Source organism: Lepisma saccharinum, chromosome 19, assembly GCF_977018435.1.
Source record: "Lepisma saccharinum chromosome 19, izLepSacc3.1, whole genome shotgun sequence".
In the NCBI taxonomy this organism is placed as follows: domain Eukaryota; kingdom Metazoa; phylum Arthropoda; class Insecta; order Zygentoma; family Lepismatidae; genus Lepisma; species Lepisma saccharinum.
In genome coordinates this window covers 5,752,829-5,897,007 of record NC_139247.1, presented here as the reverse complement: position 1 = coordinate 5,897,007, position 144,179 = coordinate 5,752,829, and the positions used below count along the sequence as shown (strand labels likewise).

At 38.0% G+C, this 144,179-nt stretch overlaps 1 protein-coding gene across 2 annotated transcripts; it reads right to left on the bottom strand.

Annotated features, from left to right (window-relative positions):
- Window positions 1-75,343: 75,343 nt before the first annotated feature.
- LOC146002796 (uncharacterized) lies at window positions 75,344-125,626 on the bottom strand. 2 transcript variants are annotated; one of them, XM_083140743.1, is made up of 4 exons: window positions 125,577-125,626; window positions 90,209-90,370; window positions 86,491-86,618; window positions 75,344-80,426 (listed from the first exon to the last, which is right to left on the bottom strand). In XM_083140743.1, exons 1-4 carry the CDS (start codon window positions 125,616-125,618, stop codon window positions 78,890-78,892), a joined length of 1,869 nt encoding a protein of 622 aa, XP_082996869.1. In that variant the 5' UTR covers window positions 125,619-125,626; the 3' UTR covers window positions 75,344-78,889. The 2 variants fall into 2 exon arrangements, with proteins under 2 accessions (XP_082996869.1, XP_082996868.1); XM_083140742.1 differs by lacking the exon at window positions 125,577-125,626 and adding an exon at window positions 123,476-123,709.
- Window positions 125,627-144,179: the final 18,553 nt, after the last annotated feature.

Here is a 144,179-nt window from a genome sequence, read left to right as displayed (position 1 = left end):
TCCCCTATCCACAACCTGGGGATGCTCCAGGTGGCATGCAGCTCTGCCTCTGGGGAGATAACCCAGCCCAGGAAAATAGATATGTGTGTGCTGTATTTGAAAGTCTATTTTTATGTATTTTATGCATTTATTACATGTACATTATATACATATTCTACGTATTTCTTACATATACACCTTTCACAAAAAGTTTGGAATATTGTTATGTTAGGCACAACGAGTTAGGAATAGTTATATTAGGCATTAGGTGATACGCACAGGCTTGGAATGGAACAATACATGGTATCTGTCTGTCTGCTGGATGTTCTTGTTTTCACCACCATATGCCACTGTGCCTATCACGTATTGCCTAATATGACAATATTCTTCGTATGCATAAATACCCAACACCGAATGGCATTTATTGTCTTTATCATTGATCATTATGATTCTTCATTCGAAAGTATATGAAACAAACAAAAATTAACAACTGAAAGAAAAATTACATTATTTCATTCAAGTTCTTTCAATAATTAACATTCATGTGTAAGCACTTTCCCTTTTAAAGACACTTTCTTGGATAGCCATAGAAAATGGGTTGGTTGATGTATTACTGCAGCAAAATTCATATTATTGTGAAGCTGTGCCTGTATTTGTAAAATATACAAAACTGTAACTTTGCCTGTAGTATTATATGGATGTGAAACTTGGTCCCTTACATTAGAAGAGGAACATAAATTCAGAGTTTTTTAAGGAAAATGTTTGTACCTAGAAGGGATTTTGAGACAGGTGAGTGGAGAGGGTTACATAATTTAGAACTGCATAATTTGTATTCCTGTTCAGATAGTATTAGAATAATTTTATCAAGGCAACTTAGGTGGTAAGGCGATGTGGCACGAATGGGAGAGAAAAGAAGAGTTTACAGGATTCTTGTTGGGAGACCTGATGGTAAGAGACCTGTAGGAAGGGCAAGACGAAGATGGAGGGATAACGTTGAGATGGACTTAAAGGAAATCGGTTAAGAATGGAAAATATTGGACAGATTTTGCCCAGGATAGGGACGGATTGAAGGCTTGTGTTGCTGCAGCAATAAACTTTCAGGTTTAAGAATGCTAGAGAGTTAGTTAGTCTGTGTGTGCATACAAGGTTCTACATATGCAAGATATTTTTTGAACTAACCCTTATATACTTTTCAACAGAGATAATCAATCTCACCAAATCATGAAAATGTATATCCTGTCATCAAACAATACCCAGTATACAGGTATTGGACAAAATAATGGAAACACGAGTCAGAAGTGGGACATATTTTCAATATGCCTGGTAATACTGAGCATGGCGGAAATCAACCTTCTCTTGTTTGTTGCAGGTAGTATGGACTGTGCACTGACAGTAGAGTGAGGCAGTGTGGTAGTGCACGTTGTTCAGGTGTAGTGAGTGACCAGTATAGCCGACCTGACTGAGTTTGAAAGAGGTCGAATTGTTGGTGCCCGTTGCACTGGAGCATCTGTGAGGAAAACAACGAAGTTATGCGGTGTAACACGAGGCACGGTCTCGAAAGTCATGATCGCATACACAGTGCATGGTGAAACAGGGTCTGCTAAGCACAATAGTGGTTGAAAGACGAAGCTGCAGGAAAGGGACCACCGGGCCTTGAAGCGTATTGTGACGTTGCAGAAGAAAACAATGGCCTCCAAAGTGACTACAGAACTTAATCAGCACCTAAACACCCCGTGTCATACAAAACAGTGAGGCGGGAACTGCATCAAATGGGTATCCATGGGAGTGTTGCTATTGCCAAGTCCCTAATAACTGAGACGAGTGCTCGAAGGTGACGTGCATGATGCAATCACCACAACACTTGGAGGTTGGAGGACTGGAAACATGTCATTTGGTCAGACAATAAACCTTTACCCTCTTCCCCACTACTCGACGCGTGTTTGTATGGCGAACACCCTCGGCAGCATACGATGTGGACTGTCACCGCCCGACTGTCAAACATGGTAGCGGCTCTATTATGGTCTGGGGCATTATATCATGGTATTCGGCAGCCCCCTTGTCACATTACACAGTCGGGTCTCATAAGCAGTGTATAGAGAACTCTTGGATAACCAGATCCACCTAATGGTGCAAACCTTATTTCCAAACCGGAATGCCATCTTCCAGGATGATAGTGCCCCTATTCATACTGCTGGCACTGTTCAACAGTGGTTTCCAGAGCATGTTGATGAGGTTCAACATCTTCCCTGGCCCACCCAGTCCCCAGACCTGAATATCATCGAGCCTCTGTGGGCTGTTTTGGAATCCAGGGTTCGGCGTTGATTTCCACCTCCTTCGTCTCTACTTGAGCTGGAGGCTGTGCTGCATGAAGAATGGCTTCAAATTCCACTCACCACTATTCAGGAATTGTATCGGTCTATTCCGTCCCGATTCCAAGTTGTATTGCATGCTAAAGGTGGCCCAACACCGTATTAATACATGATGTTCCGACTTCCAAAGGCGTTTCCATTATTTTGTCCAATACCTGTACCTTTAACCTTTACCTGCATGCCTGGAAAGCCTCTTTGGATAGGACTTTTGAAGCGCACATTCTTCAAACTTGCCATGGTGTAAAAAGAAGCATATTACAAGGCTTGGTTGTAAGAATGTACCACTGCTATATAGAATCATAAGCAAAAGAGCCTGTGCAGAACTACATGTCCTGTGCATCATTCTTGTGCATGGAGGGATTGGCAAAGAGGAGCTGAGCTGAAGGCATGGAGGGGAAAATGCACAGTCTTCTGACCGAAGGTCCTCTATACATACTATATTTTTCATTTACTTTGGTCTACTGTGGTAGCTACATGGTCATATCAAATATTATTTTTTTTAACAAAAAAACTATTCTCTTCTTCTTCCTTTAACTTCATGATTGGGAGGTACCTCTGCTAAAAGACTTGTCATTCCCCCCCCCAAAAAAACCTAACTTCATTTCTTCAAAAATTAATTCTTGAGCTCCAATATTTTGGACTTCACATCATGTTTGAAAAATGCATGCTTGAAAAGTTCCTGTTCTGAGAGGCTTTACAGGCGTGGAAGGCTCTGTCCATTAAATTTTAAAGGACAGTACATCCAGTAGGATGCCAATTGGCCATTACAAGCTTATTTGAGAACACAGCACCAATATGCATATTTAGATTTTTTAACCTGCACATGGAAACATTTTGATATCACTTTAGTTTTCTTCATATAAACTTGCACTTTTGCAAATGTGCTTTGAGCATTGATTTACGATAGAATGCAGCACCACACGTGTCACATTGGAAATCATTTTGCTGTGTGCGTTTTCTGATGTGTATGTCCAGGTATGCTTTAGTCTTAAATACATTTCTGCAGAAGTCGCACTGCACTGGCGGTGTCTCTCGTTAGTATGTACACTCATGTGAGTTACAAGGTAACTTTTGGTAGAGAAGGATTTTCTGCACTTAGCACATTCATAGGTGTTTTTTCATGTTCTCTGAGGCAAGATTTTTCTGCTGAAGCATTTTCCACACTGGTTGCAAGAATATGTAGTTGTAGCAAAATGATTGTTCATATGCACTCCTAAGTATTGTTTATTGGAAAAGGTTTTAGAACAAACATCACACGAGTATCTTTTTTGTGAACTGGCATGCATTCGCAAATGACTCTTCAGATCAGGTTTATTTCTAAAAAGTTTTTTTGCAAATTTTACAGGGAAGCATCAAATTTTTGCTATGAACTTTTCTCTTATGGCATTTTACATACAGCTCTCGTTTTGAAAGATTTACCACAGATGTTGCAGCAATGTTTTCTTTGATTTTCATGCACACATTGTAAATGTACAAGCATAGAACGATTTTCCATAAAAGGTTTTTTACACTTCAGACACTCATGAAATTTCTCTTCCTGATAATGAATTGTATTTTCATGTCTTTTCCTCTCACATATCTGTATGAACTGCTTGTTACAAAATCTGCATGAATACGGTCTCTCGCCTATGTGATATTGCATGTGAATTTCAAGATATGGTTTCTGATTGAAAGATTTTTTACAAACATCACAACAGAACTCTCTCATGCACTCATGAACACCTAAATGTTTCTTGAGACCAACTTCTGCTTTAAATTTTTTACTACATATTTTAAATACGGAGAAACTAGTACTAACTTTTATCCGCGAAGTTGTTTTTTCTTCTTTTTCGATTAATTTCAGTGGCCACTGCCACCATCCTCGTTGGAACTTGCTGTACCGTTGCTTGGCGTACGTCTTTTGTTCGTAGTTCTCTGGCTGCTGCTAGGTGTGCTGTTGTTAACTGTGCATCTGGGTTTGTGTTGTCTGCTATTTCCGGGTGATAACTGTTGTAGTAGGGGAATCCAAGTGTGGTGCGCTTGCCCGCTATGCAGTGAAATCTAGTGCCTTACTTAGTGAACAAGACCACACATTCCTTTTCAACCCCCACCCTTCACCTGACATTGCCTATGACATTCCTAAAACTCATAACTCAAACAACTAAAAAAAAAAAAACACTCATTGCCACTATTAATCTACAGGTTGAAAATTCTTGTAAAGCAATTACAATATACAGGGTGTCATTTTAATGGCGTCCACGGAAACGTATAGAGGACATCAAAACAAACAACTTTTCTCAGTAAAATTTTTCTCGTTTGTGCATCGTTTCGGCGCTACAGTCGTTCAAAAAAGCCCGTTTTGCTGCCTGAATGCTGGCAACCACACACAACATTTGATTGCATTTATGATTTCATATTCCGTCGTGAAGCGATGCGTTCCAGAGTTGCCAGGAACACACATATTCTGTGAAAAATGACATAGCTACAAACAGCCACATCATTATGTACAGTCAAAGGTAAAGATAATGGTACGCAAATTGTCCACAACTATTTTCATCACTTTTTTTTCTACATCATGTGCTGTTTTAAGGAATGAAACTATGTTGGTTCCAAGCAGGCATTGTTCTCTGCTTATTGACGGCATTATTTCAATTCATTGTCATCACATTGTGTAATACAAACGGAATGAAACTGTAGGTGGACAATTTGCCTACTGTTTCTTTCGCCGTTGGGTGTACTGTAAAACAAAACGAGAAAACACATTCTGTAACCTAACAAGAAGTAATCAAACGATACGGAAAATGGTAGAATGAAAATAGAATTCAAGTGAAAGTGGTCATATCGAATTTTGTCTCAGTTTACATGTCAAATATTTGCAAATCTAGTTATCAAGTTGGCATCTACAATTTGGCTATCCACTTCATCCTTCTGATACTAGTTGTCTGTGACACACTGAACAGATGACAAAATACAGGGTGTTCCACGAACGACACAACTGGGAATTAAGAGTGGCGTTACTTTGTAACCGAAACCTGTACATACATAAGTCATACACCAAATGTTAGCCCTGTCCAAGTAGATATTTTTAAACATAGAAACAACAAACGGGGTGTAGTGTTGTTCATGCAGTGTTGCCAAATGTAAGTGAAAGTGTAAATTTATTTTTCCACAAAGCATGGAAAATTGCATGTCAAACATTCGTACGGAAATTTGGACGTCAATTTCCACCTTGGGTAGGTGGACTATTTCGCCATCTATAGTTCAGAGAAGAAAACCGATCGTTTTCGCGTATAGCCAATCCTGAAATGCCTCGTAAAGGCGTACCGGCCCAAATGGGTGTTTTCAAAAAATTATGAGGTACAGTGGTAACACTGTTGATGTTTGAAGGCAACAAAAGGTGTGTTTAGTGATGGTCTATGACATGGAAATACTGGAAACAGGAAAAAAAGAAAATGAAAATTATGATGAAAAAAGTTTTACTTACCTACTCCTGGCAACCATGCAATGCGATAAGAGTGCCCACCGAACGAAAACAAAAGAATCAGTTAGTTGTGCACTCAGAACTGCTTGAGCCGTGCATTTCGCATTGTTCGTTAGGGAAGATTAGAATTGTTCTGTGAAATGAAGTACTCTTTGGAAGAGAGGTTGTTCATTGTGGAACATTATTTTTGTTCAAAATCATACGCTAGTGTAAAAACTGTGTTTCGCGAGAAATATCCGAATAACAGTGTTCCAGAAAATTCGACGATATATCGACTTGTTTCCAGATTTTGTGAAACAGAATCAGTTAATGACAAACCCTACCACAGACAACCACCAGTTTTGACACAAGGTGTGCTGCAGGATGTGGAGCAGAGAATATCACAATCTCCCAGGAAATCTGTTCGTAAACTTGCTGCACAGTCAGGTGTATCAAAAACAACAACTCACCGAGCGTTAAAACAATTGCACCTACGTGCATATAAGGGACAGGCTGTGCAAGAACTGAAGGAAGCAGACAAAGGTGCACGTGTAAGATACTGCCAGTGGTTTAGAAAGTTTATTAGAGACAATGCTGTGAATATTTTGGATAGGGTTTTTTTCACGGATGAAGCATGGTTTCACTTAAATGGATATGTCAACAGTCAAAATTCTCGACACTGGTCAAGTAACAATCCTCATTTGTTACATGAACAATCACTTCATCCACAAAAGATCGGTGTGTGGTGCACGATTTCGCCGAGAAAAATAATCGGTCCATCCTTTTTCAACACAACAGTTGACGGAATAGTTTATCGTGACCTTATCACACAGTTTATTTCTCTGTTGGAACGTGATGAACGTGATTGTTGGTTTCAACAAGACTCCGCAACATGTCACACGTCTAATGAAACTTCAGACATGTTGGCAGAGTTTTTTGGCGATCACATTATAAGAAAAAACTTATGGCCCAGTCGCTCCCCGGATCTGACGTCTCCAGATTTTTTTCTGTGGGGTTATTTGAAACAAACAGTTTACATTAATAACCCAAGAACACTTGATGATCTAAAAATAAACATTTGCACAGCCATTAACAATATAAACCAATCAACCTTGCATAAAATTGCTTCCAACATGATAAAACGTGTTGATGAATGCCTCGGGGAAAATGGTTGTCATTTTCAACATCTTTTGTAAAGCTACACTGCCTGTTACGCGCATTGCATGGTTGCCAGGAGTAGGTAAGTAACACATTTTTCACCATAATTTTCATTTTCTTTTTTACCTGTTTCCAGTATTTCCATGTCATAGACCATCACTAAACACACCTTTTGTTGCCTTCAAACATCAACAGTGTTGCCACTGTACCTCATAATTTTTTTAAAATACCCATTTGGACCAGTACGATTTTACGAGGCATTTCAGGATTGGCTATACGCGAAAACGATCGGTTTTCTTCTCTGAACTATAGATGGCGAAATAGTCCACCTACCCAAGGTGGAAATTGACGTCCAAATTTCCGTACGAATGTTTGACATGCAATTTTCCATGCTTTGTGGAAAAATAAATTTACACTTTCACTTACATTTGGCAACACTGCATGAACAACACTACACCCCGTTTGTTGTTTCTATGTTTAAAAATATCTACTTGGACAGGGCTAACATTTGGTGTATGACTTATGTATGTACAGGTTTCGGTTACAAAGTAACGCCACTCTTAATTCCCAGTTGCGCCGTTCGTGGGACACCCGTTAGAAATGAAAGAACTCAAAATTCCAAAGGTAAGCAACACAAAATATAATGTAAATTCAGGGCATTATGAGGCAAGTGAAAAAAAGGTTGAAAATAAAGGGATATAAGTAGTAATACAAGCTCTAAGATGACTGTGTTTATGCCCCGTGTACACATGTAATAGTTTGCATCTGTGAACAGGGCAGTATATTCGCTCTTATTCATAATTAGATTGTTACTGTGGTTGTACGTATTTTAGCCGTAATGTAACAAGTAACAACGTGAACCTCGGATATTTCCGTTATCAGCAAAAAAGTACCACAAGGCATGTGGGCACAAACCTGTAGATATCAACCTTGCAACGAGATTTGCAAATATTAGACATGTTGCTGGGCGTAAACAGCCACATGTAAGCTGTAAGTCCAATAAAATTTATTGTTGTTGATATTTGACATGTAGGCTGAGACAAAATGTGATATTGACACTTCATTTTGAACACGTTTTTACCATTTCTCATATCGTTGGTTCACTTCCTCCCCTGAGATGACTGCTGATCTTCTGGCTGGTAGGCTATGATGTTCGATCTACTGGACGCGTTTCTCGCTTCTTTTTAAGCTAATAATGTGGTTGGTAGTTTTGTCATTTTCCCCAAAATTTGTGTGTTCCTTGCAACCCTTCCGTGCGCTCTTTCGCCGCAGGAAATAACGTCACAGATACGATCAAATGTTGTGTTGGGTTGCCATCATCCAGGCGGCAAAACGGTCCTTTTTGAATAGCTGTAGCGTCAGACGCACCAAAATATGTTACTGAGAAAAGTAATTTGTTTTAATATCCTCTATACGAATCTGTGGTCCGTGGGCGCCATTAAAATGACACCCTGTATATATTTTAAGATTTTTGATTTTTCTATTGTCATTTTAGTTGGGTACTACTTTACTATACCGGAGACACCTATCAATGATTTATTTCACAATTTTTTACATTGCTAACATACTATTCTGTATTGCGGAACATTTCTTTAGGTGAAATAATGAATTTCTAACGAAAATAATGTCTATTTCTTACATTAACGAGTACTTACTGTTGTTCCTTATTTCCCACAAACCATCCACGGGTAGCCCCAAAAACCATTGACATTAGTCCAAAAATTCACGATAGCCCCACAAACCATCACGGGGACGAGGTATGCCTACTAGGTTAGGTTAGGTTCCATTAGCACTCCTTTCGTTCAATTTAGCATATACGGACAATATGGAGCGTATTGTGCTCTCGTGCAGCAAGCAAATGGCAGCAGCAGCAATAGCACGTTGGAAATAGATTTTCGTAGAAAACCACATGCATTTGCATTAAAATGGATCAAAACTACATTCCCGAACATCAACAACGCTACAGAAAATGATTTGCGTAAGTACTTTCTCCTGTAAATTTGAAGAAATCCGTCTCCGGTATAGTAAAGTGTTACCTTTAGTTGTTACAGAGAGAGAGAATGATTTCATTTCCTCACAAATAATTAGTTGTAATCTAGATCACCTTATGTTTTATCACCCTCTTACACACCAGAGCAATAATATGTAGATTTTTCCATTGTGAGGAATTCCCTCTGGTGGATTAAATCACCCAGGTTCTTTGTTATTTTAAACTTTTTAGTGAAATATTTAACTTTAGCAATGGAATAAAGATTTTGCTGTGTGAACATCATTTACTTCTGATTTGTCTCCTGCCTGTGCATTTAACAACACATTAAAATAATTTCCCAACCTGTTTAATATATTATTTGGAATATTAAATTTAACTTTCTCAGGGTGGGTGCTATCTAAATTTACCAGCACCATGTGACAGGAATTAACATGCTATTTCTTCAAAACTGCACATATTTCAGTTCTATTGTCTGTATTCATTTGTACACATATGAATATGGCATACTTGAATTAAAATAAATAAATAAAAACAATATACTTATTGTTACTACGATTAACAAGCACAAATTGAAAATGTCTTGATTTCCATATGAACATTATGTGATAGATCTTATACATGGGTTCTACTCTTCAACAACAGTTTTTATTGCCGATATATTTTAGTTATACATATAAAAATGAGAGGAAAAAGTAACATGTTTACAAGGTGCAACAATTAGGGGTCCAAGGAGGGAATGCCCGAAATTGAAAATTTTCCTAAAATCACAACTTTCGAAAAAGTTATGTATGTGGTTGGAAATTTAATAGTGGCAACACTGCTCTATATATACCATATAATGGAACCAGTGCTTCTCACTTATACCAAATGTTAGTTTGATACCTAAGTTACCTCCCAGTAAATGGACTATTCCTTCCTCCCAGCACTAGATGCATGTACAGTGACAAGAGGAATAGAGTATTGTTGGAGTTGGTGGTCTAAAGCACTTAATTGTGATAGGCAAAAACAACATGGAAAACACAGATGAAACTTATGTACATGGACAGGTTCTTCAAAGCAGGGGTCCAAGGAGGGAATGCCCGATATTGAAAATTTTCCTAAAATCACAACTTTCGAAAACGTTATGTATGTGGTTGGAAATTTAATAGTGGCAACACTGCTCTATATATGCCATATAATAGAACCAGTGCTTCTCACTTATACCAAATGTTAGTTTGATACCTAAGTTACCTCCCAGTAAATGGACTATTCCTTCCTCCCAGCACTAGATGAATGTACAGTGACAAGAGGAATAGAGTATCGTTGGAGTTGGTGGTCTAAAGCATTTCATTGTGATAGGCAAAAACAACATGGAAAACACAGATGAAACTTATGTACATGGACTGGTTCTTCAAAGCAGTAATCTGCACCTCAGGTTGTAACTGGGCTCTCAGAAATTATTTGAAAATAAAGCAACTCACCTTTATTTGAAAAGCTTGGACAGGAGAAAATGTCTGCGTAAACACCAAGCAATCATAGTTCAGCAGTTCTGTCAGATGAGTAGTACAGTCGGTGAGATTATTTTTCATGCTTTGAGCATTTTAGAAATAGACCGAGAGGGAGGTAGCATTCCATTTTAGGGGCCCGGGATTCAGATTAACGTCACCGCACAGGAAGTGACGGTAGTGGGCGAGGGTTGTTGACTTACCTCAAGGGTGTGGGTTCCATTGTACCGGCTGCGGAGAGCTCAGGAACAATTTGAATAACTGAAACATGTTGGCGAGCCAAACTTAAAGAGTTCATTATGGGCTGTTACGGGCTTTTACTTTTGAAATCATCATTCCTAAATAAGTGTGTTTCTGTCAGAAAAGAAATCCGAAGAGGAAATAATAAATATGCAAAGAGCACAGGGAATGTAAGGTTTTGATGGATGCACAGGAGTCGTGGGTCTGCACAGGTTCTTTTGCCTTTGGGTCCACTATACCATCAGCCCTATGAACATTGGATGGACCATATTTGCAGGCAAGCACGACAAAAAGCAGTTTGAGGACATGTAATGCCCATCCCTCAATATTAATAAAAAAATTTAAAAAAGCATTACATAACAATTTGAAAGTTGTAACTTTTCGAAATTTTTAAAATTGTGCCTTTGCCCCTGGCATGTTGTTAAAGTGTTATTTTGTTCCCATTATTGCATGTAGGAGTGAAATATATATTAGCAGAAAGAGGTGGTTGAGGAGTTAAGGCCCATTTTATAAGATCTATCCAAACCAAATGCTAGCGGAAAGGAAACGCAGAGATTTTGCCGTGTCCAATATTCAGCTTTTTATATATAATGCATGCACGTGATATTTGAGTACAGTGAAATATATAGTAAAGAATTCTACACAGGATTATATCATATCACTGAAGCATATAAGAGAAACTTGTTCCTGAAAGAAATTTGAAGGTATTTATTATAGAGGAACTGCAAGACCATCATCATCACTCTCGTTTCTGTTTTCTGGCATGTTTCCCAGGAGATTTGAATAGGGGTTCACCGATTCTTGTGGTAGATACGTTACCCTGTTTTATAATATGCAACACAATATGCACACAGACACCACATGTTTTAGCAGTAGGTTCTTGACTCGGAGAAAACACTGTTTCAGCACACACTCCTTCCGACGCTAATTCCTTGGAGCAAGGATACACTAGATTTCTGTCTTGTGAACGTAATATTTTACCCTTGGTGCCTGTATTACTTGTAATAGGTTTCGAGAGCGACATTATTACTTTGATTTGATTTACTTTATTTTACTTAACTTTTCTGTCACTTTTGGCTAATTCCGAAGATGGGAATGAGTGATGATATGATGAAATTAATGGATTGATATTCACAAAATCCATGTCCAGGCTGGGATTTGAACCCGGGATCCCTGGCATTGTAGCGCAATATGCTAACCACTCCACCATGGGGGTCGGCGGGAAATTATTAAGTAACACTCACGGAACACACACTATTGTGTAACTAGAGGGCTTTACTTCACAGCGCGCTACGATGCCAGGGGTCCCAGGTTCGAATCCCAGCCCGGGCATAGGTGTTTGTAAGTGTCCCTTCATCAATTTCATCATATCATCATCCATCCTCATCTTGGCGATTAGCCAAAGGTAGCAGAAAAGCGAAGTAAAATAAACCAACAATTAATCAATAAGGGCCATATTGAATCGTCTCACAACTGTTTTTCGTGGCGTACGAGTACAATTATCTTACACCGCCCTTGTTACGAAAACGCTGAACTGAAAGTGACTCAGACTCGCAATGTTCGTAAACGCCCGCGACAATGAAGGGCCATTGTTCATATTCAGCCGAATTTGACACCCATTGCTTTACCAAGACAAAAACTCAGCGGGGTTCATAACAAGGTGGCAAATAAAAAAAACAAAACAGACGGAACACTAAAGGAAAACGAAGGGTCATTGTGTGTGTGTAGAGATGCGCTGTTTCCCTTGTTTCTTCGAGAAACGATATCTCCGGCTGTAGGCGACGGAAATGCATGGGACTTGGACAGTCAGGTTCATAATGTCGTGTCCTATGCAATGATCAACCTTAAAGTGGCGAGCTTTATAAAGAACTTCTTGCGCGCAAAAAAATTACAGAACACGGCGCTTAACTTGCTCGCCGCAGTTTCCTAACTGTACAACGTTGCACTCCTGCTATTGGCTGGTCGCCAAGGACACGCTCTCCGTAACTCCGCCCTATATCGCTTCTAAAACCATGCGTCATATAGCGTGCATTTACAACTGATTAACATTCATTCAATGATGTTTCATGGAGATAGTTTTGTACACGTCTCTCTCTCTCTCTCTTACATTTCTTAGTGACTAGAGTGCATTTACAACTAACTGATTAACATTATTCAATGATGGTTCACCGAGATAGTTTTGTATACAATTTATTTACATGTTTCTCTCTTCCTCCGTATATACAAACTTTCAGTACATCATGTTGTAGTTTGCCTGCCTCTTTCTCGACTACAAGTAATGTACTTAATGAATGTTGTTCTGTGAACACACTATTCATCATAATGCTAACCTGTATGACAATAAAAATAATACATTGTCATAACAACATTTGAAAAAGGTTAGGCTAAGTTCAAAGTTCCACATTTGTGCAATATTTATAATAATTTAGTCATAACAGTTATTTTTGACTGGCAATATGAAAAACAAATATCTTCAATCATATGTGTTCTTTCAGACAAGATAGATATGATACTTCAAATTTATAATTAAATTTATTGAAATTGTGTACATTTGCATTGGCATGAAGGTTTATATACAAAGGTCAACTCTTTAAAATTGTTCAATGTATAATATGATGTCATACTTGGTATTTTGTATCAACATTCAAAAAATGGTAATTGTAATCATTAGATAAGTATATTGTGATGTACATAGTAAAATAGCTGTAACAGAGCAAATATGCACATTTACTACACAAACATTCAAGCTGTTAAGCACTTATGGACAAAAATATAAAACAAAAACAATTGAAGATGACACATACTAAAAATCTGGCTTGAACTAGTTGTTCTAATACTAGTTGTCTGTGACTTTGGGGAATTTCAGGATGGATGGAAGATAAGTAAAAATATGGCTATGGGTGAAGGATTGATATTGGTATAAATCTTGATATTTTGGAAGATTATACTTTGCAAGTTAATCTTTAATAGTTTGTTTAAACTATATAGAGACATTTTGTTCATAACAGAAGCTCGAAAATGTTTTTATAATGGCATAATCTTCAAAAAAGATTTGGAACTTGTGAAAAGTGTCAAGTTTAAAAATTGGAAGCAGGAAATTATTATCTGCTTGCATCTGCATTATCTAGCTAGTAGATGAATAATGCTTTACCTCAAATGAATGTTTTGAGAAATAAGACAAAAGTGAGAGAAATATCTTCTGCATTTTGGATGTGAATTAACCATATGTGGAATTTAAAAATTGAAGAATGGAAGCCATCTTGTAAACCTGGTTGAAGAAATTGACATATTGAGTATACTCAGATGTAGAACTGATGCATGTAAAAATATTAAGAAAAAGACTTACTCTACCTCACAAGGAGATAATATAGAAATGTTTTCTTCATATAAATAACATTTATATGTTATGTTATAAATGTTCTTTTTTTCCGCATCGATGCCATGTGGCATAAGGTACATCCGTCATTCCTTGCGCCGGAAGGTTCGATGTCGGACATTCGAGTGTCATATTCTGCCCAGAATTTGGCCAGCCCAGGCACGTCTACCGACGAGCCCTTGTAATTTCGCTCCTAGTAACGCCGTGGTTCGCTCGAACCCGGTACCTTTGGTCAGGCCCTGATGACTATGACAGAACTACCACCTGGGAAATTATCATCAATTCCCAGGATTTTATCTACATTTTGAAAGTGGCACTTGATTTTGATGACCCTTGTCCTTGCAGTAGTCTCTTGAAATACATTTTTTTTTTACATGCATTTGGTGCGTGACTTATAATAGTTCGGCTATAAACGATACGACTCAATCACACCATGGTGTGTGTACTTAGTGGGTCACAGCAGAGAGTATGGGCCTCCCCCATGGCGTAGTGGTAGCGTCATTGCCTTGTAATCAAGGGGTCCCGGGTTCGATACCCGGTGGAGGCACAAGTGGTTCGGGTTCCACTTTAAACTGTAGGTCCAGTCCCGATTAGCCTTACTGTGCATAAAGTGGACTTAAAACACCAAATCAAACCAAACCAAACAGCAGAGAGTATTGCTGAAGTCAATTGTGTTTTTAATTAATTAAAGTCCTTTAAAGTTTCAATTTCATATATATTTTTAAAACAGACCGTAACTTGTTAATGATCCGAAAAGTAACGTCGTTTGTGTTTGTGTGTTTTAAGTTTAAACTGTTAAAGATTATCGCAAGGAGGATATTTAATTTTATCACGTATAGTTTTGAAATGCACAAGGATCAGTGGTCGACTCACTCGTAATTTAAAATGACTGAAATCTCCTTGCCCCAAAGAATGGGAGCCTTGGTACTAATAATTGTAGTGCAAATTGATAAGGAGATAGTCGAGAGAATACATGAGTCAGTCGCAGTGCATTTTTTATTTTACCTTATTAAAGGAATATTTTTTTTACTAAAGTAAAGTTAATATGTGAAAAAACGAAACGCTAATTATATTTCTAGGAATAGAGGAGCAATTATATGTCCGCTACTATACGCTGGCGTAAGTAGTCAGAGTGACGCTACCATTCGGTTAGAGTATAACCCGCTCGTTGATTCAACGTTCTAGCTAAGGAATAATAATAGGTGTTTTTAGTTGTACATGCAGAAATACCGGTACTGAAATATAAAAGAGTGCGCAAGTGTTTATATATATGTTTTAAGGAATAGAAGAGCAATGATGTCCGCTACTAAAGGTAGTAAGTGTGACGCTCCCTTCCATTAGTTTTAAGGTTATGTCTTCCCCTACGAATTAATTGTGTACACAGAGGTACCCGTAGCAAGAGGAAGGACACTGTCATTGTAGCGCAATGACATAAGAATAACTTAGTCTGCATGACTTTTGTTTGTTAAAACACCATAGTTAGGCATAAGACAACTTGTAATGAAAAGTAGAACGAGACGTAAGCGGTATTCAAGGCGTGGAGTGGAGTATTTCACATATTAACGAGATTTTTTGTTATTATCCATATATTTATTGTCTCTCTCAGCTATTTATTGAAGGATAGCTTAATATTCCTCCTTTTGCGTTTTCTAGGTTTGAATTTTAAATACCTTAAATGTCATGTGTATTTATATTATGATATTTATATTTCAAGTTACAGCATTCCTTAATGTTTAAATAAACACTCTTCAGCATTATTCAACAGATTTCGTGTGGTTATTTAATCGCATCGCAAATCACTAAATCACTAAATAGCTTTAAAAGTTAAAAAGGTTGTTTAAATTAAGGCAAAACTGGTTGTCATTTTTTTCATTAAATAACGATGAAGTATTGCGAATAGTGTAATCAATCAAGCCCTCCCTTTAGGTAAAATCACGTTTACATTCCGTCAGCTTACGATAGGTTTAAACACGCAAGTTTAATCTCTGCACCGAAAGCACGATTCATTCGTTGTTTTCCTTTCGTTCCTTCGAACTCAGGATATGTGCAGTCGCAAGACTCAAGTCAAAGATTTTCCTTCCATGCAAGTCGCCAGATTTCCGTGCGGAAATTTCCAGATTCGCGTTAGCGGAAGAAACATATCCTATTTCAGTCTCCAAGAGAGAAAATTTGATGACACCTTTATTTTCGTGTAGTGTCGGGATGAATGCGGAATTTGTTGTAGATGAACTTTACACTCGGGTGGCTTCGACACTGAAATTCCTAGCCTTCAACCGAGGTGTTAATAAGAGCCGCTTCAAGGGTGCTTATTTAAGCGATTTTTTTTTCTCGTTCCTTCAGAATTTTCAAAAGTTTCCCGAATGAAATTAATTACTTCTTACAGATTAATTTCGTGTTAATCTTCGTAAAGTAGGTAATAGTGAGTAATTGTGCTTATATTTTAATCTCCCACACGTCATAGACTTTAGTTGAAGTAATATCATACGAAAGGAACGTGATTCCCAGGTTATTTGTAGGGGTGAGGAAATCGTTACTGTTATCCTATTACTAATTTGGAACTTCATTTTAACTGTTTATTTATGCTATACGTCAGGCGTATGCAAGAGCAAACCAACCTTGACTAGTGAGCGTTAGCAATGCGTCACTATGTCGCCTTGATTTATTCATCATTTTATTATGTATCTTTCGTAATTAATGATTTTAACGTCATTGGAGCCATGTCATTTACTCTTTTATTTTACTTGTGGCTAGGTCCGTTTTAACAGCTGTGACGTTACCAAATTTTGGGTTAATTATTTTTTTTCGTCAGTTCCTCATTTTTTACAATGCTTTGACATTTGTGACATGATATTAATGGATTTCTTCGGGTTACTTTTCTGATACCAGGGGATATATTTTATACCATCTACATATTACTTTTATATATTTATCAATATTTAATCCTAGATATTTCCGTTTATTTTATTGTATATTGATCATGTGCAAAAAAAAAAAAAAAAAAAGGCATTTAGTGCCATGTCATAACTTTAGTTTTATATTGCACATTATTTTATATTTTGGGAGAAGCCAGGGGCTATATATATAATTTAGTCAATATTACTTTTGATGAAGTCATATTTTCATTTTAATGGTGTTCCAGTGTTAAGGCGTCAAATGACATTTTCCGCCTTTTATTTTTATTTAGCCTTCATTCAAACTTTGTTTTATAATTTATATCACTTATTGGGCAGTTTACTTTATTTTAGTTTACTTATCTTTACTCATGATTTTCACTTGCCTATAAAAGACGATTACTTTACACATTTTTTATATATTTTAAATATTGAATGACTGAGAGCAATGTAGTTTTTCCACTGTCCTACCTGTTTCCTACCCTGTTCGGAAATTCCACGAGTTCAAGGAATTTCGAAAGTAGTCCAGCGATTTTTATTGATGCCGGAAGAAGAACGCATTCCTGAAGGCTTTGGAGCTCACCAGCCTCCTTTGGATTTCAGCGGTGTATGTCACTGGTGCGAGAGCTGAAATCGCCAGGGATTTTCACCTCAAGACGCCCCTGCTGCTGTTATGCATCTTCGATAATCACAATCAGAACGACCTACCCCCTTTTTGGTCGTCTCCGCCCCTGTTCCTATTATCTAGCACCAATTGGGACCAGCGCAGCAGCAACGGAAATCCTATCCCAAGTGACATCCCAGGATCGGAACAGCGTCAGGAATACCAGAAGAAATTTCCTCTTACAGAGCAAACCAGCCCCCCCCCCCCCCCCACGACTCTCACCCCCTTAAGAAGAAGCATGAACATATTTCATGTACATCGTCCCTTTTTGCTCTGTAAGGCAAGGCAGTGTACTTCACCACATATTGGAACTTTCCGGGTACAGTCAACGACCCAAATGTGTTGAGACCCACCCCTGTGGATCAGCAACCTGCCAGGCCACCTGTGAACAGTTTCATCCTACCAGTGGCCATGTTTACTGTTCCTCTTCTTGGAGTGATCGCAGCCCCGAACACCTTGCATACTGTATGCAACGGCACGGTACACCTTCCATTTTCGCATGCAACAAGCGTACGAAATGTGTCGCCATTCGATGTGTGCCGGAAATATGCAATGGCGTCTGCTATGAACTTTCGGGGGCCTATCATAAATACCCCCCCCCCCCAGTGTTCGCCATTGGACAACGCATATTTTGGGGCTTGGAAACGCTATGGCTTTCCATGGACTACCCTGTGTTCGCCCGCCCCACGGACAAACGTCCTTTCATCTGACCTTTGCTGAACAGTATTCCTAAACTTTCCACACCGGGATTCGAATCCGGCCCCCCAGTGCAATTGTGATCGGTCAAGGACCGTGTATTTCCCGGAACAGTGCTTCGTACCCCAGGACTCCGGGGTTTGAGTGTATTTGGACTGCCCTGCCTTCTGATTTCTCAGGTCATAGTGTGCACACATAGTGTGCTACGAACGTCAGTGGCAAGTGAAAATATAATCTTCAACTATTTTTTTTTAATCTTCGTGTGGTTGTGCGTAGGCAATACTGCATGTTTTTTTTATTGGCTTCAGTGCATCCACTTCCATGCCGTGCAGTCCAGTGGAGATTGGTGTTTACCACGGTATTTTTGCTCTCGCCTCGAACTGTCATCCTGAAGAGGTGGAAGACTGCGAGCATGCGGCCTCAAGGTTTCTCACGGATTACGTTCGGTGCTTAGTTAGCACTTGTTCAGAAGCCGTTCGCATGTCTCGCGTTACGATGCAGTGTGTTGAACTTTCCGCTGACTCCACGGACCTGCGAACAACACTTGCTATCGCATGTTGACCAAACGTCAGCATTGTTGATTACGAAAGACTCTTCCAGCGTGTGGCTAATGAAAACAAAAGACTTTATTTCAGCAGTCAAGCTTGAGCTTAATTCTGTTCCATTTAATTTTCGATGAAGGGTCTCCGACATTTTTTTTATTATTATTTTATTTTATTTAACCCTTTTTTTCATGTAATAAACAAAAACCTTTTAAATTTTGGTGAATGGCAGAAGGTTCAATTTAAACTTTTAATGATTACAATTTCAATTTTAGAAATTGTCTCGCAAGAGGGAGTGTCGTCCCATACCCTGTTCGATTAAGAAATATTGACCCTGGCAGACCTTGTCAGCTCCTGCTCAGAAATGTGTTGGGTAAGCCTTTCACAGGAAATGGTAAGAACACTGGCCTTTGGCAAAAGGTGATGAGAGGCCAAGCGAGGGTTTAAATAGGTGCGCATGAGAGCGACACGAGGTCTTTTAATCTGGAATCATCGGAGAAGCAGGAGCTACTGGTCTTATTTCTAAACCGAACAGGGTAAGCTAGTCTACACCCATTCTGCCATTCGCATTGCTCACTTCAGTCTAAAACAAATCATGAGTCTATTTTAATGATAAGTTAGATATTTGTACCTGCCCGTTCAGGGCTGTCTCTACCATCAACAAGTATTAATCGGGAGGGGCAAGTTACATCCCTATTTAAGATCCCCACGTTCAGGTTGGAACGCTACGAATTGATGGATGTTCTTGTAACTTTTGTTATCTCTAGTTTTTTATCATTATAATAATTATAAAGGTATTAATTATTGTTTGAATATAAACACAATTCATCAGCATATGTAAATTGAAATTTCCTTTTCAATATAGCGCCATAGCTACCTATTGTGCTGATACTGAGTTTGAATTCTGATGCATATGGTTAAACCTGCTCCCACAGTTTAGCATGCATTGCGCTCGTAAGCAATAACTAGCCACTTCACTCTCTCCAACTGCATCCCTAACTTGACTTCCCCTTAAAGTTGGAGCCAGGTGTTTATGTATCCATGACAACTAACCCACACCCACCCTGCTGTGGCAAAGGCCCATTCCACCTTGCGCCATGGATGATGATGTTGGAAATATTGATTGATTTGCTTTATTTTACTCTGCTTTTTGTGCCACTTTTGGCTTATTTGTGTGGGATGAGTGATGACATAATGAAAGGACACTCACATGGGGGCTGTCTGATGCAACCGGATGATAATGGGAAACTCCAACCAGTTGCTTATTTTTATAAAAAAAATACAAGAAAGTTCCAAAAACGGAACAATTTATGAACACTAGTTAAAATCTCTTATCCTTTGTTTAGAAAAATTTTCATATTATCTGAAACAGAAAAAAATTGTACTAAGGGTAGGTAACATGGCATTATTTCATATGTTAAGAAAAGCCTTAAAATTTTCCAAATTTGCCAGGTGGGCAGAATTTATATCCGAATTTAAATTTGACTTGATCCGATCAAGAAAGTGTGGGGCGTTACCCCCACACCCCCTATACGCCTTCATGGCGTGGTGCTATGCACAGGGGAACACTTTACTTTACTTTTACCATATATCTTCTAGTCGCAATATTGTTGGTGACTTTTTAAGTCATCTATATGATCAACGTGACTTTGAGTGTGATGTATTATATGAAAAAGAAATTCCTTCAACATATTTGTCACTTTGGAATAATAGTACACTAATTGACAATATTCATGAAGAACAAAACAGAAACCCTGAAATAGCTGATATATTGCATAAGATACAGGTTCAAAAATTAAAAGTTCCAAATTGTGTTGTCAAAGATGGTATAGTCTTTAAGAAAACAAAAAAACTAAAATATGCCATTTAAAGTTTTTGTTCTAAAACTTATGATTAAAGCACTGGTTGATTTCTATCATACAAGTGCATTAGGAGGAATACATGGTAATTGGTCCCGAACCCTGAAGAAACTGCAAAGATTTTATACTTGGGATAACATGATAAATTATATAAAGGTTATGTCATGTCCAGTTTTTGAGAGGGCAAAATTCACTAATATGTCTCCTGCAAATGTATTGTATTAACTTCTGACGTTATTAAGAAGCCTTTACAGTGTGTTTGCTATGATAATGTGGGAGTTTTGCCTCAATCACATGGATATAAATACATTCTAGTTGTAGTGGATTGTGCAACTCGTTTCGTATGGTTTCAACCCATACGAAAACTTACGTCCAAATTATCGTTGCTGATCATCTCTTAAGAAATTTTCTGCAATTTGGGTGGTGCGCTGAAATAACCACGCTCTGCATCTGTATGCACGTTTAACTGGCTTGTTTAATGCATACGAACCTTGAAGTAAGCGTGCAGTGGAAGATTTTCACCTTAAAGGTGTACTTATTTGCTATGGGGCAGCTATGCTATTCCAATGTACAGATATAACACTGTTCCAGATTATGCGAGTTTATTTACATAATGTGCAAGCACAATTAGACTACATAAATGAAGTTTCTTCGACGATAAACTCGCTGAAAGAAAAGCATCGTCTTCTCACTTAGGCTAGTTTGATGGATATTCATTTAACTAATTAATAATAAACTTGATCTGTCTTTTGACTGTCAAGTCACTTCTTCACGTAGTATAGAAGAGAAAGATCCTGAAGAAAATATAATTGAGCGAGTGCATGCAAGATCTGAACTTAAAGCATTACGGCAAGTACTTATCCTTCTCCTCCATATCGTGGTTCCTCGGACATCTTCACAAAGTGTCTACCTTGAGAAAAACAACTTCCTCTCCCTGGGTCAGAATCCAAAATGAACTGCCAGAAGGGCTGCGAGGTCACACCGAGGCTTCCTTATTACATCATGGCGTAACCGATTCTATTGACCTCTGGTGGCAAAATTGATGATGATTCCATCAATCTGGCACAAATGGTAAAAATATAACAAAATGACGGCTCCACGCGCACTACAATCCGTACTGTTCATATTCAAAACCTAGCAAAATGCCCTTACAACCAGCTCATTAGTTGATCAAGACATCCTGTGGCAAACCTGCTGGATGGAGTAAAATTGCACTGTCCGGAATAGTGAAAAATATTTGAAATTTCAAGAGTAAAATTAATTCATTTTCAGAAAAATGATATAGTGAATGGAGTTCTCTAGAAACATCCCTTCTCAATGCTCAGATGAAATTTCAAAAATTTTGTCAACTGTTCTCAAGATAACTGGAAACTACTTTAAACTTGACAGGGGTATGAGTGCCTCGTATGAAATTTAGTCCTCTTGTTTTATCTCTTAAAGGAAAATCTGGTTTGAAATTTTCATACTTAATACTTCATTCACAAACACAACAAAAATAAGCATGCCTACTTTCTCAAATGTTGCATGAAAATATTGACAAAATGTTGTTAATTTTTTTCACGTGAACTTGCAAAGGTTAAAAAAGTACTTCCTGCCACAATATACAATAATATGCAGTGCCACATAAAGCAGATCCGAAATGCTTTTGATGGGCGTGGTTTCTTCTGTAGAGTCAGGTTAGATTTGGTAGAAAATGTTTTACCACAGTAGTCCCACGTAATAGGTTTCTCATATAGTGGTACACACTTGAATTACAAGATAAAATTTACTCTTGTGTGGCTTGCTACATGTACGACAATTATAGGCAACCTTGCATTCACCATGATGTGTGTCGGTTTTTTCATGTTGTATAAATAAAATAAACTGTAACTTATTTTTACTTACGTTCAGTGAGTATGTGTTGAGTATGTTTCAGGGACAACTGTCCCCTTCTTCAGGTCGGTTTATCGGCTTCACGGTTGTCCACGAAGCTTCGTCGATGGCAAGGATTAGGTTTACATGGATAGGATAAAATATTGGGATTCCATCACAACTGACCTGTTCTTTCTTTAAAAATCACTATGTAAAATTTCCCTACTATTAAAATCAATTAAAAACCCTGTATTGCAACTTATTAAAAAATAATCCCTCCGTCCATTTGCCGCTCACATGTTGACAGTCAATGGCTTCCTTTCGAACGCACAAGGTCGTAAGCGAGTTAGATCTCACCCAACTCTTTTTCCCCTATGCATTACGTCATATCTAAAGTGAAATCGCGTAAGACTTGAGCTTCGCATTCTACATCTGGGGTAACCTTGAATCCAATTTCCTCATATTCCCGCTTTTCCCATTTTTTCAGCATTCCTATCCAGAGTTCATCAATGTTACCATCTTCTCTATTAAGTTTATTTTCTCTATTCCTACATATAAATGATGCTTCATATACATTTCTTCTAAATAGTTTATCCTCCTCCCTGAGGGCTTCCCGCCCTTCAATTTCATGCTCCTCTTCCAAAATGTGCTCAGATAATCCAGTTCTGAGATTCCCTTCCCTGATGTCCTTATCGTGTTCTTTCAAACGTATACCCATACTTTTGCCAGTTTGTCCAACGTATTCTTTTTTGCATTGGCATTTAATATTATATATCCCCTTTTTCCCTTCTTCATTTTCTTCCTTTTTCCCTCCTTCTTTTTTATAACTGCTGAAATATTTCTCCTGGGTGCTTTCATCCCAAATTTAATACCAAATCCTTTCACTGTTCTTTCTATCTTCTCAGACACTCCTCTAAAGTAGGGGATAGCCACGTACCTATATTTCATTACCTCCTAATTTTTATTACTAACATTACTATTTTCCTTACTTTTTTCTTTAGAATATATCCTTCTTGCTTTTGAAATTTTTCCTCATTTCCTCATTTGTATACCCATTCTTCCTACCTACATTATAGATCCAATCTATTTCCCTTTTTAAACTCTCCATACTGTTACATAATCTGATAGCACGTATGAAGAAGTTTAGGAAGACATTATATTTAATCCTACTGGTGTGGGCAGATTTCTTATTGATGTACATTTTTCCCGCTAGGGGCTTGTGGAAGACGCCTGTTCCTATTTCTGTATCTATTTTGGGAATCTCCAAGTCTAGGAAGCTAATTTTATTATCCTTCATATTTTCCCTAGTAAATTTGATTCTTGATCTCCTAGATTTTTTATATAAACTGTCCAAACTTCCTTCTTTCCCGATAACTAAAATGTCATCAACGTATCTCCCGTAAAATTTAACCTTACTCTCTAATGTGCTCAATGCTGCATCCTCAATGAAGTGAATAAAAATGCTTGATATTATCCCTGATATAGGGCTCCCATGGCCAGTCCCTCTTTTTGCATAAATATTTTTTCATTACAATAGAAATAATTATACCCCGTAACTATATTAAACCATCTGACGTATTCCCAAGCAGTTATCACATCAAGTCCACCTATGTAAACAATCGGCAGCTTTTCCCTTGGCACACTGGGGTACAGATTAACTATGTCAAAGCTTGCGATTTCATCTTTATCATCAATCTCAATATTCTCAATTTCCCTTTTTACTTCCACTGCATTCAAAACACTAGAAGTCATGTTTTTATTTACTTTTTAATTCTCCCAACAATAATTTTTGCTAAACCGTGTCCCGGGTGTGAGTACGTAGGTATGATTGGCCTTAGTGGAACACCTTTTTTGTGCATTTTGGGTATTCCAAACGCCACTGGAATAGTCCTCTTTTTGAAATTTTCAATTAGCCTCTATTTCTCAGTCCTACTTGGTGTTATGCTAGTTTCAATTTCCTTTTTGGCACCCCTTCTTATTTTGTTGATAGAGTATTTATGTACCTCCTTATAGTCAGTGTTTAAAAAGTATTCCTCTAATTTACTCTTCTTTATGCAATACGACCATTTTGCTCTAGTAAGTCGCACGTAACCTGAAAAATGAATTTTTCATGTTGCTGCAGGACAAACATTATTGTGTGGTATCTACCACAATGATTGCAAGTATATGCGTAGTGGTAGCAAAATGGGTCGATGGAAAGCAAAATGGGTGGATGGGATTACTTTGTCAATTTTTAATCCTACAATTTACAATAAACTTTTACTGTGATTTTTTTCCTTTCGAAGTAAATAAAAAAAATTGGTAAAATCTCGTAGAGTATAAATCAGCTTTATTTTTCAAACTTGTGTATTAACTAACATGGGAACTTTTCTAACGTTGGTGCCCAGCCAGCGTCGAATGACATGGGTACCTGGGGGAAACCCTGGGGGAGGGGGGGGGGGTAAAGGTGGTCAGGGGCGTGATGCTGATCACATCACCCCCACTCATGACTGGATCAAGAAAGTGTGGGGCGTTACCCCACACCCCTATACACCTTCATGGCATGGTGCTAAGCACAGGGGAGCCCTTTACCTTCTTCTTCTTCTTCTTTTTTTACCTTCGATTGTATTTACAAATCTTTTGTTGTGGAAAAATTTGCTAACTGTAAACTGGTATGATGTCTACATGCTTCTACACATGTAAGGCATTATTACATAATTCCAAGACACACGCTTGTTACAAGATAAAGAAAAATCAACTACATAAATCATTACCAGATATATTGTCAGAAAACAATACATGACTACAGGACACAATATAAAGTAGGATGTCAAATGATGGTTACAAGCTTTCTTTCCACATAAAAGGTAAATATGTAACTTGCTGTTAAGTTTTGGTAGGAAAATGTGTTGATATCATTTGTCCTTCACATAAACTTACACTTTTTCAAATGCATTATAAGGTTTAATCTATGCACATGGACAGCCCCACATGAAGCACACTGAAACAACTCCTGCTGGGTGTGGATTCTGCTGTGAACCTTCAAATAACCTTTTTGAAGAAATGCTTTTCCACAGAATTCACACTTGTAAGGTTTCTCCTTGATGTGTACACACATCAGGTACAGGGTAATATTTAGACGAAAACAAATGGCCTAATATATCACATTCATAGACTGTCTTCATCATGAGTTTTCTGGTGTCTCCAAAGGTTAGATTTTATTGTGAAGCATTTACAACACTGTCTGCAAGAATATGTAGTGGTGGAAAAATAGGTTTCCAGATGAATGGACAAGGAGTCTTCATTGGAAAGTGTTTTACAACAAATGTCACATGAGTATTTGATTTGGTATGTTTTCGCAAATACTTGTAGTGATAACATCTATTTTTAGAAGGTTTATTGCAAGTATTACCTGGAAGCTTCAAATTTTCAGCATGGACATCTTCTCTCTGCTGTTGTCTAAGAGTGTCTCTGTTGTGAAAGATTTCCCGCACATGCTGCAGTAGTATTTTCTTTCCTCTGCATGTACAGTTTGTACATGCCTAACCATTTTATGCATATCTGAAAACCTTTTTGCACACTTTAGACATTGGAGCTTTTTCTCATCTTTACAATGGGACTTCTTTTCGTGTGTTCTGAATATGTGTTGCTTGTTACAAATACTGCATGAGCATGGTCTAATGCCAAGACGATATTGCATGTGTATTGAAAGTACTTCTTTCAGTCTGAAAAACTTTTCGCATGTAACACACTGAAAAAAGATTTTTTTTCAGTCCTTTGAATGCTTACATGGCTGATTAGACTAACTTTTGTTCTAAATTTTTTACCACATGTTTTACAGTTGTATTTCATTTCTGCCATGGAGAATGATGGTGTAGATTCCACCTACTACTAAATGACTTCTTGCATTTATCACAACTGTATTTCTACACACCTATGATCCTGCATGAGCGATTATCAAATCAAACCTTACTTTGAAATGATTTCGCACACAATGAGCAAGTATATGGCTTTACATTGGAGTGCATCACTAAATGTGATTTCAATCCAGAGTTATTAAGAAACTTTTCACTACAGATATCACAAGAAGACAACTTCTGATCTGCGTGAATGTCAATATGTCTCTTCCAAGACATTTTACAAAAGAAGGTTTTATTGCAAATGAGGCAACTATGAATATTATCACTGTTACCATGGTGAAGATGCTTATTTGTGGATGCGGATTTGTTCACATGAATTGGTTTCATGATTCCCCTGGGATAAAAAAAAATATATATATATAAGGAACTACATTTCCCACATAAACTCTAAAAGTTTTATAATTATCAAGCCCTGAACTTCTAGATAAATAACTTCTGCATTTGCATTGGACTTCAAAGTAGAGTTAGAAATTAGCATGAATTCAACTTTTATGCACATAGAACACGTGTTTTCCAAGTATTCCTCTGTAAATACATACTGATTTAAATTAAATTATGTATTTTGTGTAATGTTGTTCAATGTTATGAAAAGTGGCTAGCATATTGTCTTGTTAAACTAGAGCAGCTCCTAGATTTTATTTTAACATGAAGGATGAATGCTTCATTGTGTTTTTTCCTTCATCTCTTTTGTCAATTTATGATTCATTTTTATTAACCTACAGCCTGTCTTGGCTATCTCTGGACCAAGCAAACAAAAACATGTCCTTGCGCAAGTAGTGATGCGAGATGGATCCAACAATGAACACATGATAGGGCACAGGATTGCATGTAGGGGGGAAGCGACTGCAGTTACCAGCCTTCAAAAAGCATGTACTGCTTCGCTCTGCCTACTCGATCCCCCACTTTTCTCTGCCACTACACATCCTTGCTCCAGTGCTGGGACAGGGTACATAGTAGAGATTGCCAAATTCTCTGATAGATGGAGTTACTTCACACATTTTGGAAATTTGTGGCGAGCTAACAATTGCTTGGTTCATGAAATCTTCAAGTTGTAATGAAGTTTTTTTTGCTTTTGTTTAGACGAGATACAACTGAATTGATTTGAGTCAGATTAAACATATTTGAGAGATCTCTAACTTAAAAAAATGTATATGAGATATAGAAAAATTACTAAGGAATGGTTGATTGATTTAGTGTTTTAAGTCCACTTTATGCACAGTAAGGTTAATCGGGACTGGACCTAGAGTTTAAAGTGAAATCCGAACCACTGTGCCTCCACCGGGTATCAAACTGCGCCATCGGGGGAGGCCTATTAAGGAATGGGTTCTCATGTGGTAAAAGAGAGGAATTTAGGATTCTATAAAATTCAAGTAAGGACTTTTAGGTGCTTATAATAAATTATTCACTACCAATATCCAATAGTTATTATTTTATGAAATAACTAGTTTTAGATGCAATTTGTGTACGAAAAGGCACTATTCACAGTGCAATTAATTCTATTCTTTGATTGTAAAAAGTTACTATTTGTCCAATCCAAAAACTTTATTTTGAAATACTTCATCACCATATGCTTCTCTATGGTGAACTTTCTGTGGTCATCTTGTAATAAAGGGGTCCTATGTTCAATACCCAGTGCAGGCATATAGTGGTTCGGATTCCACTTTAAACTGAAGGTTCAGTCCTGATTAGTTTATGTTTACCTGTGCATACAGTGGACTCAACAACTCAAACTCGACTCAAATCGAAGGCAGGGTTGCAGTGATCTCTTCTTAATGAGCAGCCACTATATTAAGGCAGCTGTAGTTTCTGGTGCAAGCACTCCCCTTTCGCATAGACTGTTGTGTCAATGGAGGAATAGGCGATGTGATTGGTCACTTGTAGGGCTGCCTTCCATCACAGCCAATCTCCCTGCGTTCTTACACTTCTGAAGGCCAGGAATAAAGCCAACTATGCTTTAACAACTGAATGATATTGTAGCATTCCATCCCAAAACAAAATTCATCTTTTTTTGGTATTGTACACCTATCATCCCTTTAATTGCCTGAGAAGAGCAGTGGTGAAGAATGCAGAACACTACATCGAGTCATTGTCACTGCATTTCTCCAGTTTTGTAATACAGGCTGGATAATGGCGGAAATTTGCACAGAGGAGATGCCAACTCCCCTTGCAGTTGTGTTGCTTGTCTTGCTGCTCAAATTCATTCAAAGTGTCAAGATTCAAGGGCCTCAAACCTTTGTGGAGGAAATTAAGGGTCATTATGAATAAAAGTTCTTTTTAACCTTTAAACAGCCAATGGGTCATATATGACCTATGGTGTCGATTACAACATTCACGTGCTTTTAGGACCTTCATACTTGTATGTGAGGTTGTAAACGCTGACAGATGTTGAGATAAGACTTTGAAATGTCATGTGGAAGAAAACCCACCCCCCTCCCTCCTTTCTCCAATATGCAAATTAGCTATTTTTAGCCAAAATGCAAGATTGTACATATTGCATCATATTTCAGCCTATATGAGAACTAGGGACTTGAAACAAGTTTCACTTTGTTGCAAAAGGTCTACTCTTTGAAAACAAAGCAAACATTTGCACCCTTTTTCCAAAATAATGGGAGAAGAGGGGGCAAACGCCAGATTTTTTAAAATTGAAATTTGGGGACTTGGCACCTCCCAACCCCATTTTTCTCACTTGGGCTTTATGAATTGTGCACGGTCGTGTGTTCCGATGTTTTTGCTTTCAAACAAAAATTATTTGAAGTATATTGCTCAAATAGTCTCCAAGATATACTAATTTATTCTCTAATATGCAAATTAGCCATTTTTGCCAAAATGCAGGATTGTACATATTGCATCATATTTCAGTCTGTATGAGGACTAGGGACTTGAAACAAGTTTCACTTTGTTGCAAAAGGTCTATTCATTGAAAACAATGCAAAAGTTTGCGCCCTTCTTCCAAAATAACGGGAGAAGGGGCGAACGCCAGATTTTTTTTTATTAAAATTAGGGGACTTGGCCCCTCCCAATCCCGTTTCTCTCACTTGGGCTTTCTGAACTGTATACGATCGCGTGCTCCGATGTTTTTGCTTTTAAACAAAAGTTATCCGAAGTAGATTGCTCAAATAGTCTCCAAGATATAACGTTTTTCTGAAATAAGTATATGCGTGCAAAGGCCGCAGCGAGAGAGGGGTTACTTTCGAAAACCGGCTCAGCTGTTTAAAGGTTAAACTTATGTGAAACATTTAAAAGGAATTTTTTCAGGTACAAACAGGGCTTTTAAGCATTTATAGGAATTGATGATTCATTTAGAAGACATTCCATATAAAATCAACACAGCCCACAACCTGACCAGCTCTGATTTTAATGAAATTTGGGGAGTTGAAACTATGCATGGAACGTAGTAACTATGAAATTTTTTAGTCTTGTTTTTCTTGTAATTGTAAAATTATTCAAGGTCAAAGTTCGCATAAATTGCCTTTTTTGAGCCAGCTTAGCTATACTATATGCTTTAACTCTGCCCCTATTTCACTTAGAAAGCTCAAATAAAACTTATTGCACAAGGAATTGAACAAGCTTTCCAGTGATATATAACAAGTCTACCTTTGGATAAAAATATAATGAGGTGTAACTATGCTCCTATATGGCCTAGCAAGCTGAACTAAAGTTTTTTGTGCAGGGAATGGAACAAGCTTTCCAATGATATTTAATACGCCTATTTTTGGATAAAAATAAAATATTGCTACGTGACCTTGACCTTTGACCTTGAATATCTCAAAACATGTGATCACCAAAAATCTGAAAAAATATATTTCGCACATGATATACTCTAAAACATAAAAAAATCAAGCTAGGACTGCAATGGGATTAGAAGTTACAAATTAGATCAATCAATCTCACATCTCTAATTATTTTCAAATCACAATATTTATTGTCTTGTTGAAGCCACATTTTTCATGTGCTTCTCATCCTTTAGTGAAAGCGGGCAAGATTGGAAGGAGCTACTCTAGCTGGGGTTTCCTCCACCTCACCAGTTTCAGGTAGAAACGGCTGCCAGAAGGGAAGATTTCTGCCTCTACCTCCCTTGCCCTCTCGCCCCCCCACTGCAATGGTTGAAAAGTCATGGTTTATGGTACGCCAGTCTATCTGCTATAGGAACAGATAGGGGATTGGTTTCCCTTCGATTCCTTTATAAATCTTCTGAAGAACTGAGGGGAACATTTCTGCAGTACTTATGTTCTTTGCATTTACACCACAAATATATACACGTTTTATAATATGTAAAAATATAGTTTTATTGTTTATGAAATGGGAATGTATTATGTGCAGACAAATATACTTGGAAATGTTGTTTTCTTTTATTTTTTCAAATACGGAAGATATAACAAATATTTGATCATGCTCTCTCTCTCTCTCTCTCTCTCTCTCTCTCTCGTCTTAGTAGTGTTTTATTTAAATATACTAATCTCTCGGCCTCCAATCAAAAAAAAAAAAAAGGGGTTAGCTAAATGGTCATAAATACGGATGCATTTATTTCTGCAAGAGAATGCACGTTCTTATTTTTGTTGTTGGTTTATTTTACTTCACTTTTCTGCCACATTTGGTTGTCGCGGAAATGAGGATGTTTGGATATGATGAAATGTCAAGGCCGGGATTCGAGCCCATGACAAGTGCAAATTCTTGTTCCTATGTGTTGTATTCTGCAGTGAATAATGAAATAATTTGGAATGAAAAATGTATCCCAGAACTTAAGAGAGACCAAATGAATATTATTGAAGAAAGTACAAAAAAATGTATTTTGTTACCAGTTTATCGCCCTTTAATATATTGAATTTTTACCACCTCCCTTCAGTTTTTTCTAGCTCTTTATATATGAATTGCGATAAGCAGCTCTTGAGCTTATGGAAGTCATGAGGGACAATCGTGAACAGAGAACTCTGGACTCCTGATTTTGCAGTGGCCTGCAGATGGACTGGGAATAAATTATTTGTACGAGGGTGGTTTGAAAAGTTCTCTGAATCACCACCAGATGTCAGTGCTAGGACAACGAGGTTCCCGCATAGTAATAGACCATCCTTTATTAATAAACATGTGGCGTGTCAGTGTTCTGGGTAGAGATCTGTGGTGCGGACGTCACTTTGTAGTTGTTCCCGTGCAGTGCTTTGTGAAGATGGAAAAAATCGAGATTCGAGCGGTGATTAAGTACTTCGTAAAGAAAGGTATGAAAGCAAAGGAAATTCATGCCAATTTTCTGAACACACTGGGGGACTCTGCTCCTTCATATTCATCTGTTGCAAAGTGGACAAATGAGTTTAAATTTGGTCAGGACAGCTTAGAAGATGATCCACGTAGTGGTCGCCCAAAATGTGATACTACCCCAGAAATTATTGAAAAAGTGCATAAATTGGTCATGGAGGATCGCCGACTGAAAGTGCGTGAAATTGCTGAAGCTATAGGAATGTCATCCGAATGGGCGTATCACATTTTAACAGTTGAATTGGATATGAGAAAATTATCTGCAAGATGGGTGCCGCGACTTTTAACACAGGACCATAAACGCATCAGAGTGGACATTTCCGAACAATGTTTGACTCGTTTTAAGAAAAACCAAACAGATTTTTTGCGCCGGTTTGTGACAACAGATGAAACGTGGGTCCACTACTATACCCCAGAGACAAAACAACAGTAAAAGCAGTGGAAACATGTTGATTCACCACCACCAAAGAAAGCAAAGGCAATACGGTCGGCCGGAAAGGTAATGGTGTCGGTGTTTTGGGATGCGAAAGGGATTCTGTTGATCGATTATCTTCCCACTGGTCAAACAATTACGAGACAATACTACGCTAATCTCCTCGACCAACTAAAGCATAAGATACGGGAAAAGAGGCCAGATTTGGCATCAGGACAATGCGTGCCCTCACACAAGTGTCATTGCCATGGCAAAAATTCATGAACTTGGTTACGAATTGTTGCCACATCCACCTTATTTGCCTGATTTGGCTCCCTCAGACTTCCACCTTTTCCCGAAACTCAAAAGTTTCCTCGGGGGACGGAGATTCTCTTCAAAGGAAGAACTAATAGCTGAAGTTGACACGTATTTCACAGGCCTGGAGGAATCTAATTTTCGAGATGGGATCAAGGCATTGGAACATCGCTGGACCAAGTGCATTAGTGTACAGGGAGACTACATTGAAAAAAAATCACTGTTGTAAGTCGTTTCTTTCTATTCCATTCCGAGAACTTTTCAAACCACCCTCGTATTATTTGTATTATTTTAACATTGCTCTTCCATCACTTTACCTAATTTCTCGCATTTTAAATTTTATTCAGCTTGGTCCCTTGAAGGTAAAATCAAGGTTCCACTGTATTTAAGTTAGTTTTTGAACTGTCTTCAATTTTTTAAAAAATATATAATCATCATTATTAGCATTCCCAAGTTTAAAAAAAAATCTTAGAGAACATTATTTTTGTGCATTCTATCTCAATATGGAAGTTCTTTTTTTTTTTTTTTTTGGCTACTCTTCACGGGGACACATAATGTGAAGTAAGAATTAATAATACACATTTGCGCTGATTGAAGTTTTTCCAAATGCAGCTTTCTTGCCACATACCACAGAAAATCTCCTTGCGACGGGGTGGTTGGAACAGTTAAAGACTTGTATAGACTTCTACAGTATCAAATAACAAGTGTGGCAATGATGTACCAATCCTGTAGAATTACATAGTATTCAAGGCAACACACAGAACAATGTGTCTGCGATTGCAAAGTACTACAACAATACCAGGAAGAATAAATATGCACTATTTTGAACTTAGGCTACAGGCTATTTACAGTGTTCGATAAAAGTAACAAGAGTTACATTACTCATTTAAAAAGTAACTCAGTTACAGTTACTGGTACTTTGAAAGTAACTGTGAGTTTCTTTACAGTTACTGTGGAAGTAACTTACAATTAATGAGCATTGATTTGTGTAAAAATTGCACACAATCAATGATCTAGAAGACTTTCGTTTCTAGTTGTGTTTACTTATGTTTCTAGTACATAATATGTCTTTATAAATTTACATTATTACTGCAAATAAATGATGGAACACAGAGTCAGCTTTGCTTGAACAATTTTAATTAAGAAATAATTTGTATGATTACCACGGTATTTTGAATATGGTGTCATTGATTCCACTTGCATCTATTTCTTTCTCCTCCATTCCAAGTTCAACAAGATTCAAAGATCCACTCCTTCGACAATGACTTTTTCCTAGCTCGACAACCCAATTCCAAACGAGCGCAGCAGTTCACCAAATACACTGAAGTTTTACATAATCAGAAATGAATTGAAGTAAAGTGTGGATGTTCTAAAGTTAACATGCAACAAAGCATAGCTTCCTTGGCAGGCCAAAAATTCCAAGAAAATCCTTTTGCTTAGCATCCAGAGAAGGTACATACATATTTTTTATAGTTGGGAACAGAATTGTTAAATTTAGCTCTTCCCCTACTGCAAAAAGTAACTATGTTACAGTTGTTAACAACACAGTTATTTACTTTTAAAAGTAACCAGTTACTTCGAAACACTGGTTGTTTAACAGTCAATGCAAAAATAATAAGTGCTGATGAAATATGTTTTGTATAACTGTATGGTTTGACTGTTGTGAAGAAGTGGCTTTCTGAATTCCAACTCTAAACAGTTATGTAGTAGCTTGTGTGTGCGACTCAAACTTGTTTGTAGGATTGCTTCAAAAGTCCACGTGAAAAAAGGAAATGCAGCAATTAAATTCTTGCATCCACTTGGCCTATCAACTTCCTACTGCTGGCCACAAATTATTCTGTGTCCAGTGGACATTAACAACACAAATGGAAGAGCATATGCACTTAGTGATAGGTCAAATACTGTAGTGTGTTAGAAATGGCCAAAATATTCTTCTAAAATGTGAACGGAACAAGTTATAGTACATGAAATTTTGGCAATGCATAGAGTACAATAGAGTAAGTATTATTAGGTATGGGGACTATTTTTGGGTTGAGAGAATCACAAAGTTATCCATCCCATAGAAATAGTGTCCAACATTATTTGCTATATACATTTGAAATATTACAATTATTACTCCAGGGTGGCTACAAACAAGCAGAAATGAAATTCCCTGACTTTTCCAGGTTTTCCAGGACAAAATTTACATTTTTCCCTGACAATTACAAACTAAACTAAATCGATGTTTTTGCAAATGGAAATAATAAACTCATACAGATCCACGTATGGTTTTGTTAAGTACCAATATTACCTTCTATGAAATTGACTCAATTTCTCTATTCTCTATGATTTGAATTCAAACTGCAAAATAGTGAATTTGGAAAATTATTACAATTCACAAGCTAAGGAAGGATTACGGAATTTTGTCATACGCAGTAAGTTTAAAATAAAATACTTGATTTTTTTTAAAGTTACGACTAAATGAAATTAGAGTGAAGAGTGATTGATTAAGAAATACAATTTGTAATTTATTAGTTTCCTTATACATTCTTGGTATTATATGTTGATATTTCCACTGAGGTTTGGAACCCTCTGCTTGCAAGAACCATGAGTGCGGACTCATTTTGCAATGCATAAAGCTCTCTTCTCTGTAAAGCAAACAACTTAACTCTTGCATATAAGTGAAACAATTGAATTGAACAAAATAAAGTGTCATATTTCCGTACATTATCAATGGGATTTCTGCTTCAGTGCAGTATATCCAAGTGAAACTGACAACATGCAGTTATACCATTAATGCTGTCGAAAAGGGTATGTAGGTATTAGATATTTAACGCAAGGAATTTATAGAATTGCATTGTATAGGTACCTGATTTAGCTAACCACACATTAAAACAGGAACACTCTAATAATAAAAGCTTCTGAAAGTTCATATACGAGGGGCATCCTGGAAAAAGCTCCAATGGTGCCTATACGCAGCACTGGTGGTCAGAGATAGACACACACCCATGCAGGCAGGAAGAAGTGGCATGTGGCTGTAATCTGGTACAGTTGCAATGCAGCCGTTTTAGGACAGTTCTAGGTTAAAGATTGCAGCTGTCATACAGTCTCCCACCGAACCTAGTCTACAATGCACTCTCAGAATTTGCCACAGAGCCACCAGCAATTGTGTGAGGTGTGCAGACAGGACGTCGTGCATGGTCAGATGATGGTGCAGACAATTCACGGAAGGCCAATTGAATGTGCACAACCCCATACAGCTGAGCACACACGGGCCCTTTGCGTGAGAGATCTTGGACCACTCCCTGTACAGCCCTGGCCTTGAATGTACCGACTTTCATCTCCTTGTTTAACTGAAGAGGTTTCTGGCAGGGCAAGGATTTGACAGCTACAGTGCGGTAGAGATAGTTCCAGTCTTTTCTGTCAGACACATACACCATGGGCATAGAAAATTTAGTGCCATACTACGACAAATGCCAGAACAACGTTGGTGATTATGCCGAAAATTAGGTTAAGACTCACTGTTACTAATGCAATAAATTACAACTGATATTCTTGTTTAATTTATGCCTAATCGGTAGGGACCTTGATATTTTGTTATTTTTTTCAAATTGGTGTATTTTCTTATATTTTTATTTTTACTATACAGAGTTATTTTTCTCAAAATTCACATTTTCATCTTAGCGCATTTTCTGGTAAATATCTGAAATTATTCCTTCATGTTATTTTTAAACTACTGTTTCAAATTGTAAGCCACATGGCTTACGCCTCTTCGTGAGAGTTTGATATCTTGAAAGTTCTTTTGTGAAAGTTATTTTACATACCCCTTTTTTAATTTTAAGGTAAGGATTTTAGATAATGGAGTTTCCCCCATATATACTGAAGGGTGCATAATGACCATAAGTGGCGACGCACACAAAAAATTAAAATCAATCAATGTCACGTGACAGATACCGATATATTACGGCACCAAAAATTGGTATTATCTTTTTTTGATTTGTCAGTATTACGTTTCCCAAAATTCGCGTTTTTGTTTTAGAACATTTATCTGCCAAATATACCGAAACTTAATACTCCATTGTGCTTTTAAACGATTATTTTAAATTGTAGATCACATGGTCTACGTATTTTCGTGACAGTTTGATACGTTGGAACAGATTTTTGAGGAAGTAAAAGTAATAGTAAAGTGCTCCCCTGCACTTTTCCATGAAGGTGTATAGGGGTGTGGAGTTAGGGCCCCACACTTTCTTGATCACGGCTGAAGGCGGGGGTGATGAGATCAGCACCACGCTCCTGGCTACCTTTATCCCTCAAAGTTTCCTCCATGTACCCGTTTGATGTGACGCTGGGTGGGCGCCGGAGCAGTTTGAATAGGTGGAAAACATCCCGGTTCTCCTCCGCAAGGGATCGACCCCGGGTCTCACGCATGGTAGTCAGACGCCCTAATGACTGAGCTCCATTATTTCTCGCTCGACAAATGCTGATGGTGCGAACTTAGATTGGTAATTCAAAACACATCTCGCGTGACAAAACCCGGAGATGTGGCTCCCGTGTGACGGTAGATACGCACTCGATCTCTCGTTAGAACCCTGCCACTTTGCTCTGTGATGCAAATGGTTTTGATGGAAGTTGAAAAAATTGTGGGAAATACATGATTTAATGTGGCTGTCGGAATTATTCCATGTACTTATAACTCTATAGTTTACTCTTGAGTAAAATGTTGGAAAACTTGCATGTTCTATGTACACAAACATGGCCTAGAAAAGACAAGAATGTTGGATTTCATGGAACATTTCGTTGTTTTAGGTCATTTCTTTTTAAAAAATTCCTAAAAATGCCAACAATTCACATTTTATGCCAAATTCGCATTATTTCGATATTTAGAAAGGGCGAAAAATGTGTCCAGACATCACTGCACATTCCTAAACGTAACTTCGCAGCAATTAACATTTTTCACGGTTTTGGCGTTTGCGAAAAATCAATCGGAAATTACTTTCTGGCCACCCCTCGTATAAATCAGTAGATGGAAAGTAAAAATTTAACAGGGCTGGCAGAAAAAAGTCAATTCTTGAAGAAAGTGATTTGCTTTTATGATTGAATGATTCGAGTAAATATGATATTAAAATATTTACCTATTTATTATATTTTATTTCATAATATTGGACATTAACGTTACTCAGTGAGAGATTAATGAGCACCTCTCACGAGTTTAAACAGACAGACAGAAAATGGTGTTAGTTTCATTGAAATACTAGTGTTGCAGTAAATTTGAGGTTGTGAGCATGCACTTGCCAATTTTTATAACGTTCACCAATTCAGATTTATGTTTCACTTTTTCGTGATAGTATTCAATATATATTCAGTTTTGTTGGATTGTTCTTGATATCTAATGTGATTGTAAACTTATGTTAACTTGTGCGAAACCAGTAATACGTCAGGAGGATGAAAGCACTGCTACATTAAATGAGGTGACGTGAGCCAGAAGAGTAACAAGATTCCAGCAGCATATTTGCAGTCTAAAGCTCTTCTTGTTTATGCATATGATTTTTGTTGAATGTTGCAGTCCGAAGACATCGAACAAAAATCATAAGAGTCCCATGCATGCAATTTCTGTCACATGTTGTAATGAGATACTTTGTCGGGTGCCGATATTCGACAAAAATCGTATGTTTCAATGGAACCTATTTGTTTCCATGTTCCTTCAGTTTGCCCAACAAAATGCCTTACTACGACGTCCGACAACTATCGGACGGCGCCACCAGCTACCATCACCTCCATCTGTTGACAGTTCCGTCTCCTTAGTACTCCCATACGGACAAGAAAATAATGATAATTCAATGCATTTTCCACATAATATTTAGAGGCTTAACCTTTACTCCCTCGATATTATATGGTATCATCAGAGTAAGGTCGTTCTGGCCCGATGAAACCATATGGTATCATGGTGCAGATTACGAAATGAATGTGCATTTTGGATCCTCATACTCTTCTGTTTGGGTTGAAAATCTGACACAGGTCTTGAGCAAGCCTAGGTACATTCATATTGATGACCAACCTCCCCCCCCCCCCCTCCGCAACATATCCATGACACATTTCCGAATAGTTTCACATTTTGGCTCATTATTCAAATTGTATGGCACCCAGGAACATGAAACAAGTTTCAATCTCTTTGGAATCGTCCGTTCTTTGAAGAGAATATTAAGGTTTGCGCCTTCTTCCGAAAATAGCGAGAGAAGAGGGGGGGCAAACTCCAGATTTTTGTTTTTTTTCATTGAAATTCGATGGTCAGGCCCCCAAACCCCCCTTCCTCGGTTCGGCGATTTTAATTGTACACGGTTGCATGCTATGATGTTTTAGCTGAAAAACAAAACTTATCCGAAGTAGATTGCTCCAATAGTGCCCGAGTTATAACAATTTTCCTCCAAAAACGCTAATTACCGATTTTTCGTAACAAAAAAAAAGAAATCACATTTTGGCTTATTATTCAACTTGTATGACACCCAAGAACATGAAACATGTTTCATTCTCTTCAGAAATGTCCATTCTTTAAAAATAATACTAAAGTTCCCGCCTTCTTCCCAAATAACTGAAGAAGAGGGGGGGCAAACTCCAGATTTTTATGTTTTTTTCATTGAAATTCGGGGGTGGCGCCCCCCAAACTCCCTTCCTCGGTTCGGCATTCTAAATTGTACACGGCTGCATGCTATGATGTTTTAGCTGCAAAATAAAACTTATCCGAAGTAGATTGCTCCCATTGTGCCCGAGTTATAACAATTTTCCTCCAAAAATGCAAATTACCTATTTTCTCTTTAAAAAAAAAATCACATTTTGACTTATTATTCAACTTGTATGGCACCCAAGAACATGAAACATGTTTCATTCTCTTGATAAATGTCCATTATTTGAAAAGAATACTAAAGTTTGCGTCTTCTCCCCAAAATAGCGGGAGAAGAGGGGCAAACTACAGATTTTTGTTTTTTCCATTGAAATTCGGGGGACGTGCCCCCCCCCCCAAGCCCCCTTTTTCGGTCCGGTGTTCTAAATTGTACACGGTTGCATGCGCTGATGTTTTAGCTGCAAAACAAAACTTATCCAAAGTAGATTGCTCCCATAGTGCCCGAGTTATAACAATTTTCGTCAAAAGAGTGTTCGAAGTCAATGAAGACGATTTTCCCTGACATTTCCCTGACTTTTTTTGACACCTCAAATTCCCTGACTTTTCCCGGTTTTCCAGGTCTGTCGCCACCCTGTACTCTTTATTTGTTTGTTCCTGAAGTGCCAGGAGGTTCACAAAATATATTTAACTTGTAAATTAAAATTAATCTATAAATGTTGGAGAAGGCAAATGCTTCCCTTTGCCCCACCAGCTTACGCCTATGCTTACCTTCACACATAGTGAACAGAAATTTTGAATATTATACCTAAAACATATTATACTTCAGGCTTTGTGTAAAATACATAAGCATTTTTAATAAGATTAACTTTAAATGTGATTTGATGCAAATTATTTTTCTATCACCCTGTCTCTGAACCGCCCATCCCATTTTTTCCAACAGGCATTAGTACACACTGAGCTACCTACATTGAAATTGAAGGGGGGGCATTGCACGAAAGTTGCTCTTGAAGTTAGTCATTTATTTGTCTAAAAAATACATGAAACTATACATAAAAATACAGGATTATTGATACACTCATCTGAAACCTTATTTATATGAAAGCTTACACTATTCTGAACAAAAGAAAACAATCTTGAAGTTTCTACGGCAAACCTGAGAGACGATACGACCATTTATAACCTAATGTGTGTCATTCAAAGTGGAACCGCAAGTGGCGTACACGGAGATTTTAAAAAGCGCGTAACTTATTAACCCCTTGAATAATCTAAAAAAATATGTCATTTTTGTAAACTGCATTAAAAGTTCTATAAGTATACCAAATTTCATCAAAATCGGGGATGGTGGGTGACATTTTCACAAAATTCTGAATGATTTGACATGGAATGACCCAAAGGGGTTATGCTGGGTACAATTGGTCATTCTATGAACATGTTAGGCCCAAGGGGGAACCATAGTTGTGTGTGATAAGCAGAGGTCTGTCATACTGTTGGCCATCACAATGAATTCAACTCAAACATTTTCAATGGAATGGGGGTGATGTGATGTATTAAATCAGGCTAGAATTTAACAAAAAATTCAGTGGCTAAGATTTATCAGATGGTCAATATCATGGATTTTAGTGCATATACTATTGCTTTCACATGTTTCTCAAGGTAAAAGTCCGAAGGTGTTAGATCTGGTTAACCTACAGGCCTATCAACAGACCCCCAGTTGCCAATACATATACCGGAAAATTTACCATGAAGAAACTACCACAATATTCCTTATTTCCATAGTGTTCATGCTCTGTCCTGTTGAAAAACTCTGGAAAAAGTACCGTATTCCATAAGCAAGGATGAAGAACCTGTTCACTTAACAAATGCAAGTAGCTCTCATCATTTAAGATTCCGTAGTTAAAAATGGACCAACCAATCCAATTCTGCATGCTCCATACCACACCATTACCTTGCCAGCACCAGCAATTTGGCTGGGATCTGTCTAATGTAGATTAACAGATCACACGTATATGCATTTTATTTTTATTAATTTCACTCTCAACTTAAAATTAGTCTCGTCACTGTGAAGGACTTTTCATTCCAAAGGAAGCATCACATTGTAATTGTTTGAGACACCATTCACAATATTCAACTATTCGATAGTGTGATCTTGATGTGCTCCTAATCATAGTTGGCCTGGGTGGGCCCAGCCCAGTTTTCCCCATGTTTTTTTTTTTTCAGAAAAAAAAAACACCAAAAAACCCAGTCAAAAAGTGTTGGTTTTTTTCAGAAATTTTCTAAATTATTTCTTTAAATATTGAGGTTCTACAATTGTCATTTTTTAAAAAAAAAACTTGAAAGAAAAGGCTTAGCAGAGCTTGTAATAATAAAAATAATGAATGTAGTACACGTCAAAGTGTTTTTTTTTTCAGGCTATTTTCCTCAAATCATGCTAGAAATTGAATTTTAACAGAAATAAAAGAATACAGGGTTGGCAGAAAGTAACTCCCTATTTTTAATTTTGTATTTCTATTGAAGTTAGGTACATATTTCAATGAAAGTTATCTTGTTTTACAGACTAAAGTATGCCATTTGTTGCATATTTTTTCCACATTCTCTGAAGCCTTTGAAGTGCCCTTGAAGATAGAGATGGCAGTACGATTGAACATTGAAGAGGGAGCTAAAATTGCATCAAGATTTGATAATTCGTTAATTGTCACAATAGCCATTATTGGTCAAAAATTGATCCCAAAGAGGCAATTGAAAAAATGCAGGGCAAGCTGAAAGTGACACTGCGGTGCGGTGCGGATTATTGCATTATTGGACCCTATCTGTTGAGAGACACCATGAACGCTGAAAGATACCTGGATATGTTAGATAATTTTGTATGGCCTACAATTTCTGAATGGGACGAGGCATATGAACTGTTATCTATGTAAGATGGAGCTTCCCCCCCCCCCCCCCATTATGCCTTGACTGTTAGATAATGGCTTCATGAGCACTTCGCAGGATAGGCCGCTGAGGTCCCACAGAATGGCCAGACCTCACCCCATGTGATCTTTTTTTATAGGGGTGGGCTAAGAAAGAAGTGTATCGCAGCAAACCTCAAACTCTTGGTGAACTTGAGAATAAGATCCGTGAGGTCATAAATGGTGCTCCTGCTGAGTTCTTGTGGAAGGTCGTAGCAAAATTACCTGTTCGTTTAAGACACTGTTTAGAAAATACTGGAGCACACATTGAGTTGTAACTTGAGGGAAGATAATGGTATATACTAAACTACATGTGTACAAAAAAGTAGTTTCTACCTTCAATATCTTAGGAGGAAAAAAAAAGAATAAAAATAGGGAGTTACTTTCCACCCTCCCTGTATATATCCAAGAAACAAAAAAGAAAAATATTAGAAATTTTTAGATAAAACGTTTGCATTAATTGATGCAGCATACTTGAACAAAGCTTATAATTTTGAAATGTGGTAGCACTTTAGTTAGCAGGCACTTCCTTATGTGGGGGAAACCAAAGTGGCACACCATAGTTTCACTTGTGATGATCAACTGATACAAGAAATTTTTGAATGTTTAAAGCATTGCAAGGGAGAATTGAGTACATTTTATTTAAATGTCTTTAATTGTGGCATATTTATATGGGAACACTCTTTAAATTATTTTTCTCATTACTCATCATAATGGGTTGCTTGCCCATTCAGGATAAATGTTATTTATTTATGTCTGGTTAGGAGCCCTATACCCATATAAGTCATGCACCTTCATGGTCTACCAGAATTTCATTTTATTTTATTTTTTCTTACTTTTTTTCAGGGTGTAGGGTACTCAAGTAATTACAGTGTATGTGTATACTTACATATTTTGTACTTGTATTATAATTTGATAATAAAATTATCAAAATATGATGCATGATTTAGGAGGAGCATGAGTTATGGTGGATGGGTAGAGAATGATAAGTCATCTATTTAGTGGCCATGATAACTTGAAAATTTAGAATCATTTAGGTAAAATTATTTCTGCAGTTAGAAAACTTATGAGGAAAATAGAATAGAAAGAATATCCATGCCTAGGCTGGTTATTCGAATCCAGGACCTCTTGCATCGTACGCATTTCTCTTGTTAAAATAAAATGTCATTAGTCCTCACCTATAATAAGGTGACAGTATAGAGTACCATTACTGACTGCAACAAAAAAAAAAGCACTGGTTATAACATATTTTGCACCTCTCTCCCCTTGGTAGTCTGATTGTTGGATACATGAAAGTATGTGTCTCCTCAGGGAAAGCAACCCAGAAAACTGATCACAAACCAACAGCATTAATTATTACACCCTCCAGGATGAGTAGAATCAAACTGTTGGACAAATATTTTACAACAGAATATGTTGACAGAAATGTTAAATAGTTTTGATTCAGTCAACTATACCCTGTCCTGGAACAAGGCTGCACATAACGTTAGAGAAGGGGAGGAAATCAAGTGGGCAGAGCGAATCAGTACACACTGTTGCGAAGGCTGGTAACTGTAGTAGCTTACTCCCCCCTCCCCATAATTTCCACGCAATCCAGTTTCCTCTCAAGTGTTCACTGGTGGAGTCGTTTTGAGTCACTACTTGTGCAAAGACTTGTTTTTGTTCGCCTGCTCCAGATATAGTTGGGACAGGGTATAAAGCAATATAAATTTAATGGTAATGATACATTACTACCAGGGGAAAATATATTTCATTTTTAAAATATATATTTTTAAACAAGCTGAAAAAACCAACAAAACCCAATGGACATTTCCACTTTGACATGAAAAACGTTTTAAACCCATTCATTTGACAGATAATGACACAAACATGAGATGTGCAAAATATCTCGGCGATATTTGTTTCGGTTCTCGAGAAACACGCCTTCAAACACCGCTGAAATTGACCTCCTACGTCACGGATTTCAAAACGTCCTCTCCACAGACAGGAGGTCCTCTGACGTCATCACTTAGAAATGCGTGCAAGCGGAGCTTAAGCTCGTCCCGACAACTTAGCATGAGCCGCGGAAGCGACAGAAAATTCACTTGCTACTGTGTAAAACAAGTATCTTACAACTTCCTGTGCAAAAATCTGTGCTCCATTTCTTGGAGATGAATTATGCCCTAGCAGTATAGTAGTATTTACTATGATTCAGCCACTCGGTAGAGGGTTTTCCCATTAGGGTGACAAAGCAAACCTTGTAACAGTCAATGGCTGAACACGTGAACAGCCTTGTTCGCTGCGAATACATAGGTTAGTTCTGACTGGCAAGAACTTAATGTTATAGGAATGCCTTTTCTGGAATTACAGTTATTTTCGTCATAATATTTTCTTCATAAATTTTAAGATAATACTTTTAGAACACACTGGTTTACCCGCCAATTTCTGCAATATAAGAGGTGATACGGTATAAAAAGGTACGGTGAGTTTTTCAATTTCCTGCAGTAAATGACAGTTTTCTTCAGTTAATTTATATATTGCAAATTTTTGTATTTAGCCTACTTTTACGTCGCTTTTCCCCGTTCACTTTGTTTAACCGCAACATGAATAACTACAAGCTGTATTCGAAGTCGGGGTGCAGGAGTACACCCCCCCCCCCCCCCACACACACACACTACTACCAACTGCACAATCTAAGTATCACCCAACCTGATAAGAGACGAACTTTTTCTTCTGTCCCATCTCATTTCGAAAACATTCACTTGTCCCATCTCCTTTTATGAGATGAGACGGAACATGCCTCGTCTCGTGAGCAACACTAACATTAACAATAGAAGCATCCCCTTAGCTGTCCCCAAAGTCTCGAGCAAACATCCTCCCATGTAACAATTTCCAGTTCAATGAAATGTCACTCACAAGGAAACAGTCATGCCCAGGTCGAGAGTCAAACCTGGAACATGCGACTTCCTCAGATAAATCATGAATTTTGTGTATAATAATTACAACGCCAGTTCATTCCTGGTAATTCTGAATCAGCAGTTTGGTTTGCATATATAAGCAGGATAATATTTAGTTTTCGAGGGCTGTACCGTCGAAACGAGGAGTCAATAATAATAATAATAATAATAATAATAATAATAATAATAATAATAAAATATTAAGAAAGGATTTTTTTGTATTTATAATGATAAGCCTCTGCATACGTTGTCAATTCTATATTTTTTTCTAGACTTGAGACGAGAACGAGAATTGCCCTCCCAAACCGAGACGGATGTTTATAAATTGAGACGAGACTGTCAATGAGACATTTACAAATAAACACGAGACAGACATTTACAACTCTCAACGAGAACGAGACCAAGGCTGCCATGTCTCGTCTCGATAGGATCCTTAGTGGTGAAGTTGTGAACCAACCAATTAATGCGTTCGGGGTAACGAGATGAGGCGGCTTTTTTCGCAGTACAAAATTCAAAATAATTATATCGTACCATTTCAGTATGGGATATTGTTATACACATGGGCGTATATATAGTTCACGGGGGGAGGGATGGATCAACTTTTGGTATGATTAGGGTTGCTTTATTTCGTAAGTGAAAATCCAGGACACTGCTGGCCGGAAGCTTGTTGGGGAGCATGGAGGAGGGGATGTTGGACCCGACAAAGTTGTGTGTTTGTAGTCACGAAGTATTGATACTTTTCTGTTCATCTTCTGTCATTACGTTTTTAAGAACCACATTTCTTTAATATGATTCGAGGGGGAAAAAATAACTGATTTGATAGTCTCAATGCAGTTTCTTATCGCAGAAATTCCGAAACTATCAGGAAATTGCAGATATTGGTCTGCAGTCCCATCTGGTGTGTGGAATTACGAAATTTCCTTCCCATCCGTATCCCGAAGGATTGTTTTATGAACAAGCTGATAGAACAAGGAAACTGGTAATTTTAGTGAACCAAAAAAGAGAGCGGTTGGACTCGTTGAATCCCCCTTAAATACGCCCATGGTTATATACATTATTTCATTGTAATAATTATACATAAACTAAGTACAGATATGTACTGTGCAACTAATGTAATCTTCTCAGTGTGTTTTCTCTTATCTGCACAAAAATGTTTGATCATAATTTGCGCAACAGAAATGGAACACAAACTGAAATTGCTTTATGGAAAAGAAAGTTAAATAGGCTTTATAAATAAAGTTAAGAATGTGAAAATTCCTATTTTGCACTACATAGGTTACGGTAAATATCGATAAATATAAGTTTAAAAAATATTTTTGAGTGTCGTGTCAGCAACCAATTTTATAAGCAATATTTTTCGCATGGCCTGAGAACACACACGCAGCTGAACCCTTTCATTAATCTTGCACGTGAGCACCACGGATATTTCATAGAAGAATGATCATTACAAAGTATAGCTTTCCTTTCTCCTATCGCTCCTTCTTCCATTATTTAAATCGGTACAGATTTGTAAAACTGCTGCACGTGTTCGCTCATCGTGGGCTACCCATCCGGAACTGGACGCTTGAAGCAGACGACAAACGAGCTCTCCCTAAGGAGTGACGTAATAACATGGCGGTGGCGTGTTTTCAGCGCAACGCTAGCCTCACAACTTTGGAAGTCTCGTTTCTGCCTTAAACTGGACGCAGAGACACGCGAGAACTTGCAGGGGTCATTTTTCCAGGGTGTAGTTTTTAAAATTGTTGTAAAAAAAATTGAGTGGAAATGTCCATTTTGCCTGGGTTTTATCTGAAAAACCCAAAAAAAATGCACCCAGGTTGGTTTTTTTCGAAAAACCCAGGCAAAATGCCAAACGTTAGAGGTGTTCTAATGCTATTTCCCCTAACACCTAGAAAAGGAGAAATGTTTCAAAGCATTCAATCATAACATTTTGCTGGTTAAAGATACGCTGGAAATGTCTTCCCTGCTGCATTTCTCGTGAAATTCTAGCCAGATTTGATACATCAAATCACCCCCTTTCCATTCAAAATGTTTGAGTTGAATTCACTATGATGGCCAACAATATGGCGGGCCTCCTCTTGACACACACAACTATGGTTCCCCCTGGATGTAATGACCAAATTGTACCTAGCATAACTCCTTTACATTTTATATAAGGGGGCTTTGGACTCACCCTAGTACATTGTAATGAGGCCATTATCTGTCACGTAGCTATACATATTATTTTGTATCTTCTAATCCCATTGCAGTCCCAGCCTGAATTTTTCATATGTTTTAGAGCAGCCATGTCAAACTCGCGAGCTGCATCCTCAATGCAGTTGTCCTGCTTTTTCTTTTCTCTTGAAATAAGCTTCGACTCATCGGAATTTCACCAGATTGATCTACAAGGGTCGTTCAAGGTTGACCAGGATTTTCGTACGTAAAAAATCGATGAATAGCCGGATCATGATGAAACGTGCGGGTGACGTAATGTATTCCTTCGCGAGTAACTAGCACCCGGCATGACGTATTTCACGCATGCGCAGCAGTTGCAGCGAACATGGTGGCAAGCAGTGTGTCTGTGGCTGTGGAGCAGCGGTGTGTAATCAAATTTCTCGTGAAGGAGAAAGTGAAACCAGCTGAGATTTTCAGACGATTGCAAGCACAGTACAGTGAACAAACGATGTTGCGGACAAGAGTGTACGAATGGTGTGAGCAGTTTCGCGAAGGACGGGAGCTGGTGACAAATGAAGCGCATGGACACATTCGCCCGACTGCAGTCACACCAGTGAATATCGCACATGTTGAGCAAATGATTCTTGAGAACCGGCGAGTAACAGTGCGGGATATTGCTGCTGAGGTGAATATCAGTGTCGGGAGTGTTGAGACAATCATTCACGACCACTTACGCTTCCGTAAAATCTGTGCAAGGTGGGTTCCCCGCCAGCTGACATTCGATCAGAAGTGGACACGCAGGACGGTCTGTGAACAGCTTCTGAATCGGTTTCAAGCAGAAGGTGATGAATTGTTGCAATCCATCATCATGTGTGATGAAACATGGTTGCACAATTTAACGCCAGAGACCAAAAGACGCAGCATGGAGTGGCGGCATAAAGGTTCTCCGCCCCCCAAGAAAAGCAAAATGCAGCCGTCCGCTGGAAAGATCATGGCAAGTGTCTTGTGGGACATGAAGGGCGTTATCCATGTGGATTTTCTGGACAAAGGGAGCACGATTAATGCCCAGTATTACTCCACATTGTTGAGTGGTGCTGTACGAAAGTCCATTCGCAAGAAAAGACCTGGGATGTTGTCTGGAAAGTCTTCTCCATGACAATGCCCACCCTCACACGGCCAATGTGACAACAACAACTCTGGCCGACATGCGCTGGGAAGTTTTGCCCCATCCCCCCCTACAGTCCAGATTTAGCCCCCAGTGATTATCATTTGTTTGCACCCCTTAAAGACTATCTGGGAGGGAAGAAATTCACGACTGACGAAGCACTGCGGAGCGATGTCTTCCAGTGGCTACGATAACAACCAAGTTCTTTCTAAGCCAAAGGAATTCGGGAGCTGCCAGAACGATGGCAACAGTGCCTCGGCGCGCACGGAGAATACTTTGAAAAACTGACATAGTTTGGTGTTTCTTCTGCTACCTATTTCCTCTGCAGAAATAAAAGTCCCGGTCAACCTTGAACGGCCCTTGTATTTTCCCTACTCTAGCATTCCATTAAGTTGAAGGAAATTCAGTTTCTGGAAAAATTTCAGATAACCTAACCGTGTCACTGCCTAAGAATAGTAGGAGTAAGAAAAGGACTATAAAAGAGGAATTTATTTTTGTTGTGAAGTGAATAGTGAAATGCGTGGAAATGTGCCCTGACAAAGTGAATTCATTCACAAATATTTGTTATGGAATACAGTTGCCGACCTCTGTGACGGAGTGGTTATCACAGTGATCATCGAATCCAGGCCTTTGAATGGGTGTTCTGTGTAGGTGTCCATCAGTATCATTACATCTCCCATGCTAATCATCGCCATTAGCCAAAAGTGGCAGGAAATCAACGCTAAATAACAAAACTCAAAAACAAAATCAAAGTTCAAGAATCATAAATACAGTTCAAGAGAAGATTGAGATACCATCGAACAATTGAAAGCAAAAATTTCTGGCAATTTTGCTTGCAATAGAAAGTAGGGACATTTTTGGAGTACTCATATAGCTGTTTTCATTTATGAACAATACTCGTCTCAATGTGACAGAACTGTTTGACATAATTCCTCTCTGCGACACAACTACAAGACACAACTACAGGAGAAGATATTTTCAAGGAAATGGAGGCCATTTTGCAAAGGTACAGTAGTTATAATTTCAGTAATTTCCCAACTTCTCTGGAATACCAACGTTCAATCTGTGAACACGATTTAAAGAAAAATTGGTCCAAAGTAAAAATACTGCTTGATGAATTTGAAAACAGGTTTCAAAACTTCAAAGAGTGCGAAGGTCAGTTTTCTTGTTCAGTGTTCCTTTTCATTTTGAAGTCCCAACCTTCAAATGGAATTTAGTGACTCTCAATGCAACTCAATATTGAAAGAGAAATATCACAATGTGGATGTTCCTAGATACTTTTCATACCTCCCAGAACAGTATCCTCCAATAAGCTATTTTTCTGCTGGAATATTAGAGTTGTTTGGCAGCCCATAACTTTGTGAACAGCTGTTCTTCATTATGGAGATTAAAAAAAAATCCCGACGATCAAAAATGACTGACAGCCTCCGCGGCAGAATGATTAGCACAACGCACTACAATGCCAAGGGTCCCTGGTTTGAATCCCAGATTGGGCATGACTGTTCTTTGTGAGTGTACCTACATCAATTTCATCATGTCATCACTCATCCCCATCGTTACGATTAGCAAAAATGCCAGAAGAATGATGCAAAATAACAAACGTAGAGTTAAAGAATGACAGACAAATAATTTTTGTTTGCATTAAGAGTTTCCCGCTCACAAAAACATAATGCGGACATTGAGAAGTTGGTTTCTAAAAAATAAAAGTGTCAAATATGTGGGAAATGAAACTAGAATTGTCCATATTCGGGTTTCTTGCCAAAATGATTGTACAAATGTAACCAATATACTTGAACCAAACACATAAAATAGTATTATGACCATGAAAATATTTGTTATTATTTTTTTTTAATAAAACATGTGACCGATTGTTAAGTTGTCCGAAAAGACTAAAGTGAAGAACTATAAACACCCCTGCTGAAAATTGACTAGGTCTCACGGGAAACAGCATTGTCAGTTACTTTTGGCACCAAGAACAGTAGTGAGCAAGCGTGGGAAGTTTTTGGAAGGCCGCGCAGTTTTCTTCGTGTTAAGTCGGAAAATGTAGTCTTGTCAACTGAATGTTAGTTCGCGATCACGTTAAGAAGAAATCAAAACTCTGAATCGGTGACTCTCCGTTGTTAGTTTTCGATATCCACCAAAACTGTAAAGGTCTAAGTTGGTTGGCCCGGAAGCTGCAGTGAGGAAGATTGAAACGTGTGCCCAGAAGCATGAGTCTGAGCTGATGACGCGATCATCTCTAAGAGATTTTGTCAGCTGTTCCAGAGAGTTTTCTTGTAATTGGATCCAAGTGAAGTGAAAAACTTAGTGCTACAGTGAAACGTGATTACTTTGATAATAAAGAGAGCTCTCGTATTCAGTGATTAAAGTGGTTGTTACAAAAAGGTGAAAGAAAAGTGCTATTCAGAAAAAAGGTAGAGATCTCAAAACAGGCTAGCCTTTGGTCATGTAAGTAAATGTAGTAATATTCAGTAATTATTTTGAACTCATTATAAGAGTGTGTAGCTACAGAAATTTATTTTGTTTTTTCAATAGAATCCAAAGTGCCACTTTAATCCTCGTATTAATTTGACTTTTATAAACCGAGGACAAGCGGGAACTCAGCAGCCTTTCACTTTAAATTTTATAAATGTTTACTAAAGGTTATTCTTTAATAAATTTAATGTTTATTAGATACGCAACTTGAGAGTATTAATAAAACCTGACAAGGAATTGTTTCCCGCTGAACGCAAGCTAGAAACGACGCAAAATCCAGCTTTATCGTTACATGGTGGAAAAACTACCGGGAACTGCTTTGGATTGTATTGCTGAAAGAAAAAATAATAGCGAGCATTGTAAACTACCGAGTGTGTTTCTTCGTAAACATTCATTTTTGTATAATGTACGAAACATGGGAACGACTTTTACTTATTGGTTAAAAGAAAACACACACCCGTGTCCAGACATTCTGTCGTCCAGCGAAGTTGAGTTGCATCAACTGTTAGACTTAAAGGTAAAAACTGACACCTCTTTGTTTTGTGTCATCGGAAAGGGGAGAAGTAGGTCAGCACAAACGACAACATGAATCGTATAACAGTGTCACCTTATGAGAAGGATCAGGCCCCTGAAATTCCCTTGGATACCGTGTTAGATTGCTGCAGGAAAAGACTGGACATTGATTGCGCTGTTGAATGTACATTGTGTAAGAAATGGTCGCACAGAAAATGCAAAGATATGAGTGAAGAGGAGTTTAAAATATTTCAAGATAAGCCTGAGGAAATTTTTTCTTGTAAGCGTTGTCGAGATCAGCTGGAGAATGAAACGTCTAGAAAGGGAAAACACAATGAAGTTTCACAGGGTGTTTCGAAAGTAGTGAACAAATTTAAAGAAAAGGAAGATGTAGTTTTTGATGAGAGCTGCGATTTGAAATCTATTTTGTTAAACATGAGAAAGGATCAGCTTAGATTTAGGGAAGAAGATAAGCTAGAGCGGAGTAGAGATAAACAGGAACTACTTAAAATTATGGAGCAAAACAAGTTAGAACAGGATAAAAGATTTGATTTCCTATATCAGAGTATAGAGTTGACTAAATGCACTTTTCGGGAAATAAGCGACCAATTAGGAGAAAAAGTAGAGAAATTAGAAGTTAGGGCACAAGAGAATGACCAGCAGAAAGTCAGTGCTTTGGGACGGTCTGCGTGGTCATTATCAAAGACGAACCAACTCAAACAAAATCGAGTTGTTGTGGAAATCAAAAGAATGCTGAAAAGATACAATATCTATGTAAAGAAATAAGTGCGTTAGAAAGAAATATGGCAGATAATCAGGCTAGAAAGAAAAATGAATTAGAAGAGGCAATACTTAATGTTAGGGACGAACTAACCTTCAAATTGCAGTTTAATAATAATTGTTTGAGCAACGAAAGGGAAAGCATAAGACGGCAGGCAACGGGAATGCAGTCTTCTAGTTCAAGTGATATTGTGATGGGCTATACACAACAAAATAAGAAATTGAAAGAAAAGGAGGAAAGGAGGAAAAAATTGATAGGCGAAGACAAGGAAACTGAAACTTCATCATCAAGCAGTTCCGAAAGAGAGTTTTCACAGAGGCATCGTAAGAAAAAAAAGCTGTACCGAAAGTATGTAGAATCTGAAAGTTCTGCAGGTAGGGAGAAGAACATTTGAGAAAGAGAAAAAGACTTGATTGAAATATCTTCAAGACACAAGTAGTAGACACAAAAGATCGGCATTAAGTATAGTGAAATTACTAAATTGAAAAAATTCTCGGGAGAAATGGATGAGCAACTTCCATCAGAATTTCTGCAGGACCTAGAGGAAAGTTTAACTTTAATGGCCTTGAGTGAACAACAGTATTTGAATGTAATCCCCTTTGTTCTTGTGAAGACAGCTAAACTGTGGTTTATGGAAAATAAACACAAATTGAACAACTATGGTACTTTCAAGAGAAAATTTCTAAAGACCTTTGAATCCGAAGATGTTAAATCTACCAGACTGATGCAAATTCTTGTGCAAAAATTTGTGCCAGGTAAAGGAAAGAGCTTAGAGGAATTCTTCAGGGACAGACAGCTCAGACAGCTACAACCCTCTTTGTCCGAAGACAAATGTATAAGCTTGATTGCTAATCAACTCCCATTTAGATTGAGAGAAATACTCTTAACATGCAAATCTTTATCTGCTGCTGCAGACTTGGTATGCAGACATGAATTGCTCTGATTGGAGCAGAAGAATCAGTCTTCCTATCGGAGTAAGAAGAATGATAAAAGAAGCAACAGAGGGAGAGAAGAACAGAGCTACAGCTTTAGAAATGTAAGTAGTTTCAAATTCTTCTCGTAGAGATGATTTTACAATTAAACAGAGTGGAAACAGAAATGGGTTTGGCAACGGAGATGGAGGCAAGAGCTTAAATCGAGGCCAATTTCAATATGGAAGAGAACGTAACTATGGAAGAAATTCCAGATTTCAGTGGCGGTCAAGAAGTGGTACCCAGACAGATGATCCTCACCAACAGTCCACTATTAGGGATGCACAGCATCGATATTATGAGCAAAATTACTCTCCAATTAGACGATATGGAAATAGTGAGACTACCATACCAGAAGTTCATCATGAAAATGATCCAAAAAACGAGGAAGCTCTCCGCCACTAGACAGTGAGCGGATAGAGGAAACAACTGAGGAAGATGACAATTAAACTATGTTAAAAACTATTCAAATTGACAAGAATGATAATTCAAGAATGAATAATTTAGAATATTTCTCGAAATTTTGATGTGTACTAGTAGAGGTAAAAAGACAGTTCTGCGCCAGAAAGTGGTGCGTTTTTTGCAGCCTTAACGGAAAATATCGTAAGGCAAACGCGAAAGTGGTGCGCTCAAGGTTGCCAACCTACTGGGCTCTTGCCGTAGCCTTTTACGATGGGGGTTCACCAACATCAAGAGTAGGGCCAAATGGAGAGTTCAGCAACCGAAAATGGGGCTCGGAGTGGGGCTCGCCTAGTTGCTTCTCAGCGTCTTGGAAGACGTCTTAAGACAAATATCTTAATCTTTAAGAAAGTCGACTTCCGGTTTGTCAATTCCGGCCTGTCAAGAACATTTTCTTGAGACAAATATCTTAAGATGTTTTCCAAGACATTGATTTTCTTGGCTCCTAATTGAGCTAGGATGACGATTTTAGGTTTGTTGGATAGGATTCAACGAGAAATATTCGACTGGCAAATAAAATCGATTCTACCCCCTCCCCCTCTATTTTTTCTAGCATATTGATCTATTGCGTGCTAACCAAACCTCTTTTGAGGCAGGGGGCTCTTGTAACGCCACGTATGTATGTATGTAATGCGATTTGTAGTAAGACGGGGCCAAAATTTTAACCTTACGGCTGGAAAAAGTGTTTCCATAAAATAACCATGCCTATGAACCTGTTTGGCTTCAGGAAGCAAGCTATGGAAGTGCCCGTCCAGCCCACATCGTCGTCGTCGAGCTTCGACGAACTCCTGCCTTCCATGCTATCTAAACTTAACGGTCTGTTAATTATACACTTGAATAGCATTTTGACCCAGTACGACGAGGATGTGGGCAAATCCTTCTATGTATTCAACAACAACTTGAATTATTACCGGTTCCCCATCTCCGGCAAACTTAAGTTCGACATGAATCCCGAGAACGAAGGGGAGGCCAAGGTTTCCTCAGGCAAGAACCTCTATCGCATCAAGCACGATAGGATGGATGCGACTACAACGTACGATGTGTCTGCTGGCGATCGCCTGTATGTGGAGCTCTTGGACGACTACGACAAACTCATCCCTCTTTTCATAGAAATGCGAATCACCTACCCTATAATAAATAACCACAGTGGCAGCAATGCCTAATGATATTTTCGGTCACACCAAGTGCGACGACCACGGCGACGAGCTTCTCATGCTCGATGTCAGGGTCAAGAAGCTGCGAAGCGACCTGCAGGCCCTGCAGTCCACGCTCAACTCCAGCCTCCAGTCAGAGATAGCTAGAGGCGAATGCCTTTGATATTGTGTTTTCTAATTAGTTAAAAAATACGAAATGTGATGACTCATATCTTCTGATTGCACAACAAATTATGACGTAATATGATGACTTATATCTAACGTGGTCTTTTCTGATTGGTGGAAGAAAAAAAACGTTATACTTAACGTGGTCTCTTCTGATTGGAGGAAAAATACGTCATAAATAAACCGAGGTTATATAAGAGGGGCAAGAGCAGTCAGTCACAGTCTGCGAGAGCAGCTTGAAGAGTACAGACGTCCTGTCGCAGTGTTCATCGTAGATTTGCCCTTACATGGTGATATTTTCTGTTTGATTTTAAAAAAATTGTATATACAGTAGTTGAGTTTTTGCAAGAGACTTATGGAAGAGTAGTTATTTTTTCTTGTAGTGCTTTTTTGGGGTATCTATTTGTGCAACACTCAGTACCTAATTGTGCAATACTCTCTACCTAATTGTACTGCACTTTATACCTAATTGTACGACATTTTGTACCTAATTGTACAACAGTACGTGTGGATTCGACATTTAAAAAAAAATCATACATCAACATATCTACATATATAAATAAACACCCCCCAAAAAGTATGCGTCCTACGAAGATTTGTATTACATGTAAGAAAAATATTTCCAGTGCTCATTATGCACGACATAGTCGTAGCCAGTGATCAGAACGCTACATTTTAAAAGTAGCTTCGCTACAGCTACAGCTAATCTTCCAAAATGTAGCTTCGCTACAGCTACAACTACATTTACCAAAAAGTAGCTCGCTACGCTACTCCTCTTAGCTACTCGCTACTTCGCTACTTTTGCATAAAAAAATTAAAAACAACCATATGGATGGGTATTAAAAATCTACTACTGTTAAATAAATTCTGTTATTTATTAATATGATTACCGTCATTCAATAATTTTGATAGCATTGGCACTTCAGTTACTTATTTTTACTATAGTTTTTGAGAATACCATACCTATGCAAGTGGCATATCAATTCAAATTTGATATATGAATATTGCAATTACGGTGTTACCCATATTAATGATTACAACTATACGCAAATCAAATTTGGTAGGATTACGTATTCATGTTCACATCAACATATTTTTCTTGAGAATAAATATTTCATTTTTTGTAGACTGATAGAAAGGCAGCATTTTGAATGAAAAGTACCTGGAGCCCTTTGATTACAAAAGGGCCTCAGGTTCGATACCCAGCGGAGGCACATACTGGTTCGGATCCAGTCTCAATCAGCTTATTTATGCATAAAATGGACTCAAAACAAAAACTAGGAAAGATGCCAAGTTGGGAGGATGGGATCCTCCTGCTCCTCCATTCCCCGCACTGCTCATCATTCATCATTCTTCCTCGTTCTCACAATTAGCCGAAAGTGGCAGAAAGCGACTATAGATAAGAGAATAATTAAATAAACCATTCATACTCATTGTCATGATTGAGAGAAGTGGAAGAATAGATGAGGAGGTAAACAGAAGAGGACAAATGGGTGGTGGACTATACCAAAGCGTTCGAAGATTAATATGGAACAGGAAGAAGGTAATATATAACACATACTATGTGCCAGTAATTACGTATGGATCAGAGACTTGGACAATGTCATAAAGAAACAAAAAGAAGATGCAGGCAGTGGAGATGAAATTTTTAAGGAGTCTTTTGAGGAAGGGATAGAATAAGGAATGAGGAGATCCGACAGGCAGTGGGTGTGGTGAAGCGTCAGGACAGACTAGATCAGGCACAGATGAGATGTTTTGGACACATGAAGAGGATGGATGCAGAAAGACTACCAGTAAGAGCTTACCATGCACAAGGAGTGGGAATAAGGCCAAGGGGGAGACCAAGATGTTGGTGGAAAGAGCAGATAGTGGAGTGTTAGGAGAAGAGGACAAGATTGGAACACCATGTAAAGAGAGGAGTGGTGGAAGACCAGGAAAAATGAAGAGGCTTGACTTCTATGTCGACCCAGCCAGAGGCAGGAAACGGCGAAGGATGATGATGATGATAATGTCTTGATTAGCAAAAGTTACAGGAAAGTAAGAAAAATACATAAATTTGAAAACAATGTATATTAACTAAAGAAAATTGTCATTTCTGCATACTTTTTGCAATATGATAAAATATATTTAGGAAACTGTTGGGTAAACCTAAGTGTTCTAAACGTATTGTAATTTTAAAATTTGTGAACAAAAATTATCGTGAAAATAATAGTAATTCCAGAAACTGTATATCATTCTTGTAACAATAATTTCTTGCTGGTGAGATTCTGTATACTGACGATGATCAATGCTGTTAACGAACTGAGCCATTTATTGCTGGCAATATTCCTTTGCCAGTGCAGTGGAAAATCCATCGCTCGTTTTTGCACTGCAAGTTATATTTTACACAGCAATTAATGACATTTTGATGTCTCTTACACCATGGATATCCACAGGATTTGTTCCGGGGGTGAAGCAAACGATGCACTTTTGCCAGTGGTGCAGCAAACGAGGCATGTTTTTCTCCAAAATAGCGATGCCGATAAAAAAACGTAGCTGTTAGCTGGAATATATTCATATATGTCAGTTAGTTATGTGGATATCTGAATTATTCAGATACTAATTAAATAAATTACGCAGATATCTATAACCTACAATCTAGATAATTTGTGTCTTCATGTAAAAGACTGTCTTAATGAACCTCCTACAAAATTAAGGGTTATTGTCGATTTTTTCTGACTCTGTTGCCACATTAAATTCACCTCAAAATGCTGAGAAAAAATGTAGCTGTAGCGAAATTTTTGCTACAACTACAGGAATTTTGTAGCTTCGCTACCGCTACAACTACAATTTCCAAAATGTAGCGTCGCTACAGCTACAGCTACAAATTTTGTAGCTAGCTACAGTAGCGACGCTACAAGTAGCTCGCTACTTCTGACCACTGGTCTTACCTGTGTGCCTGGCAAGCATTTAACAGCAACCAAATTGTGTCCTAAGTGTAACAAACACTTTACAATTGCACATGTCAAAAAGCATATGCCTAATTGCAAGGGTACTGGAGACCCTGTGCTGCAACTATCAACCTCGGTCAAAAGGAAGGCTGAAGCAGATGTTTTTAGCATATTACCATCTGCCAAACGCGTCAAGTCGGCAACAAAAACAAGCCGGTTTGCTTTTGATCATATATTAGGGGATTTTGATTTTACCTCAGATAGCTTATGCGATGTACATAGCTTCCTAGACACTGTGCGACCCAAGATAATTTCTATCTTAAGTGATGTACTGGCTTTAAACTCTACTAAATTTTATGCATCGCTGGGATGCCAATACAAAAAACCATCTGATGAGGAATACAGCTTTCACCATAATACCAAGGCAAAAATATTGCACTTGGCAGATGTTGCCAACCTCGAGAGTATCTACGACAAATTCTTGGAGGAGCTGGTTGCCAAACAAGAAGAACATCAGGCTGAAGGCTCGGGTGGTTCGTTGTGTGGTACTCCGCATAAACTTAAATTGAGTCTTAACACGTTTGTTCCACTGTCTGGGTCTAGTTATGTTCCACTGCCGGCAATAATTGCAGTCAAGAAGGCTGTTCTAAACATCCAGAATAGCGATTCAAAATGTTTTCTTTGGTCGGTGCTGGCAGCGCTGCATCGTATCCACCGAAAAGATCATCCGCATCGTGTTACCCACTACATGCCCTACGAATCAAAATTAGAAAATGCGATGGCTGGGATTACCTACCCAGTTCAGTTGTCGGACATAAACAAATTCGAGACCTGTGTACACAACTTACTAAACCTGCAACTAGCTATCAATGTTTACGGCCTTACTAAGAACACGAATATTGTATACCCTATTCGAGTGGGCAACATGGAAGGTGAAGCTGTACAAGAAATCAATTTGTTACTTATCAAGAACGAGACTTGCTACCATTACACGCTTATTCGCTCTCTCTCCCGGTTAGTTTCAGGTCAAAAAAGCAAGCATGATGGTTGCATAGAAGTCTGTCGCAGGTGCTTGTCCACGTTCGATAATCAAAAACCACAAGATTACCAACACATTCAAGGTCCCAACATTGCTGCCCAGAAGCTTGCACACCACATGCGCTATTGTAACGACAACAGGCCTGGGGTTGCAGTCTTACCCGAGCCTGGTACTGTGGAGCAATTTCGGGCGCATAGTGCTATGGGAGAGCACCCTGCTATTATCATTGCAGATATAGAGGCCTTCCTTGAACCGCTGTCCACTTGTAAACCCAACCCAGAAGTTTCTTCTACCACGCCTTGTCAAATTCACAAGATCTCCAGTTTTGCCTATGTTGTGGTGCGACGAAATCAAATAATTGCCCCTGAGCCATATGTATATCGCGGTCCCGATGCAGTCAAACATTTTCTGGAGAGGATGATTGTAGAAGTGAACGAGATACGAGAAATATTGTTAGATCCTATAGCTATGCGAGACTTAACTCCCGAAGAAAAGCGTAAACACGAAGAGGCTACACACTGTCCAGTTTGTAATGAAAAATTTATTGATACTAGGAAAAATAAGAAGGTTCGACACCACGATCACTTCACTGGAAGCTATATTGATTCTTGGTGTAACGGGTGCAACCTGAAAGCTAAGGACCCGCGCTTCGTCCCCGTATTCTTCCATAACGGCTCCGGGTACAATTTTCACCCTTATCAGGCATCTCGGATACAACGATGCGCGCATTAATATTATAGCACAAAATGAGGAGCACTACATTGCCATCTCTAAATGGGTGCGAGGCATAGAACTTCGGTTTCTCGATTCCCTGAGGTTTCTTCAGGCAGGCCTCGATGCTCTTGCTGGGATGCTCAACAACAATCAACTAATTATTACCTCAGCCAATTTCCCGAACTTGGATGCTAGTCTCTTCAGGTGTAAGGGGGTCTACCCCTACGAGTATGTCAGCGACCCTTCCAAGTTCGAGGAGGAGTTGTTGCCTCCCAAGCTAAGTTTCACAGCCGGCTGCGAGGTTCGGGCATCAGCGATGAAGAATATCAGCATGCTCAGTCCATGTGGCTCAAGCTGGGTTGTCGAAATTTTGGAGAATACCACGATGCCTACTTAAAACATGATGTAACACTCCTCGCAGACGTCTTTCAAGCGTTTCGCGCAAATGCAATGCAAATCTACAAGCTGGACCCTGCATACTTCTACGGTCTCCCCGGGCTGGCATGGTCGGCCATGCTCCTTCTAACAAAAGTCAAGCTCGAGCTTATTTCCAATGTGGATATGATGCTTTTTGTGGAAAAGCTTGTTCGAGGTGGCATGGTCCAGGTGTCACAACGGTACGCTCACGCCAACAACCAACACATGTCGACCGGGTACGACCCTTCTCAACCATCCAGCTACATCATGTACACGGATGCTAATAATCTTTACGGGCACTCCATGGTGCAAAAACTTCCATTTGGAGGATTTGAGTGGGCTGATCCTTCCAAATTCGACGTAGAAGGTTTCGACGACTCGGAACGAGGCTTCTTTGTCGAGGTGGACCTCGAGTTTTCCGAGAAGCTACGGGATGTGTTCTGCGACCTCCCACCAACATCGGAATTCAAGTGTCCACCTGCGTCGAAGCAGAAAAAACTCATCATGGATTTCGAACCCAAAAAGCGTTACGGGTTGCACTACCGAAATCTTTGGTGGTTGATGCAACGAGGGGTCACGATTACAGCAATTCAGCAAGTCCTCACTTTCAACCATTCAAATTGGTTGAAGCCATACATCGACCTCAATACCAAACATCGTACTGCTGCTACCTCGGAACTTGATCGCAAATTTTTTAAGGACATGAATAATATAATATTTGGCAAAACAATGGAAAACACGCGAAATCGTGAAGACATAAGGTTGTTTACTAGCATCGACCGTTGTCGCAAACTTGTTGCAAGCCCACTGTTTAAATCTCGAACAATCTACAACGAACAGCTTGCTTTGGTACACATGAATCGTGGTGAGGTAAAGCTCAACAAACCATTCTATGTTGGTGCCACAGTGTTAGAGTTAAGCAAGCTGCAAATGTTCGAGATATATTATGATATACTACGCTTGCACTATGGTAACAACATCAATCTTCTCTACACAGATACGGACAGTCTGGTATATCACGCCCACACTGCTAACGCATATAAAGATATCGCCACGATTCCAGCTCTTGTTAACTTGTTCGACACGTCGAGCTATCCCCAACCAAATCAATATGGAATCCTGACTCGAAACAAAAAAGTACCTGGCAAACTAAAGGATGAAAAAGATGGGGATATTATATTAGAGTTTGCTGGTCTTCGTGCCAAAGCATATGCAATTCAAGCTGAAAGTTCTGTGACCAAAAAATCTAAAGGCATAGGCAAGCAGGTGGTTCAGAGAAAACTCAAGTTTGAAAACTACGTCGAGTGCCTCGAAACCAAAAAGCCGATTCTGCGAAAAGAGTATCGCATCCAGAGTGTTAAACATATACTTACAACCAACACCGTAAGGAAAATTGCTCTGGATGCACGAGACGACAAGAGATGCGTTCTTGAATGTGGGATTCATACCCTGCCATGGGGTCACTATCGCCTGAAAATAGGTAAAACTTGCTCTGTGTGCTCAAAATAAAAAAAAATTGCCCCTCGAATGCAAAACGAGGGGTGGAGGTGGGATATTTTTTTTCAAAATATTAATTTCACAGTTCTTTTTTTTGTAATACATACTATATATTCAATCAACATAATTTTTGTTGACCTACACAAAAGAATACAAAAAATTAACAATGTCTGCAAATATATAGTATGTATATTTTTTTAATGGAACTAACTCCCGCCGTGTCCTACGGGGTGAAAGTTCCTTTGCACGCTCAACGATGGCTTTTTTTTTATTATTTCCTATGCATATTTAAAACTGCTCTGTCACTCTTTCATTCTTGACATCATACACAAAAGTTTTCTCTGCAATAAGAATGACGCTGCATAGAGTATCGGCAGGCAAGGCATCGTGGAACTCACAGACAATCTTGATGTTGGTGCGATCGTTAACAACCACCTGCTTTCTCTTCGATGTGTTAATGACGAACATGGGTCTGCGAGCTATGAACTCATTGGGGTTGTAGTACACGTCCACGTTGCCAGAGGTCACCCTCTTGTAAGCTGTGTATGCCTCGTACAGTTTCAGGTAGTCGTTGTTTGCAATGTTCAGGTAGTTCTCACGTGGGAATATCTCGTTCCTGCCATTTTTGAGGTAGATGTTCTTGATCTTGCAATTGTCGAACTGACTCGAATCTTTTTCTTGGTTGTTGTCCTCCCCCGTATGGAAGAGCACGACCACAAACTCTGGCATATCGTACCGGATGCTGATAAACTGTGTGGTCACGTCAAATTCAAAATGGTTGCCGGAAGCAGGTTTCTGCACGCACTGGTAACCGTAAAATTGGATTGGTACTTGTGGATTCTTCAAAATGTCTGCTTTGTACTTGAGAGCGTAGTTAGTTTCGTATTCCACTACGGGCATGCGCAGCTCCATGGACTGGATGATGCACTTGGCAGGATCAGGTAGTGCATTGGGAACTGCCAAACCGTCTGCACTCAAGTTGCTGTAACGCATCAGCGCATTGTTGTCGTTGGCGCTTCTGCGAAAAGTGACGCGCAAACCACCCTTCCACATAATCTCTGTGTAGTCGGAGAAGAAACCAGGAAGCAGACTGCAACTAAGCTGTAAAAAAGGCCCATTTACTCATATTCAACACGCTCAACCTCAACTGCATAAAGCAGGATCTACCATGCAGAGGCACAGTGAAAGCAAGCTGTTATCAGAGTCCATTATTCTAGGAAATTAGTTACGAATTCAAAACCAGAAACTTAGATCTTTTCCTTTTTATTTTAACAGTACAAAGTACTTTTATAGAATTGTAACAATCAAAAAGTAAATAAATTCCCTTTCTTTATATATCCATAATCACACAACTGTATGATATGCAACTGAAATTTATATTCTACAACTTAAATTGACAAGTAATTAGGGGTCAATGCGTGTATAGTGAATGCGGCCATACGACCGAGAATTCTAAGAATAGGTTCCTCAATACCCAAACTAATATTAATTTAATTAGAAGTTAGAATAACAAAAACCTAATATAGGGTAAAGAAATGAACAAATAAACTATAGAATTTTAAAGGAACCACACTACGTAAATTCCCCATCATATCGCCACACTTACCATACACGTTTACAGTCAGAGCTACACCGCTCTTTCCCCAGTGACCGTTGCCTCAAGACAAACCATGCTCGTTTCCTCCTGGCGGCTCTGAGCATAACAGCCAATCAAATCCAGGCATGACATCAGTTGCAATGTTACCAGCACATTCAATGCATTTGTGGGCAGAGGGTTATAACATCCCCTCCCCCTAGTGTATAACAAACCTTAACCTCTGAACACAAACATCTTCAACAGCTTAAAAATCAATTACATTTACCAAATTACATTCATCATATTTTCATAGAAGTTACTCTGGTTTATCCAGAATTTCAGGAATCATATCTACGAATTTCATTTTAAGTTGAAGGGTTGTCGACACAGGTTCCGCAGTAAAATCCTGTAAAATAAAATCTGAACCAGAAACTGGAAATTCTATGACATACAAATTATTTTAGGTGCACCCTGTATATACTCTTTTACAATGATTTTCAATATGTTGAATTTTTACATACACACTCTCACAATTATCAAACACGTAACATTATCTTTAGTATTACAAAACATTCAAAAAAACAATACAAAGAAAGGGATTACTCTAATAAACAATGAATGGTCGAGAGGCATAGTGACCTAGTTTCAACTCATGTTATCAACACGCCTGGGCAAATATCTCTTCAACGAAGTTACATGGCAACGTTTGTGCTTAGAAGGGTTGTTGACCTCCACTGCCAGCACACTGGCAGGAGTGAGGAATCGTATTATGCGATAAGGTCCCGAGTATTTTAGTTGCAGTGACCTTGTAGTCTGTTTGGGGCCAGAAGAAACAAGTTGAGATTTTATCAAGACAAGATCGCCTATTGCGAAGGAAACTCTCGAAAACTTACGTGAATAAAGGCGATTCCTTTTTTCCCAAGATTTCTGCATGTTTTCAAGAGCAGATTTCCATTTTAATTCTAGTTGTTCCTTTGACAATTGATCATTTTCTGAGTGTAATTGCCATCGAACTTCCAAGGGATCGAAAAATACACGCCCCATAAACAATTCTGACGGAGTGTTACCAGTAGCATAGCTTTCTGAACAATTAATAGAATACTGTATCTCTATCAATCCTTTCATCCACTCATTTTGTCTGTCGTGAAAATACGCTCGAAGAGAAGTTTTTAATACTTTAATATATCTCTCCGCTAAATTGCTCTGAGGATTATATTCGGTGCATGTAATATGTTTAATTCCAAAATTGTACAAAAATGATGTGAAATATTGAAAGACAAAGTAAGAGGCATTGTCACTAACCACTTCCATGCACAAACCGCTGTTCATAAACAACTCGTAAAGTTTATCAACTATAACTCTGGAGTTCAAAACTCTTAACCCTTCCAAATGAACAAATTTGGTTGCAGCATCAACTATTAATAAAATATATTTACCATTCTTAGACCATGGCAATGGTCCCACAATATCTACATGATATCTTTGGCTGGGTGTAGTGATTACACGTGAACATAAAATGTTAACAGGATTCTCATTTCGTTCTTTAGCTTTCTGACACAAGTCGCAGGTTTGACAGAACTCTTTAACCATGGACTTCATATTGTCCCAAGTAAAATGTTTCTGTACTCTTTTCAAGGTTTTAAACCAACCACAATGTGCTCCACTATAAATATTGTTGTGAAAATACTTAATCAAGGATTTTTGAGTGTTACTAGGTACACAAATCCTATAAGGCATCCCCGATACTTTTGTTTTTTTGTACAAAACATCCTTGACCATTTTATAATCTTTTAAATCTTTATTTTGTCGAATATTATCTATTATAGGTTTCAAGATTTCGTCTTTGTATTGTTCGCCCGACAAAATATTACTATACAAAGGATGAGACCACATTGTCAAATTGAGGTTTGTGAGCTCTTCCAAATTATGCGTCTCTGTGTCAAAATTCTTATTATCATACATCCTGGACAATAAATCGGAACATACGTTATTTTTAGCAGGCATATGTTCCATTTCAAAACTAAATGATAACAACTTTTCCAAATAACGAGCATATTTAGTGAACTTTGTTGCCCGCTTGATCATCCAAGCAACACTCATGCTATCTACTTGAATTTTAAATGGCCTAGCTCTCAAATAATAATGAAACTTATCCAAAGCTAACATTAAGCTCCATAATTCAATATCATATATTTTACGATTTTTATCTCGATCTTTCAAACGTTTCGAGTGAAAAACACAGGACGTAAATTACCAAATTCGTCCTCTTGAAGCAGAATAGCTCCATAGCCTGTCAAACTACCGTCGGTTTGGACAACAAAATCCTTATTCATATCAGGCAATTTAAGTACAACATGTTGTTCAAAAAGAAGTTTAATATGATCCAGAGCGTTTTGTTCTAAAGATCCCCATTTAAACTTCACGTTCTTTTTCTTTAAGTCATTAAGAGGGGCTACAACTTGTTGGAAATTAGGTATAAATTTCGCAAAATATTGTAAAAAGCCCAATAGTTTCATCAAAGCTCTTAAATTTTTAGGAGGACTGATATTATGAATAGCTTCTACTCTTTTGGGGTCTAGTTGCAAGTTTCCCTGAGAAATTTTAAAACCTAGGAAAAATATTTCATCCTGCATGAATTGACTTTTAGAAGGAGAAATTGTAACACCATATTTACGTAATATATGTAGTACAATTTTGAGATGTTTCAAATGACTGGCTTTATCTGGGCTAAAGATTATCACATCATCACAATACCAAAATAAAAATTCTCCTTTAAGATGACCAAACATAATTTGCATAACTCTCGCTAGTGCACTTGGACCTACGCTTAAACCAAATGGTAAGGTACAATACTGCCATTGTCCCGACTGTGAGACGAAGGCTGTTACTTTCTTACTTTCTTCATTAATTGGGATTTGATTGAATGCCCGTTTAAAATCAAGAACAGAAAAAACTGTGCCTGACTTATTTTAGACAAACTTTCTTCCAAAACACATGGAGGATAAGCGTCAAACATAATATGTCGGTTAACCTCTGAATAATTTACGACAAGACGTTTGGTGTTGTTTTTAGAGTCAATCAGGAAACAAGGACTAGCATACGGGCTGTTAGAAGGTTCAATTATATTTTGGGCTAACAAGTCCGATATTATAGCTTCTAGTTCTTTCTCCTTCTCGGCATTCAATAAATAAGGGGCTGATCTAACTGGCACATTATCTTTCATGTGAATATGGTACACAAAATCTTTTATAACGCTAATCTTATCACAAATGACATCACGAAATTGATTCTTACACTCACCAAGTTGATGTGCAAAATAGTTCTCGTCTTGCGATGTCACATCAGGAATCGTCTCCCGAGTAGGTGGATTCTTCCAATTTCCATCACTGGATCTATCACTGGGTACAGCAGTCTTCTTGCCTAGTTGTCGTCCTGGTCCTCTTCTTGATGCATTTGAAGAAAACTTGTTAGTAGTACGATAATGGAAACGGGATTTTACCGTAGAAGTAGAGGGGGGATTTTCCTGAAAAACACGTCCAGTATTAAAAATGCTGTCACAGTTCCACATAATAGGAAATTTTTGAGGCAGGGTTTCAAATTCTAACAAGGCTTTGTCCATACGAAACACCATCTTCGTTCTGATATGAAACTTTACTCCCAATATCACATTTACAGGTAATGTCGGAGACACATACAGTTCCACTGGCCACGTGAGGGGCCCCAGTTGAACAGGCACACACACTACTTGCGTCAACTTTAACTGTTCATCGTTCCCTAGGATGACTTTCAGATTCTTTTCTCTTACTTCCACTTTACAAATTTGTTGAATGCGTTCTAAAAATCCTTGGCTTATAACATTTTCAGAACACCCTGTATCTAAACACAGCGGAGTTGGAATGTTAGCCAATTTTCCTTCGACAAACAAGGCTTTTACTTTAACGGAAAGGTCTCTATTGTTATATTGAGGCGCAGTGGAAGCGTGCTGGGCCCATAACCCAGAGGTCCGTGGATCGAAACCATGCTCTCTTGCAACTAAGCTGTAAAAAAGGCCCATTTACTCATATTCAACACGCTCAACCTCAACTGCATAAAGCAGGATCTACCATGCAGAGGCACAGTGAAAGCAAGCAGTTATCAGAGTCCATTATTCTAGGAAATTAGTTACGAATTCAAAACCAGAAACTTAGATCTTTTCCTTTTTATTTTAACAGTGCAAAGTACTTTTATAGAATTGTAACAATCAAAAAGTAAATAAATTCCCTTTCTTTATATATCCATAATCACACAACTGTATGATATGCAACTGAAATTTATATTCTACAACTTAAATTGACAAGTAATTAGGGGTCAATGCGTGTATAGTGAATGCGGCCATACGACCGAGAATTCTAAGAATAGGTTCCTCAATACCCAAACTAATATTAATTTAATTAGAAGTTAGAATAACAAAAACCTAATATAGGGTAAAGAAATGAACAAATAAACTATAGAATTTTAAAGGAACCACACTACGTAAATTCCCCATCATATCACCACACTTACCATACACGTTTACAGTCAGAGCTACACCGCTCTTTCCCCAGTGACCGTTGCCTCAAGACAAACCGTGCTCGTTTCCTCCTGGCGGCTCTGAGCATAACAGCCAATCAAATCCAGGCATGACATAAGTTGCAATGTTACCAGCACATTCAATGCATTTGTGGGCAGAGGGTTATAAGACGCATGGGAAACAGTACTGTGAGACTTTGAGTTTTGATTTTTGTACCTGCTTCGAATCCCCCTGCCTGGTAGTATGCTGCATCGGTCTTGGAGAGTTTCAATGTTCCCACAGCTGTAGAGGTAATCCCGGGGTAGTCAACGCTATCGATGACGGTGCCATGCTTTCTAACTTCCACCTGCGAGAATAAGTACGGCACAAAATTATCTACGAGTCTTAGGTTTGCGTTGGTGGGGAATGCTTCGCTGTTGTCTCTCTTCACAACATGAAAATTGATATACAAATCGGCTCTGTGAGGGTGAATGAATCCATCCCCGACGTCCACGTCGTATTCTATCTCTCGGTTCGGTTCCTTGAGGTTGGCAAACGTGCGACGGTTGGGAGGGAAGGACTGCAACTCGTAACTTTCGATTTGCTCCATGATGGTTATTTATTATATGTTAATCTCCACGACGGCAGTGGTCGTGGCTCCTGCAAAATCAACCACCTCTCCCTTCTCGTTGGTAATTGTCAATTCTATGTTGTCTATGCGATTACGAGATACAGGAAAGTATATCGGTGGGGAGGGGGTGTAGATAATTGGCTCCATGAACTCAGAGTTTGGTTTGAACGTAGCGATAATACCTGTCTGCTTGTGACTCCCTGGGATGCCGTCCGAGGATTTGGTGATCATACCTTCTGCCACATTGCAATGTATATTCAGAGTCTCGATGGCTAGAAATTTAGGAATGTTAGCACCGATGTGCTTGATGCCAGGTTCGAGCTTTGTGTTGTTCTCGAATCCCAAAAGCTCTCCCAGGTCTACGGTTTCCGTGGCAGACACCAGTTCCACCCTGCGAGTTACAGAATTTTGCGACAGCAGTACACTTCTTGGTATTTGAGCCTGCAAGGTAGACAGGTTGTACTGGCCAGGGGTGATGCTTATTTTTTCGCTGCCAATTTTGATCGTATTGTTGTGTACCGTCACGTTAGGTATCAGGTACATCCTGTAGAATGCACGAAGAGCAATAGATTTAGGATAGATGATATCGTCATGCAGTGCGAGTTTCAGAAGCGAAGTCTCGCTTGTGAGATGGAATACCCCCATAGTGCTTGAGGTGCCACAATGCTTTCTGGAAATCCTTGATTGTTGGGTTATTTAATTGCGAGAGGAAGACAAGCATGGAAACGCAGAGATGGCCACAGTTCACATCGCTGAAACCCTGAATGCGTTCGTCATTGTAGTAGAGGTTGCAACACTGAGATACTTTACCAACCCAGCAGGTGGCGTGCCTCCGAATGAATCGAAAACAAATGCTTTATTGTTGTTGTTGGCTTTGAGGTAGCATGTCCAATGTGTACCTGGATTTTCGTAACTGTCCACGTTAACCACGCCACACTCTTTTTTCTTCAGAACAGAAGGTAGAGAATCAGACATGAAAACGCCCCTGAAGTGCTTCACCCCCAACGATTCGATCAAAGATTCAATATCGAAGTTGGACAAGGGCTCTTCTTTTTTTAAAACTTTTTCAAAGCTTCGAGGTTGTTTTTTCGCTTTTTGGTCACACCTTTCCTCTTTTTCTCCATAGCCAGGTTATGACGTTTCTGCTCTTCCAACTCGGCTTTATTCTTTTTTTGCATCGATGACGGTCTTGGCAATGGCGGCACTGCCTCCTGCCAAGCTGCCTACAGCGCCCAATGCTGCCAATTTAGCCGGGATGCTGAATATGAAACCTCCAGTCTTCTGCTGCTGCTTTTGCGAACCTTGTAACCTCCTCAACTGAGGAATGCTAAGCAGCAATTTCATTCCATGACCTTTTGCCAAGCAGGAATGTTTCTTCTCACGCTGCTTTTTGGTGAGCAATCCATCAAGAGTTCCGAGAGACTTGAGGTTTGCGTAAGGTATTTGGTAAACAACACCTTTGGGTTTCATGGTGATAGTATATTATTTATATATATCGTGAAAAGGTAAGGCTTTGCCCCCTAATAGGTTGGTTATACAAGTTGCTTTTTTTCACAGGGTGTTCTTTACTTACAGCCCCCACCCCAATTTTCATTTTGTGTTCATGGCGATGGTCGTACCCAATGCGGCAACCCGTTCACCTAGCGAGGCATCTCTGCTGACGAGTCTCCCGAAAGCTGCATGCTCCAACTTCCTGTCGGCATCATGACGTGCGTCGAGATCTGTGTGAGTATTGTAGGCAATGTCGTGATCCTTGCATGCTGCGTCCAGTGGGTTCACACCCTTGTCTCCTCTTTCCAGTCGCTGTTCGAGTTTGGTACCCGGACCACAGTACTGGTAACCTGGCAGGTGCATCTCGAAGGGTAGCTTGTTGATAATATCGTTCACCAAACCTCGACCCTCGGATACATTCCAGAATTTGGGAGGCAGGGTGTTGATGATTTTGATAAGGTAACCTATACCCTTGCTGTCGTTGACAATGAAGTTGCTAAGCTTGGTGCTAATCATGTCCACGATGCCCACCTTCTCGTTGTGGAAGTTGCGATTGCCTGCATTTTATTTGCCTGCGATGACCAGCAATCGATCTACAAGCTTCCTTACGTCGTCTACCCAAACAAACTCTTTAGGTAGGGTATTGTAGAGTTTGACACCGCTGCCAGTCTTGAGCTGGGTCCATATTGGCTTGATGAGGTTCCTGTACTTTTCTCCACTGCTAGATTTCACGCGATTCTGTGTCGCATCGTTGTTTTGGTACAGGGCATCCGTCATGATCAAAATTTCTGTGTAACTTTGGTAATCCTCGTCTGTATAATCTTTAGGTTGCTTCTTAGTGATAAGTTCCCACAGTCCCACGGTGTCGGGATACCTAGTCCAGCTGTTCTTCTCGCCCAAATTGATTTTCACGTCGTCACCCTCGAACGTGACTTTCGATTTTCCAATTTTCCAAACCACACCCTCGTTATGTTCCATGGTCGGGTACAATCCGAATACCTCGTCTTTTTCAAATTTTCCGGTGCTTAGGTAATCCCTCGCCAATGGACCCAGCTCGACTAGCTTGTCCGAAGAGGTACTGCCTAGGGCCTGACATCTCGGAGCCGGAGTAAGTTCGAACGGAGTAGTATGAATGCTGGATATCGGTGTAGGTATGGTATAATTTAAAGCGGTGAGTGGCACAAGCTCGTTGATTAACTCTTTGTTTTGCTCGGTGACATCTTTGATTTCTTTACCAAGTCCACTGATGGCATCGATGATAGGTTGGTCCTGGCGCTTTTTCTCTTAGTAAATTCCACGATTCTCGGATTTCCAACCCTTAAACTGTTTTGCCAGGTAGCTACGCAGCTTCAGGTTGTCATCTGGAAGTTTACGTTTCATTTTTTTTTGTATGTAGTTATTTATAATAGGTCAAGACGTTTCTTGTAACGTTGCAACGTTCAGAAAATTATTAATTTTGTTTCTGTATTTTCCGTTATTGGGTTTCCTCGTCATGTCTATTGTCACAAATCCAAAATTATCTTGGTTCCAGCATGGAGAGCAAAATTTGGAAAACTGATTGTAGTTTATGTCCCCACCTACATAATCATCGTAAGCGTGTTTTAAATTGGTGTAGTCTTGACGAAACAAACAAATGAAATTAGCATTGTCTCGGAGTAGCTGCTTGGGGATTTTGGAAAAAGTCTGAGAAAGGTAGAAGCAGTCCATGCCTCTGTGCCGACCCTGAGTAAAAAAATTGCGAATTTCGTTCTGGTTCTCCAGGATCACACCCTCAAAAACCACCACCGAATTCTCAAGACAGCAGTCTAGTGGTATCACTTCAGAAGCAAATATAGCTATGCCTAGACCCTCGTAGTTTCGTCAGCTGGTGGTATTTTGGTTGCTTTAAACTTTTGGAGAAAACATACAGATGTCTGTTCTTCCAGTCCAGTCAGTCGGGTGCAAGCAAGAAATTGTCCACAACCAACGTGGTTTTTCCACATCCAGAAGGTCCAACAACAAGGCAGCGAATATTGTCAGGCAGTAGCTCGCCGTTTTTCCTAGAGTGTTCCGAGGATAAATCGGGTAGTCGTCTCAACACATCCCACACACCTGTCACACAATCACTTTGTCTGCACGCAAATTTTGAAAATGTGTCTATAACGGTGAGAAGATACTTGTACCCCTTGTTGATTTCATGTACATTTTTTAGATTGCCACTGCTCATTTCCACAAGGTCAGCTTCCCACAAGTCGTCTATGCCTTTGGTCACTACCGCCAGTCGTTTGTAGTTTCGCCGTGCAGCTTTGTGCAGCTCGTTCACAATAGCCTGCCTAGACATTGTGTGAAAATAAGAATATAGCTTGGATGGGATTTCTGGCCGCAGACAATGCCGGGTTTTCTATGTACAGCTTATCACCTATTTCTATGTCGATAACTTGAGTGGCATCTTCGGCATAGGCAGTCTCACGACTTTCGGGGTGGGTGAAATCGACCAACTCCACTCCTCTTATTTTAGGCTCGTCCCCAATGTTCGTTACGGTCATGGTTGGGTAGTGGGTTGCATGAGGCAAAGACCAATAAGAAACCTTGACGAACTGAAGTGTGCCAGCAAGGAAAAACTGGTGATAGGATTTGGCAGGGGTCAGCATGTAGAGTTTGGCACCCGGATGAAAGAGCGAGGAAAATTCCCTGTTTGGAATGCTGTACAGTTCGATGACAACGGTGGACTTGAGATTGTCGATGCTGGCGTTCAGGGTGTTTATATTAGTTCGAACCTCGCTCTCCACGTCCTCCAATCTACCGTTTACCGATTCCAGGTTTTCTTCGATAGCACGGACAACAGTGTCGTAATCGGGCTTGATCTTCACATCGACAATTAGCCTCTTGAATTTTTCGTTTAAGTCATGTAGTTGGGTACTGCAATTGGTTATGGCCGATTCCTGGCTCGCCTCGATGCTGCCAATTTGCTCTTTCACGTTGGCGATAATTTGCTGCAGACTTTCCACGAGTGTCAACTTGTAGCTCTGGGTTGCGAGGTCGTGGACCTGGGTTCTAATTTCCGCAAACAAGGCATGTAGCTCGCCGACGTTCTGGTTCGTAGGCAAGGTAGCAACAGCATCCCGAAGCGTCGCAATTTCGGTATGCATGTTTTTGATGTCGTCGGATTTGAGTATTCGGTTCAGAGCCCACTTCACACTTTTCAGTTCCTATGAGGTAGGCATGGTAGCAACTGTGTTCTGAAGTAATTCCAGAGCTTTCTTCACAGCATCCAACTCGGATGCATTCGCAGCTGCACTTATGCCTTCCTGCAGTTGTGTTATGTCGTCCTGGGTGGGAGTGGATTGTTGCAGTGTTTCCAGTTTAGTCTGTATGTCGTCAATCAAGTGATGAAAATGCGACAACTCTGATTCGGTGTTTAAATTTTCCAGCTTAGTAATTTGTTGTTGAACACTGGCCAAAGTGTCCCTGATGCCCTGCAGTTTCGATTCAAGTACCTCGTGAACGTTCGCAAGGTCATTTTTAATGATAGCAAGTGCATCCTCGATGTGAGCTATGGTACCTTGCAGTTTCCCAAAGTCTTCGTAGGTCTCGAGCTGGAGCTTGATGTTGGCAACGCTGCGTGCAATAGCATTCAGTTCGCTGGACGAAGGTAGATTGTTGATGAAGTCTTCTAGTGTTTGTAGTTTTGTTTGGGCATCGGTGATGGCTGCATGCAAAACATCAGTTTGAAGCTCTGCCTTGATACTTTCCAACGTAGGGATTTCAAACGATTGAAACTGTTCGTGCAATTTGGCAATACTGGCATTCACGCGATCGTAGTCATCTTGAGTTTTTATACTCTGGATAATGTTTTGCAGTTCAGTCTGGATGGTGCTCGTTTGGTCTTGCAAGTGTCGCTTCAGCTGTTCCACGTCGGAGGTCTGCGCTTGCTGCAGCTTCACAAGTTCGTTTTGAAGCTTGCCTACGCTCAGCGCCAAGTTGTCGAAGTTGTCTATTGACGCGAGGTCGGTGTACTTTTGCAACAGCGATTTAAGCTCGGCGTCAATTTTGAGTACGGGGTTTAGGTATTGAGACCGCAGGCTAGCTATCTCTAACTGGAGGCTGGAGTTGAGCGTGGACTGCAGGGCCTGCAGGTCGCTTCGCAGCTTCTTGACCCTGACGTCGAGCATGAGAAGCTCGTCGCCGTGGTCGTCGCGCTTGGTGTGACCGAAAATATCATTAGGCATTGCTGCCACTGTGGTTATTTATTATAGGGTAGGTGATTCGCATTTCTATGAAAAGAGGGATGAGTTTGTCGTAGTCGTCCAAGAGCTCCACGTACAGGCGATCGCCAGCAGACACATCGTACGTTGTAGTCGCATCCATCCTATCGTGCTTGATGCGATAGAGGTTCTTGCCTGAGGAAACCTTGGCCTCCCCTTCGTTCTCGGGATTCATGTCGAACTTAAGTTTGCCGGAGATGGGGAACCGGTAATAGTTCAAATTGTTGTTGAATACGTAGAAGGATTTGCCCACATCCTCGTCGTACTGGGTCAAAATGCTATTCAAGTGTATAATTAACAGACCGTTAAGTTTAGATAGCATGGAAGGCAGGAGTTCGTCGAAGCTCGACGACGACGATGTGGGCTGGACAGGCACTTCCATAGCTTGCTTCCTGAAGTCAAACAGGTTCATAGACATGGTTATTTTATGGAAACACTTTTTCCAGCCGTAAGGTTAAAATTTTGGCCCCGTCTTACTACAAATCGCATTACATACATACATACGTGGCGTTACAAGAGCCCCCTGCCTCAAAAGAGGTTTGGTTAGCACGCAATAGATCAATATGCTAGAAAAAATAGAGGGGGAGGGGGTAGAATCGATTTTATTTGCCAGTCGAATATTTCTCGTTGAATCCTATCCAACAAACCTAAAATCGTCATCCTAGCTCAATTAGGAGCCAAGAAAATCAATGTCTTGGAAAACATCTTAAGATATTTGTCTCAAGAAAATGTTCTTGACAGGCCGGAATTGACAAACCAGAAGTCGACTTTCTTAAAGATTAAGATATTTGTCTTAAGAAGTCTTCCAAGATGCTGAGAAGCAACTAGGCGAGCCCCACTCCGAGCCCCATTTTCGGTTTGAGTGTGGGGAGACAGGCAAGTAACAACAGAGAGAGAGAATACCTCCAAACTCAAAGGGCACATTTCCAAAGTGTCACGTATTTAATGCGTTAAACGAGTTATGGGTATTCGCCATTCCAAAAGTCCTGTATCAAATTTGGTGGAGCTTGGTATGACATTCATTGAGTTTATTTTAGTTTGATGTGTGAACTTCGTTCTCACACAAAACACATGGGCCAGGAAGCTGGTCGTTCAGTGAAAATCATCTGCTGCTTACAGACAATGCATATGCATGATAGCTTAGAACTACAATAGTTTGGAAAATGAATTATAATATTGACAGGGAGCAATATGAAGCAACATGCACCCGATGAGTGTGCCTTACCTCTTTGAAGGATAGTGATGCAAGTTCTACACCACAAGAATTTCTGACTCTGTGAGGAATGGAAAATACCAAAAAATATATTGTTTGGAAACTTTTAAAAAAGATTGACATATTACTTAGCCCAAAAGTTCACTGAATACAGAAATAATACAATTATTAACTTATTTTGTCTTTATGCTACAAGGTGATTAACTTTTTACATTACAGAGCAAATTTATTCATTTGGTAACACACTATATCATTATTACATATTATAGATTAATATAATTATACCATTTTATATTACAAACGTGTGTATATAACACATATATTAAAAAAATACAGGCCCTCCCTGATAACATAGTGGTAATGTCCTTGCCTTATAAACATAAAGAGTCCCGGGATCGATCCCTGGTGGATGCTGTGACGTGGTCGCATCCTTTGAGTATGGTGGTATAAATTTTGGAAGCTAAACAAAAATATGAAATAGGTTTTGTTATACCAGTAAGTCCATGACCACTTCACATCAGCACTGGCCAAAAAATAGAGCCACAAAAAGGTTGGTTGTCAAAAAAACTAGATCTGTACGAATATTCAAATACCCACAACCCTTTTCTCTTTTTTGCTCTATTCCACCATTTATTGCCACTGTGGTAAAATCCCCATTCATTCCAAAACGATGACCACAGATATAATTGGCCCCCTTGCGCTGACTCCGAAATTAACGTGGATCACGAGCACCAATCCCCACCATACCATATACTTCCCAGATTATCTAATCGTTGAGATTTAATATTGGTTTCCGTGTTCGTGGTCGTCTAGCCACGAAAACGGAAACGCTCTCAACATATATATATCAAAGCAAGGTGGAAAGCTAGTGAACGTAAAAATAAGAACCATTGGATACGTCAAAATACTTTTCTAGTGTCCATTTATTGTAACAAATTGTCACCCGGACAATTAGAAACATCTCCCCAACAATTTAACAAAAAAATCTCTCCCTATATATATATATAATTGTCTGTACAATATAATAAAACCCACGTGGAGAAATAAATAATTCCCTTTTATCCTACATGTCGTTAAAAATTATAACAATGAACATCCATTAAATAAATACAAAATCATGTTTATGGTTTAGGTGATCGGAATCCTATATCGACGAAATTCTCAACAATCAAGATGTCCAATTTTTAATTGTACTACGTTTGGCATGGAATAAAATGCACTAAGTTCCAAAACACTAAATGGATAATTAAAAAAAAAACTATTCCTGAAAACCATTACTGAACTAAAAAAAATGACCGGTCAATTAACTTTAACATAAACCAAAATAAATTAGATTATTATACCCCGTTATTCCATGTCCAGACATCAGTGCAATGCCACAGTCAAATTCGTATGTCGATGCGGATCCGATCACCCTCGCCCGTGACCAAGGGAGGAGAAGGAAGCTCCTTACTATACCAATGCCTCAGCTGCAACGACTCTTCTCTCGGGAGAAAACTTCGCCCGTAGCCGAAGCTTTCCCCCTTGAGTTACAAAGTTCTCCGCTAGGGGAAACAGCGTTGCCGGATTTACCTTGCTCGACGTCTAGAGCCGAGCGTCAGGAACACCATGACGCAAAACTCCTTGTTAGAATAACGAGGAGAATGTGGTGGAGCTTTTAAAATTATACGAGTTATAAGCAAACACCACAATGCTCATAGTGGTTTGGATTCCACATTATATTGTAGGTCCAGTCCCGATTAGCCTATCTGTTCATAAAAAGAGGACTTATACATACAATATTTTACACAATGATCACATTGCAGAAATTTGTCATATTTCACAATCCCTTAAATGTCTGCTGTGAGAACTGGTGTTCACTTCAGTGCCAGAGTGTTCTCAGTGGAAAACTTTAATTCCTCAATAAGAAAAAAATATTAAATGCTTCCCTAAGGAGACTCAAACCTCCACACCCCCAGTAGCAAAAGCCCACAGCATAATGTCATAGACCTCTTCTCCATGGTGTAGGACAAAATATTATTGAATATATTGCATATTATTATCAATGAGCTTATTGTTAAGAATTATGACCTGAATTTTGATATGAACATGGTAAACTATCAAAATACCTATTAACTAAAAAATTAAAAATAAAGTAAGAAATTAAAGTCATAATCCCTCCCTGAGAGTAGGTGAGATGATGACAGCTGGCATGTCTAAGCACACTGTTTCCAAGTTACCCCATGGACATAAATTTATTTTCATCCCCTTTTACAAGCTAAGTTACGTTACAGGGTGTCATTTTAACGGCGCCCACGGCCCACAGATTCGAATAAAGGACATCAAAACAAACAACTTTTCCCAGTAACATTTTTCTCGTTGGTGTGTCGATTCGACGCGACAGCCTTTCAAAAAAGACCGTTTTGCCGCCTGGATGCTTGCATCCCAACACAACATTTGATCGTACCTGTGACGTCATATCCTGCAGCAAAACAGCGCATGACACGGTTGCAAGGAACACACAAATTTTGTGAAAAATGACAAACTACAAATCACATTATTAGCTGTAAAACGAAGCGAGAAACACATCAAGCAGACCGAACATCATAGCCTACCAGCCAGAAGATCAGCAGTCATCTCAGGGGAAGGGGGAAGTGAACCACCGATATGAGAAATGGTAAAAAAAAAAAAAAAGTATTCAAAATGAAATGTCAATGTCGGATTTTGTCTCAGCGTACATCTAAAATATCAAACACAATAAATTTTATTGGACTTACAGCTTACATGTGGCTGTTTACGCCCAACTACATGTCAAATATTTGCAAATCTCGTTGCAAGGTTGATATCTACAGGTTTGTGTCCAGATGCCATGCGGTACTTTTGTGCTGATAACGGAAGTATCCGAGGTTCACGTTGTTACATTACGGCTAAAACAAGTACAACCACAGTAACAATCTAATGATGAATCAGTACCGAATATACTGCCCTGTTGACATTTGCAAACTATTACATGTGTATCGGTGCATAGATAAACATATAATAGTCATCTTAGAGCTTGTATTACTACTTATATCCCTGTATTTTCAATATTTTTTGCCATTTGCCTCATAATGTTCTGAATATACATTATATTATGTGTTGCTTACCTTTGGAATTTTGAGTTCTTCCATTTATATTTTGTCATCTGTTCAGTGTGTCACAGACAACTAGTATTAGAAGGACGAAGTGGGTAGACTAAATTGTAGATGCCAACTTGGTAACTAGATTTGCAAATATTTGACAGGTAAGCTGAAACAAAATTCGATATGACCACTTTGACTTGAATTCTATTTTCTTTCTACTATTTTCGTATCGTTTGTTTACTTCCTGTTAGGTTACAGAACGTGTTTTCTCGTTTTGTGTTACAGTACATAATGTGGCTGATTGTAGCTATGTCATTTTTCACAGAGAATGTGTGTTCCTGGCAACCCTGGAACGCATCGCTTCACGACGGGATATAACGTCACAAATGCAATCAAATGTCATGTGTGGTTGGCAGCATTCAGGCGGAAAAACGGTCTTTTTTGAACGACTGTAGCGCCGAAACGATGCACCAACGAGAAAAATGTTACTGAGAAAAGTTGTTTGTTTTGATATCCTCTATACGTTTCCGTGGTCCGTGGGGGCCATTAAGATGACACCCTGTATAAGTAAAACAACGGCAGCTAGCTTATCCTTTGATCTACTTGCTTTCTAGGCATCCTGTCTCCAAGCTATCACATTTTCACTACCTTATACAAGTTAAGCTAACCCTTTTTTAATGTTTTTTTTTATGCCAGGATTTTTAACACATTTATGATACAATAGCTACTGCATCAGTTGTGTTTAGTTTGAAAGGATTTTTATACATGACACATGGTATATTGTTTAAGCTGAATGACACAACATGTGTCTGTTAAGTTGTGGCTTCTGCCTGAAAGACTTTTTACATATGTCACACTGGAATGGTTTTTCACCTGTATGACGCAGCATGTGCATGTTAAGGTTAAATTGTTTCTTGAAAGAATTTTCACATATATTGCACTGAAATGGTTTTTCACCTGTGTGACTCCGCATATGGACTCTAAGATGACGTCTCATTATGAAAGACTTTTTACATATGTTGCACTGGTGTGGTTTATCATCCATATGGATCTGCAGATGTTTTGTAAGGTCTGATTTCACCTTGAAAGTTTTCTTACACTTGTCACACTGGAATGGTTTCTCATCTGAATGATACTGAATGTGCATTTTGATGGTAGATTTATCCATGAAAGTCTTGTTACATATGTCACACTTAAATGGTTTTTCATCCGTATGATGTCGCAGATGGATTGTTAGGGCATAGTTCTTCTTGAAGGTCTTCGGACATGTGTCACACTGGAATAGTTTTTCACCTGTATGACACACCATGTGCAATTTAAGGTATGACTTACGCTTAAAAAATTTCTTACATTTGTCACATTGGTATGAATTTTCACTCACATGACACAATACATGGACCTTAAGTTCTCCCTTCAACTTGAAAGATTTTTTACATATGTCACACTGGAATGGTTTTTCACCCGTGTGACACACCATGTGGGTGTTAAGGAGTGATTTATGCTTGAATAACTTTTTACATACACCACACTGGAATAATTTTTCATCTCTATGACCTAGCATATGGAAGTTAAGGTGCTGTTTCTGCCTGAATGACTTTTTACATAAAACACAGGAGAACGGTTTTTCACCTGTATGACACCGCAGATGGATCATCAGGTCAAATTTCACATTGAAAGATTTTTTACATATGTCACACTGAAATGGTCTTTCACCTGTATGACACCAATAATGCTGCCTGAGGTGTGATTTTCTCTTGTAAGACTTTTCACACATGTCACAGTGGAATGGTTTTTCATCTGTATGATTTCGCAGATGTTTCCTAAGGTTATCTTTGGCTTTGAAAGATTTTCTACATATGTCACACTGGAATGGAGTCTCAATCACATGAACACTAGAATGATTGTTCAGTTTACTTTTTGTTTTAAATATTATACCACAAATTTTACAGGCATACTTAATTTCTGCAGAAGGGAAATTATATTTTGTAAAGTCCTTTCCAGTAAATGATCTCTCACATGCATCACGTCTGCAAATCATCTTGTTGTCATGTCTCCATAAGTTATCATATCTATCTTCTTGTTGAAATGGTTTTTCACAAATTGAGGAAAAACACGTTGGTGTGTTTAAACAAAATTTATTGAGGAACTTGTTCTGGCAGATGTCATGAAAAAATGTTTTCTGATCTGTTGGAGTACATCTGTGCCATTTCCAAGCACTTTCAGTAGACAATATTTTATTGCAAATTGTGCAGGTGTGTACACATTGCAGGTGGTTAATTGTGGATGTAGATTTCTCCACCTTCATTACTTCTGCTAAATCCCTATAATAAGAAACAAGAAGTAAGGAATTATTGTTGCAAACATAAGCTGCACAGAATGTCGTTAATCACCACTGCATATTGCACCGCTTAAATAGACTTAGTACGTGGTCTGTTAGGAAAGTAATGAGACTGATTTTCTGTACACGATGAATTGTATTATTTTTACAAATCAAGGTTATCCCCTTCAAAATAGTTCCCTTGGGCAGCTACATAGCGATGGAGGCGTTGTTTCCATTGTTCGTAGCAGTGCTGGAAGGCTTCTGCTGGAATACCTTTTAGCTCGTCGGTTACGCTCTTCTGGATATTATCCAAAGTATCAAAATGACATCCTTTCAAGTGGTTTTTGAGCAAGGGGAATAAAAAAAAAGTCACAGGGAGTGAGATCCGGCGAATAAGGGGGCTGAGGAACCACAGGAATGCTTTTTTCTTTGCCAAAAAAACATTGATGGAGACTGTCGTGTGACATGCTGCATTGTCGTGGTGCAGCATCCAAGTGAGTGCAATGACTGGTCGCACACGTGCAACCCTTTTCCTGAGTTTTGCAAGGACTTCATTTCGTACACACGTTCAAATTTAACTCACTACTGATCATTCTCACCGTCAATCAACGATCTGACCTCACCCTTTCCACATTGCCATCCGTTTTTGAGATTGAAGGTCTTCCCGCATGAGGTTCGTCTTTCACTTGTTCTCGGCCTTCTAAAAAGGACTTGTGCCATCTGAACACTTGTGTGCTAGATAGTGTATGTTCTCCATAAGCCCTTTGTAACTTTTAATAAGTCACAGTAGCGGATTCGCCAAGCTTAACACAAAATTTGATGGCACAACGTTATTCAAACTTTTGCCAGTCCATTTTTGTAACGCACCTCACAAACACAACTTCACGTCAGACGCTCTCAACAATCGTGTAGAAACTGTAGCAAGTTGAAACTTGTACTGAGCGAATGGCAAGCGTTCACCTAACTGCCATGTGAAGGTGGGGGCAGCAGCATTGCCGGTTCATGCACAGTGTTGCCAGTCTCATTACTTTCCTAACAGACCACGTATTTTTTTAGTAGTAGTGTAGATTTGATATTTAGAATTTACACACCCACACACACACAAAAACTGATTCAAATCTTGCGGTGTATTTGAATTCTCTGTTGCTAAATGAGGTGTAAGGACTGACCCTTTCTGGAAACACCCAAGTTTCAACCTCTCTTCAGAGACCACGAACTGAATTTTGCAGACTAAAGAGGCTTAGCTTCTGATTGTCCCAACATCAATTTCATCTTATCATCATCCATCATCATTGTCACAACAATCAAAAGTGGAAGATATGCAATAGTAAATGAACTGAATCTTTCTGAATTTACTCACTTAATCCTTAAATGAATAGCGTTACCATATGGTAACACTCAACATTCGCACACTTTCGTGCTAGAAGCTAGTGCGAGAAGTCGCTCTAGGAAGCATAAACCTTGCATTTGAGACCATTTGTTTCGGTCCAGGTAATGGCATTGTTGCAAGAGGATGTATTTGTTTTGACCTTCGATTTTTTTATTCAATATGTCATACACTGGAAAGTAAATATAGTGTTTTTTTCTGATTTTCTTTCATTATGTACTACTGAATGTTTTCAGTATTTAGTAAACACATGTAATTAAAAACTTATGAAGTTTTCTGTTCAAGAATTTTCATCACTTGCTCGATTTTTGCTCATAACGGTGGTGTTACCATATGGTAACGCTATGCAGATACAGTAGCTACAGGCCTTTTCAACAATTACTTTATTTATTATTTTATTATTGCACGTAAAGCAAGAAATTTAAGTTGTAATGGATTTTCTCACCTTTAGCATGGTTTATTTATTTCTATTACTTATAATTTATATTTTATTTTAATAATAATATGATTAATAATAATAAATATAAAATAATAGTAATAATAGATGACCATTTCATGGAACATTTTGTGCCTGTTCAGTAACTCAGCCTTCTTTAGTCTGGGATTCCGTATTATGGAAAACATTCCTGCAAGCTATTTATTACAGGTAAACCTATAAGATTTGGTTACAAAGCCTGCCCAGTGCTTGAAAACCTTCCGTGGATACCTCTTTCGTTTTGATATCTATCAACACAAGAGGATATGAAGATTTCACTGACATTGAGAACAAATTTAGAAAGACTGCAGCTCCTCTCATCCATATGCTACATGAATTTCCCGAAACAAAAATTCTTCCAGTTTGAATTTGGATGGATATCACTCAAAACTATATGACATCATTTTGTGTTGCACCTAAGGGAGCTTGGCAGCCCATTACAACAGAAAGGAAGGTTTTAAAAGATGTGTGGTATGCTGGTGGTCCATCAGTAGTGTTCACATTGGACATATGAAATATGTGGTTGGACTTCACGTTCCACATTTTATGCATTTCTATGACAAGGGCCTCCCCGATGGCATAGTGGTAATATCGTCGCCTTGTAATCAAGGGGTCCTGGGTTCGATACACGGTGGAGGTACATGGCACATTGGTTTCGATCTAACTTTAAATTGTATGTCCAGTCCCGATTAGCTATTCTGTGCATAAAGTGGACTTAAAAATTAAATTCAACTCAATACAAAGTATCTGTGACAAGTGAATATTCAAGAATGATAAACAATATGTGAATATAGAGTAATCATTATGTACTAAATAGATACCTGAGCGCCTTTAGCTCAGAAAATGTGAGATTAATGTACAATCGATCTATAATATTTGTATTATTTTAACAAATAATCAAATTTTGAAAGTAATTTTAAGGTTAATTCAAAAAATTCCAAGTTTCAATAATAAATCAATTTGTAGGGGTGAATGCGTAGCATTACCATATGGTAACGAGGCATAATTTGAAAAGGGAGAATGAAAATTTTCAAAAACTGATTCCAAATCACTTATTAGTACATAACAACAGATATTAAACTCAAAACAAGAAAAAAATTGACAAAAAATAATTCATGCATTTGAGGGTTAATTATGAAAAGTATTTCCCATTGAATGAAAAATCATTTTCACAATATTGAGGCCAGTGCACAAAAAGTTGGAAGTTTAGTCCATAAATACCTGTTAGGTTATGGGAGAAAAGAAACAAGTTCACATATGTTCTCTCTGCAGCAGCTGCTGAGCACTGCTGCCAGCTCCACTCTTTTGGAGCCAGATCTGGCAATTTCACGCACTCGTTGGGCTGTGAACTGTGGCACCTGCCCCTGCCCCACTATGATGTCATCACTAGCTTGGACCCACAAAGACCAACTTTTGCCATAATTATATAATTTGCAGGGTTTGTTATATTGGCTGCATCACCCTTCCCCCTTTACCTCTTTGGCTGTATTTTTATAGTGCCGCAGCTGATGTGAAAATTACATAATATTGTTATCTGGGATTCCTTTATTTCAAATTTCATGCAAGCATTAGTGAATTATTGAGATGGGTGATGCCATCACATCTATATGGTGCATACTAAGAATAAATTGTCATCACTTTGAAGTTAAAGGTAAACCCTCTTGACACCAAAATTGCCCTACGAGGCACTTTATGACACCATCGTTAATCTACCTCTTTGAAAGTCAACTTTAGCTATATTTAAGGTGAAATTTAACCCGCACCCACCCTCTGCCAAATCATGCAAGCATCCTTCAATGTTTTGTTCTTAGTAATTATTTGACTGAAAGCATATCCTTGTAATTACTTATATTAGTTTATTGGCACTTATTAGGAAAAGGCATATTTCGAAAAGCAGTTTAATATTACTATAACTCTACAATACATGAATTAAATTAATGAGGAATGTACTGTGTAGATCTGATTGCTTTTTTGGAAACCATCACTTAATGGAAGAGCCACTTCGCAAATCCTGCTTCTTAGAGAGTTGTTTCCATCATGTAAGGTGAAACAGCTAGGATATCATATTACTTGATATTGTTTTACTTTAACCCAAGAGACAACAGCCCGGGGGGGGGGGGGGGAGGGCAGGAACTACTTACCAACTGCTGGCCTCCTTCCAATCTGTCAAAGTTGTTAGCCCCCCCCCCCCCAAGGATACTTGAACCTGTGTGTGTTAATATGCAACAAAAATTAAATTAAATAATGGCAATGATGATATGTGTCATGTCATATGGTGATGGAGTCATTCAATATTATAAATGTAATTTTATATGAATAGCAGCTTGCATGATTATTTAATGCCCTTCATTTGGAAGTGATCTCAACTCCTTGACTGTGACCTGAGTGGGTATGGAAACACAACAATTTACATCTCACAAAAACTGATAAATATCATAGGAACAGCAATGAAGAATCCTAAAAATTGTATCCTAAATGCCAGAAAAATATACATGTTACTGGCAGGTGAAGCTGCGAATGCTAGCTGACACACAATTTTAACGGAAAAAGTTTTGTGAATTTTGGAGGATACACTGACTCAGGTAATGTTCAGAGAGACATATTTTGAATGCTACTTGAGCCTTGAAGTTAGTCATTAATATTTAATAAAGTTTAACTTGATTCCAGTTATATTTGGGGAGGGGCAGGGGTGAAGGCATCCTGAATTTCATGTGTATATTTCCCAACTTTTCTTTTAACGAATTGTGAAAACTTCATCCTTTTCTCAATTCTGGAGTTTCTTGAAAAGAAGTTTTATCAAGGATAATAGAAACGTTTATTATGAAGCTAATTCTTTTCCCTTTACGTGGATTTTTTTTCTCAGAAAGGATCAATAACAAGCATGCAATTTCTTTTCCAGAAGAATGGAACACATGCCAGGCACTTACATCCTTGCATTGTCTAAGTGGGGCCCGATAATGTAAATTTTTTAAAAATCAATTTTCATCATCTTCTTCTACTTGATAAATGAAAGATATTCTTTTCAAGCATAGGCCTATAGCCTAATACACACTGAGCAAAACGAGTTATAATCTGTAACTGGACCATTCGTAGTTTCCAAGATATAAAATTATATTTAAAAAACTTGAGGAAATTAAACTTCCCAAGAGAAACACTCTCGGCATTGCAGCCTACACTCAGATGTCACAGCCAGAATTAAGAGTTAAGGCATTCTGAAATATGACAACATATGTAGTTTCCGCATGGCAATAATTTTTAAAAATATTGTGTATATGTAAACTTCTCTCCTGAGATTTCAGTCCATGTATGGGAGCATGGCCACCCATGATTGTGAGGAAATCAGGAAGCTAGTTATGAATCAGTCTCTGAAACCTAAATAATGACTGGAGCTTCCGTTGTGCTGACCACACATCAGTTTGTAAGTGGTTGGATGATCATCAATCTCTGCTGAGGCATTGTGGGACTGAGACTGGCAGTCGGTAGCCAGACCTAGGTCCTCAAAACGTGATGTGCCATGGGTTATGTTATGCTTTATTGTAAGTATTGTGTCCCACAATTTTGTTTGACTCTAAATACACAAACAGGAAGCCCTTCGTATGTCCAGCAAACCAGCTACATTGGTGAAACTATAAGAACACACAAGTGCAAGAGTGGAACAGAGTGTATCATAGTTGGCTTATGTTTACACTACTGATTCAGTCATACACTGAATTCAGAACATTAGTTGTGAGCACTGTTGTGACAGTTCTTCCAACATTTGGAGCAATGAAGTTTACAAGCACATAATTAAAATTTGTACCCACTTTTTGGGCACCTTTGTATATATGTTTACACAGAAACACACAATAAAATCAGCAAATGTTACCTGAAAAAGTTTCATGAACAGGACACAGTTCGTGTAAAAATATTTCATTCTGAATTTGAATCAACCTTATATTAGATTTAGAATTTATAAAAACAAGGTAATTATAGAAAAAATACCAAATTTTACTTCAGAGATTACAAAAACATTCTATTTAAATATTTGTTAATATTTTTACACATGTGCCGCAGACAAAGTGAATTTTCACTTTTCAATAATTTCAGTATGTAGAATCATGGTGTATTTAAAAGGAAGTACTCACAATTGAACCACTGACAACATTTCATTACCTCAAAATGGATGCCATACTCATAATATCCTCTCTGAAATATATTACATACCCTGATGCTTCTTTTTGGGAATCTGAGTTATTTTCAAGCCTGGAATTAGAATCAACAACTGCAGAGCCATTTTCTTCAGACTGATCAGAATCATTGTCATCACTTGAAGTTCCACTCACCCCACTGACCTGAACAACAAAATAAAATAAATCACACACAAACACACACACACACACACACACACACACAACATGGTTTTATTCATTGATATTAAAATTATGGGCATGTCAACACTCAAAGACTATTTACACCTGTCAGGAAATATAGAAATAGGTCCCTTAAGGGCATGTGGAACAGTTTCCATGGGGCTCTTCACAAGCTCTTCCCTACGTGCCAGTGTTGCCAATTTAGGTCTCTTGGAGTAAGATCTATCTCTTCACGCATTCATTTGGCTGTCAACTGGGGTACCCACTCCCGTGCCCCACTCTGATGTCACCACTGGTTTTAGCCCACATAGACCAACTTTTGCCATGATTATACATTTTTCATGTGACATAATATTGTTATTTGGGGCTGTTCATTGCCAAACTTTCCTGCTAGAGGCTCCACCCCTGTTGTGTCCCTAAAGAATTTCGTTCGTCATCTGGTTAATCTAAGCTTTGCATTGGAGAGCGATAGGATGACTATTCAAACGTTATTTTCAACGAAGGTAAGAATATCTCGTGTAAATCGATAACAAAAATGTGTTTAGCAAACTTTTAAGATTTTTCTGAAAATTACATTCTCCTGAACCTAAGAATTAATATGTCAAAGAGCAATGGCAGGGTAGCTCAGATGAGCCAAATATAGTATGTTTATACACAAAGAGCACTAAACTTGACATACTTTTGGTTAATACAGAAATTTAGATTCTTACACCACATTTTTATGTTCCCCTTGTTGCAACTTGTGAATATGAGTAATTCAATGGAGGGAGTACAAATTGGAGAAACTCACCAAATTACAAAGAAAAAAAATTAAGTGAGTAAGCACATGATATTTATTATTATACACTATGCCTTATCCGATAACTTAACACTAACATATGTTTTCTTTGTATTAAAGCAGACATTTTCCCCCTTTATTTTTGTCCTTTTGTTTCGGTTTACAACAATTTTAAAATTGTAATTCCTGGAAATAAGAAAGCCCTAGAGGATCCATGACAAGAAACCGTATATAAAATATTTTTTTGTAATAACTTTTCTTCTCGATAAATGTGTATGTATACAATATTTACTAACCATGAGGAAAAGTATATCACATAAAAAAAAGCATTAGTTATTAATAGCAACTATAAAAATAAAAGTACAGTCATGTAGAAGAATAAAGCACTTAAATTGTAAAAATTGCAAGTGACGTAAACAAGTGCTGTGCCAATTTTAAGGCTAAAAAAGCCTTCAATATCTTTTCTGTTGTTGACGATCATCTTAAAATTCTTAGTTTTAGAGAACTGATTATTTATCTATCATGTTCCGAAATAATTTCAGAGGTTAAGATGAAATTAAACTTGCAATTTAATGTAATGGCAGCACGTTCACAATCAAATTTCCTATGTATTTAAATGGGAGAGCAATTGTCCATCAAAAGGCTGAGAACACAATAGGGGTGCTGCCACCTACAATAGTTTGCTTTGACCAGGCCCATTGGCTGCGTTGTGCCACCTCTTCTTATCTTCCCAGCTACTTTTTTAATAGCACAGTGTTTGATGTGAATTGGCATAATATTGTTATTAGGGAATACTTTTTTCAATTTCATATGACCATCAGTGGATTATTGAGATGGGTGATGCAGCCAGATCTAGATGGTGAAAACTAAAAATAAATTGTCATCAATTTAGAGTTAACAGTAATAGCAGCGTCCCCACACCCTTTGACAACTAACATTACACTAGAAGGCACTTTATTCAACCATCGTAAATCTAGCTCCTTTAAGGTAATTTTAACTCCATTTAAGGTAAAATATAGCTCTTTTATGTGTATCAGGTTCGGCAACACTACCAGGATTGCCATAGGAGGCAAGGTGAAATGCATGGGAGCATTATTTGATTTGATCTCTTGGGATTATCAAACTTCAAATAGAATAGAAATTATATATCAATGAAAGAGGACAGTTTGAGGCTGCATTTGACCAGCAGAAAAGTCAACACTTCCATTTGATCAGCCGTTACTTAATGTTGAAGTTCATTTCCCATAAGGAATACATGGGATTCCAAAAATTCATATTCATCATATTTTTCAAACATCATGTCTAGCTTATTAATGAACATAAAAAAATGTTTCCACTTGCAACATGGGGAGAAATTCATACTCTTGCATATACCCAGGTTTTTTTTTGAGAACCAAACTTTTACACAAGAAAAAGAATTGTTTGTTGACCAGTCTCTACCTATTAACTGCCAGCCTCACTACCACCAGAAGTGGGACGTCATCCAACCAGTTTCGACAAATCACGCCATTGTGTAGGTTTTCAATGACTGGGTTACATTATTTATTCAAAGCTCCCCAATTTCCTGATTATGGTGGGTGGGCACCGGCCTCTAGAGACAGGCCAAAATTTCAGGAAAGGTTGTTACACTTGCTCCCTCCATTCGTCTCCTAACCAAAAGTGTACATTTTAGACCACGTAGCCACCATGTGGTACTTCACAAATCAATTAGTACATCTAATACTGTCAAAGATTACCCAGATAATAATGACTACAGCTATACTATTTCTGATGACTTACATCTCCTTGCCCACGTTAAAAACTGAGGCTGTAAAGGGGCGCTCAGAACATGTGATGACAGCAACATTGCAGCCAGTGAGGTGACTATCTAGAAGTGAGGTTGACTTTTGAGTGTCCTATGCAGAAGTAACCTCTTACGCCCCTGTAACACTGTAAATGTCAGGTGTTTTCATTCCCACATTGTTCTTTGGGTTTTGAATTCAGCTTCTGATTTTCTGTGGCAATTTGTGAATAGCCTTGGATGTTGTGCTTTGAAGGAATGTTTGCAAATAGATTTCCAGTGTATGGAGTAAGGACTATATTCTTCTCTTGGGTCTTATGTGTCCGTTTCTTGAAGTGTCCAGTGCTTTGTGTGTTTGTGGTTCCTGTTGTGCATCACTCTCTCGTGTTACAATGATGATGGCAACCGAGTATTCATTCGGCCTATATCGTATCCCAGCTGTGGAGCAGGGCCATGCATAGGAGCAGAGGAGGAGGAGGGAAATTGAGTGGTGAAAGTGCAGTGTTGCCAACCAAATGGTCCTGATTGTATATGTATGCACGTACGGTCCAGCTTTAGTCCGTATGCTAAATGTACGGCATGTCAAAATTTGCACTTGCTGTTGCTGTTTTATCCCTAATATTTCCCTAAGAAATTCTTAAACCAAGCATGCGGATCTGGAGACAAAAGTACGGTCCATTTGCCATGTGCGTATGGTATTATCCTTTTCAAAAATTTGCAATGTTGCCGAGCGAAGCAGGAACAGCAGGTAACTTCAGTCGCCCATTACACAATCCCGTTTGTCTCACTGTCCATTGGTGGAACCGTCTCGCATCACTACTTGCACAGACTTGTTCTCATTCACCTGGTCTACAGTTAGCTGGTACAGGGTTTTGAAGCTGTGTGTAGGCTAGAAGGTGCTCTGTATCATCATTGATGATCACTGAATGAAACGATGTAGGCAGTATTGTTGTTTGTTACAATGGGCATTCAAGGCTGTACTAACTCAAATCATAACAAATTAGCAATATTTACCTGTTCTCCCTCCTTTTGATTGAATTTCACCCTCTTTATAGCAGTCTCATCTTCCATCATCACATCAGCATTAACACAGCTTTGGCGGAAATTGTGAAAGATGCCAATCTCTGCCAAACACTGGATGCACACAATATCTGATGAGTCAAGTGGATTTGTTGCCTAAAAAAAATGGAAGGTAAAAAGATTTATATTATATTTGGAATTGTGCAATTAAATATTAAAAATACTGGAAAAATATACATTTTTAATGTGTTTATACATATATACCTGCACATGTTGTCAGGAATAATGAAAACATGATCATGAAAGTTTTGTCAAAATTGTAAAAGTTACTTGATACAATCTTTAACACAATCCACAATACTGCAAGTGCATCTGGGGTACATATTGCTTGTATTGTAGATTTTTCTTGTACTTTACAATTCTTGCAAGCAAATGAACACAATTCTCAATGTAACATTTTGGGAGAACACATGCTCCCTTCATTAGACATTTAATCTTGGAAATAAATACGTCAAATAGTATTACTTAATTTAACCACTTACGTGAGTGAGTATGGAGTCTTTTTAGGACAATGTTTTGGAGGTCAAACTGCCCCCTTCATCAGGTTCGTGGATGTTTCTAGGCACAGAGCACAGTGCCATGTAAAAGAAGTGTTGAATGAGGATTCGGTTAAGGTTAAAAACACTTACAAAAACTCTCTCATATTCCAACTTAAAAAATCTCAACATGTTAAAAACTTCGTAAAAACAATCCACACTTTACATTAAAATCACTAAAAAAGGATCCCAAGTGGCCATTATGAGCCCAGGCTAGTTATGAGGCCTACACTAGTCCTAAAAATACTCCATACTCACTCACGTAAGTAGTTAAATTAATTAATACTATTTAACGTATTTATTTCCTTTAATAGTGAGTAATATGCACAAATCTACAATAGGTTACATTTATTCTTGTTAAATACATTTAAATGCCATACATTTAAATGTGTGGGAGGCGCTGTTCACTGCAGAAAAACACTGCATGAAAATAAATAATGATAATGCCAATATAAACTCAGTATGGAGTTCTATTTTTCAGAAATTGAGTGAGCTGCTACCCTTGAAATTTAGTCCTAGAAAAGGGATCAAGAATTGTTGCAGAGATGAGGAATATTTTGAATTGCCTGATGATATTTGGGATCGAGATTAAAATTTGATAAAGTCTTCATTCAATAACATAATTCACATTAAAGTGCTCTTTTCATAGTTGTTGTTTCAACAATTTCAATTATTGACAGGATTCACTGTATTACTGCTTCTCCTTATTTTTGTTAAATTGACTACATTGTTGTAATGGTAACATTAACAACCAAAAGCTTCTTGTTTCAGTTCCAGGCTGAATATTGTTTTCTATTTGTATGTCTTTTCAACAATTTTGTCTAATAATCATCATACATCCTCATTGTCAGCACTGACCTAAAGAAAGAAACAAGCAAGAAAAAGATATTTATTGACACATCTACTAGAACAGCCATGTCAAACTCGTTGCCTGCAGGCTGCATGCGGCCCCAAGCACATCTTAATGTCTTGACCCTACATACAATTCATGCATGCAATATTATTTTTACATTTGTACACGTAGCTATCCCCGATTCGACCAAACTTCCCCAGATTGACCTATTTTTCCTACACTGATGTCCACTAAGCAAGTTTATTGACAGTTTAGTTTTGTGAAGTACAAGAATATCTTGCTGGTTGGGGGAAGGAAGCATGCATAATTTCTGCTGCCAATGAGTCAGTTCCTGGAGGAAGATTTTCACATGACAATGTTCCTTCCTAAGCCTTTTGGTACTAATAAAGTAAGAAAATAGCCATAAAACTCAAATGTATATTTTTTTCAGGACAAATGGGTGATTGTGAAGTGATTAGTGAAAAGGGTGGAAATTTTGTGCCCTGATAAGTGAATTCATTCAGAAATATTTCCTTCTCACAAAATACACAGAGTCCTGCAACACCAGGGGTCGGGTTCAAATCCCAGCCTGGGCATGGGTGTTCTTTGTGTGTGTCCCTTCATCAATTTCAGGATATTATCACTCATCCTCATCGTCGCTATTAGCTAAAAGTGACAGAAAAGCTATGCTAAATAACAAAAAGCAAAACATTTCTTTAAAAAGATCACAAATACAGCTTATGAGAGGATTAATGACATAGCAGGCGATATCAACGAAAAATTGAATGCGAAAATTGTTGGTTTTGTTGCTTTTTCGCTTGCAATACATGAAAGTACAGACGTCTGTGGGGTATCTCACTATCAGTATTTATTAGAGTGGATGCAATTCTCATTTCAATGTGGCAGAAGAACTGCTGGACATGATTTCTCTGCATAAAACAACATAATATATTTATGGATGCCATTTCGCAACGTACATTATTCCTTTATCTCAGTTAGTAATATACAGTGGTCAGAAGTAGCGAGCTACTTGTAGCGTCGCTACTGTAGCTAGCTACAAAATTTGTAGCTGTAGCTGTAGCGACGCTACATTTTGAAAATTGTAGTTGTAGCGGTAGCAAACGAAAATTTCGCTACAGCTACATTTTTCTCAGCATTTTGAGGTGAATTTTGAATGTGGCAACAGCGTCAGAAAAAATCGACAATAACCCTTAATTTTGCAGGAGGTTCATAAAGACAGTTTATTACATGGAGGTACAGATTATCTAGATTGTAGATTATAGATATCTGTGTAATTTAATTAATTAGTAGCTGAATAATTCAGATATCCAGATAACTAACTGACATATATGAATATATTCCTGCTAACAGCTACGTATTTTTAGCTGCATCGCTATTTTGGGGAGAAACATGCCTCGTTTGCTGCACCACTGGAAAAAAGTGGCTCGTTTGTGTCACCCCCGGAACAAATCCTGTTGATATCCATGGTGTAAGAGACACCAAAATGTCATTAATTGCTGTGTAAGACACAACTTGCAGTGCAAAAATGAGAGATGGATTTTCCACTGCACTGACAAGGAAATAGTGCCAGCAATAAATGGCTCAGTACGGTGACAGCATTGATCGTCGTCAGTATATAGGATCTCACCAGCAGGAAATTATTGTTACAAGAATCATAGAATTTCTGGAATTACAATTATTTTCGCGATAGTATTTGTTCTAAAATTTTAAAATTACAATACGTTTAGAACAGTCAGGTTTACACGACAGTTTCCTCAATAATTTTATCATATTGCAAAAAGTATGTACGAGTTATTGACTTTCCTACAGAAACGACAATTTTCTTTAGTTAATACGTATACATAGTTTTCAAATTTATGTATTTCTCCTACTTTTGCGTCCCTTTTCTGTAACTTTTGCTAATCATGACATCATCATCACCCCTTGCCATTTCCTGCCTCTGGCTGGGTCAACATATAAGTCAAGCCTCTCCATTTTTTCAGGTCTTCCACCACTCCTCTCTTTGAATGGTGTTACAATCTTGTCCTCTTCTCCTAACACTCTCTGCTATCTGCTCTTTCCACCAACATCTTGGTCTCCCCTTTTGCCTTATTCCCATTCCTTGTATATGGTAAGCTCTTACTGGTAGTCTTTCTGCATCCATCCTCTTCATGTGTCCGAACCATCTCATCTGTGCCTGATCTATCCTGTCTTGACGCTTCACCACACTCACTGTCTGTCGGATCTCCTCATTCCTTATTCTATCCCTTCTAGTCTTCCTCAAAATACTCCTTAAAAATTTAATCTCCACTGCCTGCATCTTTTTTTTGTCTCTCTCTGTCATTGTCCAAGTCTCTGCTCCATACGCAATTATTGGCACATAGTATGTGTTATATATTACCTTCTTGCATTTCATAGGTACATCCCTGTTCCATATTAATCTTTGAATGCTTTGATATAGTCCACCACCCATTTGTCCTCTTCTGTTTACCTCCTCATATATTCTTCCACTTCTGTCAATCATGACAATGAGGATGAATGGTTTATTTAATTATTCTCTTATCTATAGTCACTTTCTACCTCTTTCGGCTAATTGTGAGAACGAGGAAGAATGATGAGCAGTGAGGGGAATGGAGGAGCAGGAGGATCCCATCCTCCCAACTTGGCATCTTTCCTAGTTTTTGTTTTGAGTCCATTTTATGCATAGATAAGCTGATCGAGACTGGATCCTAACCACTATGTGCCTCCCCTGGGAATCGAATCTGAGGCCCTTTTGTAGTCAAAGGGCTTCAGGTACTTTTCATTCAAAATGCTGTCTTCATATCAGTCTATAAAAAATGAAATATTTATTCTCAAGAAAAATATGTTGATGTGAACATACGTAAACACGTAATCCTACCAAATTTGATTTGCGTATAGTTGTAATCATTAATTTGGGTAACACTCTAATTGCAATATTCATACATCAAATATGAATTGATATGCCACTTGCATAGGTATGGTATTCTCAAAACTATAGTAAAAATAAGTAACTGAAGTAACACTGCTATCAAAATTATTGAATGACTGGAATCATGATAAAAAAATAACAGAATCTATTTACCAGTAGTAGGAGATTTTTAATACCCATATGGTTGTTTTTATTTTTTTATGCAGAAGTAGCGCAAAAAGTAGCAATCAGGAGTAGCATAGCGAGCTACTTTTTGGTAAATGTAGCTGTAGCTGTAGCGAAGCTACATTTTGGAAGAGTAGCTGTAGCTGTACGAAGCTACTTTTAAAATGTAGCGTTCTGATCACTGGTAATATATATATATATATATATATAATTCATAATTTCAGTCATTTCTCAACTTGTCAGGAATGTCAGCGGTTAATCTGTGAACCTGATTTAAGACAATACTTCCCCAAAGTAAAAATACAACTTGATGAATATCAAAAGAGGTATCAAGACTTCAAAGAGTGTGAAGGGCAATTTTCTTTTTCACTGCTCTGCTCCTTTTATTAATGCTGTAAGTCTTGACCTTCAAATGGAACTTATTGAATTACAATGTAACTCGAACTGAAATAAAAATATAATGAAGTGTGTGTTCCTATATTTTTCTCATATCTCCCACAGCAGCATTCTCAGATAAGTCATTTTTGCTGCTGCAATTTTGGTGATTTGGGCAGCACTTCCTTGGTGAACTGTTGTTCTCCATTATAAAGGTTAATAAAACAGCCAAAAGATCAAGAATAACTCAAACATTGATTGATTGAGTTAGTGTTTAAAGTCCACTTTATGCACAGTATGGCTAATCGGTACTGGACCTACTGTTGAAAGTGGGATCTGAACCACTATGTGCCTCCACCGGGAATCGAACCCGGGACTCAGAAACAATTGTTGTTTGCCCTAAACGTTTCTTGCTCAGAAAGAAATAATGCACATATTAAAAAGGTAGTTTCTAAAAAAATTTTGCCATCTCCGGGAAACGAAACTAGAACTATCTACAGAATGTTTCTTGCCGAAATGTTTCCACAATTGCAACCAATTTATACATGCAAAATAATATCACAGACTACGAACAAATATTTCAGTTTCATTTTATTTCAATAAAACCAATAAGGATTATAATTTTAAATATTTTACTACAATTACAAACACACTGACAAACTAATGTAATAATTCAGTTCTCCGAGATGACATTTTATTGCTCTATGGGTGGATCAGTTATAACTCGCCAATTAGCCTATTAATAAATTGTGATCAACCTCCCTCATTTCTTATCTCCTGGAAACTGAAACATCTGATATCTCTTACTCGATGCCTAAAATTGAGCAATCACCCTCCACGTACTATATGTTTGTTCTTAGGTTAGGCAGGTCAGGTTTAGGGCTCTTACTACTAAAATAATATTCCTAAATGCTTCCAACACCTGACCATGTCATATTTGGACTCTAGCATGAAACTGCATTTAAGCTTCACCTACAAAACCAGTAGTACTCCACACATGAGACAATCATAAAAAAAGAATTGTTGCCTCCTGAGAAGTGACAATGCTAAAGAAAAACTTTTTAAATCATAAATTTATCCAGATTATAATACATAATGAACCTGTTAATAGTGCTAATTAGTTTCTCCCAGCTTCTACAGTACATCCACAATCATTTTAAGCATTCCAAAACTATGGTTCTCAACCTTCAATACATTAATTAATGAATATACCCTACAAATTAAATATTAATACATTATCACAAAGAGATGGAGTTGGCTTGGGACCATGTTTATTAAATATAAAATTAGTTGTCAACCACTGGATCAACTGAAATAATGTTCTTCTCTCAGGCCAACACTATTAAACTGATTTCATAATTGCTGATTCTCATGAGTATGTTGGATTTTGAACACCAAAAAGTTCCAATGAATCACTATATTTCCACTACAACATTATGTTAATGAAAACTGACGTGCAAACTACAAGGAAACATTTAGGAACCTCTTGCAGCCCAGTGGCACAATGCTATATGCATGGGGAACTTTGCCTTGCAGCCCAGTATAATTGATGTTAGAAAAACCCATGGTTGAAAAAACACTGTTCAAACTACTTCCTAATACTCCTAGCAGATATACACTTCACTCCTTTTCACCTTTCCCCCCATCTGGCACTTGTTCAAAACACTAAATAATAATAATATTAAAGCTTGACATACTTAAGACACTCCAGGTTGGAAACCAGCAAGTTTAAACGATTTGCTGAAATCAACCACATTATCATTTAACTTGAAATCATTAATTGCTTAAGTTTAAATTAGAAAGGAATTGTTTAAAATTTGACATATTTTATTGGTTCTAGTCATGCAATTAACAATAATTGATAATCAGTGAACTTAAAGGTAAGATTTTTTCAGTATTCAATAAAATGTAATGAAATATTCACAACAATAGCATCAACAGAATACACTTTGACTACAAGAATCGAGGTAACAATTTAGTTCACAAGTTTGCCAATAAGGAACCAATATGTCACAATTTCTGTAGAAACTACAAAAACAGTACTGTTGACCAAAATCAACGTAATGGGTCATAAAGAAGTCAAAATTTGTTTATTATTATAAAATGCTTTAAATTTCATTTAACTGTCATATACACTTGTACATTCGATTTGCCTTGCATGGACAACATGCGCTCTTAAGAGTACTTTTACCTTATTTAGAGTTCATTTTCTCATGAGATCATTGAATTATCAATTTACAAAATTGCAATACCTGCAAGGTCCAAAATCCCACTTAAAATAACTTTACTATTAGTTTTCCCGCTAAATCTTTAATTTGCTTTAACACTCAAGACCTTTTCAATCAGGCCGTATGTTATCAGCTCAAACCAATTTGACTCTAAATTGATCAAGTCACGACCCCTGGTTCATCAAAACATGCACGTACAACCTTGGTGACAATGAAGTTCGACCAGAAAGGAATACGTGATTAAATGCACAGAGGCATAGGTGGTGGAATGGGTGACTCACAGAAGTGACGCATGTGTGTAAGGGGAGGCGTGTGAGCAGGCAAGAATCGTGATCCCAGCATGTTGCACCCAAGGTCACGTAAAGAACGAAAACGGGGAACTACACGCGTGACATTGAACTTCGACCAGGCACCAGACCCATACGGAAAATTCCAGATAGTGGCGCATTCGACGGAAGCATGTCGTCACGGACACGATAAGGGAGTCCGCCATATATAAGCTCGTGCTGTGCACCGAGGAACAGCAGTGCATCATCACCATGGCCAGGGGCAAACCTATTGACAACACCGTGAGGAGAAGAGTGGTGGAGTTGCAACGGGATGGACTCAGCAAACGGGAAATAGGGCGCCAACTGAACTTACCCAAGTCAACCGTCCACTGCATCATCAAACACCACCAAAATACGGGTACTACATCGCCAGGTAAGGCCCCCGGTCAAAAACGCCTGCTGAGCGTGCGTGACCTACGGATATTTAGGCGCTATATCCAGACCAACAATCATGTTTCTGTGGCCCAATTACGACTGTGGACTCGAGAACGCTTTCACATTGAAGTGTCAACCAGAACCATTCGCCGTTACATACAGCGATGCGGTTACCGAGTGTACAAGGCGAAACGTAAACCCTTCCTTTCCATGTTGAACAAAGGCAATCGACTACGGTGGGCACGAATGTACCGGGGATGGACATTTCGGCTGTGGAACAGGGTTTTGTGGACGGACGAATCCATTTTCAATGTTGTGGATGGGAAAATACGGAAAACAGTCATTTGTCGGAAGGAGGAACAGAATGAAGCAAAATGTTATGCACGTCGAGTACAGAAACCTGCGTCAGTGATGGTATGGGGATGCATGACGGCATCTGGGGTTGGCCCACTACACGTCTGTGAGAGCATTGTGAATGCACACGCCTATACACGCATACTGGAGTGGCATCTTCCCACAGTGCGAAGGCACCTGTTCCACAGGTGGCGTCTCATCTTTCAACACGACAATGCCAGGCCTCATACAGCGCGGCTGACAAGAGAATGGTTGACTCGCCATCACGTGCGAACTCTGCCATGGCCACCATCGAGTCCTGACCTCTCGCTCATTGAGAATGTGCGGCGTGTTCTTAAGCGACGTGTGCAACACAGGGGACCCACGACAGTGGCTGCTCTTATCGCCTGCCTGCAGGAGGAATGGCACCACATCGATGTGGAATACCTTGAACGACTTGTCTGCAACATGCCCCGACGCATTGCCACAGTTATTCGCCGACGGGCGGCGTCACACCATGGTAAACAGGATCCCCTCTAACAGTGGTCGAACTTCAATGTCACGTGTAGATGGACGAAAATGTTTTATTTTGTGTGGACACCATACATTGCTGCGTTGCAGCGGAAATTTATGTTTTCCTTTGTTCCATGTAGCCTGAATAAAATATGTTCAGCATATGCATGTGTTCTCCTTCTTTCACAACGCACTCCTATATTTGTGACTGGTCGAACTTCATTGTCACTAAGGTTGTAAAAATATTGTCTTAAACCAGTCATTCCTCTTCAAAGTCAAATCTCTTCTTGAATCATCAAATGTTCAGTTTCTTATTCAAGCCTAACATTTACAAATTAATCTGATTTGTTGTAATTTGTATTGCCTTCCATTCATTTCTTACAATTTTTGCCTTCAATGTAGTAAACAGTTCAATATTTCTTAAGAGGTATTCATTCAGTTCAGTATCAATCAAATGAGAAAAAAATCACAAAAAACCTTCCTTAATGTTTTGATTCATAGACACACAACCAACCTTCACAACTACTATCTGTGACAAAAATATTGAGCCATCTGCTTATGTGCTTGTAAAATTGTACTCCATGGGAGGAAAGAAGCCAAATATAGATAATTGGAAAGCCAGAAGGCTCTACTTTTAGACAAAAGCAACACAAGGTAATTTTAACTCTGTCTCTTCTTTATTCAGACAAAAATATTCGTAAAGTGTAGTTTTTTGTGTGTGTTTTTTTATGCAAGTCTCATTCAATTGTGCGTAGCTTGTAGTAAACCAGTCGTAAAAATATGAAATTTCTTGTGATTGAAGCTTGTTTATGTGGAAATATCTCAGCCAGATATAATGTTGCTATCATTTGTGAAACAGCGACAATTAATGTTTAATAGCAGTGTTGCAATCTCGGTGATGGACAGCCCAATAGCGATGCAAAGCATATCCAAATGATGAGCATGGAATAAAAATCAAATTTCCATGTCTCATCTTTTCATATTCTGCGAATTGAAAACAACAAACAGAATTGTTTTTCTTGGAAACCAGCTCTTGAGTTTTCTTCTTGTTGCTAGGATGAAGTGTGCATTATTGCCACACACAGTGGGCAGCCTTTGTTCAACCAGCAGCAACCAGCATACTACCATATGACTACTAACAGTAGTCATTCATTTTTTATGGTAGTATGGGTACACCGTTCTTTTAGAATTTTCTTTTAGCCTACATGACACTTTTAACGTCATGTAATTTTAAATTCTATATCCCAATACCCCTTTTTTTTTTTTTTTTTACCTAATCCTGGATTTATATTTACATATATGACGAAGTATTTTATATACTGAAAAGAAATACCTGAAGAAGTGAAGCGTAGGTTCGCGAAATGTCGTCTGCAAGGAGTTTTATGACCATTATACTCACTGACGCAAGTTTTTTATACTTTTTATACTGTGAATATATTTAGTGAGTAAACGTACAAATTTTTAAAAAGGAACCTTTTGTCAAAAAGCCAGCCTTTTTCCAACAACTGTACTTGCAATTTGTTCTCTGTGATTTACAGGCTAAATTAAATCTTAATGTCTGATAAAGAAGCTAACTATCTTGTTAAGTATAGAGAACATTCAGATTAAATCAACACATGACAGTGGGGATGTGTCACATTGAAGTTACAAGTGTCATGGGCCCCTTCAGTCTGTAAACAAGCATCCACCACGCATGCACAAACAAGACCGAGGTAACATGATGTAAACCATTGAAGGAGCTTTCAGACTGAAGTCACAAATGACAAGCGACACAGTCTCCTTCATTATAAAGCAAAACATTCATCATGCAAGTCCAGAACAACAGAACGAAACGGCACGATGCAAGCCATTGAGAAAACAGTGTAGTCCGAGCAGCATGCAAGTGACGTGTAGCTCATTGTCACACTTTAATTCAAAAGGTTGAATGGATTACTGAGGGTCTGCTTCCACAAGACATATGTCACTTTTTGCTTCGATCTGAAAGTTCCCTGAGAAAACAGTACAGGCCAAGTGACAAGTGACACTTGCAGCTTATGTTGATTCAGTTCGAAAGGTTGCATTTCCAAGAGCCACGTGTCACTTCCATCTCAAAGCTCCATGCAACAGATATACACAGATTCACGTAATACGTACACTTTTGCAAATGTGTTGTGAACAGTAAAGATTTTTAATTGTTCCGAAACATCGAATATTTTGATATTAACATTTGTTTCATATCTTATGACTGACATAAACATTTAAATTGAGACACAACATACAAGTTGTTTTAAGTCCATTTCATGGTCAGATGTACTCACCAGGACTACACATTTAGTTTTAACCCTAGCTTACCTGTGCCGTACAACAAAATTATATACCCAGGAGGGGCGGTCTCACAGGCCCACTTTTTCTATCATTAAAATTCAAGAAACCATTTTATTATTGAATCACTGCTTATTTTGCTGATTATATATGTGCAGTTATTTATTAATTATAATAATTACAAAAATTACTATAATTAATAAAAATAACAAATTACTGCATGAGTGTGTCACATATATTTCATCATTCACTAAAACTCACAAAATCCATAATATTTTTCATTAATGCTTTATTGTTTGTAGAAGTGCAGTTGTTTATTAAATATAAAAATTACCATCATTAGCAACCAATTGTAGACTGTCACTGACATGAGATGCATTCAAATATGGCACCTGAAAAGCCCACCAAGTGCATGAGCAAAAGTAATACTGAAATATTGGAAACATTCAGAGAACAATGTAATTTAATTTCAAAGAGTTGAAAAATCTAAAAAAAATAGATGTGGTGGGCCTGCAAGCCCTCCCCCTCTTGGTAGACTAGGGTTAAAATTGTATCTGAACCACTATGTAATTATGTGTCCATTGGGATTGGCCAATATTTGTCTCTTTGCTGCTACATCATGTAATTTTTTTTAACTAGTTGTAATATATGTCCACTACAAACCTGTGCCAACAATGTTTCACATGTTGTAGAAAGCACATTAAAATTATACAAGTTCAATTTATGTGCTTTTCAAAGTAATGACAACAGAACGAAGGCACTTTGTAATTTTGGAGATAGTGACCATTCTCAATGTAAATAATATGGAATTCTCTCTCTTTTGTTTGGTGGCATGAAGCAACAAAAGAGAATATACCTCATAATTTCTAGATATAAGACAGACCAGTCTTTCATTTGTTTACATGGATTTGTAATGATGGTCAGCCCAAAACTTTGCACAGAAATCTGAGAACATATCAGGGTAAACTGATAAACAGGGTAATCCACAGGTGTTGTCCCCAGAGTTGCTTGGAAAGCTGAACACAGCCCTAAAGCTAGATCACTGTGTCATGAGCATGCGCTGAGCAAGCCAAGGTTGGACCAATCAATGTTTCCCTCGTGATAAACAATGAGCAATAAGATTTTTTGTTTCAATATTTTACAATAGAAACACAAAATGTAATGAAATAATGCACTCTAGAACACAACGCAAGGAAGTTTAGTAAATCACTTTATGGATTGGTATATGGTTTTGTAACAAGCAGCTATAACAACTTGGAAGATAATTCTAACACCACTAAACCTGCCTCCACAACTTGCTCATGCATGCATCAAACTGCTTAAAGAAACGATTTAACTTGAATAACCTCTTTACATGATTATTCCTACTATTTGATCTATACCCAAGTAGGTTAGGCAGGTCATGTTTGGTGATGTTAAGAGTTAGCATACATATACAAGCTGCTATACTAGTCGCTCGTAGTTACTGCAGTTCCTTTTCCACAGGCTATGGTAAACATTCTTGTTCTGGTGTTTAACCCTAGAAAGCTAATGTGGAAAATCAGTAATGGTAAAGCTAAGGCATAGTCATTTTGATGACCATATTCTTTTGATTAATAGGAAGAGTTTTGTTGGCAATTAAAATTGGCTAACAACATAATTTGTTTCTGATAGTATTAGTAACAGACAAAAAGTTTTGACATGATTTAACATTCATAGTTACATTTGAAACAGCAATTTGTTTGGTATTCTACAATTATTGCTTTGGAACAAAGTCTGAAAAACATTTTTGTCATCCTCCTTTCCTTTCATGGTCATTGCAGGTTATTAGGAAGTTTGATAGATGAATACTGTGCCATGAGTTGTCTAAAGCAGCAAAACTACATTTTATAGTTTTGTTTTACATAACACAATTGTTTCTTCCTTGTTGAAACAAAAAATAGATGTGGCAAAATTTCTTACGTTAAAGCTAATGCTTTGTTAGAACGACTACGCAGATAAAAAAAATATCAAATAATTTGTCAACTGGACAGCAATTCAACCCACAGTATCACTCCCTCCACATTTCAAGACAAATTGGAGGTACTGAGAGTGTTAAGCGTATCATGTGATACGAAAGGGTCGGGAATATTTTTTTGTATTTACACATCGTCAATTGGATGAAACCTTAGCTTTCTAGGGTTAAATTTGCAATAACAGTTCATTATATAGGAGACACATTTCTTCATTTTTACAGAAGAAACTACTTACAGAAATGAGTTTCTCTAAGGTTTCCAACATTCGTCGAGGTATTTTATTTCATCGTGGAACCTATTTGACCGGGAAATCATGTATTTTTCAAGAGAAATATCTCACCGATGCACAAGTGCCATTGTTTTCGATACGTGAACCGGATGCTACTTACGTTTGATGACATAACCCCCAGTCAGTGTTTCCAACCCTTTTTTTTTTTAACTATGATTGCTTAACCAAACCTAACCTTATTGGAAATGGTTCGTGGGGCTATCCGTCAGCTACCCATGCATAATGTACAATTTGCACACGTGACGAACATGATAGTAGGTATTTTTCGGTGAAGAAGGTTGGAAACACTGCATATGTACAATGCTAGGCAACCTCTGCCCGCTATATTGTGTGTTACGGAAGGGAAAAAAGGAATAACAAAAACTACTCTCTATGTGAAAAATTGTGTTAGTTTTCATGTAAAAAGCATAATGGCACCTTGAACTATGTTCCACAATACACAATTGGTAAGTACGAACCAGGGCTGTTTCAGTCTAATGGGAGATTGGTTGACCGTAGTTAGTCTGTTTTTCGACGCTGCCTCACGAACTGGCTGAAGTCAAATCCGTGTCGATATTCATGAATTTTCTATTTTAGTAAAATGTATTTCGAGAATGGGAGTAAAATACATATAATATTTAATAATAGTAACAGAAATGTACAAGATAACCAAAAACGTTCTTGCCGTTTTTGACGTCCCGCTCACAGAGAGGAAACAAAATGACGCACGTGCCTGCCAAGCAATCGGGAGTTAGTCTGACCATCAACTGTCAGTAATACAGGCATGTTGCGCACACACAGCAGTCATAGCTCGTCCAGTGTCGAAGAGAAATGGAGGTATCGAAGCAGCTTGTTCGTGTGTGTTTGTTGTATGACTTTAAAGTGGGCCTGTCAGCTGCCGTATCAAGTCGCCGCATTTGCCAGGCATTTGGGGAGAATGCCGTGAACGAACGCACTGACAGGCATTGGTTCAAGAAATTCCGTTTGGGAGATGTGATCCTTTCGGAAGAACCTCACAGTGGACGACCACATGTGTTGGATGACGAGGACCTGAAAGCAGCCATCGAGGAGGACAGTGGTCTTAACGTGTGATGAACTTGCAGAAAGGTTCCATGTTTCCCTTGAAACAGTCAGACTGCACCTGCATGGGATACGGAAGTCATACAAGTTAAGCAAGTGGGTACCCCACACATTGTCGGCAGCCAACAAGGCACAACGAGTGACAGCCTGTTTGTCCTTGCTCACTCGGCACCTGAACACACCCATATTTGATCGCTTGCTCACTGGTGACGAAAAGTGGGTCTTCTATGACACTCCCAAGAGTACCAGACATTGGATGTCGCCACGTGACCCTGTTCCTCACACCTCAAGACCACCTCTGCACCCACGAAAGGATATGCTCTCTGTATGGTGGAATTGTCGGCAAGTGGTGCATTACGAGCTCCTTCCACCTAGCCAGACCATCACTGCAGACCTCTACTCTCAGCAGTTCCAAAGGGTGCACCGTGCATTGCGGCAGAAGGAGCCAGCATTGGTGAATCGCAAGGGTGTGGTGTTCCTGCATGACAATGCCAAGCCACATGTGGCAAAGAGGACCCGGGAGACCCTTCAGCAAATTGGCTGGGAGACCCTGTGCCATCCACCATATTCACCGGACCTTGCACCAACAGCACCACCTGTTTTATTCCCTTGACAACGACCTCCGTGGGAGATCCCTCGCAAATGAGGGAGACCTGCGGAACGCACTCACGGACTTCTTTGCATCCAAGTCCGCTGAGTTTTATCACCAGGGTATTGTGCAGCTGCAGGAACATTGGCACAAAGTGTTGGATGCTGATGGAGATTACTTCAAAACCTAAAGGTACGTACCGTCCACTATATTGTTCTTTGTTTAACACTGCTCTGGAACGGCAAGAACTTTTTTGGTTATCTTATAAGTATACTATACATTCTTCAATCACCCAATGTTTAGTTTCTAATTTGGATAAGTAGCTTCATCCGGCCGTCGGCCGATCTGTTACCATAAATTTTGAAATTGTGTCGTCTGATACTTGTTAAGTACTTGTAAGATACTGATGGTAAGTTTTGCCTAACGTAGTTAATGTGAACGTAATTATCATAACATTGTATGAAATCACTGCATCAAATCACAGCATTTTTGAAAAGAAAAATACTGCCAACCGAATTCCGTTCATTTCATATATCAGTACAGACTTGTTTTCAGTATCGAAAACGAACTTTGTAATTAATTGTGAACCATTTGTTGTTTAAAGATAATAATATTATGAACTGTTCAGTATCGTCGTTTTGTAAGGGCCAAGTTCCATGTGTATAAGTTAATCTGCGATGTTATGTTTTCTACAAGCAATTAATTTTCATTCCCTCTCGTGTTTGCTTGCTTGAGTAGATTACGGGGGTCAGGTTTGGTTTTCTTACTTTTATAATTATACACACACGACGAAATAAGATAATTAAACCTAATGTACCTAAACTACTTAAAATGAATAAACATTAACAGTGTATGCTTAAGGAGGCATTAGTACTTTCAATGCTTTTTTTTTTATGTACATATAATGCTTAAGGATCACTTGAGGTAAATGCAACTTTGTATTGAAAACAGCATATTTTGAGTTACTACTTTCACCAAGTGGTCAACCTCATTTTTGTGATATTCACCTAAATTCAAGATTCCTCACAGTGTGGTAATTTTATTTAATATAACATTCACATTCTCTTGTAAGATTTTGATTTCATTTGATTTTGTTAGGTTCCATGTCTCTGTCTCAAAAAATAAATCATCTATACATTTCTATACCATGTGATATAACTGCTCTCTCTAAAAAGTGGTAATAATGGTAACAGTTTCATACATCGGAGACACATTTCTTCAATTCTACACACGAAACTACTTACGGAAATGAGTTTCCCCAAGGTTTACAACGTTCGCCAAGGTATTTTCTTTCATCGTGGAATATATTTGACCGGGAAATCATGTATTTTTCAAGAGAAACATTTCACTGACACACAATTGCCTATGCTTTCATTTGCTTGCCCAAACCGGATGCTGCATACGTTTCATGACGTAAGCCCCTGTTAGTGTTTCAAGCCTTTTTTTTTTACTATGCTTGCGTAACGTAACCAAATCTAACCTAACCTTATCGGAAGTGGTCCGTAGGGCTATCCGTGAATGGTTTGTGGGGCTATCCGTGTATGGTTCATGGTGCTATCCGTGTATGGTTCGTAGGGCTATCCTTGTATGGTTCGTGGGGCTATCAGTCAGCTACCCAGGGTATCCGTCAGCTGCCCGTGCATAATGTACAATTTGCACAAGTGATGAACACGATAGTAGGTAATTTTTGGTGAAGGATGCTGGAAACACTGCATGCCCACTATGGTAGTCAAGATTTGCCCACCATATTCTGTGTTATGGAAGAGAGAAAAGGAGTCAAAGAAATTAGACTATGTGAACAATTGTTTGTTTGTTTCTTGTTGGTTTCTTTTTTCGTGTAAAAAGCATAATGGCACCTTGAACTATGTTCCACAATACACAATTGGTAAGTACGAACCATGCAAAACACAAAATATCCGATTTTAATGTGTCTCTGATTTATGAAACTGGTACCAATAATAATAATCATTTTTAATTTGTGTTAATGCATCTGTACTTAATAAAAAAAAATGGTGAAAATAACTTGTTCTGCTAGTCTCAACACCTCATGAATGTAGTTGCACATTTTGTTTTCTTTTGAGAATAATTAGCTACTGAAAATCATGGTCCCCATTGTGTGACTTTTTTTATTAGAAGTTATACAAGAGAATGAAAAGGTGCTTACAGTACTGCAAACAACTGTGAGAATAAATTTGCAGTTCGGAGAAACCTTTCTGTAAAAAAAAAAAAAACACTTAAGAGTGTGATCATTTCCACAATTTATCTATATGGTATGCCCAAATGAAAAGGATACCTTTGCTGTAGTGGTGTTGTATCTAATCGAAGAAGGTAAATATGTTTGCCAATAGATGGCACGATGTTTGTCCCAGTTTGCAGGTGTAGTGAACGGCTTTGCCTGCTGTTTCCTCAGTTGGCGAGAGTTGTTTTGCGTGGATGGGTGCATTATGGATTCCTCCAGATCAGCGCATAGAGCTGTAATCCAATTTCTTTGCACAGAAGGAGAGCATGCTTCACAAATTTATCACAGGATGAAGGACGTTTACGGAGAGCAGTGTCTCGCACATTGCACCATATTCCGTTGGTGTCAGCATTACGAGGGTCACTATTTATATTTTGAGCCTAACAATGAAAAAACAGGAATTTGGCATTGAAAACTGCTTTATTGTTTTTCGAAGTATTCTCCTTTATGGTCAATACACTTTTGCATTCGTTCGAACCATTTGTCAAAGCAGTTTTTCCAATCTTCTTGAGATACCTCCATAATATGGTTTTTGAACGCATCAACGGCGTCTTCCGCCGACGAAAATCGTTGTCTACACAATTTATTCTTGACATTCGGCTTCGGCAACAAGAAGAAGTCATTGGGTGCCAAATCAGGACTGTACGGTGGATGACCCATCAATTCGATTTTTTGACTGTTCATAAAGTCGCTTGTTAGACGAGATGTGTGACAGCTGGCATTGTCTTGATGAAGAATGATCCGACGGCGTTTGTTTGTTTTCCGTATTTGACCGAAGACCTCTGGCAAACAAATTGTTGTGTACCATTCAGAGTTGACAGTTCTACGTTCCTCTAAAGGCACAGTTGCCACATGACCAGTTTTCCCGAAAAAAACAGGCAACCATTTGTTTCGATGTGCTTCGAGCGCGAACAACTTTTGTTGGATTGGGTTCATCTTGAAACACCCATACAGTCGACTGCTGTTTACGTTCCGGCTCATATGCATATATCCATGATTCGTCACCTGTTACAATCTTATATACGTCTTTTGAAGCACCACAATTGTATTTATTGATCATTTGTTTGCACCAATTGACGCGAGCGTCTTTTTGAGTTTTTGTCAAGTTGTGTGGGATCCAACGAGAACATACCTTTCTCACAGCTAAATGATCATGTAATATTTTATATATGCTGGTGGAACTAATGCCTATGGTTGCCTCAATCTCACAGTATGTCACATGACGATCTTGCAGTATTAGGTTTTGCACAGCATCAATGTTTTCTTGAACAACAACTGATTTTGGACGACCTTCGCGAATCTCGTCGGGGAGCGAATGGCGGCCACGATTAAATTCATTATACCAGCGTTTCACAGTGGCAAAGGATGGGGCTTCATCGCCAAATGTGGAAGTAAGTTGATCGATGCACTCTTGTCTTGATAATCCACGTCGAAAATCGTAAAAAATTATCGCACGAAAATGTTCAAGAGTTAATTCCATTTTATTGTTGTTATACTAGTACTTTCATTCTAAATATGTACAGTAGGATTAATTGTTACATTTTGATGTTCAAATACTATTAAAAAAAACATGCACTGGGATTTGCCCAATGGGTAACATAGTTTACCTGGTGACACTAACATTTCAGTAACATGCTAGAGTGCTCACCACATAAATGAGAGTACGCTTTGCAAGAATCAAGTCGACTGAAGCTATGGCAAACTCAGTTTAAGAAATGCATGTCTTCATTATCAGCTTTGGTTGCTTCATCCTAAGGACATACGAGCAACATTACAAAAATGAAAAATTCATATTAGTAGTGGGGTTTGTGCTATTATAAGGGCGAGAAAGTATGAACCCCCCTCAGGCAGATTTGCCTACACTTAAAACTAGCTCAACATGCCCATATGAGCTTTTTGCTCAAGTGTGGAACCCTGTCTAATCCAAGATTTTTGTAAAAATGCCCTCGAGAATTTCCTGTGAAAGTATGACCCTCCTCAGATTGATTTGCCTACACTTATAAAAGGCACTTCTGTGAGATTGTTGTCCATAAACTTGTCAAAAATATGCCCCTCTTGATATTTTTTGATATCTTAAGTATAGTGACTGCTATAGTGCCCTAGCATGTTTATATTTCAAAATATTAACAATTTTGTTAATATTGCATTTTTCAGAAAATTCTATTTATAAAAATTAGGCATTTACAGCTTAAATATTGCATATATCAGGAAAATTATAGAGACAAAAAATGTAGAGAATTATGCCTAGAATATGCCTACAAAATTTCAAGTCTCCAGTACGGATAGTTTTTGAAAAATCTCAAATTCAAAAAATTATCGATTTTTTAACAAAACTTCTAAACAGCCTCTAGATTTCAAATATGCAACCCCCATGCACCTATCTTGAAAAATAGGCAAGTTATTCAAGATCTAGAGAACAACAAGAGATTTTTGAAAAATTATAGAGATCAAAAAGTTGCATCTTACCATGCCCAGGCCAAAGCAACAAACCCCATGTCTCTAGGATTAATGGTTCCAGAGATAATCAAAATCCAAAAAATTATCGATTTTTTAACAAAATTTCTAAACTTCAAATATGCAACCCCCATGTACCTATCTTGAAAAATAGGCAAGTTATTCAAGATCTAGAGAACAACAAGAGATTTTTGAAAAATTATAGAGATCAAAAAGTTGCATCTTGCCATGCCCAGGCCAAAGCAACAAACCCCATGTCTCTAGGATTCATGGTTCCAGAAATAATCAAAATTCAAAAAATTATCGATTTTTTCAAAATTTGAGTATGTTGCTCTGGCGAACATGCAGAGTCACCCCCAGGAATATAACTGGCCTAGGATCAAAACTAGTGAAAATTGCAAAAATAAAATAATCGATTTTTTCAAAATTTCAGTATGTTGCTCTGGGGGCCATGCAGAGTCACCCCCATAAATATAATTATTCTAGGATCAAAATTAGTGACAGAATGCAGAAACAAAAATTATAATAGGGCTTGGATATAGCTACCAGCCACTATATTTTTATTTTGAACACAGCACTTAAAACTAAGCCAAGATGCACCCCCACCCACCCCCACCCCACCCACCTACATCCATACATATTTACTTCCCGGTACACTTCTATTGCATCATGTTGTGTAATATTATGCAATAAATTATTAGGCATGTGTTGTTTTCTGATTAATTGGTTATGACATAATGTGATGATGTGGTGTTTTCTGATTGGTTTAAATAAGCAGGGTTTCTATTGGCTCTATAAATCTATATAAGCCAGAGCACAGTGCAGATTCTTCACCATTGCTGGATCGGCAGTGGAACCCACATCGCGGGGGATAGAACCTGAACAGGCTCCACCAAAGTATAGGAGACTTGAAGCATATAATTTGGCGGAATAACCCAAGTAAGGTCATAGAAACAATATACACTGATACAATAAAAGCCAATTTTTGGCAGGGTGGCCAAAGTGGTTCCTAAATACAAAATAATTAATATCTCAAGAACTAATTGACATAGAGCTATGCAGTTTTTTTTGTCTGGTGGAATAACCCAAGTAAGGTCATAGAAACAATATACACTGATACAATAAAAGCCAATTTTTGGCAGGGGGGCCAAAGTGGTTCCTAAATACAAAATAATTAATATCTCAAGAACTAATTGACATAGAGCTATGCAGTTTTTTTGTCTGTACTGAACCCAACTGATATTTTTTATTAAGCATAGAATTTTGATTTGATTCCCAAGAAATTTTATATAATAAACCAACAACAAAAATACCAAAGCCAAAAATATTAACACACATACACACACATATATACACACACAAATCACACTGCTGAACCCAATTGATATTTTTTATTAAGCATAGAATTTTGATTTGAATCCCAAGAAATTGTATATAATAAACAACAACAAAAATGCCAAATCAAAAATATTGTAATCAATGCAATAAAAATATATCCAGCCCCAATTGGGCTAAGCATCAAAAGAATTGTAATCCAGACAAATACAGAACTCCCACAAAAATATGCCCCAAATGCCATAGAAAATATAGCATGGAATATTTCACATATAAACATAAAGGTACTTGCTCTGCACAGTCATCAATATTGCCCCCACAACCATCTACATCTGGTCTGAAAAGGAAGCATGAAGCACCTGTTAATGCTAGAGCAGCAAAGCAGCCACGCTATGAACCCATCCATAGCAGTTTTAATAGCCAATTAAGGGATTACCGGTTTGTATCAGAGCCAAGATGTGACATTAAGAATTTTTTGAACAGTATAAATTCTGATGTGCAGGCAATTCTAAATACACAAAATGGCTCTTATATGCTGTCCCTCAAATTGTTTACACAATATAAGAAGCCAAATGGCACAAAATTTACACATCCCCACATAACAGAAACTGTACCGGTATATTCAAATGCAAATTCAGACAAAATAATAAGCAGTTTGATAGATCAATTGAATATTAAACACACTGAATTTGCTGGAAAAGAGTCTGGATGGAGCCTATGCGGATCTCCACACAAGTTATATGTTAATATTTCTGAATTCAGCCCATTACAAGGATCTACATATCTGCTATTACCTGCCAATATTAAAAACAAAAGAGCCGTGGTTAATATTGAAAATAATGATGAGAAATGCTTTTTGTGGTGTATTTTAGCTGCTTTGTTTCCAGTTTTAAGGAATCCTGAAAGAATATTATAAACAGCATGAACATATTTTTAATGAAGCAATAAAGGTCTTAGAATATCCAATGTCTGTTCAGAATATTGATAAATTTGAAAAAAAAAGGCCAGGGATATTAATGGCAAACAATTATCTATTAATGTTTTTATTTGTTCTACTGGCCGTGGCAATTGCTTGATAGAACCTCTCAGAATCAGTACATTTGATGATGAATCTGCTATTCCGATTGATTTGCTCTTAATTGAAGGGGATGATACACACCATTATACTCTGATACATAATCTTGAAGCTTTAGTGAGAACACAACTAGACAAATCTAATAGAATATTTAAGTTGTGCAGAAGATGTTTAACTGTTTTTGATGGTAGAAAAATGGTGAATGGTGTTTGTAAAAAGAATGCAGAAATTGCTAAAAACAAGTTAATTGAACATTTAAAATACTGTGGCAACTATAAACCTGTTCATATGGTAATGCCAATGCCAAGTGAAAATGCAAAATTCAAAAAGTTTGAAGCCCAGCATATATAGTCTGTGATTTTGAATCAAATCTCAAACCTCTTGCATTCTGTAGCCCAGACCCTGAGGAATCTTCAATTACAGCATATCAATTACATGAACCTTCCAGCTTTTATTATGTGATTGTACAGGATGGTGTTGTTAGTAAAAAAGATTCATACATGGGAGCAGATGCCATCAAAGAATTTGCATATAGAATAGAAAATGAGTGCCATGACAAGCATCTAATATCTTATTAAAATCAAAACCTATGTTGCCTTTAACAGAGAAACAGATTGAAGATTTCAACAATGCAGAAAAATGCCCGGTATGTGATTCTGAATTTTCAGATACAAAAATCAAGGTGAAACACCATTCTCATACAGATGGTAAATTCTTAATGGCACTGTGTAATAGCTGTAATATTAAGATCCAGAGACCAAAATTTGTCCCAATATTTTGCCATGGAGCATCCAATTATGATTTTCATCATTTGATCAGGTACGAGGGGTTTGACAAACAGAATTTAAATATTTTAGCTGAAAATGATGAGAAATATATAGCTATTAGCAAAATAATTAAAGTTAATGGTGTTCCTATTCACTTCAAGATTTCTTGATTCCTACAAAATTTTATCTGCTAGCCTGGCTACACTGGCCACTCAATTATCTGATGATCAATTCAAAATCACATGTGCTTTGTTTCCAAATCAGGACCTGAAATTAATTAGGCGGAAGGGTGTATATCCATATGATTATGTTACAGATTTTTCTAAATTTGATGAGTGTTCTCTGCCACCCCAACAAGAGTTTTACAGCAAAATCAGAGGATCTGGAATCACTGATGAAGATTATCACCATGCCCAGTTGATGTGGAACAATTTAAAATGCCAGACATTTGGTGATTATCACAAGGCATATTTAAAACTTGATGTGACCCTCTTAGCTGATATACTGCAGGCATTCAGAAAATCTTCCATACAAAATTATAAACTGGATCCAATGTATTTTTACAGTGCTCCGGGCCTAGCATGGTCTGCAATGTTTTTAAACACTAAAATGCAATTGGATCTGATCCAGGATCAAGATATGTACTTGTTTATGGAGCAATGTATAAGAGGAGGCATGGTGCAATGCTCTCAGAGATATGCCAGAGCAAATAACAAGTATATTCCTGATTATGATCCAGCACTGCCATCAAATTATATACTGTATGTAGATGCCAATAGCCTCTATGGTTATGCTATGATGGATAAATTGCCATATTCAGGGCTTGAATGGGTTGAAGATTTCAATATTGAAGATCTTAAGGATTTTGATGACAGTGACTATGGCCTCTTCTTAGAGGTTGATCTGACAATTCCAGATAATTTACACAACATTTTTTCTGATCTGCCCCCAATTCCTGATGTTCAGTGCTCACCTGGCTCTAAACAGAAGAAATTGATGATGACACTGGAGCCAAAACAGGGTTATGTCATATATTACAAAAACCTCCAGTTCCTGATGCATCATGGTGTCCAAGTGAGCAAAGTTTTGAGGTTCAGGCACTTAAAATGGTTGAAGCCATATATTGATACAAACACAGAGCTTCGAACATCTGCAAAAAGCCAATTTGATAAGGCCTTGTTTAAATTGATGGTCAATTCTGTGTATGGCAAAACTATTGAAAATGTCAGAAAACATACCGATGTTAAAATAATTACTGACCCCAGCCTGAGCAAAAAATTGGTTGCAAAGCCTAATTTCAATTATAGAAGAATTTATGATGAAAATATGGCACTTTTCAACATGAAAAAAACAAAGATTAACTTTGATAAACCTATTTATGTAGGGGCTGTAATATTGGAATTGGCCAAATTACACATGTTAAAATTGTATTATGATGTGTTGAAACCTTTTTATGGTAATTGTGTAAAATTGATGTACATGGACACAGTTTTGTTCTTGATATTCAAACAGAAGATGTTTATCAAGATATAGCACAGCCTGCATTGCTTGAATATTTTGATACCAGTGAACATACAAAGATTCAACCCCACAACAAAAAGGTGCCTGGCAAGTTAAAAGATGAGACACTTGGTGATGTTATTGTGGCATTTGCTGGGTTAAGGGCCAAGATGTACAGTTTTGAAACATGTAGTGGTGTTGTTGCCAAAAAAGCCAAGGGCATTGGCAGAGTGACTGTAGACAAAGAGCTTGAATTTGAAGATTACAAAAATTGCCTCAAATCATGTAGCACCATCAGAACATCAGAATCCAGAATTCAGAGTGTGGATCACTTGTTGACTACAAATATTGTAAGAAAAGTGGCTCTGGACCCACATGATGATAAGAGATGCATTTTATCATGTGGCATACATACTTTACCATGGGGTCATTGTGATTTGAAAAATGGCAATCAATGCCCAATTACAGAGCATGATTTGAAATAAATAAATATGCCTATGAACTTATTTGGGTTCAAAAAACAGGCTATTATGGAGCTGCCAACACCACAACCCTCTTCTGATATAATATCTAAACTGAGTGCTTTGTTAATTATTCATCTGAACAACATACTTACAGATATTGATGATAAAACAGGTAAAACATTGTACATATTTAACAATAATTTAAATCATTACCAATTACCTGTAGGTGGGCAATTGCAATTTATTACAACCCCTGAGGGCAATGTCAAGATTTCAATAGGGAAAAATATTTATAGAATTAAGCACTCAAACATGATTTCTGGCACTGTTTATACTGTTTCTGCTGGTGACTGCTTATATATTGAGGTCCCGGGATCATATGACAAGCTTATACCCTTTTTTATAGAATTAAGAATCAGATATTCAATAATAAATAACCACTAAAACAAAAATGCCTAATGATATATTTGGCCATACAAGGCATGAAGATCACAGTGATGAGATTTTGATGCTTGATGTCAGAGTCAAGAAATTAAGAAGTGATTTACAAGCTTTACAAACCACACTGAATGCCAGTCTTCAACTAGAAATTACAAATTTGCAATCACAATGCATGGACCCTCTTCTTAAAATTGATTCTGAACTCAAATTGCTGCTTCAGAAATATACTGATTTGGCCACATTAGATAATTTTCAAAGTTTAGAAGAAGCTGTAGCAGCTCTTCAAGCCAAATTTAAGACCCAGGCCACCAACTCTGAGCAATTGAAACAACAATTAGAAGAGCAGATAAATAATGTCCAGACACAGCTCCAAACAATTGTCAAAAGCATAAAATCACAAGAAGATTTTGATCTAGTGATTTCCACTCTAAAGGAACAGATTCAATCACTGGAGATACCTAATCTGGACCCTCTGAACAATGAAGTACAGCATAAACAGTGTGCAGCATATAATACCTACTTTCATACATCTCACTGGACTTGATTAATTTCTTATATGAGTAACTACTGTACTATGGGTATCATGATACATGCATGTTACTGAAGACAAAAATTATCATCTTGAAATATAAGGTATGCCCAAATTAAAAGGAGACTACGGTTATATCCAAAGAATATTACATTACAGAATATTTGCATTACATAATATGTGAAGCACAGTTAATGTGTAATATGATATCTATAATTGCCATTGACATTGATGCACTGATCTCAGGGCGTAGGAAGGGAGTGGATGGCTTCAGTGTAGAAACTCCTGGGTTGTTTACGGATCCAGTTTTCCACGGTGTTCTGCACTTCCTCGTCACAGGTGAACAGTTGACCTTTAAGTGATTGTTTTAAGGGGCCGAAGATATGGGAGTCACATGGGGAAATATCGGGGCTGTACGGAGGATGTGTGAGGACTTCCCACTGAAATGTTCTCAGCAGGTTGAGGGTCTTCTTGGCCACATGTGGCTTAGCGTTGTCCTGGAGCAGCACTATCCCCTTTGAGTTTACCTCTGAGCTTGTTTTTGATGGCCTGTTTAAGCCTCAACAACGTGTTGCAGTGCCGTTCGGAATTCACTCTTTCACCCCGTTCCAGCCAGTCGATGAGTACAGGTCCTTCATAGTCAAAAAATAAACTGAGCATCACTTTTCCGGGCCTCATGACAGAGTGAGCTTTTTTGGACGTGGGTAGTCAGGATGGCACCACTCCATGCTCATCCGTTTGGAAGCAGGGCCAAAATGGTGACACGAAGTCTCATCAAATGCCACAACCTTGGCAATGAAATCCGTGCCTTGCTCTGCGTACCGCAAAAGATGGGTCAAGCACACACCCTTTCTCTCCACCTTCTGTGCCACTGACAGATGCTTGGGCACTCATTGTGCACAAACTTTGCCATAACTCAGCTTCTTGTGGATTATGTTTTGCACAGATCTCTCCAATGCACGAAAGCTGTTGCCTCTATGTCCATCTACTATGTGAACCAAATGTTGCGTGCATTTGATGATGTAACCCCTGGTCAGTGTTTCCAATCACACCATTGTTTTCCAATAACATGACCATTTTAACTATATTTGCCTAACCTTACATTGCCATACATGGTTTGTGGGGCTTCGTGCATGGTTCATTGGGTTTTCGAACCCGGAAAAAATATGGTAACATTATAGTATAGGAGACTGATTTCTTCAAATTTACAAGGAGAAAGTACTTACGGAAATCATTTTCTGTAGCGTTGTGGAAGTTCGTGAATATAGTCATTATCCATTTTAATGCGAATACATGTTTTCTCCGAAAATTTCTATCCGACATGCTGTTTCTGCTGCCGCCATTTGCTCTCTGCATGTTCCGTGTGTTAAGATGACATAATCCCATAGTCAGTGTTTCAAACTCGCCGCGTTTTCAATAGAACATGACACGTCGAGTATTTTTTTTTTTTTTGTTTCTACAGGGTGATCCATATGTCTTGTTACCCCCCCAAATCAATATCTTGTTATCTCTAATTCAGTGTTTCTTTTGCAGAGATGGTTGACACAAGCTCCTACAATGTAGAAGAGCGCCTTGTTGTCAGTGTTTGGGCCCATGAACGTCAACATTCCAGCAAGACGATTCCAAAAAAATGCACCACCAAAAGTGACAATACTGCGTTGGGAAAAGAAGCTGTTTATGTTGGGATGTATCAAAGACAAACCGAGGCCTGGTGTACCAACCAAAAGACAGAACACATGTGCAGGAGTGGAGGCATCTGTGCTTCGGTCACCACAGAAGTCACTGCGCAAACAGTCTGCTGAGCTTGGAATCCCGAAAACAACAATGTTACGACACATGAAGAAGGATCTTCGATTGAAATCCTTTAAACCAGTAAGCGTCAACGAGCTCAGTGATGATGACATGCGTAGACGACATGCAGCATGTGGAAGAACGTTGGAGGTATTTCCGACACTCCCGCAGCGGGGTGACCTTTTCTTCTCCGATTAATGCGCAATATATCGAAGTGCATGTGCAAGGAATGTGTATTTCTGGTCCAAGGAAAATCTGCATTATTACAAAGAGCTGGAAAACAACCCCCAACATGTGATGCTCTGGGTCGCTATGTCCGCTAAACACTTGATAGGTCCCTATTTCTTCGATGGCGTAGTCAATCTACACTCCTATCTCGCCATGTTACGGGCTTTTTTTGTTCCACAGCTCCAAAGAATGAATCTCCTAGGACGTTCCTGGTTTCAACAGGATGGAGCACTGCCCCACTATGCCATCGCTGTCAGGGAATATTTAAGTGAAGTGTTTCCCAATAGGTGGATAGGACGCGGATCGGTACATCATCCAGCGCCTCTGGATTGACCTCCCAGAAGCCCTGATCTCTCGTCTTGTGACAATGCCCTCTGGGGCATTATTAAGGAAAAGGTATCACAACAGTGATACCAAACAACAGAACAATTAAAGGACGCTATTAGGGTAGCCTTTCAGACAACAATCACGAAAAATTTTCTTCGTAAAATCTCACACAGGTCATGGCGCCGTGTCATTTTGTGCCATGAAAATAATGGTGGTCATACTGACCTTTTGGATGCGTGAACAACATCCTGGTTGACGCTGAATCCATACGTCTTACAAATTGTTATATTGTTATTATCATAATATAAAATTATGTAAAATTGTTGGTGTCACACGACATATGGAATGAATGGCTACCTTACACTTCATTATATTATATTGAATTATTATCAAGTTATGTAAAATTATGGGGGTAATAAGATGTATGGACCACCCTGTAGTTTACTATCCTTCGGACACATTTATTTATTTTTACAGAAGAAACTACTTACCGTAATAAGTTCCTGTAGCATTGTCAAACATCGGGATGGTGTTTTGTGTGATGTGGGAATGTTTCATAGCTGAAATTCATGTTCAGGGTGGTTACAAATAAGCAAAAATAAAATTCCCTGACTTTTCCAGGTTTTCCTGGACAAAATTTACATTTTTCCCTGACAATTATAAACCAAATCCATGTTGTTGCAAATGGAAATAAGAAAGTCATACAGATCCAGGTATATATTGTATTAAGTACCGATATCAGCTTCCAAGAAAATTACATTATTTCTCTATGATTTGCATTCAAACTGCTAATTGCGAATTTTGAAAATTATTACAATTCACAAGCTAGGAAGGGATTACGGGATTTTTTTATAAGCAGCCAGTTTTCAATAAAATAATTGATTATTTTTCAAATTACGACTAAATGAGATTAAAGTGAAGTGTGATGAAAAAATAAATTTTGTAATTTATCAATCTCCTCAGCCTTTCTCGTTATTATATGTTGATATTTCCACTGAGGTTTGGAACCCTCAGCTTGCAAGAACCATGAGTGTAGACTTATTCTTTGATGCATAAACCTACTTCTCTTTTATCTATGAAGCAAACAACTTAACTCTTGCACATAAGTGAAACAATTGATTCGTACAAAACAAAGTGTCATATTTACTTCATTATCAATGGGATGTATCCTCAGTACAAACATTCACAGTATATCCAAATGAAATACTGTGAAACTGACAACCCGCAGTTATACCATTATTGCTGGTGAAAAGGGTATATAGGAACGTATTAAAATAAATTTAATGCAAGCAAGTTATAAAAGGAGAATCTACTTCATTGTACAGGTGCCTGATTTAGCTAATCAAATATTCAAACAGGAACACGCTATTGATAACAGCTTCCAAAATTTTATACATGAGGGGCATCCAGAAAGAGTTCCAATGGCATCTGTATGCGACGCTAGTGGTTGGAGCGCGACACGCATATGTAGGCGGGAAATAGTGGCTGTAATCTGGTGGATACATACAGTTTTCCACTGACTGTGAGGTACGTGTGAAAATCAGATTGTTGCATGCTCAGAATCCAGCATATAGTCACCAGCAATTGTGTGAGATGTACAGGCCGGACTTCGTGAGCTATAGTATGGTCAGACGATGGTGCAGACAATTCATGGAAAACCAATCCAATGTGCACGACTCCATACACCTGAGAATATGTGGGCTCTTTTTCATCACATCATGAGAGATCTTGGACCACAGTCCCGGCTTTGCATGTACCGACTTTCATCTTTTTGTTCAGCTGAAGAGGTCTCTGGCAGGACAAGATTTTTTACAGTTACACTGTAGTACAAATAGTTCCAGTCTTTGCTGTGAGACACATATGCCATGGCGTACAAAATTTAGTGCCATGCTATGACAACTGCCAGAACAACAGTAGTGTTTATGCCGAAAATTAGGTTAGGAGTCGCTCTAACTAATGCAATAAATTACTACTGATATTCTTCTTTATGTATGGCAAACCGGTAGGGACTTTGATTTTTCGTTATCTTTAGTGTTATTTTTTTTTTTTAATATTTGATGTTATTTTTCCCAAAATTCACACTTTCATTTCAGCACATTTTCTGGAAAATACACCTAAAATTATACGTTTGTGCTATTTTTAAACTACTGTTTTTAATTGTAGGTCACATGGCCTACGCATGTTCGTGAGTGTTTGATACCTTGGAAGTTATTTTCCATACTCCCTTTTTAATTTTAAGGTAAGGGGATTTTCCCCTGTATATACTGAAGGGTGCAAAATGGCGACGCACTCAAAAATTTTAAATCAGCCTCACGTGACAGATACATATATATTATGGCACCAAAAATTTGCATTATCTTTTTTTGAATTTTTTATTAAGTTTCTCAAAATTCGCATTTTTATTTTAGAACATTTTTCTGTCAAATATACCAAAACTTTTTCTTCCATTGTGCTTTCTAAACTATTATTTTAAATTGTAGGTCACATATTGTCTATGTATTTTCGTGATAGTTTAATATCTTGGAACAGATTTTTGAGGAAGTTATTTTCCATTATTTCTAGCTCGATAAATGCCGATGTTACGACTCCCCTGTGGCGGTAGGCGAGCACCCTATCTCTGCTAAAAATTGCGCCACTTCTCGCGACAAATACTGATGATGCGGCTCCGTGTTACACACTCCATCTCCTGTCAGAACCCCGCCACTTTGCTCTGTGATGCAAATTGTTCTGATAGAAGTTGAAAACTTCATGGAAAATATATGATTTAATTTGGCTGTCCGAATTATTCCATGTACTTTATAACATGCATTATACGCACTATTCTCTTGGATAAAATGTTGGAAAACTTACACGTTCTACATGCACAAATATGGCATATTTTATTTTTTAAGACTAAAAAAAGGCAAGAATGTTGGATTTCATGGTATTTTTCGTTGTTAAAACACATTTTTCTAAATTCGTGAGAAATGCCAACAATTTACATTTTATGCCAAATTTGTGTTATTTCGCTATTTTCAATGGGTGAAAATGTGTCCAGACATCACTGCACATTCATAAACACTGCTTCGCAGCAATTAACATTTTTCACTGTTATCGCGTTTGAGAAAAATCAATGTCCGTACTAATTGGAACTTACTTTCTGGATGCCCCTCGTATAAATCAGTAGATGAAAAGTGAAAATTTAGCATGGCTGGCAGAGAAATGATTCGAGTAATTGTATAAAAATATTTATTATTTGTATTTTATTTCATAACATTGGACATTAACTTCATCCAGTGACAGATTAATAACCATCTCTCACGAATATAAACAGACAGGACAGAGGGGATCCTGTATTGCAATGGGAGTGTTGAGGTTGGGAGTATGACCTTGTCAAATTTGTATAACATTTACCAATACAGGTTTCTCTTTCACTTTTTTGTGATATTATTCAACATATATGTCCCGATTGGCTGGTTTCTTCTTGATATCGAAGAATAGTGCAATGTCATTGTAAACGTACGTTAACTTGTGCAAAACCAGTATTACAGCTGGATGATGAAAGAAAGCCTTTGTATGCATTGCTACATTAAATAAGGTTAAATGAGCCAGAAGAGTAATAACATTCCAGCAACATATTTGCAGTGGAACAGAAGACTAAAAAGGCTCAGTATATGCATGCAAATTTCATTGGATGGAACATCCAACAAATATTGTAAAGACAAAAAATGTCATACTGGGACATCCAAGAAACATCTGACTGACAAAAGAGCAATGCACGCAATTTTTGTCGGATGTCGCAGAATGACAAATATTGAACTGCTACATTCGACAAAAATCGCATGCACAAACAAGCCCAAAAACTTTGTTCAATGAAATGTGGTACCACACAAGACAAACTCGGATATACGATGTTCTGTTTATACATGCGATTCTTGTCAGATGTTGCACTCTGAAGACCTCCAACAAAAATCAATTCCACAAGAGCGCCATGTATGCAATTTTTGCTGCATGTTGTACCGAGACATTTTGTCGAAGTTCAACATTAATCGGATGGTAAAATTTTTGTATCCCCAAAACGTATTCTTCAATTTTACAGGAGAAAGTACTTACCGAAATGGCTTTATTTATACTTTAGGAAGGTCTTCGAAGTTTGTTTTCACCTCGTTGAAATTTTTTTACCAGTAAATCATGTAATTTTTGACATTAATGTCACTCCGATGCACGAAAGCTGTTCCCTTGATGTCCGTCTACTACATGAACCAAATATTTGCGAGCGTTTCATGACGTAACAACCGGTCAGTGTTTCCAAATACACGGTTTTGTAACTGTGTAACAGTTCTAGAACGTAAATAAACGTGAGTTACTGTTCATCATTTCTGATTACGAACTTGCGACAATATGATGTGCACAGGATCAGTGGCGTGCTCAATGTGAGGTTGATGGGGGTTATAACCCCCGCCCCCTTTCGCCCAGTATCTCTAAGGCTATTTATGAATGGTTCGTGGGGCTATTTATGAATGGTTCGTGGGGCTATCCGTGAATGGTTCGTGGGGCTATTTTAGAATGGTTCGTGGGGCTATTTATGAATGGTTCGTGGGGCTATCCGTGAATGGTTTGTGGGGCTATTTATGAATGGTTCGTGGGGTTTTCAAACCCGAAAAAAATTTCTAATTTTGAAAAACAAATTTAACTGTTTCCTAACCTAACAGAACCTAACCTAACCTTGCCGTGCATGGTTCGTGGGGCCATTTATGAATGGTTCGTGGAGTTTTCGAACCTGGAAAAAATTCAAAATCAGTAACACGAAAGTAGGTATTTTTCTATGAAGAAGGGTGCAACACTGCATAACCACTGATCATGGACTACGCTAGTCAAGATTTCTCCGCCATATCGCGTGTAACGCAACCAAAAGCGAACAAAATAAAAATACTCGATATTTCGAAAATTGAGATTATTTGCCTGCAAAAAACCAAACGCGAAATAGAAGAATCCTTACGAATGCAGAATATGTAAGTATCAATGTGAAAAATACGAAAATAAGGGAATTAGAGACGTGTGGTGGTTACCGAAATTTTAATAAAAAACTAAATGCCACCTTCAAGAATCCTTAGCAATGCAGAATACGTAAGTACCAATGTGAAAGAAAATAAAGGAATTTCAGACGTTTCGCGGATACTAAAATTTGAATGATCAATTCTTACCCAAACGCCGAGGCAACTCTTGATTTTCCTTAGAATTTGCATTCCGGTCTCTTCTGCCTTGAGAATACTTATACTTTCGTTCGAGGTTGTTGGTTCAGTACAGAAAAAACATTTAGAATAAGCCATTTTGGCTACTTCATCGCTCGTGTACCATAAACTTCTGAGAGCAGCAGCACAACATATATTTAATGCAGACAGTTAAAAACGTAGAGATTAAAAAATGGTTGAGCACTGCTTCTTTCTGCATGCACAGTTTAGTCACTCTCAGCGTTACCAACCCCTCAGCTACGAAAAGTGCTGTTCGAACTGTGAAATTATGCTAGAATGCCACCCAATTGTGCTAGGGCATTATTATTATTACTATTATTATTAACAATATGATTATTTTATTACTATTTTCAGGTGTTATATTTTATCCCACCCTAAGATCTATTTATTTTTAGTCGCTTTTTTGCCTCATGGTCTCTGGGAGTAAGTACGACAATGAGGGTTAATGAAGAACTGATGAAATGGTCTATTGACTATGGGATGGATAAAACGTAATTACATGTCCATACCATACCAAGGGTCGAACTAGGGCATGTGGCTCAGTAAATTTGTAAAAAAACTTCACATATTTTTTCTGTTGTTGTTGTTTTAAGTCCACTTTATGCAAAGTAAGGCTAATCGAGACTGGACCTACAGTTTAAAGTGGGATCCGAACCACTTGTGCCTCCACCGGGTATCGAACTAGGGACCCCTTGATTACAAGGCGACGACGCTACCACTGCACCATCGGGGAGGCCCTGCACATATTTTTTCTAGCAGATGGGGAGATGGAAGATGACATGACAAAGTTAAGTGTCATTGTCTTTCAATTACTGCCGGGGTGGGGGTCGGTGTATAATTCACTAATATCATTCATATACTACTGCAGTTTTTTACGTTATATGGAAGGCTGTATTAACCCATTTCCACCTCCAACAACACCTTGCTAGAGACACACACTTTTGTGCTAGTTCTTTACAACTTTCAAATCCTCATACAATGCATTTCTATGTAAACTAATAATTTTTGCAAATAAAAAAAAAGAAAAGGAAAGGAAAAAAGGTACTCGCCAAACGAAAAAATAAAAACTGCCTCTTTCCCACTCCTTTCTATATTTCTGAGCATACGACTCCCATTTCGGTTTATATCCCCATGGTCTTTTTTTTTCTTTCGGGAGTTTCACTACTAGTAGCATATTTCTATGCTAGTAGATACTCATTTTTCGAAATTGTTCCAAATATATTTTATATAAAAAAAATTAAAATGCAGGAAAAACACTCAAACATACGCTCAAAAATACACTGAAAGACGCACGCACGAAGAATTAAAATCATGCACAGGAACAATGCTTTTTTCGCCACGGGAGACGGCTTCCGAAATGGTAAGATGTCGAGTCGACTGAACCGAACCGAACACAAGCTGAAGACAAAGATGGTCAAAATTTGCCGACAAAGGAGGGTGCCACATGAGCTTTATTTGTGAATCCAACTTTCTACTAAACATTCCTCGCGAAAATACAGGCACCGCAAATGGCTGACCCCTTGTGTCGGTGCTGGGAAAGGACAAAATTTTGAGGGTGGAATGGCAGGAAAATGCGGAAGAGATGAAAGGCGTTGGTGGGGGACGGGATCCCTGGGCTGGTTTACTCTCTTTTGTTGGGAACATGTCCACTCCTGAAATAGAGATGTACAGTTTACTTTTATTTTCACTTCTTCAGAGCACTTTCATTTGAGTTCAATATCTACCGATGGTTGCAGATTATGCTAGATTTGACTGTTATGCCAAACACAGGGTGCTAGGTGCCAAAGACGGTTAAATTATGCTAGGTTTAGCACCATTATGCTAGGGTTGGCATCGCTGGTCACTCTGGTTTATATAATCGATTCATTCGATTATTCATATTATTAGATATTTTTATCGATCATGGCGGATTATTCAGGCCGAGTATGCTGCCACGCGTGTGTCAAATTTGCTCCTGCCATGTAATTCGTTTGCTAAGAGGTGTTTACGTGAAAGAAAATAAAGGAATTTCAGACGTCTCGCGGATACTAAAATTTGAATGATCAATTCTTACCCAAACGCCGAGGCAACTCTTGATTTTCCTTAGAATTTGCATTCCGTTCTCTTCTGTCTTGAGAATACTTATACGTTCGTTCGAGGTTGTTGGTTCAGTACAGAAAAAACATTTAGAATAAGTTACAAATCTTAAGAACAGCAGGGCGATTCACGAAAATGACTACAACATCGAGTAGTAGTAGTTTTTAGAAGTAAAAGATGTAGTAAAGTACGATTCACGAAACCGTCTACTAAGAATAAACCGAAACACGCCAATCATAATTTGCAATGGCAAAGTTAAACCTAATGCAAGAAAGGAAGACGTCATAGGAACAACAGTCAAGGAAGTAAAAGAATTAGGAACGAAAGATCACGGCACAAATGACGTTTCATAAAATAATGGTGATACTATCATTCAAAACCTTACCAAAAGTAACGCACACAAACGTCATTGTTGCTGATATTCCCCACCGATATGATTTGATCGAAAACTCGTGTATAAATTTGGAAATAAACAATGTAAACAGAAAGGTAAGAAAAGTAAGTAAATCTTACAAAACTGTCAACATTTTGGATCTACACTCCATAGATAGAAAATTCTACACACAACACTGACTACACTTCAAGAAAAAAGGAAAAACTACATCAGTCAGAAGATCATGGATCTCACATATCAAGGCCAAACAGACAGTTGCAATATCCCATTACCTTGGAAACCGAGTGATCATACCTTACATGGTGAAATTACGAGAATTGAAAATGACCGTAGTGATCACAGTGCTAAATGCGTAAATTGTGTTGAGTATCAGCATAGTATCCCACCAATCTAAGTTCAACCCCCACCCCTCCCGTGAAGTGCTGCTACCAAACATTACAGAAAAACGTGAAAGTGAATACAAAAATCATGAAGAAAAAAGTGTGGACAATGCTGAAAATAATAATAAAGTGCCATATAAATGCAGTGTTGATATTGTTGATAGTGATTAAAAAAATGGGTAATTTTCAAAGGAATGATTCAACTGTAAGAGTAGATGATAATGATTCCACCGATATAACATATGATGATAATGATTTGTGTACTGACAGAATTAGACGCTCTGGCAGAAAAAAAATCATCTCTCACAATCGCAGCACTGATTTTTTTTATGGTAAAATCAAACAGTCCCCAAATAGTTTATGCAGACAATGTAATCAGTTTACAAAATTTGAATGGCAGTGTAAATGTACATACAGTCAATATAAACAAAAATGAACAACCTATTATCTCTGAAAACAAAAATATTTTTAGGTTAATGAGTCTAAATTTTCAGTCATTAAGGAGCAAGGTCCATGAGCTGGATGGGATTCTTGGATCCCTCAAAAGGGAGAAGAGGTTTCTTCCACACAAATTCCAAATTATAATTTAGCCAGGGGATATTGCCGTAAACACCACAAACGTGGGGGTGCTGCCATACTAGTTAGAAGCAATATACCATTCGAAAACATAACGAAAACTGATTATTTAAATGAAGAATTCAATTTTGAACACACAGTAGTGAATTTAGAATTGCAACACAATGAAGTAACAGTAGTTTGCTTATAACGAACACCAGATGGACATATAGGCACATTTCTTAAAAAATTAGAAACAATGTTGTCCACTTTATTATATAAAAAATGACCCATTATAGTGACGGGTGATATAAACATAGATTTTTTAAAACACTGTCCAGAGGAAAATTTACTAAATACAATTCTAACCTCCCATAATTTGATTGCAACAATAAATCCACCAACAAGGATAACGCCAAGTAAATCATGTATTGATCAAATAATAATTAATCAAGATTTTTTTGAATACACCACAAATATTTTACCTTTAGCCTTGTCCGATCATGAAGCAGTTTTCGTAAGTTTCCATATACCAGAGAATATAAAACAAAACAAATGCAAAACGTATCACTATTGTAGAAAAAAGAAAATTCACCAAGGAAAATAAAGGAAACTTTGTATATTTCTTAAAGAAAGAAAACTGGACTGATGTGCTTATGGAGGAAAATTTAAATAAAAAAAGTAAGCTTGTTCACAAAGACAGTAAAATATTATTTTGAAGTAGCATTTCCATTCAAAAGATACAGATACCCCCCTTAATCAAACCAACTCAATTTCCTGGATTACTAAAGGGATAAAAAATCTTGTGAAACAAAAATAAAATTATATATCAGGTGTTAAAGGTGGAGCTACTGCGGAGCATGCGCACTCGTCTGGTCCCCCTCGAACATCTGGTTACGCTTACGGTGCTACAGACGTTAATATAAAAGGGCAAAATGGAGATTCTTTTACAAGAAAATACTGTCTCAGCTATGTAACATATGGTTGCACAGTTCGATCAGGAACAAATTTATTGAGTCCCGATCCCTTCCCGATCCCGACTTCAGGAAATGATTTCCCGACTTTTCGGGATCCCGAGCAGTCGGGAAATACCAAATGCTTATTTTAAAATGTCGTTATTTCTCGACGTTTTCTGCATTGTCAATTTCTGGAATTTATCGGAAATTGTTAGTTTTTAATCCAGAAATCAATTAAAGTGAAAATGACGTGTGGAATTCGAGATTTTCAGAGCTTCGGAAAATTTCGAACATTTCCCGTCCCGAAAATTTCCCGACTTCGTTGGGAAATTATATGGTATAATTTAACAATACAGGGAATTTCTCCAATTTGTTTGAATTTTCGGTTACTTACTAATTTGGGTCTCCTAATCACGAATCTGCACTTAAAATTTGGCGCTCACGTATAAATTTGGCTTTTATTTGGGGGCAGGTGAATCCGGCCACTTTCTAACATGCCCTTAACAGGGAGTCTATAGATATAGGCGGGAAGCCGGAGCGGAGGCGGGGCCGCGATAGCGGTTGGGGGCGGTAGGTCGATTACCCCAGGGGCGGAGCCCGGAACCGGCGGGAAATTTGGAAATCGAGGGTCTGGAAATAAGAACTTAATTTCGATTATTTTGCTATTTCCACGTGTGAGCGCCAAATTTTGACTGCAGATTCGTGATTAGGGGGCCAAAATTAGTGAGTATGTCGAATTTCAAACAAAATTGAGAAATTCCCTGTATTGTAAAATCGCTCCAATTATATCATTTTTTTATTCACAGTTCGAATGCAGAATATTAATTGTCCACGGGTGGATATGTCACAAGTTTCGTCAACCATAATAGCAAAATATTACCGACTTTTAATATCTGCTACCACGGAGTGCAAAACAGATCTCCCTAATATATCAATGATCTCGTTCTGAATGTCATATGAGCGCCATTTGTAGCCCGAACGCGAAATTTCTTTTTCCACATAGGACAGGACTAGCACCGGAAGTGATGATGAAATCCTGATTAAGGGGCCTCGTGCAATCGTCATGTAAACAAATGAAGATCAGTTACCGTAGCGTGTTGTTTGTTGTCCTATTCTGTATATTAATTGAATATATGTTAATTATAAAGAAAGGTGTGAATAATTTGTCGGATTGATATCATTTTCAGGTGAAATCCTTTTACAAACTCCCGAAAGTGAGTAGACAGTTGAATCAATAATGCAATAACTGGAGTATAAAATTATGATATTGAAAACTGCAAGAGGAACTGTCTGTAAGAGAAACCTTAGCATTGGCGTAATGATCGTTTAGTGCAAGATTCCAGCAATTGTTGATATGGGTATGTACTGCGAGGCAGTGATTTATCAGCACAAACCCCACATTTTTTCACAAATGCCCAATTTACAGTTATTTTGGCTCTAAATTTACCCTACACCCCTCTAAGTGCAATGTTAGACCTAGCCAGATTAATATTTCCGAATAAACCTCTTCTGTGAGGGGTTGTAATGCACTGTTTTTTTTACATTAAATAGTTAATGATATTTTAGTGCAAGCTTCTTGAAATATGTTGATATGAGTGTGTTATGTGAGGCAGTGATATATCCGTACAACCCACACATTTTTTCATAAATGCCCAATTTATAGTGATTTTGGGGCCCAAGTTCCTTTTGTTTTATTGCGATTTCATCATGCTACGTACATAATTTTTACATGGTTCGATTTAGGTTTACGTCTGTTAACACATACTGTGGAGTTTGGCACCCTTGACCCTGTGTACACCCTCTATAGAATGTGAAAGGTTTTGCATGGTATATGAATATTTTGTTGTTTGTGAACGTTTTCAGTTGATTTTAGCTCGCGAAAATGTGCCACTGTGAAATAAAGTGTTTCTTTACCAATAAGAGCCTGAAAGCTTCGCACAATTGAATCTAGCACCCAAAACGACATTCTACAACAGCAAGTATAATTTTACATAGTTAGGTTAGGTACCAATAGTTATTATCGACTTGTTCTTTTGCTATTTGAGTGTGCATACAAAGGGTTTTAATAATAAAAAGCGGCGGAAGCACTCAAAAATGGCAGGTTTTTGCTTTTGCTGGTCATACTTTATGATCGAATATCTCAGTTATTTGTGTTTTCCGCACGCTGCAATTCATTTTATATTATGCAAAACATCAAAATCTGTCGATTAATATAAATTTCAATGTAATTCTGGAGGGGTATGATGGGTAAACGGCCCCATGTGCTTGACACCAGTCATTCGTGTATCAAAATGTTTGAAGATTTTGTTCAATACCCTTCTACAGGTGTCATGATTTCCAAAATACTGCAATTTAAAGGTGTTGAAAAAATTGCACATTTTGCACTCATACTTTCGTAGTTAGGTGGGTCAGGTTTAGTTCTTTTAGCATTTTCACATGGAATGACCCTGTTTAGAATTTGATGATAAATTACAGAACACAAAGTTAAAATGCCATTACGTCCATGATGAAAAGGACCAAAATATATACTTTAGGAAATGAGTTCATGTTAATGCTAGTATAAATTCTGCTTTTGGTAACAGTTAGATATAGTGAAAACAGAATTCTTCAAATTTACAGGAGAAATGATGGGAAAGTACTTACGGAATTGAGTTCCTGTGGACTTTTGGAAGCTGGGAATAGTGTTCTTTCGATTCGTGCAACTTATTTGGCCGGTAAATAATGTCATTTTCGATATTAATGTATCGTTGCATGATAGCTCATGCCACCATTACCGTCGACTACGTGAATCAAATGTTCCATGCATTCGAATATGTAACCGCCTGTCAGTGTAGCAACCACACAGTCGTTTTACAAGATGACATATGAGCGAGTTTTTTTTTTTTCCAATTTAATTTTCTATTTTTGCCTAACCTAACCTTCTGTGAATGGTTTGTGGATCAATGTTAGCCTAAAAACCATCATTTTTCGGTTAATAAATGTTAGTGTAGCAACCACCCGGTAGTTTTACAAGATGACGTGTGAGCGGTTTTTTCCCCCAATTTAATTATCTATGTTTGCCTAACCTAACCTTCCATGAATGGTTTGTGGATCAATTTTCGCTTAAAAACCTTTTGTGAATAGTTTGTGCGGCATTTTTCGGTTCATAAGTTTGGAAACACTGCATATCAGCTGACGATAGACGAGGTGAGTCAAGATTTGCCCGCCATATTGTGTGTCACGAAAGCGAATTAGCAGCGACCAATAAATACTTGCAATGTGAAAAAATACACTTTTTTCAGTGAAAAAAACATAATCCCAAGTTGAAAAATGTTCCGCTATGCATATAAGGTAAGTACAAATGTAAATAATTCGGAAATACACGAGTTAAATGTGTTTTCACTATATCTAACTGGTACCCTGCTTTTTATACAGTAACGCACAGATTTCTGAAAATTTGATCTGGTGTACCAGATATAGGTCTATGTAATAGATGTAATATATGTAATAGAAGAAAAACACTAATGAAGGCATGCTAGTAAATAAAATAAAATGGAAATCCAAGAACTTCAAATTTTCTGCTTTTTTAAATTTTTCATAAAATTCCCTCTTTACCTACAATTGGACATAGGTTTCCCTGTACCAAGATAAATTTCCCTTCACATAACAAACACTGCCTCTGCCAAGCACCCTGAAGCCTCATGTTTTTAAATAACCACTCTTCCTACTTTCTTTTCGACTCCCTTACCTACAATCTGGGAGGAAACCTGGTCATCAGAAGGGTGTGGTGGAGACCGTTTTTAAGTTTTTTTAAATAATTTACTTAAATTCTGGTTTAGAAGCTTGTTTTCATAGCTTGCAGAATATATAATGAGCAATAAACCATAATTTAAATGAAATACAATATGAAAAAAGTTGGTTTACTAGCTGTAAACGTGTTAATTGGAGAATGTGCCACTGTAATTTACATACACAGATATGGACATCCGAAAGGAGCCAAGGAAAATGACTGTCCACCTAAAAACTACATATTTCACACATAATTTCATTTCAGTCACCGTAATTCATGTTATTTATTATAAATTCATTGAAGAAACATGATAATTTCAGATTGAAATAGTGTTTTTTGAGGGGTAAAAATATTCCTGCCCACCCCCCTCGAAAAGATCCTGGAGATTTCCATGTACACAGAAGTAAGACTACTTATAGTAAACTTTATTTATATAAAAAGGCTAGGCAATACCAAATTCAAAAAGTTACATATATTTTCAACCAGATATGATGCATCATATACATAGCTTAAACAGTTTTTAAATATCAGTAAAGTGAAGTGCTCCCCTGTGTTATGCACCATGCCATGATGGCGTATAGGGGGTGTGAGGTTAGGTCCCCACAATTTCTTGATCACAGCCGAAGGTGGGGGTGATGTGATCAGCACCATGCCCCTGGCTGCCTTTACCCCCCCCCCCCCCCCCGAGTTTTCTCTAGGTACCCACTTTATACGACGCTGGGTGGGCATCGGAGCTACTTGAACAGGTGGAAAAATTCCTGGTTCTCCACCGCCGGTGATCAAACCCGGGTCTCGCACATGGTAGTCAGATGCCTTAATGACTGAGCTACCGCAACTACTTTTAAATATGTGTAAAGAAATTATATGGGTCATTCCTTGTCAGACCAATTTCAGAAAGTCTTGGATTTGGATGATGGTCCGGTTATGTATAGAAAGGTTCTATACAAATATTAGGTTTCTCTGAGAAATAGTTCTAAAGCTATAGCCTGTGGAAGAAGGTGGTGCACAACAAAAATTGTGACCCATATTTGACCAATAAATATTGTAGCTAACTGCAAGGTTCAATAAGTTTGGAACTATTGATCAATCACAGCTTGTTTAGCAAATACAAAATCAAAATATGTGTTAAAAGGTCTTGCATGCCATAACAGGCATATTTTGTGTGCATAAAGTTACAACTGTAATCCACCCAGGATCATGGTATTAATAGTAACACTGATGTCGGCTGAATAGACACATATTAGATTATTTCAATATCTATCACATGTGGCTGAATCTACTAGAAATGGAAGAATCACTGGAAAATGTAGCACAAAAAGGGTGATATCCAAGCCAAGTTAGACACTTATCTAATCAGACTTCTCCTTAATGAGTGACATAATACTAACTTGTTATTGCAAGGCATTAGTGTACAGTAAAGGTTTATAAACAAGTATTGGGATAGGTGATGTAAACAAAGTTTTAAAAATGTTGATTCGAAATCTCCTTCATTGCCATGTGCCATGATCTCATAGGAAAATCATTTGTAAATGATGAAGCGTCGAAGGTGAACAAGAAAATGGATGCTCTGAACAACAGTGGTTCTCTACATTTGTAAGCCCACAGCCCAGTAAATTCGTATTTTCAAAGTTGATGCTCCGATCCCAACAATTTTTCTCGCAAATATCATCCTATTTTTTTCAACTTTATACATTAATTAATATGTACCCTTGAAGTTTAACATTAATACATGAATTATGGAATATTCAAAGAGAGTATCAGGCCGTGTCCAAAAGATGCAAGACCATACTTGAAGCGAGTATACTTCGAGAATGATCTTGCAGTGTGGTCTTGAAGGTGTTGACTGGAAGTGTAAATCTTTCAAACTGCACTTCGATGCAGTGCCAAATATGATCAGCAGATATAACCGAGAACACGTTGCTTTTCCACATTTTAAACACTTGTGTTTCACCACAGAAATCACATAGCAAATGTTCTTATACATACATTTCCACACATTTGAAGAACTGCAACAAACAACTTGCTGGCTTTCTACCTCTGCAATTTCAAACAAATGAACAACAACTCCACTTGTCATGTGACCAAGCCTGTAACTTGGCGTGCTCTTTAAAATCTCTGTGTACGCCACTTGCGGCTCCACCTTGAATAACACACAATAGGTTATAAATGATGGTATTTTCCCTCAGGTTTTTTTATCACCCTGTCTCTGAACCGCCCATCCCAATTCTTCCATCAGGCATTAGCACACACTCCGAGCTACCCACATATAAAATTGGTGGGAAATTGAAGGGGTGGGGGTATTGCACGAAATTCGCTATTGAAGTAAGTAATTTATTCTTCTAAAAATTACATGGAACTATACATAAAAATACATGGTTATTTATACATTCATCTGAAACCTTATTTGAATGAAAGCTTACACCATTTTTAACAAAAGAAAAGAAACTTGAAGTTTCTACGGCAAACCTGAGGAAAGATACTATCATTTATAACCTAATGCATGTCATTCAAAGTGGATCTGCAAGTGGCATACACGGAGATTTTAGAAAGTGTGTTAACTTCTGAACCCCTACACCAATCTAAAAAATATTGTCGTTTTTGTAATCAGCATTAAAAATTGTATAAGTATACTGAATTTAGTCAAAATCGGGGATGGTGGGTGACATGACCTGGATGAATTGACATCCAATGACCCCGAAGCAAGTGTCACTTGTTACTTGGCCTGTACTATTTTCTCAGGGAACTTTCAGACCGAAGCAACAAGTGACATGTGTCAGTCACTTGGAAGCAGACTCTCAGTAAACCATTCAACCTTTTAAAACAAAGTGTGACAACGACCTAAACATGTCACTTGCATGTTGCTCGGACTACACTGTTTTCTCAATGGTATGCACGGTGAATGTTTTGCTTTATACTGAATGAGACTGTGTCGCTCGTCATCTGTGACTTCAGTCTGAAAGCTCCTTCAATGGTGCACATCATTTCACCTCGGTCTTGCTTGTGCATGCATGGTGGATGCTTACTTACAGACTGAAGGGGCCCATGTCAGTTGTCATGGCCCCCCACTGTCATGTGTTGCTTTGGTCTGAATATTCTCTAAACTTAACAAAATTGTTAGCTACTTCATCAGACATTAAGATTTAATTTAGCTTGTAAATCGCAGAGAACAAATTGCTAGTACTATTGTTGTAAAAAGGCCGGCTTTTTGATAGAAGTTTCCTTTTATAATCACGAATGGGCCTCTGGAGTGGAATAAATTATTAATGTTGTCTTGTAACAAGAAGATTGAACCTCAGTGGTTCGGATCTCATTTCAATCTGTAGGTCCAGTCCAGAGTTTTAAAATAGGATTTTTTTGCTTGACATTTGCGACCAGTCTTATTTGCTTCTGCTTCAGTTTTAGTGCCAGTGTTTTTCAACTGCTGGGCCGCAAAAATCCATTGCACCCAGGGATTGACAACAAATTTAAATCTAATTTTATATTTGACAGCAAGTCTATACATAATTGAACCATGATTATGCCAGAGTTGATATATAAATATTAATTAAGGGTGCATATTAATTTCCATATAAACTTTAAAGATCAGAAATGTATTTATCAGTGAAATTGTTGGGATCAGGGCATCGACTTGTAACAAATAAATTTACTGGGCTGAGGTCTCACAAATGTTGAGAATTTTACAACAAGCAGCGAAAATACACCACTAGTTCTTCTGTGATCAGGGTTAGCAGCCATTTATCCAAATTATACATAATGTACTGGAAAGCCAGAATACAAATATAGATATTTTACTGAACACAAAATTTAATGTAAAGAGATTTGATACTAGACTTTCTAAAGGTAGAGCAGTATTTTCTTTTTTGCTTCATGTACGTGTTCGTATAACAAATTCAAACATCGTAAATAGTATCTTACTGATCATACTATTAGGTTATATTAAAAAAACATACAAAACTACTCTAATTACATGAATATGTTTATACTACATAGATTTATTTAATAAGCCAACCAAAATATGAAGATAATACTCGGTAGGAACCGTTTCAACAATGTTTATGTCTAGCTACGAATTTCATATTGTAAATTGTATTTTATATTATGAAATGAGTGTCCACTTTACAGTAGGGAGCTAAACGAATACAATGAAACAGGAAAAATACTGCCAACTCCTGTATTTTCATTGATTTGACACACTTTTGTGAAAAAAGCCGCAGAAAGCCATTTTTTCCCGACCATTTCAAATTCAAATTCTGCATGGATTTTTCTCTGTGCACGTGAAAATAGCAACTTTTGTGAATCAAAATTCCATTGAATTTATACATGTCTATAAATTCACTGACGCACGTTTTTCACAGATCAGCTTTATTTTTATCAAAGAAGGAAAAGAAAGCTGTGTGGAAAATAGAACAGAATTCTCTCAATCTGTTTACTTTGTTAGTATCCTTTGCAGAACAATCTATCTGACAGATGGAAGATTATTGCAAGATAAAATATCTTGAAGTTGATGTTAAATTGAGTTTGAAATTTTTATACAATTAACAATCTTTCATTAGTATATGCCGAAACATTTGTGATTTATGTTTGTAGATGCATTTCAAGTCTTAGTATGTTAAATGGCAAATGTGCACTCTGCACCATAAATTAAATATTTTTTGAAGTATGTACACCATTTAATTGAATTAGAATTTTTGGATCCATTGGAATGACTCAGACCCTTTATATTGTTACTATATCTGTGTGTGGGTGGTGAGAGACGGTACTAATATGTAGGATTGAAATAGAGAGAACATCTATCTGCATGTACCCTTGAATTTTTGGAAAATTTGCCTTTAAAACTGGAAATTATACTTGAATATTACCATGGTCCTAAAGTTGCCATCCTGCAAGATCACTTAAACAAAAAATAAATGTTTAAAAAAAAAATGTATTTTTGTTTAGTATCACTTTTGTCTATTCATGATGATGAGAATGAGTGATGATATGGTGAAGAGACAGTCATAAAGAACACCCATGTCCAGCCTGGGATTCGAAACCTGGAACACCCACCATCTTAGCACACTGTGGTCACCCGCTCCACAGAGGTCAACTAAACAGGTAATGAATACTATTTAGGAACAACACAGCAATAGAATTATCCAAAGGCAACCAGAAAATTCAATAGTGGTTCTTTGCAAACAATTTTTGTCAGATAACAAAGAACAACGAAAAACATGTTATGGAGAATGATGCAATGGCTAAATGTAATGAAGACAACAGTATTGAGCCATGGGAGATAACACAGGTCAATACAAAAGAAGTAAAATAGAGGTTTGTGATAAGGGATGGAGTTCAATCCAAACTTAACAATTGTAATGTGGTACAAAGGTGTCCGCAGGATTTTTTCTCAGGGAGACTTAAAGTAAGATTTCATATCTTGACCCTCAGTTACAGAAGTTGTTACCTTTTCTTGTTATTATTATTTTACAAATTATAAAATTGAAATTGAGTGAAAATACCTTGGCGCTGTTGACAAATTCTGACTTGAGTCCACTATTTAAATAGAATTTGGATTCGCCTTGTTTCCTTTACATAAATATCTATCACTTTGATGATGAACAATTCTTTATCATTTTGAAATTTTTCATGATGCATTGATATCAAGCAGAGAGCACTTAATCTGCTCTCCATCGTGGCACCAGTGATCAATGTTTTTATGCATCAAAGGTTACTGTATAAAAGAAAAGTAATTCAAAATGACAGCATGAGAATTGCCAACTTGGGGAAATGATTTTCGACTTTTCGAGATCCTGAGAAATCAAGAAATTCCAAAGGATTGTGTTGGGAAATGGTTATTTCTTGGTATTTTTTCTGCTAAAAGTGTCTAAATTTTTTGAAATTAAAGGTTTTTTTATTCCAGAAGTGCAAAAACAATCACTTAAGAGGGAGGGGGGATAGTGTGTAGAATTCAAGATTTTCACCGTGAGATCTCTTCGTCAAGATGGGGGAGGATTTTCTCTTTATCGTTAATCAAATAGACATGTGTGCCAATTGTTGCGAAAATAGTCGCATACTCACAGCCAATGACTCCAGCTCCTACAATTCACAAATTTTGTAAGTTTCCCAAAACATGATTGGGGAGGGAAATCCTATCATATGGAACTGATAAAAATTTTCCATTTCTGGACCAGTTTCGGGATAGAAAACTTGCAAAATTTGTGAACATGGTGAAAATCTTGAATTTTACACATGTTCTCATCACAAATTTTTATCCTTGGACACCCCTAGTTATGGCAGTCAAATGTTCTTTCCTTACTTTGTTCGACATGGCAGTAATTGCTATAACTTACAGTTTGCAAGTCACAAGAAAATATTACTCCCTCTGTCCCATAATTATTGTCCAGTACAACTTTGTTTGTTGTCTCATATTAATTGCCCGATATTCAAACTGTGACATTGATGTATGCAGAAGAACATGAAACAAGGGAATGAGTCATACAACTTTACTACTCAAGGATCAGTACAAATTGGGCTTTCCATCTGCCTCTTCGGCTGTCATTCCTGTACTACCATTTTAGCATACCGGACTATAATTATGGGACAGAGGGAGTAGTATTAATCATAAAATGTCACCACTTGAATTACATGGTATTTTCTCATATCTTAGCTTTTAACAAGTCAGAATATTTTAATAGTTTAGTAAAACAACATTGCAATTATGCTATTTTAGTTATGGTAAGGGCTGGACCCCGTATAACGTGACAGCTGCAAAATAGCCTAGGTGCTGATGCACCTAAAATTTTAAGTTCAAATTCAAATAAATGTATCTCCAGAGTTTTTTACTCCTTAAACCACTCCATTCTTGTGAAAAAATTGTTGCGATTGCTGTACAGAAATCTGAACAATTTGATTGAGTTGGTATTTTAAGTCCACTTTATGCATATTAAGGCTAATTGGGACTGGACCTGCAGTTAAAGTGGGATCCGAACCACTATGTGCCTCCACCGGGTATCGAACCTGAGACCCCTTGATTACAAGGTGACAATGCCATCGTGGAGGCCAGAAATCTGAACAAGAATTCATAAAAACAGTAGGACGGAGCCATGTTGGTATCGATAAGTATCTTTTGAATTTTCTCCACTGTTGCCAATGATCTTGAGTGACTAGACGAGCAGCCAAGAGAAACAACTCTTTAGTCAAGATATGTAATTTTCAAAGGTTCATTCACCTTTGTGACTTGGGTGTCCAACACAGGAAGTTCCACATAGATTTTCGAGAAATGATGTACCCTTCTGGAAAGCAGATGACAAGAACCAAGGCAGAACTGATGTGCTGCACCCAAATGTGACATCGAAGGCATGTAACTGCCTAGTGGTCAATGCTATGTGGAAAAATGTGATAACGTGGACATTTTCAAAACCACCATTATCATCATCCTGGCCCGATTGCAGAGTTCTTGAGAAAGGAATGAATGTCACTGTGTGGAGGGAGGGTTGTGGATTCCTACCCTTCTGTGTAAGTCTTTTGTGGGACTGCTGACTGATACATACACTGCAGCGGCTTGTTTTTGTTGCATATGACAGAAAATAATGGGCAGCAGGGGCATAAACAGAGCTAGTCAAATTAGCATTATTATTTTTCCGTATTTGTATATATTTCTATGCCATTTTCCTCCCTCTCCAGGTTAACCCAAACAACAAGAATCTTGATTACATCAAATTGAAGTAGGGACGCTCATAATAATCCACCAATTTTTCGGTGTAACTGCAACACTTTAAAAAGGCTTGCAAACTTTCAAAAACTTCTTCTTCTTTTTGCATCCTGTAGGTCTAAAAAGAAGTTCACATAAAATGTCACAAGACATTTTAAAGTGCTATAATCCTACATGAGAACAATTTAGGAGTTATTTAATGTGATGAGTTGTCATAACTCAGTAACTAGACTTTCTTATTTGAAACTGCTGCAATTATATAATCACACAGCCCTCCATTTTGGGGGAAAAATTTGGATGATTTCAAATCAGTATGAGATTCTGAAAGTATAATAGTATTTTGAGTGCAGATCACAGAAATGGCATCCATTTTTTTCCCCATCATGTCAGGATTTTTCAAAATTCCACAATTAAAATTCTCACATTCACCATTCCATTACACTTATTACAGAATGCAATAAACTAAATTTAAACATGGGAAATTTCGGTTGTTTACAAACCAATAGGTGATTCTGGAAGTATTTTGAATGCTGATGGAGGATATGACAAATTTCTTCCTATCATGTCAGATTTTTCGCCATGTCATTAGGTTCAATTAAGCGCCACCATATTATAACATTCTGTTTTCAACACCTTTCTCAAACACTCAATGTGTAATGAGAAGAAAGTAACACATGCCAATAATATTTTCTCTTTGGAAGAGTTCTTCATGTTATGAATTGGATATAATATCACATCTTTTTTATTTGGAGTTCTTCATCTTGTTTCATTTATACATGCATGTATACATCTCTCTCTCTCTCTCTCTCTCTCTCTCTGTGTGTGGGGGCCTTACCTTAATAGTAGCGCATGGTCTTTGTTCTTCTGGAATATTTTGCCTGGTAAATATTACTTATGAACGATTAGGTTCATTAGAGAGAGAGAGAGATATGAAGGAATTGGGAGCATAAAAATTGAAATCTCCATTTGTTAAAGCATAGCTCTGAAGCTCATTGGTTGAATGCTCATTGACCCCAATTTCTACCGGATGCAGAGCCTAGTAATAAGAAATTTCCACTCGGCTCTGTACAGTCAGCAAGGCAATGACCCTTACCAGCAGTGATTGCACCTCCACTATAACTTTCCACCAGCAGCAAGGGATACCCCTGGTGAATATCTTGAGGTGCAAAGTCCACCACATCTCAAAGGAATTCTGAAGTATAAAAATAAACCTGGAGATGGTAAATAGACACCATCGACGCTGATTGACAAGATCACACCATCACGAGGTCGCAACAAACGTGCGGTACGATTGCAGCAGTCTGGACTACAGAGAGCCAGAAGCCAAGAAGCCAGCCCAAGTCCGGAGAAGTAGCAGTCCAGCGATAAACCACCAAAACTCCTGCTGCCTCCTATCGCTGTCAACATCTAGGCCAGCAGTCTCCAGCCATCTCCAGTGCACCCATCTCTGCCCAACTGTCGCCGACGCCAATAGCCGAGGGCCAAATCATCACGCAAGTGGTGAGTATCATTCAACCGACTAAGGCTCCCAACATCCTTAGTCCACACCATTCAGGGTAGAGGTGGTCAAGCGTGACCCAAATTGAAATCTTATGTTTATTTAATTGAGCTACGTCCCGGCGTGACTCGATCCCATAATTAACCAGATGCCACACACCAATATATATACATATGTGTGTGTGTGTTTGACACACTCACACTCTTCAGATTGCCCTGCAAAAAAATAGTCCCATCTCATTAAAGAATGTTACAGGAGGCAAAATATTTGTTGCTATTTTAATGTTTCAAAGGCATTATACTAAAATTCTGTGCAAAGAAGCTGTTTAACAACACCTGGTACGAGTATTTTTTTGGTATACTCAATCTAAAATTTTGTGTCAAGACATTCTTCTGAGGACGACAACTACCATCTTTCTTTAGATGACTCGTGCACTGTAAGTAGACTTCTGTCACAATATCTTCTCAACTTTCTAAACCCAATCCTTAGACTTATTTATGCAGAACCATAATTCCTATTTTCCATATAAGGAAGGGGGAACACTAAAATTTTGTTGAAATTCAGTTGAAATAGCCATCCTTACGAAGGGTTTGTGGTTGCTGTGCATGAACAACATGAGTATGATGATAAAATACAGTTATGTGTCCAGTTTCTTCATTTACTGGGGCTTCAATTCTTGCTGGACAGTTTACACGTTCGATTGCTAGTTGACGAACATACCACTGTTTTATGCATCCATCCTGAAATGTTTTTTGTCCTGATCTGTTGAAATAGTTGGTTCTATTCAGTTCCTGTTTCCACTTCAAAAATTCTACAAGAATTGTACATGCTTGCAGTTGTAAGAAATGTAATCAGTGCATTAAAATCTCATGGTAATAGAAGAACCATCACATCAGATAATAAATACTTGCAGTAGTGGAGTGTCAATAGAGATGGGAGAAGTGTCTATCTGAAACTTTTCATTAGTAAAAGCAAATAAAAAATATATATTGATTTCTTTAAATGCTGTATCTGGCAAAAGGATGAGTGTAGTGCAGTTCATAATCTGACAGTAAAAACAGAACAGTAATCCAAAACAAACCGAACCATACCTCGCCGGAGGCTGCAGCAGGAATGGGATGAGTACTGATGGATGATGTCTGGTTTCTATTTGCTATGCAGAAGTAAACTAGCTGATTGGAAGAATTTATTTAATTACTAGTATCGACACCATCATTCTTGACTGATCCTCTATTGCTTGACCAGAAGTTTTGTGGAATGAACAAATGATGTGATTGATTATTCAGTTTGTGTCCTTGATTTCTTTGTTTTGAGCTTCCTCCATTGTTTGTGAATCCACTAGGTTTGGAAAACAATGTGTATCTTTTCTTGTTAGGCACAGTGCCAATCATTATTAACTTCAGTAGTAAACATGGTATCCCCCAGCTAGCAAAATTTTTCCAAAGCATCCTTCAACAGTCCCATTGTCACCATGTCAAACCATAAGAGCATCTCCCACAGGGTGTTTACCACAATAACGTCCAAAATTCTTGACTTTTTCATGACTTTACATTTTCTTGACCCCCCCTTTTTTTCTTAACATTTATTTAATTGTCCTCTAATTAGGTGTAGTAAAGAAAATATATATTTTTATTCAATGAAAAACCCCTACCGCAAGACCAGTTAAGATGAAAATTGAAGCTCTACTTTAAAAAGAGATTTAGACTTGCTTTAATTATTAATACATGTAAAGCTTAATGCTTCAGACTTCATCCTGGATGGGGAATGACCACATTACTTTAATAGTTTTACAAAACTTCACGCATACAAGAATGTAATTCTTGAGAAACAGAGTGAACAAATCTTTACCACAACTCAATACAATTTATCAAATCCCAGTACAATGTACATTCACTATAATGTAAAAAACATAGCAACAATTCTTGACCACAGGCATAATTTTGTGACTTTTTCTTGACTTTCTTGGCCTACCTGTTAATTGCTTGACTTCCTTGACATTCCTAACTGATAGACACCCTGCCCCAGATAAAATTTTCAACTTCAGGTGCTAGTTTAATGCAAATATTACATCAAACTGCAAGTTACGCCTGCAGGCTTCATTGCCAACAATTTTTTCTGGCCTTCACTACATGCATATTTATCATATTGGCAGGACCTCCCTGATGGTGTAGTGGTAACCATCTTGTAATCAAGGTGTCCCACGTTTGATACCCAGTGGAGGTACATACTGGTTCAAATTTCACATTAAACAGTAGATTGTCGTGATTAGCCTTACTGTGAATAAAGTGGGCTTAAACTCAAACTCTTAGTGGGTATTGTCGATGTTAGATACAAGCCTTTTGATCATATAAGCAAATATCAGGAAGTAGTTTGGCCCCAAGCAATATCATTAGCTCAGGAGCTTGACAGTCAACATGTTAAAGGATCCCACATTCAATTTGCAGTGGAGATACATTACCCAGCAGTTCAGATCCAAATAGGCCTGAAAACAAAAATTTGGAGACCTTGTATTATTCTGTAATACTGTTTACCATCAAATCGAACATGGCTTCATCACGAATATTTGTTTTAATTGTTTTTACTAATATGCATTTTAACTTAGTGGGTCCATACACATGGTTTAAATTCATGTAGCAATAAAACTAATACATTGTGCGAGAGATTTGCATCCATCAAGACTCTTATTCGTTTCTCAGACAGTATATCCACATAAAGTTATTGTGTTAAAATGATAACATAGGTTCCCTTGAGTTTGTTCTGAAGAATAATCCACATTTTTGAGAGATCTTAGGGAGAATTCACACCATTTCGTCATTTCGAAGTGACACCAAACTGACAAGTGATGGGAGACACTTGTAACTTGATGATTTCACCAATCAAATGTGGCCTGCAATGGTGCTATGGCTTGGAAATCTCCCTCAGTCTCATCTTAATGGACTTAATCACAGTACACCCAATCTGATTAATTTATCATTGCACAACAACTATTCCCCCACAGTACCAGCCAATGTTTGCTTCATCTCTACTTGTGGATATTTGCCTTCTGTTATTGAAGGCTTTGTAATTTTTCAAGTGTACGCGAATGTCTATAATCATATACAGGGCCATATCCAGAAATAGAATCTTAGGGGGGGGGGCAGCCAGGGGTGCCCTTCCCAATGGCATGCCCCCCCCCCACATCAAGTATTTAATGACGACAGCGTATCTATTATTAATAATAATAAAATTTACTACATACGAAGTGAATCATGTTTTGCTTAAAATCATGTTTCACACACTAACAAATAGTGTTTAATAGAACGAAGAAGAAAAAACAGTTTTGCGGATAAAGTGAGTATTAG

What these genes read in the sequence shown, in the direction of transcription:
- LOC146002796 (XM_083140742.1), bottom strand. Translation starts at nt 123,601, where the DNA reads ATGGCTTATTCTAAATGTTTTTTCTGTACTGAACCAACAACCTCGAAC. An exon ending in ATCAAAAGGAGGGAGAACAG is followed by an intron (nt 86,619 to 90,208) that starts GTAAATATTGCT and finishes TTTGTTGTTCAG; the next exon opens with GTCAGTGGGGTGAGTGGAAC. An exon ending in TCCCAAAAAGAAGCATCAGG is followed by an intron (nt 80,427 to 86,490) that starts GTATGTAATATA and finishes TTCTTATTATAG; the next exon opens with GGATTTAGCAGAAGTAATGA.